At 43.9% G+C, this 144,179-nt stretch overlaps 1 protein-coding gene across 1 annotated transcript; it reads left to right on the forward strand.

Annotated features, from left to right (window-relative positions):
• The first annotated feature begins 20,744 nt into the window (after window positions 1-20,744).
• PPIL2 (peptidylprolyl isomerase like 2) lies at window positions 20,745-103,944 on the forward strand. The gene is made up of 20 exons (XM_040348309.1): window positions 20,745-20,866; window positions 28,775-28,824; window positions 36,593-36,638; window positions 45,585-45,647; window positions 47,315-47,366; window positions 60,684-60,735; window positions 62,420-62,511; window positions 62,686-62,775; window positions 79,426-79,501; window positions 80,421-80,581; window positions 82,189-82,264; window positions 85,554-85,660; window positions 88,374-88,463; window positions 88,549-88,582; window positions 88,673-88,790; window positions 88,899-88,955; window positions 89,106-89,178; window positions 90,800-90,862; window positions 92,427-92,560; window positions 103,108-103,944. The coding sequence occupies exons 1-20, from the start codon at window positions 20,835-20,837 to the stop codon at window positions 103,196-103,198; spliced, it is 1,557 nt and encodes a 518-aa protein (XP_040204243.1). The 5' UTR covers window positions 20,745-20,834; the 3' UTR covers window positions 103,199-103,944.
• Window positions 103,945-144,179: the final 40,235 nt, after the last annotated feature.

Consider the following 144,179-nt stretch of genomic DNA (forward strand, 5'->3'; position numbering starts at 1 on the left):
AAACAAAAAATGTTGCTTTAAACTGTAGCTTACACCTAAAAAAGAAAAAATATATATTTTTTTTACTCATCTGGAAATGCCTGTTGCTATGCAGTCCCACGAAATCTGCCTTTGAAACCACCTAGGATTCTGACATCATCTCCCTCTAATGCTCCTGGGAAATTTGTGTCATCATTTCCCAGAATGCATTGCGCTGTCCAATTATCACTCCCCATCCAAGACTTCCAGGAAGTAAGTGCTTGTAGGCTTCACAATGCCCACAAGCAAAATCACAACGGTGTAGATATAGTTTTATAAACTATCTTTTTTGAATATCTATGCAGATCGGCGGCGGATTGTAAAATAGTAAGTGATCGGATTTATATTATAAAAACGCAGGATGAAAGGACATACATTTAAAAAATGCTAATTGTGGTTGGAACTCCGCTTTAATTGGCAGCCATGTCTTGCAAGTCCCCCTACATCAGGGGTGTCCAAACTTTTTTCAAAGAGGGCCAGATTTGAGTGAACATGTGTGAGGGCCGACCATTTTGCTGACATTCTTTGAACCATTAAAACTCGGTGTAAGTGTGTTTGCCCGAGCACTAATACAGTGCCCAATAAGAATTCTCCTGCCTTTGTGGGTGTGTGTGGTGAAGAGATGAGCTTGGGCGTGTTATTTGGATATACCGTATTGATCGACGTATAAGGCCCCGTACACACGACCAAACATGTATGCTGAAACTGGTCCGCGGACCAGTTTCAGCATACATGTTCGGTCGTGTGTAGGCGCGAGCGGGCCGAATTCCAGCAAACATTTGCCCGCCGGGCCTTTTCCCAGCAGACAAATATTCCTGGACGTGTTTTAAAACCGTCCGCTGGAATCCTGCCCGCTCGGACATGTACGGTCGTCAGTACAGACCTACCGTACATGTCCGAGCGCCCGCCGTCCCTCGCATGCGTCGAATGACTTTGACGCATGCGTGGAAGCCTTTAAATGGCAGGCCCGCCCACGTCGCCGCGGCGACGACGCGGACACGCCCCACGTATTGTTTGCGCGCGGACTTCTGTACGATGGTTAGTACAGCCATCGTACAGAAGCCCTCTGGCAGACATGTACGGTGAAAACGGTCCGACGGACCGGTTTCATCGTACATGTTTGCCCGTGTGCACCGGGCCTAACACACACCTTCACTTTAGGAGGGAAGTTTCAGAAAAAAAATGTAAATATAGAACTGTGAAGCAAAATAAGGGTCATTGCCCATCAATGCAGCCCAATCAGTGCCCATCTGTAGGCTTGCCATTGCCATGAATGTAGCCTCGCCATTGCCATGAATGCAGCCTCTTCATTGCCATGAATGCAGCCTGATCGATGCCCATCTGCAGCCTCGGAGGGGAGGGGGGCGGGACGAGCACCAACAGATTACATACAGGAGAATCTCCTGTTTACACAGCAGCCTCCTATGATAGACAGAAGAGTCATCCAATGGCAGCCCAGGAGACGAGACTTCCTATTACAGATGCCGCCGGGTAAACAGGAGATTCTCCTGTATGTAATTTGACAGCACTCGTTCCCTGCCCCTCCCTGTCCCCTCCGAGACAGCACCGATAAATACAGTATATATCCAAATTACCAGGGGGGCCACATTAAACTGGAACGGGGGCCGCAATTGGCCCCCGGGCCAGACTTTGGACATGCCTGCCCTACATGATGCTCCACAAGGATTAGGCGGTGCTACGCCCGCAGCCTTCTTTTCTTCCAAAAGTTGTTTTTCGACCTTTCATCGTAATGAAGACATAGTGCTTCCATCCCTGTGTCCTCAGCCGTCGCATCCAAAAGAGGTTGCTCTACATTCCTTGGATGTTATCCGAGCTCTGCGAGTATATCTCTCTCTGCTACGGCTCCGTTCCGGAGGTCAGACTCACTGTTTGTATCGGTCACTGGTCCAAAGAAGGGTCTGGCGGTCTCGTCGGGGGGGGGGGGGGGCTATGCCCTACAGGGGCGGGTGCCCCCCTCTCCTGTCACGGCGCATTCACCCAGAGCGATAGGTGCTTCCTGGGCCTTCCGACATCAAGCGTCTGTCTCACAGGTGTGTAAGGCGGTGACCTGGTCATCCGTTCACACCTCCAGCGCAGTGCATCCTGGGTATATTGGACACCCTTGCAAGATTGTGCCCCATAGCTCATTTCAATACATTGGAGGTCCAAAAAACCACCCACACTAAGCGAATGGATTAAACATGTTGGTGATGCCCTTCGGTTAGAATGTTTATATATACCAGCACAGAGGCTGTCCAGACAAATGTCAATTGGTTAAATACACCAGGTCTAAGCCCATTGGACCTAGTGGTTGGTCCGCTGGGAATTCATGGTGGAAAAGTTGGCCCTCATTATTATTTTGACTGTATCTCCCTCTGGCTCAATATATCTCAGCATATTTTTTTTTAATAACCACAGCATTTGCTTTTGTATATGTCTTTATAATATTACCTGGATGAGTATGCTGGATTCCTATATTTTTCTGCTCTGTATAATGCCATGACCTGGATTTGTAAAAAAAAAAAAAAAAAAAAATTGTAAAAGCTTTCTAATAAAGTTCTGTACTGTTTAAAAAAAAAAAAATAAAGGTGAACTTAGTCTTTATGTCTGGGAAAACAATGCCCTTTGTTCTTTAAATTTGCAGGTGGTGATTTAAAAAGCCTCCAGTTTTTAGTATAATTTATATTTTTAGCTAGTGTCTTTAGGTGACTCATGTGCCTACTGTTGTACCCCACCAGGTACAGCATTGTATGTGAAATTGTACTTTTTTAAACATTTTATATTTTGTTATTTTTAAGAACAGATATTTGGGCATGTGCTAGGAGTTTGTATGTGTGGTTGTTTTGACAAATGTTGTAAAGAGTATCTTAATAAATTTCATTGTATGTATACAATGACAATAAAGTATTATCTACCCTGTTTTTCTGAATATCTCCTTTCATAGGCTTTAGTCCCCTATTTTCTAGCCTATTCCTAATACCTCTTTTGGGACTTAATCTGGATCAGTTGATATGGCCAGAAGACCAAGATGGATTGTACCCAGAGCCGGCATGCAGAAGCAGGATAGGTTGTAATGTTGCCAGTTGGTTCTGGATCCTGCAGACAGTGATCACCAGGGTACCAGTTGACCTTGCTGGCAGCTTTACACGTCTATGGCAATGTTCCCCCTGTCCCTGCAATGTGGACTGGTGCGGGCCTCTGGAATAGGTGGAGCAGGGGGCAGTCTTTCCCTACAGTGCATCCTGTGTTTTGGTGCCATTAGGCAGTTTTTTTTGCACTTAGTGATACATTGCAGTAACATTCAAAAAGGGTGGACCAGCATAGTGAAATCATAGAGCGCATGTGCACGTGCCATTTTGTTGGTTCCCTGGGCACAGTAACACGATCCTTGAAGGCTTCTACAGCATAGAAGAGCCAGAGGTTCAGATACTCTGCCAAATCCTGTGCACAAAGCAGCAGCTTCAGCACTAGGGCACAGCAAGTATCACACGTACATCAGGGGTAACTGCAACTTAAGTGTGTTGGTTTGTGCTGACTCTCCTCACAGCTGAGTGGCTGCTTCTTATAGGGTATCAAAGGCATACAAATGCTTAGCAAGCCATTGCAAAATCAACTCTCAGGGGTTCTCACTGTGTTGGAATGCAAGCGTTTGTGCTCTCCTTCCCATCAACTCATTTGTGAGCGAATTAAGCTTCAGAGAAATATCCTCAAGAGGAGGAAAAAGGAGGAAACTGAAGATGAGTCCTCCCAGGAGAAATTGCAGGGCCTGAATTTTCCCAGTCGACCTTCACCTGCAGGAAGTGATAAATGCCGAATGGGCTCATCCAAAGAAGGTGTTTTTACCTCCAAAGGATTCACTCAGCAGTACCCCACGGAGGAGGAAATCTACAAGAAATAGGGTTCTCTGGCTGTCCGTCCAGCCATTGCCTACTTGAATATGACCCTGGCGGTCTCTGTCTTTAGAGACACCATGCAAGAGGTTAGAGACCTTCTGTTAGGTCTCTTACATTTTAGTTGGTGGCTCTGTAGGCTGTGGTGGGAGTTTGCCACCTGCTCAAGGTGTGGGCAAAAGCATATGCTTAATTTCAGAGAATTGGACCCAGGGGACCCTGCAATTTGTAAGTTCCTGGGAGCTTTGAGTTTCTCGTGGATGACTTTAAAGACTCCATAAGGCAGTTTTACCGGTTGGGCACTATTTCTGTCTGTATGAGAAGCATCCTATGGCTCAAATGTTGGCTGGTGAAAATTCTCTGCAAGAAGTAAATTACATAGTTAGTCAGGTTGAAAAAAGACACAAGTCCATCAAGTTCAACCACAAGAAATAAAACAATAATAATATCGTACAATCACATATACCCAATTCTATACCCACAGTTGATCCAGAGGAAGGCAAAAAAAACAGCAAAGCATGATCTAATTTGCTACAGCAGGTGAAAAAATGTCTTCCTGATCCCCCATGAGGCAATCGGATATTCCCCGGATCCACTTTACCTATAAATGTTAGTACTCGGTTATATTATGTACATTAAGAAAGAATCCAGGCCTTTCTTAAAGCGGGAGTTCACCCATTTGTAAAAAAAATTTTTTTTATCCCCTTAGCTTCCTGCTCGTTCGGTCTAGGGGAATCGGCTATTTGTATTAAAATATGAGCAGTACTTACCCGTTTTCGAGCTGCATCTTCTTCCGTCGCTTCCGGGTATGGGTCTTCGGGAGCGGGCGTTCCTTCTTGAGTGACAGCCTTCCGAGAGGCTTCCGACGGTCGCATCCGTCGCGTCACTCGTAGCCGAAAGAAGCCGAACGTCGGTGCGGCTCTATACTGCGCCTGCGCACCGACGTTCGGCTTCTTTCGGAAAATCGTGACGCGATGGATGCGACCGTCGGAAGCCTCTCGGAAGACTGTCAATCAAGAAGGAACGCCCATTCCCGAAGCCCATACCCGGAAGCGACGGAGAGGATGCATCTCGTAAACGGGTAAGTACTGCACATATTTTAAAATAAATAGCCGATTCCCCTAGTAAAAACGAGCAGGAATCTAAGGGGGAAAAGTGCCCTCTAAGGGTGAACCCCCGCTTTAAAGCACTTTACTGAGCTGGCCAGAACCACCTCTGGAGGGAGTCTATTCCACATTTTCACAGCTCTTACTGTGAAGAAACCTTTCCGTATTTTGAGGTGAAATCTCTTTTCCTCTAGACGTAAAGAGTGGCCCCTTGTCCTCAGTGTTGACCGTAAACTCAACACCAAGTTCACTATATGGACCCCTTATATATTTGTACATGTTGATTATATCCCCCCTTAATCTCCTTTTCTCAAGAGTGAATAAATTCAGTTCTTCTAATCTTTCCTCATAGCTGAGCTCCTCCATGCCTCTTATCAGTTTGGTTGCTCTTCTCTGCACTTTCTCCAAATTGAAAGACTACCCACTTGTTTTGACCTTCCTTTGATGTCTTCATCCAATGATGTCTGTGGGTAAAAGCACACCCTTACCCTGAAAAAGGTGAAGGTAAGAGGTCAGAAATGGATGACGCCTTCATATTCCAAGAAGAGATCCTTTTGTAAGCAACGAGCCTTGGGCTCTAAGCAAAAGGCTACGTCCCAGTTTTGTATTTAGAACTGGACTCCCAAATCCTCCAGATCTGGAGCACTCAGGCGAGTGACGACATGGTCTCAGTGTTGGCTGCGCTTTCCTGCAAGGAACCTTTCCTGGTTTCTCACAGGGTAAGGTTGTGCGGAGACCTCGTCATCTTTCTTACCCAAGGTGGTTCTTTGTTCCACCTGAATCAGGACATTGTGTTGCCATTTTTATGTTCTAATTCTAAGCTTCCTAAGGAGGTGCTTCATACTTTACTACTCTAGCTGGATTCATTGGCTCATCTCTCAGGCTTATGGTATCAAAGGCATGGGTCTCCCTTTCCCTTTCCCGGTCAAGTCCCATTTCACCAGGAGTTTCCATGTTTAGCAGGCTATTCTCCATCAAGCTTCTGTTCAAGTTTGTAAGGCTGCTTTACTGGTTTTCTCTTCACATATTTACTAAGTTCTACTAGGTAGATGTTCTCACCTCTGTAGACACCAGTTTTGAGTGAAAGGTCTTACAGACAACTTTTTAGTGGGGTTCAGTCTTTGGGTTGTAGTGCATGTTTGGCTTTTTTGCTCTGTTGCTCATTCTTCATGTTCAGTGTTTTGAGATATCCCAAGAAATCAGGACAGAGAGATCCCTTCCCTGTTGTCTGTTCCTTATTGCTTGCTACAAATCTGAGGCTTGGCTGAGCTGGGAGGGGTTACACCTGGCAGGGATTCCTGGATTTTTTTTTGGACATTCGTCTGAAGGTGGCAGCATAACCCAAGTAGTCATGAGTATAAAGTCTTCATTGTCCTGTAATGTCAGCCAAAAAGGATTTTACAGGTAAGCTAAAAATTATTTATTCATTGAGGGACACAGCAGAATTGGACACCGGAAAAAATAGGATAGACATCTTCTCTTCAACTTTTTTTCTTCACTTTAAATATTTATTTTGGATATTTCTTTCATCGACTTTAATCATTATATATCTCACTTCATTGTTAGTTGAGCTGGAGCTTTCCTAAGCATAACTTTGGAGTGCCATACAGAGACACCACTGAATTGGATGTGTGCAGCTAGGCTGAAATGTGATGACCTGGGAGTGGGCTGTGCATTGTTGCCCTTTCCAGACCTACTTATGCTTGTAAAAGTAAGCCACAGATCACTTTCCAGGTTCAGAGCCATAGCATTGTCTCAGCACTTGACCCGGTCTTTGAAGATCCACCCTGTTGAGGATGAAGTACTGGGAACTACTTTGCCTACACATGGCTGGGTATCTCTTTAAAATTTCCACTGCTAGGGGGCTGCTTGCAAACCCTAGCAGGGTTTTTTTTTTGGGCATTCAGGTGCCTCTTTGGGATCACAGGAAAATCTTTTGCCTCTGGTACCCCCTTTCACTGCAGCTTCTATTCCCCCCTGTGCTACTGCACAGATTTCTACACTTTCCCCAGATCCCTGGACCTCTTGCTTCAGACCAAGTGTCAACTCCAATGTCTGGAGCTGTGTCCCATCGGGGCCACCACCCCTTCCCTCAGGGAAGTTCCCCATCTTTAAGGCATAAAAAGCCTTTCAGTGCCCCTCTTCTCCAGAAGGACCCCATGTCCTACTAGGTCAACCGGGACCAGTTTTGACTGTTCCCTACCCTGATCCAGAGTGTTGCCCATGAACACCTGTCCTTGCTACGAAGGTCCATGTGTACCTTCAGGTCCTTTTTCATCAGACAGGGAGTCAACTCCTATTTCTTCCTCGTGGGAACATTGGGGGATCCTCTTTCCAGGGTTTCTCCCCCTCTGCTATCTTTTCCCAGTCCCTTTGACCCCACGTATCTGATGTTATGGGACTGGATTGTGAGCAGCCCTATGGGTCTGTCTCTGTGAACGTGCTAGTTCCTGTTGCAATCTCTTTCAGCTTGTCAGGGGGTGCCATACAATGACAATGCCAGACATCCAACACAGGTGATCAGATCATTGGGCTGCACCAAAGAATCAGGAACATACGAGTAAGTGAGAAAAGTATATTTATAAAGATAGACACACGTGCAAACCATAAACAAGTAATAAGTGTAAGACACAGAAAACCCCAGAAACACCTAATTAGCTATCTAACTAATATATATATATATATTCACAAGCAAAGTCAACAAACATAAAATAACCAAGGTAGGTACAAAAGCAAAAGGGGAACAGAGGCCAGGTATAAGGAAACAGACAATAAAGGGAGCTGGTAACAGAGAAAAGGTCTCAAGGACAGGGTACATGGAACGGGTTCCAGGACAAGGCAGAAACAAAAGCAGGTTCAGGCAGGGACCAGGCTAGCAGAGAGAATTCTGAAGCATTTGAGCCTTGGTTAAGGACAGGCTTATATAGTCCAGCAGACGCACAACAGGTGTGCTTGATAGCTGGTTGGTAGTCCTGGCAGGGAGACACCCGCTGGTGGCCACCAGAACTACACCCTTTGGTGCAGAGTGTAACGGTGCCACCAGCAGGTAAAGCCAGTAATGACACCGTTCCTGACAGTTCCCCCTCCTTAAGCAGCCTCCCATCACCCAGCACCTCCATGTCACCTTATAATGTGGACAATGCGCCTCCTGTCACCCAGCGCCTCCATGTCACCTTATAATTAAATGCTGCGCCTCCTGTCACCCAGTGCCTCCATGTCCCCTTATAATATGGACCCAGCGCCTCCATGTCACCTTATAATGCGGACGCTATGGCTCCTGTCACCCAGCGCCTTCATGTCACCTTATAATTTGGACGATGCACCTCCTGTCACCCAGCGCCTCCATGTCACCTTATAATGTGGACGATGCACCTCCTGTCACCCAGCGCCTCCATGTCACCATATAATTAAATGCTGCGCCTCCTGTCACCCAGCGCCTCCATGCCACATTTTAATTAAATACTACGCCTCCTGTCACCCAGCACCTACATGTCACCTTATAATGTGGACGATGCGCCTCCTGTCACCCAGCGCCTCAATGTCACCTTATAATTAAATGCTGCGCCTCCTGTCACCCAGTGCCTTCATGTCAACTTATAATGTGAACGCTATGCCTCCTGTCAGCTTGCAGTGCAAACGCTATGCCTCCTGTCACCCAGCGCCTCCATGTCACCTTATAATTAAATGCTGCGCCTCCTGTCACCCAGCGCCTCCATGTCAACTTATTATGCGAAGGCTATGCCTCCTGTCACCCTATAATGCGGACTCTATGCCTCCTGTCCCCCAGTGCCTCCATGTCACCTTATAATGCGGACGTTATGCCTCCTGTCACCCAGTGCCTCCATGTCACCTTATAATGCAAAGGCTATGCCTCCTGTCACCCAGTGCCTCCATGTCACCTTTTAATGTGGATAATGCGCCTCCTGTCACCCAGCGCCTCCATGTCACCTTATAATGCGGATGCTATGCCTCCTGTCACCCAGCACCTCCATGTCACCTTATAATATGAACCCAGCGTCTCCAAATCACCTTATAATGTGGACGATGCACCTCCTGTCACCCAGCGCCTCCATGCCACATTTTAATTAAATACTACGCCTCCTGTCACCCAGCACCTACATGTCACCTTATAATGTGGACGATGCGCCTCCTGTCACCCAGCGCCTCCATGTCACCTTATAATTAAATGCTGCGCCTCCTGTCACCCAGTGCCTTCATGTCACCTTATAATGTGGACAATGCGCCTTCTGTCACCCAGCGCCTCCATGTCACCTTATAATGTGAACGCTATGCCTCCTGTCAGCTTGCAATGCAAACGCTATGCCTCCTGTCACCCAGCGCCTCCATGTCAACTTATGAATGAATGAATGAATGAAAAACTTATAAAGCGCGGCGCATGCGAACTGAATCGCTTCTGGGCGCTAGTTGTTCGTGTCTCATGACATCAAAAGAGCAGAGTTTTGATCCGTCTTCTGAAAGTCAGGTGGTTTTCCTCCAACCGAATGCTGGTTGGTAAAGCGTTCCATAGTCTAGGACCCTGAAAAGCAAACCTTCTTTCTCCTTTGGACTTGTATTTGGTTTTTGGTACCCTGACCAGATTTTGGTCGGTGGATCGCAGAACGCGATTCGAATTGTGAGGTTCTATCTTGTCGCAAAGATATTGCGGAGCCTTCCCATGGATGCACTTATGTGTCAGGCAGAGTGCTTTAAATGCAATTCTGTCTTTTACTGGCAGCCAGTGAAGGGTTCTCAACGAAGGTGAGATTGATTCCCATTTTTTTTTCCCAGTCACCAGTCTGGCGGCCGTATTCTGAACGACTTGCAGACGGGAGATTTGGTACTTTGGGAGTCCGAGGTACAGGGCATTAGCATAGTCCAGTCTGGAATTCACGATTGTTCCCACCACGACTGCTACGTCTTCTTTGGGAATAAATGGAATAAGTCTGCGTAGTAGGCGCAACAGATGGTGCGCTCTGCTGACTACTGACCCTATTTGTGCGTCCATTGTCATGAAGGTGTCGAAGATGACCCCGAGACTTTTGACTTTGGAGCTAGGGGTGATGATTTGGCCCAGAATGGGCGGGGGTGTCCAGGTTGTTGCCAGTTGACTCTTTCGGCTGGCGTGAAACATAAGGAGTTCTGTTTTTGAACTGTTGAGTTTAAGATAACTCTTAGTCATCCAGTTTTCTATCAAAGAGAGACATTTCTCTAAACTGAGATGATGATCCTTTTTGTTGCAGATGCGAAAATACAGTTGCGTATCGTCTGCATAAGAGTGATAGAGTAGTTCTTGGCTACTGATAATATCAAAGAGAGGGCGAAGATAGATGTTGAAAAGCACCGGTGACAGGGGGGATCCTTGGGGGACTCCACATGACACCGTGCGCTTTTCCGACGTGAAACAACCCAATTTAACTGTTTGTGATCGGTTTTCAAGAAAGGAAGAAAACCATGGTAAATCACCTTCTGCGACTTCTGCTACCTTGGCTAGTCGCATCAGTAACTGTTTGTGGTCTACCGTGTCAAAGGCTGCGCTTAGGTCCAGCAGAACCAGGAGACAAGATTCTCCTTCGTCTGCGGCCTCGAGGGCATCGTCCCATATTTTGAGTAAGGCCGTTTCTGTCCCGTGTCCGGGACGGAAGCCTGATTGTAATGGATCCAGTAGATTGTGGGTATCTAGATGCTGTTGCACCACTACTTTCTCCATTATCTTGGAGAGAACATTTAGGCCTGTTATGGGACGGCGGTGAGGTCCTTGGGATCCAGGTTAGGTTTTTTCAAGATGGGCTGGATTGTGCCCTCTTTCAACAGGGATGGCACTGTGCCTTCCTTAAATGACTGGTTTATAAGCTGTGTGATGGGTGGTGCCAGGATGTCGGCACATTCCTTCAGCAGTTTGGTGGGGATGATATCATTGGGCGATGTGCTGTTCCGCAAAGCACCAATGATATATTTTGTGGTATCGATGGAGATCGGTTCCAGAGTGAACTTTGTTGATTGTAGAGCGTTTCTGTGGGTGTTTTGTGGTTGATTGACGGTGGGGTTGAGGGGGGTATTGTTTTGCATGATGCTTTCCCAGATTCTTTCAATTTTGTTGATGAAGAAATCCGATAGTTCATTGCAGAACTCTTGGGTGTCTGAGTTGGGGACTTCAAGACTGGATTCATGGTCTGGGTGACCATCTTGAAGCGTTCGCGGGGGCGGTTTAGGGCGCTGTTAATCGCCATAGAAAAATGATGTTTCTTGGCTTTGAAGATTTCTTTATGATATCGTGTTGTTATTGCCTTGTAGATGATGAGGTTATCCTCTGCAGGACTTCTTTTCCAGGCGGCTTCGCCCTTCTGCGCTCTTGCTTCAGAAGCGACAGCTGGTTGTTGAACCAGCCGGACTTTCTTTTTCGGATGCAGGCTTTGCGTTTCGGTGCTACTAAATCGGCTGACTGTAGCAGGGCTGCGTTTATGGCATCCAGTGTATCTGCGGTTGTTTGATGTGGATGGATTGTTTTGATTCTGTTTCCCAAGGTAGATTTGAAGAGTTCCGAATGGAGCTTCTTCTGAGATCTAGCCCAGTGTATTGTCACCGGCTTGGGTGCTTTTATCACTGGGGGAATTTTGGAGATTATGAAATTAATTGCATGGTGGTCTGTCCATGGCAATGGTTCATTTTCTAAAATGCTTATTTTCAGATTTTGTCTGAAAATTAGGTCTAGTGTGTGACCTGAAGCATGTGTTGGCCCGCATATAAGTTGCTGTAGCCCTAATCCCTCCAGGTGATCAATGCAGGCGTCCGCAATGGGATCCTGTGCGGAGTTGGCCCACAGATTAAAGTCCCCGAGCAGCAAAAGGTGTTTGCTGTTAAGGGTATAAGTGGATATAAACTCCGTTAATGATGGCAAAAACTGCGATTTTGGCCCAGGTGGCCTATAGCAGAGGAGAATGTGAACAGTCTCCTGGGGGGAAGTTTGAAGTTGAAGAGTAAGGGTTTCCATGAATGGAAGAGGATTTTGAAGGGCTGGCTTAGTGATTGTAATGCGATTCTTGTGGATCACCGCCAGGCCTCCTCCTCTTTGCCCTATTCTGTTTTCCGTTATAATGCGATAGTTTTCTGGCACCAATTCTCAGAGAATGGTGTTGCAGTCGTCTGAGAGCCAGCTTTCTGTAATAAAGAGGCAGTCTAGATCGTTTTGTAGTAAGAAATCGTGGATTTCTAATCGGTGTTTTACTGCCGATCTTGTGTTGATCAAAGCACATGATATGTGCTCGAGCTGGGTTAAATAGTTAAAATTTTTGATGGTCGATCGTCGATCGAATCTCAAAAGTTGCTCTATTTTTAAGGCCTTTTTGGTGACGGCTGGTAATGCTGTTGCGAATTGTCTCAGACCCCGAATAGAGTCCGCAGAGTATCGCAGATTAGCCATTGTCGCCAGTCACATTGTCGTCAGTCTTTCCTAATTGCGGCGGCCGCGAATGAGGCCTGGTCTGGCGCGGATGCGGGAAGAGCTGCGAGACGCCGGACGTGATGGGTGGAAGACTGTCCAAGTGAGCCGTCACTCGTTGAGTCTTCTCTCCCCGATTGGTCCAGAGGAAGGCGAAAAACCCCAGGCGTGCTGTGCCAATCTGCAGCGATCAGGGGAAAAAATTCCTTCCTGACCCCTTAACGGCGATCGGTGCAACCCTGGATCAATTGGCTAGGGGGGTGTGGTGGACCCTGCCTGGCTGCACTATCCCTGGGGAGAGCCGACTCGTTTGAGAGCGTCCTGCTCTCACTATCCCTGGGGTGAGCAGACTAAGATGAGAGCGTCTGCTGCACCGCTGAATCTATATAGCAAGAGTTCCAACTTTATTAGCTGCAAGCTTGTTCTGGATCAGTGATTGAAAAAAATAATGAAGACTCCTGTCTTACCTCCTGTTTCAAACTCCTGGTTTTTAACTCGCACTTTTGATCAAAGAATGCACTTCTGATCAGAGAGTCCACATGTGAAGCCACCATCAACTGGGAGCCAGCTTATAATGCAAAGGCTATGCCTCCTGTCACCCTATAATGCGGACTCTATGCCTCCTGTCCCCCAGTGCCTCCATGTCACCTTTTAATGTGGATGATGCGCCTCCTGTCACCCAGCGCCTCCATGTCACCTTATAATGCGGATGCTATGCCTCCTGTCACCCAGCACCTCCATGTCACCTTATAATATGAACCCAGCGTCTCCAAATCACCTTATAATGTGGACGATGCACCTCCTGTCACCCAGCGCCTCCATGTCACCTTATAATTAAATGCTGCGCCTCCTATCACCCAGCACCTCCATGTCACCTTATAATGTGGATGATGCGCCTCCTGTCACCCAGCGCCTCCATGTCACCTTATAATTAAATGCTGCGCCTCCTGTCACCCAGCGCCTCCATGTCACCTTATAATATGGACCCAGCGCCTCCATGTCACCTTATAATGCGGACGCTATGGCTCCTGTCACCCAGCGCCTCCATGTCACCTAGCGCCTCCATGTCACCTTATAATGTGGACGATGAATGAATGAATGAATGAAAAACTTATATAGCGCGGCACATGCGAACTGAATCGCCTCTGGGCGCTTGTTGTTTGTGTCTCATGCCTTTCAGAAAAGCAGGGTTTTGATCTGCCTTCTGAAAGACAGATGGTCTTGCTCCAACCGAATGCTGGTTGGTAAAGCATTCCAAAGCCTGGGGCCCTGGAAAGCAAACCTTCTTTCTCCTTTGGACTTGCATTTGGTTTTAGGAACCTTGACCAGATTTTGGTCGGTGGATCGCAGCATGCGATTGCAATTGTGCGGTTTGATCTTGTCGCATAGATATCTAGGAGCCTTCCCATGGATGCACTTATGTGTCAGGCAGAGTGCTTTGAATGCAATTCTGTCTTTCACTGGCAGCCAATGAAGGGATCTCAGTGAAGGTGAGATTGATTCCCAAGATTTTTTCCCAGTCACCAGTCTAGCGGCCGTATTCTGTACGACTTGAAGACGAGCGATTTGGTACTTGGGTAGCCCGAGGTAAAGGGCATTTGCATAGTCCAGTCTGGAATTCACGATAGTTCCCACCACGACTGCTACGTCTTCTTTGGGGATAAATGGAGTTAGTCTGCGTAGTAGGCGCATCAAATGGTGCGCCCCGCTGACTACTGACCCTATTTGTGCGTCCATTGTCATGAAGGTGTCAAACGTGACTCCCAGACTTTTGACTTTGGAGCTAGGGGCGATGATTTGTCCCAGGATGGGAGATGGTGTCCAGTTTGTTGTCGGTGGTTTCTTCCGACTGGCATCGAAGATAAAGAGTTCTGTTTTAGCACTATTGAGTTTGAGATAACTCTTAGTCATCCAGTTTTCTATTGAAGAGAGACATTTCTCTAATCTGAGATGATGATCCTTTTTATGGCAGATGCGAAAATACAACTGCGTGTCGTCTGCATAAGAGTGATAAAGTAGTTCATGGCTACTGATAATATCAAAGAGAGGACGAAGATAGATATTAAACAGCACTGGTGATAGGGGGGATCCTTGGGGGACCCCACATGGCACCGTGCGTTTTTCTGACGTGAAGGATCCCAGTTTCACTGTTTGTGATCGGTTTCCAAGAAAAGAGGAGAACCATGGTAAGGTATCTTCTGAGACTCCGGCGACTTCTTTTAGTCGTCTCAGTAGCAACTTATGGTCTACTGTGTCAAAAGCTGCGCTTAGGTCCAGCAGAACCAGGAGACAGGATTCTCCTTCGTCTGCGGCCTCGAGTGCATCGTCCCATATTTTCAGTAAGGCCGTTTCTGTCCCGTGTCCGGGACGGAACCCGGATTGAAATGGATCGAGTAGGTTGTGGGTGTCCAGATGCTGTTGCAGCTGATTTACCACCACTTTCTCCATTATCTTGGACAGAGCATTTAGACCTGTTATGGGACGGCGGTGAGTTGGGTCCATAGGATCCAAATTAGGTTTTTTCAAGATCGGCAGGATTGTGCCCTCTTTCAACAGGGAAGGCACTATGCCTTCCTTAAATGACTGATTTATAAGCTGCGTGATCGGAGGCGCCAGGATGTCGGCACATTCCTTCAGTAGCTTAGTGGGAATGATGTCATTCGGTGCTGTGCTGTTACGCAGCACACCAATGAATTTTTTTGTTGTATCAATGGAGATGGGTTCCAAAGTGAACTTAGTTGATTGTAGAGGCGTTCTGTCGCTGTTTTGATTGAAGACGGGGCTGAGTGGAGTATTGTTTTGCCGAATACTTACCCGAATTTTTTCAATTTTGTTGATGAAGAAATCCGATAGTTCGTTGCAGAACTCTTGGGTGTCTGAAGTGGGGACTTCTAGACATCCCGGATTCATGGTCTGGGTGACCATCCTGAAGAGTTCGCGTGGGCGATTCATTGCGCTGTTAATCACCCTGGAGAAGTGAAGTTTTTTGGCTTTGAAAATTTCCTTGTGATAACGCGTTGTTACTGCTTTGTAGAAGTTGAGGTGGTCTTCTGACGGACTTCTTTTCCAGGCGGCTTCCGCCCTTCTGCGCTCTTGCTTCAATAGCGACAGCTGGTTATTGAACCAGCTGGACTTTTTTGCCCGGCTGCGGAGTTTGCGCTTTGGTGCTGCTAAGTCGGCTGACTGTAGCAGAGCTGCATTAATGGCATCCAAAGTATCTGAGGCTGCTAGCTGGGGAGGAATAGCCCCAATTCGGTTTCCCAGGGTAGATCTGAAGAGTTCCGAGTGGAGCTTCTTCTGAGATCTAGCCCAGTGTACTGTCACCGGCTTGGGTACTTTCATGACTAATGGAGTTCTGGGGATTATGAAGCTAATTGCATGGTGGTCTGTCCATGGCAAAGGTTCATTTCCCAAAATGTTTATTTTCAGATTTTGTCTGAAAATTAGGTCGAGTGTGTGACCTGAAGCATGAGTTGGTCCGCGTATAAGTTGTTGAAGTCCTAATCCTTCCAGGTGGTCGATGCAGGCATCCGCGATGGGATCCTGTGAGGAGTTAGCCCACAAATTGAAATCCCCGAGCAGCAAAAGATGATTGCTGCTAAGGGAGTAGGTGGAAATGAACTCCGTTAAAGCTAAAATCAACTGCGATTTGGGCCCAGGGGGCCTATAGCAGAGGAGAATGTGAACGGTCTCCTGAGAATGAGCTTGAAGTTGAAGCGTAAGGGTTTCCATAAAGGGTAGAGGATTTTGAAGGACCGGTTTAGTGATTGCAATATGCGACTTATGAATCACCGCCAGGCCTCCACCCCTTTGCCCTATTCTATTTTCCGTTAAGATACGATAGTTTGCTGGCACCAGTTCTCCAAGAATGGTGTTGCAATCGTCCGACAGCCAACTTTCCGTAATAAAGAGGCAGTCTAGATCATTTTGTAGTAAGAAATCATGGATTTCTGATCGGTGTTTAACTGCTGATCTAGTATTAAGCAAAGCACATGATATGTGCTTGAGCTGTATTGAATGATTGAAATTTTTGATGATCGATCGATGATCGAACCTCAAAAGTTGATTTGATTTTAAGGCTATTGTGGTGGCGGCAGGTAATGTAGTAGCGAATTGTCTCAGACCCCAAATGGTTTCTGCAGAGTATCGCAACTTAACCATTGTTGCCAGTCACCGAGGGCTGGAGTGCGGGCGTAGGGTGAGAGAGGATTCGAGAATCCTAGCTCAAGGGGAATTTAGGTTTTTTTGGTCCAGAGGAAGGCAAAAAAACCCTGGGCAAGCTGGCCGATGTGCTGCGGCAGGGAAAAAAATTCCTTCCTGATCCCTGAAGGCGATCGGCTCAAAAACCCTGGATCAAAAGACTGACGGCTATGGAGGGGGAAAAGGGGGGGGGGATGCTGGGTGTCACTGCTGCTGGGGTGAACCAAAATAATGGCCGCCAGGCAAAGCACAGGACCCGGGCTGGGGGGGGGGGCTGTCAGCTTGGTAAAAATAATATTTACCGATGAAGTTGCTGAACAGGGGGCCTCTGGGGGTGTGGGGGTTGAAAAACCAGAGCAATCTGTGCTTAGGAAGTTAGTATAGGGAGAAATGAACGGCGCGCCGGTAGGCCGCGGCTGAAGCCGCGGACTTTCCTAAGGTGCGGCGGCCGCGAGAAGGAGCAGGCTGGCGCGGGGGTGAAAGCGCACCAAAAAAACGCCGGAAATACACCCAGGAGGGGTGACTTGGGACCACCACAAGAACGGGTGGCCGTGCGGGCGATGATGCCGGCGAGAGATTGTATGGAGAGCCGCAGTGTGGGGTCTGAGTGACGGCTGCCCTGATAAGGACGGCCGTCCGTGGATCCCCAGGATGTCAGGCCCTGAGAGGCAGGGTCTTACCTGCGGAGGTAAAGAGGAGTCCTTGTGGAGAGCGAAGTGCTGGTTCCTGGTTCCTGGTTCCAGGGAGCTTGTTTCTAGGAGCGTCTAGCCTAGCAGCTGCCTAGCCTCTGACTGCCAGGTCTGGGTGGAAGCAGGCTCGTATGCGGAAGGTCCGAAGCGCCCTACTCCACCGCTGACACTGACTGACTGACTGACTGACGATGCACCGCCTGTCACCCAGCGCCTCCATGTCACCTTATAATTAAATGCTGCGCCTCCTGTCACCCAGCGCCTCCATGCCACCTTTTAATTAAATGCTGCGCCTCCTGTCACCCAGCACCTACATGTCACCTTATAATGTGGACGATGCACCTCCTGTCACCCAGCGCCTCCATGTCACCTTATAATGTGGACGATGCACCTCCTGTCACCCAGCGCCTCCATGTCACCTTATAATTAAATGCTGCACCTCCTGTCACCCAGCGCCTCCATGTCACCTTATAATGTGGACGATGCACCTCCTGTCACCCAGCGCCTCCATGTCACCTTATAATTAAATGCTGCACCTCCTGTCACCCAGCCCCTCCATGTCACCTTATAATATGGATCCAGCGCCTCCATGTCACCTTATAATGCAAATGCTATGCCTCCTGTCACCTTATAATGCAAATGCTATGCCTCCTGTCACCCAGCGCCTCCATGTCACCGTATAATGGGAATGCTATTCCTCCTGTCACCCAGCGCCTCCCCGTCACCTTATAATGTGGACGATGCACCTCCTGTCACCCAGCGCCTCCATGTCACCTTATAATTAAATGCTGCACCTCCTGTGACCCAGCGCCTCCATGTCAGTTTATAATGTAAACGCTATGCCTCCTGTCACCCAGTGCCTCCATGTCACCTTATAATGTGGACGATGCACCTCCTGTCACCCAGCGCCTCCATGTCACCTTATAATTAAATGCTGCACCTCCTGTCACCCAGCCCCTCCATGTCACCTTATAATATGGATCCAGCGCCTCCATGTCACCTTATAATGCAAATGCTATGCCTCCTGTCACCTTATAATGCAAATGCTATGCCTCCTGTCACCCAGCGCCTCCATGTCACTGTATAATGGGAATGCTATTCCTCCTGTCACCCAGCGCCTCCCCATCACCTTATAATGTGGACGATGCACCTCCTGTCACCCAGCGCCTCCATGTCACCTTATAATTAAATGCTGCACCTCCTGTGACCCAGCGCCTCCATGTCAGTTTATAATGTAAACGCTATGCCTCCTGTCACCCAGTGCCTCCATGTCACCTTATAATGCGGATGCTATGCCTCCTGTCACCCAGCGCCTCCAAGTCACCTTATAATGTGGACGATGCACCTCCTGTCACCCAGCGCCTCCATGTCACCTTATAATTAAATCCTCCGCCTCCTGTCACCCAGCGCCTCCATGTCACCTTATAATTAAATGCTGCGCCTCCTGTCACCCAGTGCCTCCATGTCACCTTATAATGCGGATGCTATGCCTCCTGTCACCCAGCGCCTCCAAGTCACCTTATAATGTGGATGATGCGCCTACTGTCACCCAGCGCCTCCAAGTCACCTTTTAATGTGGACGATGCACCTCCTGTCACCCAGCGCCTCCATGTCACCTTATAATTAAATGCTGCGCCTGCTTTCACCCAGCGCCTCCATGTCACCTTAAAATTAAATGCTGCGCCTCCTGTCACCCAGCACCTCCATGTCACCTTATAATGTGGACGATGCGCCTCCTGTCACCCAGCGCCTCCTGTCACCCAGCGCCTCCATGTCACCTTAAAATTAAATGCTGCGCCTCCTGTCACCCAGCACCTCCATGTCACCTTATAATGTGGACGATGCGCCTCCTGTCACCCAGCGCCTCCTGTCACCCAGCGCCTCCATGTCACCTTATAATTAAATGCTGCACCTCCTGTCACCCAGTGCCTTCATGTCACCTTATAATGTGGACAATGCGCCTCCTGTCACCCAGCGCCTCCATGTCACCTTACAATGCAAACGCTATGTCTCCTGTCACCCAGCGCCTCCATGTCACCTTATAATTAAATGCTGCGCCTCTAGTCACCCAGCGCCTCCACGTCACCTTATAATGCAAACGCTATGCCTCCTGTCACCCAGCGCCTCCATGTCACCTTATAATGCAAAGGCTATGCCTCCTGTCACCCTATAATGCGGACTCTATGCCTCCTGTCCCCCAGTGCCTCCATGTCACCTTATAATGCGGACGCTATGCCTCCTGTCACCCAGTGCCTCCATGTCACCTTATAATGCAAAGGCTATGCCTCCTATCCCCCAGTGCCTCCATGTCACCTTTTAATGTGGACGATGCGCCTCCTGTCACCCAGCGCCTCCATGTCACCTTATAATGCAAAGGCTATGCCTCCTGTCACCCTATAATGCGGACTCTATGCCTCCTGTCTCCCAGTGCCTCCATGTCACCTTATAGTGCGGATGCTATGCCTCCTGTCATCCATCGCCTCCATGTCACCTTACAATGTGAACGCTATGCCTCCTGTCACCTTATAATGCGAACGATATTCCTCCTGTCACCCAGCACCTCCATGTCACCTTACAATGCAAACGCTATGCCTCCATGTCACCTTATAATTAAATTCTGCACCTCCTGTCACCCAGCCCCTCCATGTCACCTTATAATATGGATCCAGCGCCTCCATGTCACCTTATAATGCGGATGCTATGCCTCCTGTCACCCAGTGCCTGCAGGTCACCTTATAATGTGGATGCTATGCCTCCTGTCACCTTATAATGCAGATGCTGCACCTCCTTTCACCCAGCGCCTCCATGTCACTATATAATGCAAATGCTATGCCTCCTGTCACCCAGCGCCTCCATGTCACTTTATAATGTGAATGCTATGCCTCCTGTCACCCAGCGCCTCCATGTCACCTTATAATGCGAATGCTATGCCTCCTGTCACCTTATAATGCAAATGCTATGCCTCCTGTCACCCAGCGCCTCCACGTCACCTTATAATGTGGACGCTGCACCTCCTGTCACCCAGCGCATCCATGTCACATTATAATTAAATGCTGCACCTCCTGTGATCCAGCGCCTCCATGTCATCTTATAATGCGGACTCTGCGCCTCCTGTCACCTTAAGCACTGACATTACACCACCAGGCATCCAACTCCCTCACCCCCTTGCCAATCACCCTGTAGTTGTAATAGTGCCCCCTCCGCCATTAATTACCCCTTGCTCCACAATGCAGACACTGCCCTCACCTGTCACTGCACATAACTGTGCAGTGCTGACACCAAAGCCCTGTATCACCCAGCTTCTCTCATGTCATACCACATAGCTACCTATTGGTATCATAGTTACAATAAGTTGTGAGTTCTTCCGGGTCCCGCTCTGTGTGTGCCCCGCCCACTTCCTGTTCGTTCGCTGATACTACTTCCGGGTCCCTGTAGTAGCAGAGAAGTCGTGTTTTGGAGTTGTTCTGTGTGTGAAGGTGTCAGTTTTGCAGCAACAATGGGGAAACGACAGCATCAGAAGGATAAGATGTGAGTACCCTGTGATCAGTGTGTGTTCTCAGCTTTATCCCTTATCTTTAGTTATCACACGGCATAGCATTCTCCATCACAGCGCCCCTTAGTACATAAAGTCCTGTATACACCGACATGTGTGTCTTCTACTGACTGATGACACAATGTCTGGTCGGTGTGATTGCCAGACAATCTTCTTTTTTTTTTTTTTTATGTTTTTACATAGCTGTACCTGCAAAATGGGCCACCATGAAGTGATCTAGCAGGACTTTATTACTAAAGCTCCACTTTATTAAGCCCTCCTATCCTTTTACAGATAAGGAAGCTGCTTCTGTTTGATCTAAAACTACCATGGTGCTGCACATGTGATCAGTAAGGATGAGCTCCGGCGTGTTCCCATAGAACACGTGCAGAGCCCGCCAGGAAGTGAGCACGGCGCTGCGCTAATCACAGCCAGGGAGACATTGTCCCAATGCTCGGCTGCAGGGATCGTGAAATGTCTCCCTGGCTGTTATTAGCGCAGTGCCGTGCTCACTTCCTGGCGGGCTCTGCACGTGTTCTATGCGAACAAGCCAGATCTCATCCTTAGTGATCCGTTATGACACCAGTCATTTGATTGACAATTTGGCTGAGAAAACAATGAAATTGACAATTAGCAATTTAAGCATTTCAGGAATTTAACTGTTTTTTTGAAACCATTAAAGTGATTGGTTTAGTTACGCTTCATGATTTACTGCTGTTCAGTGGCTCCAGGCTTTAGCAACATGGCAGCCTCCAGCAAGAAGAAAGAGGAGCAATGCTGGAGGCAATTTACAGCACACTCATTTTGGTAGCATAATAATGTGGAATGTATGTTCCTTGCTAAAGAACATTTATTTTATTTTTAAAATCAATTTGTTATGGGTAAAGTTCCGCTTTAAACATGTTTTTACTTCTCCTCACCTTTTTTGTGTTCCCTTAAGGCACTGGTGACGTAGCCCAGGCCATAGAGGTGCTCCTTGGGAAGGCTACATCGCCTAGGTTCACACTTATGTGGCACAGGAAATGCAGTGATCCCTGCGCATTTTCCGCACCGATTTGTAACCGCAATGTGTTTGTGATCCGCTGTGGGTGTCAATACAAAGTTATCACTACCCCAAAAGGATTTCAAACACAGTGCAGTTTGCCCCCCACTGGATCACATGGTACAAAATGACCATGCGATTCAATGTGGCTCCAAAAAAGGTGCATGCACCTCTTTGGTGCGATGGGGTGTGATTTAAATCCATTCAAAATGAAAGGTCTTAAATTGCATCACACTAAATTGCATAGAAATGCAGTGCTGTTCCAATGCGGGTTAGCCGGGTAGAGAGATCTCATAGCTAAGTTGTGAGATCTCTCGGTATTGTTTTACAACTCATGAGCGAGATGAAGAGCATTTTATTAAATTGCTGCTATGTTTGGAGTTCTGCTTTTAAAAAAACAAAAAAAAAACTGTGCAACATTGCAAAATGTTGATTTATTTTATTGTCATACCTGTAGACTGTTTGGGCCCTCTGGAAGCCTGCCCCAATAACTCCCAGTTAGCAATCCCTACCTCCTTCCTTGGTGCTAGGGCAGGTTGGCATAATCTCATAGATTTTAAGAAACATACAAAGTCAGTAGACAATTCATTGAAGTGAATTTTTATAAAAAAAAATCTATATATGGCTTGTCATGATGATAATATGGGCCAAAGATCAGATACAAGGCTTTTCCCAGTGCCACCACTCATATCCCTGTGCAAGTTTCTTGCATTAGATCAGTGGTTCTCAGGACCCACTGACAGGCCAGGTTTGCAGGATAACTGAAATACATCACAGGTGATATCAGTAAATTCTAGTCTGCATCTCCCCAAGGTAATACTTAAAACCTGCCCTGTTAGTGGGTCCTGAGGACAGGAGTTGAGAACCACTGCACTGTACATAATCCATGCTTTTTTTTTTTTTTTTTTTTTCAGCAAATATGGATGTTATTTTTAGTATAAGTCCAGTTTTGTTTAGGGGAAAAAAATCATCATCTAATGAAGCGGAGTTCCACCCATTTTTAAAGTTACTTTCATCCACATGCCCTCCCGCCGCAGTGCGTTCATAATTTTTTTTTTTTTTTCATTTTAGTTTAAATTTTTTATCACTTAAAGGGGTTGTAAAGGAATTATTTTTTTCCTAAATAGCTTCCTTTACCTTAGTGCAGTCCTCCTTCACTTACCCCCAGGGCTGTGGAGTCGGAGTCGGAGTCGAGGAGTCGGGGGAAATTTTGGGTACCTGGAGTCGGAGTCGGCAAACAATGCACCGACTCCGACTCCGACTCCTACTAAATTTAGATTGGAATAAAAAAAAAAAAAAAGCAAGTTTAAATGTCCCAATTCACAAAAAGTTATAATTAATGACTTCTCTACTGTAAGAATAAAGAAGAATGCATGCAGTGCCTCACTTAACCGCAAAACGAACACGTTAAGTGACCGTGAAGAAGCGTGCTTTTCATGTGCTTCACTATATGGCACGCAACGCACAATTAGGAGCTGCAATACTTATACTTTCCATAGTGTTGTGTTCTGCTTTTACAGGGAACGCAGCGTCCATGTGTAACCTAGCCTCTCACTGATAAGGGATTAAATAAATATGTTTTTTGCAGGACTAGAGAGTGAGACACTTGTATAAGTGAAGGGAATGGAGGGCCAATAGTTCAAGACTGAAGCTGTAAACCAGCCCTCAAAATTTCCACTCGCCTACTAGTATTTGGCGAGTGGATTTAAGCTGGGGGCGAGTGATGATTGGGCTGCATGACCAATCTTCCTCCAATCTGTGCCTACACTTAGAGTCCCGATGAGATTGGCGGCCGAAGAGGAAAGGTGCATGCTCGGGAAAAGTAGTCTGGTGAGCCAGGCAGAGCAGTACACAGGTGCTCTCCTTACAATTCTCATTAAGCCATGGGACCTAACAGTATGACCTCTCTGAGCCTGCCCCCCTCCCCCGGGCCCCGACCAATGTAGCTGGAGAGCAGAAAGTAATGAGTGAGGTGGAGGATTGCCAAAATTACCACTCCGGTGCAGCGCTCACTGAGAGTTAATTGCCCTGACATGAGAGCGGCAGCCTTCCAGTTTGTGCAGTTTTCTTCTCCTTGTGCTCTATGTAAGTGTCCAACAGTTTAGCCTGAGCACTGTGAGCAGACTGGTCTCAATGTGTGCTGTGCGCTGTCAGTGTGCGCTGTGCTATGGTGTCAATGGCTGTGCAGTTGTGTGGATCTCAGCGCTGGATTGTACTCCCTCCCACTGTGCTGCAGCTTCTCTCCTCTCTGCCAGCCTGAATAAATGGGGGGGAAGTGGGGACATGCAAGCGTGGAGCTGCACACACAGGCTCCTGATGATGAGATGAATGGGAGAGCGAGAGAGGATGGATGGGAGTTGCAGAGGAGACAGCAAGAGAATGGGGAAGAGACCCAGTTCTAGTGCCCTGTCCCTCTGGTCTGCCCCCAGTGCCCTGTCCCTCTGGTCTGCCCCCAGTGCCCTGTCCCTCTGGTCTGCCCCCAGTGCCCTGTCCCATTTTGTTAAAGTTGTTGTTGGTAATATTTAATTTTGTAACTTGATTCTGCATAAAACATTGTCATTCCATGAGATAATCTACAAGGGCGTGTTTACAGGTGCAATTAGGCGCAGGGCAGTGTATGAATTAGGTGGGGCAACTGGTGGCGAGTAACTCTTGAGGCCTGGCTAGTAGCTCAGGACTTGAAATTTTGAGCCCTGCTGTAAACCATTGGAAAAACTGCTGTCATTTAGCTAAGGCTATAAAAACTTGTAAACTCTGATTGTTGGCTTAAACTTTAAACATGACTATGGGATTCTCCTAGGAAAATCATGTTTTAGAATAAAAAACTTTGTTTTCATTGTGTTTGTCTTTTGCTTAAACTGTGCAATACAGTAGACTGTTGGCTTCCCAGCCAGTAGTCCTGTGGTAGGTTGCGTTTCTTTCCCTCAAGGAATGTATAAAATACATTCGCATATTAATACAGAGGAGTCGGAGTCGGAAGTACATAAAACTGAGGAGTCGGAACATTTATCTACCGACTCCACAGCCCTGCTTACCCCATCCTTCCATTTTGCTTTTAAATGTCCTTATTTATTCTGAGAAATGCTCACTTCCTGTTCTGTCTGTAACCCCACACAGTAATGCAAGGCTTTCTCCCTGGTGTGGAGTGTTGTGCTCGCCCCCTCCCTTGAGGTAAGACTCCCTACGGAATTTTATTCCCAACATGCGGACCTTCTTGCACCTAGACTCGCGTCCTTTTTCTCTGGACTGGAGACAGCTTCTGTGCCTGAGTCTATGGAGGAGGCTATTGTCCTACTCCCCAATCCTGGTAAGGACCCCCAGGAATGCGCCTTATATAGGCCCATCTCATTGTTAAATGTGGATGCCAAAATATTGGCCACCCGCCTGTCTTCGGTCATATCTACTCTGATCCATGTTGATCAGACCGGGTTCATGCCGGACAAGGGCACAGATATAAATATCCAGCGTCTCTTCCTGAATATATCCATCACTCGCGATAATGCCTGGTGATTGCCTCCCTAGATGCCGAAAAGGCATTGGACTTGGTGAAGTGGGAATACCTATGGGGGGTGCTGCAACATTTTGGCTTCGGTCCTAGTTTTTTGCGACGGATCAAACTGCTCTACAGAGCACCGAGGGCTAGGGTGCGTACCAATGACTGGGTCTCTGACTTTCCTCCTGCATAGGGGCACTCGCCAGGGGTGCCCCCTGTCCCCCGGTCTGTTTGCTCTGGAGCCTCTGGCAATTTTGCGGAGTCTTTGGGGGTCCGGGGGATGCGGATTGGTGGCCTGGAGGAGAAAATCTCCCTCTATACGAATGATGCCCTTCTCTATCTGAATAATGCTGGCCCTTCCCTGTCCTCTGCCCTAGAACTATTTGATAACTTTGGGTCCTTTTTGGGGGTCCACATAAATTGGTCTAAATCGGTTCTTTTCCCCCTGGATGCTCGGCCTCGAAGGATCCACTCCTGCTTAATTGCAGTGGGTTTCGGAGTTCAAGTATCTTGGGCTGATGGTTGCTAGGGCTCCATCCCAGTACCTTTCCCTCAACATACTTCCCTTGCTTCAGCTGTTGAAGGAACGATGTCGGTCCTGGTCCGGTCTGCCGCTAAATTTGATTGGCCGCATTAACATAATAAAGATGATTCTATTACCTAAATTTAGTTGCCTCTTTAGGAACAGCCCGGTCTGGATCCCGGCATCCTTCTTTCTGGAGGTTGATAGTTGTATTATCTATTTTCTTTGGAATGGGTCCGTCCCCCGATTGGCAAAATCCACACTGCATCTACCGACTCACTTAGGGGGTCTTGCCCTCCCGAATTTTAGGATTTAATTTTGGGCAACAATGCTAGTTACAGTTTACTGGTGGTTTGAGGCCAGCCGCTCTAACGCTGCGGTCTGTGTGGAGGTGGCTCGATTGGGTTCCTTGCAGGAACTTCAAAACCTGGTGTATAGAGGAACAAGGGCATATGAGGACCTCCCGGTCCCAACTAAGACGACGATCAGAGTGTGGGTTGCGGCTCAATGTAGATTCCACCAGACGGAGCGCTGGTCCCCAATCCAGCCTCTCTGGGGGAATCCTAATTTGCCTCATTTTATATCTCTACCGGATCCCCAGGTCTGGGCGAGGTTTCGGTATCAAGACACTGAGGGACATTTTGCCAGCCGACACACTGTTGTCACTCCCCCAACTGACTGAGAAATATAATTTACCTGGATGGATGTTCTTCCGATATGCCCACTTTCGCCATGCTGCTAGGGGTTTAGTTTCCTTTTTTCTCATGTGTTCAGTTGGACCCGGTTGAGGACCTACTGTTTGGTGCTGACCTGCAGAAGCCTCTCTCTGCTTTGTATAGCACACTGCTCCCCATTGATTCACTTAGACTGGAGAGGCTGTGGAAGTCGTGGAGGGCGGATATACCGGCCCTGGATAGGGAGGATTGCCTGGAGCGGGGCCCAAAGTTGGTTGTATCTGCGGGGGACAAGCTCATACAGACTCATTTTTTTCATAGGGTCTACTGTACTCCGGTACAAATGTCCAGAATATACCCTGACAGAGAACCATGCTGCCCAAGGTGTTGGACGCAGCGGGGCACCTTTATTCACATGTTTTGGTCCTGCCCGGCTCTGGTGCCCTTCTGTCCGCCTGTAGCTTTCCGTCCCCATGTCTCCTGAATTGGCCCTACTGGGTGTCATTGATGATGAGCAGCGATCCCACCATAGTAAGCTGTTAATCTTTTACTTTCTCTTCTATGCCAAGAAAGACATTTTATGTAAATGGACTTCCTCTGCCCCTCCTTTGGTGTCCTCCTGGGAAAGTAAAATTAATGCTGCCCTCCTCTATAAATTGACATACATTAGTCGTGGTTGTCCCTGGAAATTCTACAAAGTATGGTCTCCTTGGACTCTTCCTTCCTTCCTTCTACCTTTTCTTTCTTTCTTTCTTTCTTTCTTTCTTTCTTTCTTTCTTTCTTTCTTTCTTTCTTTCTTTCTTTCTTTCTTTCTTTCTTTCTTTCTTTCTTTCTTTCTTTCTTTCTTTCTTTCTTTCTTTCTTTTTCTTCTTCCACCCCCCCCATCTCTTCCTCTTCCCTCTCTGTGGTTCTAGGACCTCAGCTTTGAATAGGATCCTCTGTTGAATCTAGGACTGTACTCCTGAGTGCGCGTAGACGGTTTACCATTTTCAGTAACAAGCTAGTGCTACTGTACTATATTTATCTGCAGACCTGGCTGTATTACGTGTTTTCTTTTTCTCTGTACTGTATACCATCCTTCAATAAAGCACTCCTGATTGTTTTTTGTTTTTTTTAACATACAACAATAGCCTATTATTGCTGTACAAGTACCGGTAGTTACAATCATGGCGGTGCTTTTATCAAAAACATTGTAGTGGAGACTGGAGCTCCGTTTTTTAAGCAGTTTTCGCTGCTGTTAAAAGCTTGTAGCCCTGCTGATTCAGGAGGTTTTTTTTTTTTTCTGAGCCCCGAAACTCCTTGGCTGTTTTGTAGTGTAAACCAATAAATAAAATTTTACTGTCTTTATTATTTGATCTGGTGCTTCTTTTGGTGCAGTTTTTTTTTTTTGGTAACCTGCTGGGTATGCACTGGAGGGTAGCCGTGTTTGCCTAACCTGAGCCAGTGAGCTCTCTGAATATTTTTGTCATATCACTACTTTGTATGAACCTACATTACCGCACCAGTGTAAACACATTCATTAATTTTAAAGGAAAGCATTTTTCTTGCGCATTTCAGGCACTTTTTATTTTTTTAATTTTTAACACAAAATCACTTGAAATACTCCTCAGGGTCATACACAATTCGCATAGCAGGAGATTCTGACCGGCTTTCTATGGAGCCGGTTCACACATCTCTGCAGCGGCTCCAGTGTGAATTGCACAGGAGTCCTGTGTGTCTTTTGGTCTGTTTCGCGTCCAAATTTGGGCAGAAATCGGACCTTGAATGGTGAATGAAGGTGCACCGGATCCCTGCTGCGAGCCGCTGCAAACTCTAGTGTGAACCCAACCTGAATAAATAACAGGTTGATGCTGTGTTCACATGTATTTACACAAGAAGTGACTACCTGCGAATAGACGAGGAACGTGGCAGAATGGGCAGGACAGGTTCTTTTGCTTGTCCAGCTTTTTACATCCTTTTAACCAAGGGATAGAGGACTACATGTGCCCCCTATCTGACTGTACCTTGTGGAAATGGTGTGTGGATTGGAGGATTGCTCTACTAAAGGACACATGTTTTGGCAGCTAAAACAGTCATTTATAAATGTATTTCAACTGGGTATTGAGTTGCTTGAGTTGTAAAAACTGAGCTGTCTGTTATAATGGTATAATCATTTTGTGTTTGTTTTCCTAGGTACATCACATGTGCTGAGTATACATACTTCTATGGAGGGAAGAAACCAGGTATGATCTGTATAGAACGTCACTGTGTGCATTATACTTCAAATCTGTTCAAAACCGATCAATTGTTATTAATTTGGACAACAGTACAACAGAGTTCAGGCCTATCCTGGACAATTGAAGATATCCGAGAGCTTCCACCAGCACCACAACCTTCTCTTAAAGTGGAACTTTAGTAAAAATAAATTCTGTTACATCACTTCAGGCTGGCTCATTTTGCAGGTATAGCTACAGTGCAACCAACAGAAAGTAGCACATAATTGTGACGTGAAAGGAAAATGAAAAACGGTTTTCAATTTTTTTTTTTTGTTTTTTTTTTTTACAAATATCTGAAAAGTGTGGCATTCATTTGTATTCAGCCCCTTTTACTCTGATACCCCTAAAAAATAGCAGTGTTTTTAACGCTCCGCGATAGGCGTATCCAGTGTGAAAGGGGTCTAATGAAAAAACATCAGTGGCTGTCCTAGCTTCATTCAGCAAGAGCCCACAGTGTAGCACTCGCCGCATGTCACTGGAGAGCACATTGAACACATTTTATAAGTGGTCAGAAACTTGTAAATAACTCATGAAAGAATAAAGTTGCGTTAAAACCAAGCACACCATTGTTTATCTTGTGAAATTCTCAATAAGTTTGATGTGTCACATGACCCTCTTCCTATTGAAAAAACGAAATTTGGATTCAAAATGGCCGCCATGGTCACCACCCATCTTGAAAAGTTTCCCCCCTCACATATACTAATGTGCCACAAACAGGAAGTTAATATCACCAACCATTCCCATTTTATTAAGTTGTATCCATATAAATGGCCCACCCTGTAGTTCTGTTATGAATGTGCTGGTATCACCCAGTGAAAAGAATAGCAACACACTGAAATGTCTTTAGCTTTGCTCTCTTCTCCTGTCAGCACATATAAGCGGCAGTGCCTGTTGTGTTTTTTTTTTTTTTTAAGCTATATTTCTTAGTTTTGAAATGGGGGGGGGGGGGGGGCACATAAACCAACAATGGTTTCTCATGTGTCATCATTAAATTACCATAATAACAAAGTTAGAGTTTATATCGGGTACAAGAAACCAACAAGTCAGAAAAGCAGCATTTAGATCCCAGTATCCAGGATCTAGAGTAAGTGGGCTAGAAATCCAGCTAACAGAGCCTGCTGCAGGTGGGGAGAGGGAATGGGATGGAGGAAATGGGAGCGGGTACCAACAAAAAAACATTACTCGCTCCACCTAGGCAAGGTTTAAGGGAATGGGAGTGATTCACCCATTTCCTCCCCTCACCGCTGTTACTAATTAACACCTTTTGTTACTTTCTAATACTGACTTTGTATGCCAGCATTTCCCCGTTCCACCACGCGCAGATACATACAAGGGTGTGTATTGACAAAAAAAAAACACTGTTCGCTCCCCACCTCCCTCCAAAAAAATTACAACTGTTCCTGCTAGGTGAAGGAAGAGAATGAGTCACGTCCCTCTTTAAAGCTTTTTGAGAATATGCAAGTACAGGTAGTATTATTGTGAATATTCTGGGTACAAGTGTACTTTAAATAATTTTTGATGCTTGCAACTGTACAATGTATACGCTGGAGTGCTATGATCTTTGATGTATGACTCTTGAGCCCCTTCTTTCTTTCTGTATGTACCCGTATTTGAACTTTAATTCTATTAAAAAGTAAATCTATTTTTGAATGTACCCTCAAGTACATTAAATGGTAAACCCTTGAAATCCAGATTTAATCCGTGAGGGATTGAGCAATGTACTCAAAACACAACTCCATGTTGGATGACATTACTGTAAAAAAAAAAAAAGCATTTCCTAAAAATTATGGCTTGTTTAACCTAATTAAAGCCCTTTAGTGTATAAGGGGAAAAAAGGGAGGTTTAATTAGGTTAACAAGTCATAATTTTCAGGAAATGCTTTTTTCTCTTATCGTCCATGGACGGACACAGCTCCTTAAATCTTGACAAGTGGGTTATGTTCCCTGTTTACAGGAGAGGACTAGGCAGAAACATGTTAAATAGTTAAATACATGTTAAATTAACAGAGTTGAACAGCCCCGCCCAGGGGGCGGTCCCTCCAGACATAACCCTCCTCACTGCAGCATGCAGCCTCAGTTTCGTTCTGCCTAGCAAAGGAGAAGGACGTATGGCTCCCTTTGGGCCCAGCGCCCTGAGGAGAAATTTTTATTTTACTTTTTCTTGAAGAATCTTCTTTCAACTGTCGGCTGAGAGACAGGCTGGATAATATAGATCCTTGTAGTCTACTCAGTCCGACCAGCAAGCGTGGGCACACCTTTGCAAAGAGGCTTGGTCTGCCACGCCATACCCCATGACTCCTGGGGTGGCCGGTGAGCTTTGCTCCGAGGTCCACATATGACTGGGCTGTGGTGTTGTCTCACTCACAGTGGACCGGGCCGACAGCTACCTCCATTTCGGTTGTAGTTCTGTCAGGAATGCGTCAGCGAGTCCTCGCTTGGACGGGTAAGTACAGTCCCTCCTGCTTCGGTGGGTTGGTACAGCTGGGCATTCCTGGGGTTCGGGGGTCCCTTCCCCTTACTTCCCTGCTCCTTTCCCTTGCTGCATTGCTAACATTGCTGCTGTCAGGGGGGAGGGGGCCTTCCTGAGGGGACTGTGTTATCTGGCCTGTGTTTTTTCTTTTTTGTATTGGGCTTTCCTGTGAGGTAAAAAGCCCTATGATGAGCACAGATGTTTATGATTGTACTTCAGCAGACGCTGACTGATTGGTGACACCTGTAACGGTTTTGCTTTTTATGCTGTATCTGTGTCTTATCCTTAAATAAAACAGCCCTAGGAGGCTTTTCCTGTTTAAACACAGGTCCCTGCAGAAGTTACCTCACGGTTCTTTTCCTCACAGGCAGCGCTGGGCAGTCTCCTCCTGAGGGAGTCCCCTGGTTACCCCTGGTCAGCGCAGCAAGTGGGTGAGAGGCCCTGAATAGGGCTCTAGGAGCTTTTGTCTATTTGTATGGACAGGTGTGCATATTATAATACACACTATGTAAATATTGGAGTCAGTATCTGGGTCCTTCCCCACATGCTGGTGGTGGCAGCAGGTGTTAGCACCTGGGATTCCCACAGAGTTTTTATTGTTAGTCCTGGATACAGTTTGTGCCAGGGTGGGGGTGGACTGCGGGCGGGCGGTAAAAGAGTGCCCCCTTCCCCCGTTATCCCCTGGGGGATGCTCTGTTATGGAGCCATGGACCAGGTACCTAGTTAAAAAAAAAAAAAAAAAAAAAAAAAGCAGAATAAGGCATTTATGGGTGCGCTTTTTACTGCTGCAAGGGACTCTCCTAAGCTGCATAGTGCAGCTGGGTTTCCGCCGAGGGCTCGGTCTTTTTTGGATCACACAAATCAGACCGCTGTGTAGGTTTTTTCCTTCTGTGCCCTTCTTTGATAATTTCTGAGATGCGGAATGAGAAAAGCCGCTGAGGGCTTTTGTAGTCCCTTACCGCCGGGCGGGAACCCCCGCTTGTATGGATCTGACTGATAGAAGATCCGAAGTACTGACCCGTTCCATGTTTACCATGCTGGGGTCTGGCTTGCGGGCCTATTGTGGCCACTACACTGGGGTCTCAGTCGACGCTGGCGCCATTTTTTGGGAGGTTTTTCAATTACATTGAAAACTCCCATTGGCGCCCATTTTGTCGTAGCCGCGCTATGGCGCAGCTTACATTGTGCCGGCCATTTTCCTGTGGCCGCGTTCTGAACGCTCGGCGGCCATCCTGGAGTAGTCCTGACCCCTAGTGCTGTATACAACTCACAGAGTGAGCATTTTGCACCAGACAGTGGAGGAGCACCGACTCTCTCCTGAGGTTATTAGCCTAGCGGACCAGCTGGTCCAGGGCCTCATATAGGTCTGTGATGCTTCATTGAATGCTGCGCCCTTGTTATCCAGGGTGTCTGTTTCAGAATGTTTTTATGCACACGGTGGTGTAGTGCTTAACTCCATTACTTGGCAGCAAAAGAGTCATTGGTTCGAATCCGCACACTGACGCCAATCTGCCTGGAGCTTGCATTGTCGCTCCCTGTGTCTGCGTGGGTTTCCTCTGGGTACTCCGGTTTCCTCCAAAGACATGTGTGCATACACCTACATAATACACATACACACTATGTGTGTGTATTATTTAGGGGCAACCCTCCCAGGCCGTCAAAGGCCCAGCTGGGGGACTAATCTGTCCCTGGGTGCATAAGCCGATCACGCCAGCACCCAAATCCTGCCAATGTATATAGCCTTCCCTCCCTGTCTCTAGGTGGGAGGGGCGGCTTGCAGGTTCACAATTCAGTGAAACCTCCCTGCTCTCCGACTAGTGGGTCTGCGAGGTGGTCTCTTCGGAGTACTAGATAGGGTTTCCTCCTATCCACAGAACAAAGTTCTGTCCTTGTGTCTTCCTCTCCCGGCCCGTCGGTCTGCCTTGGGCAGTGTGGGATTTGCTAAGCTGCGAGGTAATTTTACCTTTCCTGCAGGATGAGAGTTTTGGGGTTTTCTATGGGCCTCAGGCCCTAAATACCTTTGTGAACGTCGGGTAGTTCCGCATGGAATCCATTTGTTCGGTGGTAGCTGCGCTTTATCCGGGGGATGTCCTGACGTCCTCGGACATCAGGGACGCATACATGCATGTCCCGTTTTGCACATGTCACAGTGTTTTTTTTTTTTTTTCTGTGCTTCGTGATGAGAGAAGGGTCTCTGTCAGCCTGTGGCCCTCCCTTTTGATCTGGCGTCAGCACCATGGGTTTTCAGCTAGGAGCTCGCACTTATTTGAATTTTGTTGGGACAGCGAGGCTTTGCCTCATTGGCTACTTGGACGACTTTCTTCTGAGAGCAGCTTCTGTCTCCGTCCTAGTGAATGGGTTATTCCCATTCAGACCCTCCGAAGATTCGGGTGGATGTTAAACGTTTAGGCCAGAAAGTGTAGCTCGGTGGCAGCAAGCCTGCCCTCCATGTGTGCGACCCAGGGTTCAAATCATGTGCATGCTAGGTTCCGACTCGGCGTTGGAGTATCTAGTGTTGATCCAGACTCCTCAGTGGCAAAGGTCCTTCTTCCCCTGGAGAATTTGCAGACTCTTCAGTCTGCGGTGAAGGTATTGGCATCACGCAATCGGTCTTCTCTCCGGGCGCCTGCTGGTTCGGGGTCTGTGGGTAGCCTCCTTCAAGGTGGTACTGTATGCCCAGTTCCACACCCTGGTGTTCCAGGGGAACTACTGTCCAGGTGGTAAAAATCTCTTGTCTCTGAAATCATTAGATTCCTGTGCGCCACCTAGTCAGAGTCTCTCTGAGTTGGTGACAGAGATTCCCGACTCTTTGGTCCGGGAAGTTGTTCCTTCCTTCCAGTGGTCGGTGTTTACGACGGATGCCAGCTCACGGGTTGTGAACCTGGAGGTTCACAAAACTGGGGGGGTCCAGTCGGCCCTGAGTCGCTGGACTTGCGTGGACCTATGACCACACCTCCTTGAATGTGTCTGGTCTCGGTAGCTACCCAGGGTCGGGCCTGGCTAGTGCCTGGTGGGAGACCACCTGGGAATACCAGGTGCTGTCTACTGTTCATTGTCCTACTATTTTAGGCGATCAGGCTATGCTTCTCCTTGTGGTCGACCGATCTGGTTTCAGCCGGACAACGCCACGGCCGTGGCTTCAGTCTACCATCAGGTATGCCGGCAGGCGGACGGACTGCTGGAGTCGCCAGATGCTGGACCAGGGCGACTGGTCTTTGTGCTTGGGGTGTTTCGGCTCCCTTGCAGGAGGTGAGCCTCACATGGCATGGATCTCCTGGCAGCTTGTCTCCGCCGCAAGGGTGTCAAAGTTAGTGGCCAGGTCTAGTGATCTTGTACAGACGCGTCAGTCGCGCTGGTGGCCCTGTGTTGTCTGTATCGGTGATTTTTTTGCCATTCCTCCATGGTAGTTGCTTACTCGGCCGCTCCACAGAGTGGATGCTGAGGAGATCCCGATGATTCTAATCGCTCCAGATTGACCTCGGCGTCCTTGGTACGCTGATATCGGGCGCCTGGTAGCGGAGGCACCCTGGCGATTGCCAGGGCAGGAGGTTCCTGTCTCAAGGTCCCATACTTCCTCCTGTTGTACAGTCACTGACTTGCTCAACATGGTTATTGGAAGCCAGACTTTAGGTGACCAGGGTCTGTCTGACTCGGTCATCTCAACAGGGCACCGTAGTCTTCTTCCGGAGGATCTACCGTCGCACCTCTCTTGGTGCGAAGGGATGGAGTGACGTCCACGGGCGTAATCTCGGTGTCCAGGGTCCTGCTGTTTTTAAAGCTTGGATTGGATCTAAAAATTGCTTAAAGCACCGTTTGGGGGCAGATTTCAGCCTTGGCTGTGTTCTTTTAGTGGCCTTTTTGCGGCCCGTTCCCTGGTGGGTCCCCTTTTTTTGTGTGCAAGGGGTTTGTCATATACTTTCCCCTCTTGGCCCATCTCTTCCCCCATGAGTTTTGACTCTGGTGCTCTCGGTTCTTCAGGAACCTTCTTTTTGGAAACATCAGAGAGATTTTCTCTTGACACTATCTCAGAAGGTGGCCCCTTTAGTGGCCTTTACCTCTGTTAGAGGGGTTTCTGAGTTGGCGGTCTTGTCTTGCAAGCCGCCATGCTTGATCCCCCATAAGGATTAGGTGATGGTGCGCCCGCGACTTTCCCTTCTTCCGAAGGAGGTTTCGGCCTTTCATACTTTAGGCGTGGTACGCGCTTTGCGGGTATACCAGCCTACTACAGCTCCATTTCGGAGCTTCTGACTCTTTTGTGTCGGTGTCTGGTCCACAAAAGGGCCTGGCGGTCTCGTCGACCACCATTTCTCGGTGGATCAGGCAGGCCGTCATACAGGCCTATGCTCCTAAGGGGCGGGCCCCCCTTTCCGGTCACGGCACTTTCGACCAGGGCAATTGGTGCTTCCTGGGTTGTTTTTTTTTTTTTTTCCCCGACATCATGCGTCTGTCTCACAGGTGTGCGAGGCAGCGATTTGCTCGTCCGTTCACGCTTTTTCCAGAATTTACATGGTTGCTGTGAGTGCATCTTATGATGTTTTTTCAGCCGCTAGTTTTTGCCGGCGGCTGTTTAAAGTTGCACCTCCTCCGTTGAGGAGCTCTGCTTGTTTTGGGGTGAAGTTAAAAATTGTTTTTACTGATATATTTCCCACCCCTCGTTTTTTGACACTGCTTGGGGACGTCCCACTTGTCAAGATTTAAGGAGCTGTGTCCGTCCATGGACGATAAGAGAAAATAGGATTTTTTGTACTCACCGTAAAATCCTTTTCTCTGAAGTCCATGGACGGACACAGCTCCCACCCCTCCTTTTTAGGTTTGTACTGCTTGTTACGAACTGAGGCTGCATGCTGCAGTGAGGAGGGTTATGTCTGGAGGGACCGCCCCCTGGGCGGGGCTGTTCAACTCTGTTAATTTAACATGTATTTAACTATTTAACATGTTTCTGCCTAGTCCTCTCCTGTAAACAGGGAACATAACCCACTTGTCAAGATTTAAGGAGCTGTGTCCGTCCATGGACTTCAGAGAAAAGGATTTTACGGTGAGTACAAAAAATCCTATTTTTTTTTTTTTTTTTATTATATATATATATATATATATATATATATATATATATACACACACACACACACACACACACACACACACACACACACACACACACACACACACACACACACACACACACACACACACACACACACACACACACACACACACACGAAAAATAAAACCATGAGCATCTAACCCCCCCTTTATTTATTTTTTCCAGATATTCCAAAGTCAAACTTCAGACGTTTACCTTTTGATCACTGCAGGTATTGAACATACTTTATAACACGTTTGTCATATATCAGGCTAGGTTCACATCTCTGCACAACCGCTTGCTTTCCTGACTTAGAGAATTGTGCTGAACTTTAGCGGATGAGCAGCGTGTCATTAATTCTTAAAGAATGTGTCTGTCTATTCCCCGTACTTGGGTAAACCGTATCCTGTTCTCTTTATATTGCTTTCTTTTGTGTGAATTACTTGGTGTTCCTACCAGTCCCCCGCTTTCCTGTTTTTAAACTGACCACACTAGGCATGAGAGCACATTCATCTCAGCGTGGTTCCTTTCCTGGCTGTGCTGGGTGCACAGCTTGCCTTTCTTTCAATGGCCAAGACTTGTGCTGACAAGCCTCCCTGCACAGCCATTCACTGGGAAAATCTGTGTGCTGTTATTTCTCCACCCCTGCCTCTCCAAGCACCTTATGCGGCTGAGAACAGAGATCTGCTATTTCTCCACCCCTGCCTCTCCAAGCCCCTTATGCGGCTGGGAACAGAGATCTGCTATTTCTCCACCCCTGCCTCTCCAAGCCCCTTATGCGGCTGGGAACAGAGATCTGCTATTTCTCCACCCCTGGCTCTCCAAGATCCTTGTGCGGCTGGGAACAGAGATCTGCTATTTCTCCACCCCTGCCTCTCCAAGCCCCTTATGTAGCCGAGAACAGAGATTATGTCTTCAGTTATAAAAAAAAAAAAGAAAAGGTATTTATAATGTATGTATATACAAATTTGGTTGCCTTTCATTTCTATTTTAAATTGAATGGGTTGTTTTACAAGTTGTGTTCACATATACTTTAATGGCACCCTAATGCATCACAGCAACCCCACTTTTCTTTTTTTTTTTTCATTCAAGTTTAAGTTTATTTTCAGAAAAAAAAAATCAGTACAATGTAATGAACATCAATTAAAATTATTACATTGTGGCATACAGTCAAAAACAACAAGGTACATTTAGTTCATTTCCTGCCCTTCCATTCCACATTGAAACAAAGTACCATTAAAACGTAAAACGTAAAAGAAATTGTGAATAACAAAAAAGAATAAATATATTGAAGAAAACAAAATCCAACCCAATTGTCCTCCCCAACCTCCAGAGATACTATAATCCAATCCAGACCCATGAAATTTAAAAAAATATAATAGATTGTTTGTTTAGATCTATAAGGAGGATAGATGCCTAGGGTAAACTCCACCCCCCGACACCCCTAATGGGATCACTCTGTGCCCTAAGAGGCAGAATAACCCCTATCATCCCCCCTCTGTTTTAATAGATAATAAGAATAACCCGATAACAAGAGGACAACTTCAAAACCATCCTCCATATAACATACCTAAGAGGGTTTAAGAAACCATTACAATTAGGTTCAATCAAACCATTTTAAAATAAAATGTAACATATGGGAAGAATAATAAAGAATATATATTATTCTTGTCAAAATAAAGGAAAAGAACAATATATGTATGCAAAACTTGTTCCTTATTCATATAATAATATAAAAAAAAAGAAACAACATAAACAAAATAATATTAGAGAAAAAAAAGACAGCATAATAAAAGAAAGAAAGATAGAGAAAGAGAAAAAAGAAGGACAAAGAGCCTACCTGTCAAAAGTGCACATCAGTCCAAAGCGAAAGCTAATACTAAATCCGCAAGGCATATGAGATTCCCATAAATTTCAACCAAGGCTCCCATATTTCATTGAACTGGGTAAGTTCATCCATCATGGAGCCAATTCTTTTTTCTTGTTCCATTATCCATGTGACTTTTCTTTTCATACTTAGTATAGAAACCGATGGTTTCTTCCAGGCAGCTGCTATAGTAATTCTAGCACCCGTCAGGATAAATAATATCAGTTTTCTGGTAACCTTTTGAACCTGAGGTATGAATCCATTCAGCAAAGTAATCGCCGGGGACTGATGTAAATTACAACCCGTGACCCGTCTAATAATATGGAATACCTTGTTCCAGTATCCACGAATCCTTGGACATTCCCACCCCATGGCATCCTCTAAAGCAGTGTTCCCCAACCCCCGGTCCGCGGCCCACTACCGGGCCGCGGCACTTCTGCAGCCGGGCCGCGAGCAGGCGGCATGAGAGAGAGCCCCACATGCGGACCGCGGCACTCTGCCATTCGGACCGCAAGGAGACTTTTCTTCCTCCTGCGTCGCTCAGAGCCGACAGCGGGAGGCGGAACAATTCTGGGTGGAGGGCGGAGCTGCCCGAGGTTATCAAACAGGCGATTGGCTGCTAGGACTGTCCTTCATCCTAGCAGCCAATCATCTGTTTGTTACCTCGGCCCTCCATCCAGAACTGTCCCGCCTCCCTCCCTGCAACTTTTCTCCTCATGCTGTGCCTCCCTCCGATCTGTCCCTAAGTGTGGGGGATGGAACCGAGGACTGTAATGTGTGGGGGACGGAACCTAGGAAAGTGTGTGTGTGTGGGGGGGGGGGGGGGGGGAGGAGGAGGCTGAGGACTGTAATGTGTGGGGGGGAAGGCTGAGGACTGTAATGTGTGTGGGGGGGGGGGGGGGGAGGCTGAGGATTGTAATGTGTGTGGGGGGGGGAGGCTGAGGACTGTAATGTGTGGGGGGGGAGGGAAGGCTGAGGGACTGTAATGTGTGGGGGGGACTGAGGACTGTAATGTGGGGTTATGATATAAATAGGGGCAGATGACAGTACTGTTAATGGGGGAGCCCAGAATATGACAACACTACCAGTGACAGGGTGAGTGTGAGCAGGGCCTAGTGGGGGCACTAGCTTCATCTGTTGGGGCCTTACCACATCTGGTGGCAGGCAGCATGGCAAGTGACATTCCGCATCTGGTGGCAGGCAGCGTGGCAAGTGACAATCCGCATCTGGTGGCAGGCAGCATGGCAAGTGACACACTCAAAGCTCCCACTGATTCTGCATTATGGTGGGTTTAACTTTATTTTTTACTACAATGTAATAAACAGAAATAATGCGCTGACAAATTGCCCACGAAAAAACGCTTACCCCCCGCATGCCATCCCCAACCTCCCCCCAACCGGGCCTTGGAAAATTTTCTTCCATGCAGCCGGTCCACGGTGCCAAAAAGGTTGGGGACCACTGCTCTAAAGCACAGAGGTGAGGAGGAGGGATAAATAGATGCCAATTTTAGAGGAACAAGATACCACCTGGTAAATATTTTCACATTTGCCTCCATAAGAGGCACACTCATAAAGCCTTTAATAGATCTAATAAAGTTTCCACACCAATCTTTCAAGTCCCATTCATCATGAAGTTCCCTCTCCCAAGCTAGCATATGAGGTAATTTATTATCATTTGTCGCAAGTGATTTATATATAACCGAAATAACTCCCCTTCTCTCCGAAGCTTGATCACATTTATGCTCATATGGAGATAGACGTCCAGATACAATTTCGTCTGTCCAAAGTTTCTGAGCATAATCGTATATTTGAGAAAATCTCAATTTCTCAGAGGAAGGAAGATTAAAATTATCCACAAAATATTGTTCAGAAAGGGCACCTAAATGTGAAAAAAACGCCCAATACGGTGTACCCCCTTGTCACGCCACCATTTAAATGATTCGATATCAACATTAGAGGTAAAGATCGGATCTTGAAAAATATCAGCCAAAGGTTGACCCTTCGAGATTATGGAAGGATTATTCCTAAGTGAATCCCAGAGAACTAAAGCCTGTGAAAGAGCCGGGGACAGAATAGAAGGTCTACGTTTGGGGATACACCACAATAAACTTTCTAACGAATACGCTGGGGATGCCTGTTCTTCTATATTAACCCATTCAGGACGATCCTTTTTGATGTATACGTCCGATAGTTGGGCCAATCTAGCAGTTTGGTAATACCACCACAAATTTGGAACTCCCAGACCCCCCTGTTCAGGGAGATTAAAAAGACAGCGTGAAGAAACACGCAGACCCTTTTTGTTCCAGATAAATTTGGTAATTTTACCCTGAAAGGACTTCAAATGATTTTTTTTTATCGGTATAGGTAGTGAGCGAAAAAGATATAGAAGTCTGGGGAGAAGGGTCATCTTAACCGAATTAATCCTGCCTATCCAGCCTATGTTCTGAGTACCCCAGTCGCACAAATCCTTTTCAAGTTTCTTATACATAGGAGGGTAATTAGCTAAATATAAAGACTCGAAATTCGGAGTCAGATTAATACCCAAATATTTAATAGATGAATTGTTCCAGCTGAATTTATATTCATTTTTCAGTAAGGATACCATAGTTTCAGGCAACCCCACTTTTCTATGTGCTTACCCTATCCTTTACCTCCAGTGGTTAAATGCCAAGGAGCTAGTAACATGGGTAACTTTCCTGTTCCTTACATATAGTTAGTCTGGTTGAAAAAAAACCATCTAGTTCAACCAATTTTTTTTTTACAATACACACTCACTCTCACTCACTCTCTCCTATACCCACAGTTAATCTAGAGGAAGGCCAAAAAGAAACCAGCAAAGCATGATCCAATTTTCTCCAGCAGGAGAATTTTTTTTTTCCTGATCCCCCCAAGAGATGATCCCTGTTCCCTGAATCAACTTTACCTATAAGTGTTAGTATACAGTTATGTACATTTAGGAAATAATCCAGGCACGCTACTGAGCTAGACAGAACCGGCTCTTGATGGAGTCTATTCCACCTTTTTACAGCTCTTACTGTGAAGAAGCCTTTCTGTATTTGGAGATTAAATCTCCTTTCCTTCAGACTCCCTTAAATTGAATAACTCAACACCAAGTTCATTATATGGACCACTTAAGTTTTTCAGTTCCTCTAATCCTTCCTCCTAGCTGAGCTCCTCCTCCTCTTATCAGTTTGGTTGCCCTTTTCTGCACTTTCTCCAGTTTCCCCGATATCCTTTTTTTTCCCCTGAGACTCAAACTCTTCAGTGAGTTGTTAAAGCTTTCCAAAGAAGATTTAACATGACCTTTTTGACGCTGGTTGCCAACAGTGGAGACTTTCTGTATTTTCATAAGAAAAGGATACCAGCTGTAAAGTTAATGCTTTTGCTTGCTTTGCTGGATCCTGGGCTTGAACCTCACTAGGAGCCCAACATTTATTACATTTTGAACTTGACTTTTTTGTATCCACCTTGGAGGTTCTGGGCTCTTCTACAGGGCTCATCCAAGGCTGCTAGCCTGTTGTTTTCTTAGTTTTTTCAACTTTTTGGTTTTAGCAGCTCTGCATCTGAGCTTCCCTCTCCCTATCGGTCACTACCAAATGGAACATGAGATTTTTATCCTGTTTATTTTATCTTGTTTTTCTTGTTGCCTGCTGCTCCTGCAGGTTTCTGTTTCATGGCTGTTTGACAAGTCATGGTAATGCTTGGCATCCATATCATCTCTCTGTAGATGCTTTTGTCACTTGTCACCTTTTCTCTGCCATTCCCACTTTTTGGTGGCTGTCCTTCAGGCACTTGGGTTCTCAACACTGCAGATTATCTAGCTCATTGTTATGCTGATTGGGATGCCAGGCTTTTTTTTGTTCAGTTTGCCTACCTATTTTTATGTTTGCTTTAGGGTGTCCATGATTTAAACATCTACCCCCCATTAACCTATAGAGAAATACAGTAAAACCTTGGTTTGCAAACATAATTCGTTCCAGAAACATGCTTGTAATCCAAAGCACTTCTATACCAAAGCATTTTTTTGCAGGGTATAAAAGAGAAGAGTGGCGCCTCTAAGTGTAGCAATAAGTTTCCTAAATGTTGTACCTTCATTAAATGTAACCATATTGCTACACTTAGGGGCGCCTCTCTTCTTTTTTATACTCAGTTGTGACATGACGCTACTCTTATATCAAGACATCGCTTGTATATCAAGGCAACATTTATTAAAAATTTTGCTTGTCTTGCAAAACGCTCTCAAACCAAGGTTTTACTGTAGTTTTTTCTTCCTTTGTTTATTTGTTTATTTATTGGTCATAAAATCTTTTTTTTCTTTTTCTTGTTGAGTTTATTGGGGAACATGAATTCACTCTTGGTTTATAGTTCCTAGGTACATGGGTCCCATTTGCTGTGCATCTATTTGCATCATCTGGGAGTATATGCCATCATTCACACTGGGTACCACGATGAACTTGAGTCTCCTTTTCAGCCTTAAACTGTGCAAGAATGTACTTTTATAGTAATTCCAAGAAAAATGTCCCTCTTCTAAAATGTTTATTTTAGTCCTGAACATAATAAGAAAATATACCAAGTATATCCCTTTTTTTTTTTTTTTTTTTTTTTTTTTTCTCTCCTCTCTTTTCAATATATTTTGAATTGTGCCTTGCTTGAGGTGTATTTTTATAATCAAAACTTTTTTTTATTCTGGGTAAAGTGTGAAAGTAATAGGAACCCTGTTAGGTCTGTGTCCTCACTGAGGAGATGTACCTGGTAGAGATGCACCAAATGGAAATTTTGCTGCTAAAACCGAAAATGCAGGATGCACTAAACCAAAACCGAAAAATTATATATTTTTTATTTATATATATATATATATATATATATATATATATATATAATTTTTGGTTTAGTGCATCCTGCGCTATATATATATATATATATATATATATATATATATATATATATATATATATATATATATATATATATATAATCTCTATCTATCTATCTCAGGATGGTGTGTGTGTGTGTGTTTTTTTTACACATAATTGTATTCTATTCAACTTTTTAATTAATATCATGAATTTATTGTCGGCCATTATTGGCACCTTTTTAGGCTGCATTCACACCTAAGCGACAGCCGCGTACGCGTGTAGCGGCAGATTTGCCGCGATTACAAATGTTTCTTTTTTTTTTTTTCTAAAGTATTCCCATTGCTGTCTATGGGAAAACGCGCCTGTCGCGTGAAAAAAAGGGTCCGGGACTTTTTTTCAGGCGACAGGCGTTGCGCGTCTATGAGATGTGAACCATCTCCATAGACGGCAATGGGAATTCTCCCCTCAAGCGACAGAAGCGTCCCGCGTCGGGCGTTTTGTCGCTTAGGTGTGAATGGGGCCATAGTGCAAGAAAAGCTCATGGGCCAAAAAATATCCCTATGAATTCTATGTATGTCTTCACACTGGTCCAGTGCACTTCCGTTGTGGTGTTAAAAATCCTGCTTGCTGCATTTTCGATCAGTTAATAAAAAAGCACCTCCCTGTTGAAATGCATTGAAAAATGCAGCAATATCGAACATTTTACATTTTTGATGCTATTTTTGAGTCACATGACCTATGAAAAAACACCATAAGCACAGTAAAATGGTAAAAATGCGTCACCGTGGCACATTTTTCTCCTATCGGCAAAATGCATATCACTCCATTTGCACCCGATATGTTTCGGCGGCTGAAATTTCGGTGCATCTCTAGTACTTGGTCTACTTGTCCGAGTGATCGTTATCACAGAGACAGAAAGTGATAGAGAAATTCAAAGCTGTACTGAAGGTGAGAGGAAATCTTCCAACTACTGTCTAAGAAAGGATGTCCTCTCACTTTCTGTCAGGTGTTCAGAACAGGATGTGCAGGAAAATCTCTCCAAGGGGGCTCAGACAGAAAAAAGAAAAGGGGGGGAAAAAAGTGACCTGGGTTTTATCTCTGCCTTCCTCTAAAAATAAACAAAAAGCAACAGTAGTTTTGATTATAAATACACTTTAAGTAAGAGCCGGTTCACACTGGGGGGACTCGTCAGGCGACTCAACCGCCTGACAAGTCGCGTCCCATTCTATTCAATAGAACCGTTCTAATAGGAGCGACGCAAGTCACTCAGACTTAGAAAAAGGTTCTTGTACGACTTTGGAGGCGACTCGGGGCGATTTGCATTGACTTCTATACAGAAGTCATTTTGCAAGTCGCCTCTGAAGTCGTCTTCAGGACACCTTGCCGAGTCGCCCCCCGAAGTCGTGCCGCCCCAGTGTGAACCGGCTCTAAGGCTGCATTCACGCCTGGGCATTTCAAAGTCGTGAGTTTTGGTTCAGGTCATTGATGTAAAAGGCAAAAAAAGCCTGTAATCTGCCCCAAAGAAGCTCATGTTCTTTTTTGACCTTGGGTTTTTTTTCAAGCGTTTTTGTTTCAGGTGACAAACGCTCAGATGTGAACAGGTGCCATTAAAATGAATGGGATTTTGCTTGTTGGGCGTTTTTCAGGCGCTTTTACGAGCGTTTTATAAAATGAAAACGCTCAGGTGTGAATGCAGCCTAACTGTTTTTATAGTAATGCCTACTTAATCATTCTACATGATTCTTCTGATTTAGATGATGTTTCATATTTTGTGGATTAGTGGATAAATCCTTTTATAATAATAATCTTTGATCACCTTGGAACTAATATATTTTAAAATGTTAAATTATAACTGAAAGCAAAACTTTTTAGTTTTAGATTTGGATTGAGATGAGAAAGATTAGAACTCTTGTCAGTTGTTGTTATTGCTGTCTGTGCCCCCGTTGAGCAGATTCCCCCTCACCCCCTCTATTTTTCCTGTTTACCATTATCGGTGAAAGTAAAATAAAATACCAAATTTTGAGTTGTCCCCAGAAAAGTAATAGAGGGGAAATCTTCCAACGGAGTCACTGGTTCTGCTGACATGGAGGTCCCCAAGGAGTTCCCTCTCATTGCAGTGATTTTCTCTCACTTCCTGTTTGGTTATGGGACAGGAAGTAAAGGGAAATCTTGGGCGTTATAACCCTTCCTTGCTCTATCCAACATGAAAAAATATGTTTTGCCTATACTTCTACTTTAAGTGACTTGGATTTTAAATTGTGTTACTCTTTCATCTTGTTCTTGCAGTCCTTTGAATATCTAGTCTGCAGGTTTTGATTTGAGTTATGTGTAACATTTTGTGGATAAGTGCACTCATCTCATTTAGAAGTCCTGTATAATAAATCTCTTTGCCTTAGAACTAATATATTTTTAAACGAGAAGTGGCTTGGATTTCAAATTCTGTTTTACTTTTTCAGCTTATCCCTGCAGCCCTTTGAATATCCAGTCTGCACACCAGATGGAATCGTTTTTGATCTTCTGTAAGTGCATTTTGTAATTGATAACCTTTGTTGTCTGTAACCAGTTATATTTACACGAACACACTAAAATTCTTGTTGAATGGGTACAATAGACTATTTTGCCAATAAAATGTTACCTAGAGTCTGGGCACTAGCTATATTTCCACCAGTGTTTTGAAAATGAAAGGAGTACGGTATGTATACATCAGATATTTCATAGTAAACCTTTTTTTTGTTATAAAAGCTTTAATATCGAGGCGATTTTCAGCAGTATTGAAGCTCTGAGCTTCGTTTTACTAGGCTTCTAGAGTGTCCTAAGCATAATATTTGTGTTCTATGGAGAAATCATGTACATCAATACACACATTTGTGGTTAAAATCACCCAAGTACTATTTTGGCTGGTAAGTTAGAGTGGATCTGCCAGCCAACTTTCTTTAGTATGTGTTTTGGATAAAGTTGGGGCCAATGACATCATCTAGTCTAGGTTTCCATTAACTTAAAGTGGATGTAAACCCAATTCATGGAATTTTAGCTGGGCACATATATATGCAGTGTTTTGTTATCTCTCTTCAAAGGGCTAAGTCCCATAGCTCTCTCCTGAACTGTTCCTCTGTTATCAGCCAGATAACTTCTGACAAATTCTCAGACACATCAGATAAAAGAAGCCTGAAATTTCTGGGGAGGTTGCTATAAATAGATTAGTAGGCAGTTGGCCCTGTTACAAAACAGAGTCTCTGCCTATGATGAGAGGGGGTGTGTGCTTTTCCTCCAATCAGCAATTTTAGCTATCTTGGCTGTATGCCCAGACATCACACTCTGTTAAACAAGAAGAGAACATTTCCTAACATCTGAACTTTCTAAACTGTATATAAATGTGAACACAGCAAATATACATATAAAACCTATGTAGGGAGATTTGGTTCATCTCTGTGTATCATCTGAGGCTGTTCATCTCACTGGGTCTATGGGGGGGTTTACATCCACTTTAACCCCAGCATATAAAAAAAAATCCTCTAAATAGCTTCCTTTACCTAGTGCAGTTCTCCTTCACTTACCTCATCCTTCAATTTTGCTTTTAAATGTCCTTATTTCTTCTGATAAATCCTCACTTCCTGTTCTTCTGTCTGTGTAACTACACACAGTAATGCGAGGCTTTCTCCCTGGTATGGAGAAAGCCTCTTGAGGGGGAGGGGGCGAGCAGGCAAGTCAGGACACTCTACTTTGCAGATAGAGAAAGGAGCTGTGTGTTAGGGGGCGTCCTGACCCTCCTGCTAGCCCCCTCCCCACAAGAGGCTTTCTCCACACCAGGGAGAAAGCCTTGCATTACGGTGTGTAGTTACAGACAGAAGAACAGGAAGTGAGGATTTCTCAGAAGAAATAAGGACATTTGAAAGCAAAATGGAAGGATGAGGTAAGTGAAGGAGGACTGCACTAAGGTAAAGGAAGCTATTTAGGGACATTTTTTATTCCTTTACAACCCCCTTAAACCTCTAAATATAGACTTGCGTGCGGTCCCATGCCAAACACTACAGGCTCCCGGATCCCAGCACCAAAACCAGCTGTTTCCAGAAAACAAGGATTACAACTGTCTGTTGCATTTTTTTTGGTATTTTTATTTAAAGTGTAATGTCAATTCTGATTATCGTAATCATAAGGGATTTTGATTTGATCGTCTGTTTTCCTGCAGGAGTATTGTCCCATGGATAAAGAGATATGGTACTAACCCTATCACAGGAGAGGTGTGTTTTTTTTTTCTATCTACATGTTGTTGGAGGGGTGGTTGTTGTTGTTTTGTTCCTTCTCTCTCTAAATATTCTTCCACAGTAAAAACGTAGTCGGTTTCAATGCAGGTAACTGAGGTATTAACAGATGAAAATGTACAATATATGGGATTTTTTTTTTAATTTAAAATGTAAGTCTTGCCTAAATGTTTAAGTGTGGTGGAGGATATTAATCTGGTTTACCAAACTCTTCCTGTAGTGACAACACTGGAGCTTTCTCCTAAAATTGAAAGTGATAAAACGTTTCCCTAATGGAACCACAGGCAGTGGCAATAATTTTGACAAATACTTTAGAAATCTAAAAAAAATGAAGCGTTGGCTAGAGTAACCCTTTAATTAAACATATTTGCCTACTGTGCTATAGACCTGAAACATTGTTTAGACATGCATATGCAAGCATAATGTGAATGTATTGGCAAATAGTGAAAAATTGTGCTTGTATAGCTGGTGTGTGCATTTTTTAAACCTCACTAAAAATGAATTAGTATACCAAACTGTAGGCAATTGTGGCCATACACATTGGGGTTGATTTACTAAAGGCAAATCCACTCTGCACTACAAGTGCACTTGTAGTGCAGAGTGGAAGTGCAGTCGCTGTAGATCTGAGGGGAAGCTCTGCTGATTTTTATCATCCAATCATGTGCAAACAAATATGTTGTTTTTTATTTTCCTTGCATGTCCCCCTCGGATCTACAGCAACTGTACTTCCAAGTGCACTTGTAGTGCAGAGTGGATTTGCCTTTAGTAAATAACCCCCATTATCTCTGTCTGTGTGGATATGAACTCTGTTGGAATGACATTTTCTAATCCTGCAATTATTCTTCATACTGGGAAAACCCAAATAAATCATAAAACTTTAATAGGAACTGTTTCAGTATATCACTGATTTATCGAAATGATAAAAAGCTCAACATTTATTTGATTTATATTGCTCTTCTTAATTAAACTTGGCAATCAAAGCTTTAAATTTTTTTTTTTTTTTTAAATATAAAGGGCAAGATTCAGGTACGTACAGCTGGCGTATCTGTGCAAGTGCTTTATTCACAAAGCACTTGCCTGTAAAGTTGCGGCAGCGTAGCGTAAATCACCCGGCGGAATTCAAATTTGCCGGGTAGGGGGCGTGTATCATTTAAATGAAGCGCGTCCTAGCGCCGAACGAACTGCGCATGCGCCGTCCCTAAAATATCCCAGTGTGCATTGCTCCAAATGACGTCGCAAGGACGTCATTGGTTTAGACGTGAACGTAAATGACGTCCAGCCCCATTCACGGACGACTTGCGCAAACGATGTAACTTTTTAAAATTTTGACGCGGGAACGACAGCCATACTTAACATTGGCTGGGCAACTATACGCCGGCAAAAGCCTAACGTAAACGTCGTAACTTTACTGCGTCGGCCGCACGTACGTTCGGGAATTCGCGTATCTAGCTAATTAGCATACTCGACGCGGAAATCGACGGAGGCGTCACCTAGCAGGGGAAAAAAAAAATTGCAGTTTACATCCGACGGCGTAAGAGACTTACGCCTGTCGGATCTAATGAATATCTATGCGTAACGGATTCTAAGAATCGGTCGCATAGATACGACGGCCCAGATTAGGACTTACGACGGCGTACATGGCGCTGCGCCGTCGTAAGTCCTTTCTGAATCTGGCCCAGAATGCTTATATAACTGGCCAAGCTTCAGTTATCATGGCCTGTAATTAAAACACAGATTTTTTTTTTGTTGCAATACAGACCCTGTTAAACAACATGATTGCCAACAGTTCTTTTCTCACACTTTTTATTTTTTTTGGGCACGTTTTCCCTGCCAGCCTGGTGAGCAGATACTGAATACAGTTTGTGCATTGAGACCAATTGTGTGTAGATATTTATGTTGCACTACGTAAATGCTGGGATTATAATGTGAGCATAATCTGTCACTGAAATGCGTTCCGCTTTTCTAGTTGAATCTTACAACAGGGATGCGTATATTGCTTGGTGGATAGACTTTATTTGCAGTTCACTGTTTTAACACTAGGTGGCAGTAGGTTATTTACCAGAGACACATTGCTTTTAACAGTCTTATTTGTATATTACTGAATCACCATTTACCAAAATCTGTGTTAAGGCATTTACAGTTAATAATAGTGATGGCAAGGTGACTCATCGCATGACAATTCAACAGCGTTGATTGTGTTTATAGCAGATGAATGTGCTAGGGCCGAAGGAGGTTCTAGGCAGTGATTGTGATAATAGTTCATTAATTATACTTTAGCTGCTATGATGCTGTTCATAAGCATGTTGAAGTGCAGGTTTGACAATATCAATGTTCTAGGGATTGTGACACCCTAAATGTATATACATACTATGAAGGTTTTGCTGTGTGAGCACTTTCATTATTTTATCTTATATTCATACTATGGTATGTTTCAGCTGTGTGCCATCCACCCAGAATTGAAACATTGCTGTCCTGCTTTGCTTATGTCTATTTATTAATACTGGCATGTTATTTTTGCTATCTCCAGCAGTATAAATATATGCATCCTTTTGGTGGAAGCATAAGCAAGGGGGTACATTGCAAGTGGGGCTCTTTCTGCAAGTGGGGCTCTTTCTGCATGTGGGGCTCTTTCTCCAAGTGTCTACAACACTTCACTTCTAGCATCAGTGGACAGACTGGCCCCCCTCACTACATGCAGAATAAGGCCCCGTCCCCTTCAACCCTGGCAAACAGATGATACTAGAAGTCTGAAAAAACACAGCCGTGCTTTTGAGCGCCAGTGGCGCAAGACTAAGTCCCAGGAAGACTTCGTCCAGTATAAATCTGCCCTCCAAATATACAATTCCAGCCTCCTCACTGCCAAGCAGACCTAGTTCACCACCCTCATTAAAAATGTATCATCCCGTCCCCATCAACTCTTCTCTACCTTCAACTCTCTCCTTCGTCCTCCACTAACTCACTCACCGCCCAGGAGATTGCCAATCACTTCAAAAAGAAGATTGATACAATTCGAGAGTAGATACCCTCCATGCTTCACACCTTATGCCCACAGGTACAGTCATTACTTCCCTCTTTCAACCCCACCACTATAGACAAGGTCGCTAAATTACTTGTTAACGTCCATCTTACCACCTGCACTCTGGATCCTGTTCTCTCGCAAATGCTTTGTTCACCCTCTGGCTCTATTCTACACTCTCTAACCCACATAAATCTCTCCCTCTCTTCTGGCATCTTCCCTAACTCTTTGAAACATGCACTAGTCAGCCCCATACTTAAAAAGCCCTCACTGGACCCATCCAATCTTGACAACCTACACCCCATCTCCTTGCTACCCTTTTTATCCAAACTCCTTGAACGTCTAGTCTACAACCGACTGAGCGTCCACCTTGCTGATAACCTTCTTGATCCCCTTCAGTCTGGATTTCGTCCTCAACATTCCACAGAAACTACTCTCCTAAAACTAACCAATGATATACTAACGGCCAAAACTAAGGGACAATATTCTGTACTTCTACTCCTGGATCTCTCTGCTTCCTTCGATACGGTTGACCACCCCCCTCCTCCTCAAAAAAACTCCACACCTTTGGTCTCCATGACTGTACTCTTCGTTGGTTCTCTACCTTGTCCAACCGCACCTTTAGCGTTACTTACAATTCTACTTCCTCCTCTCCTCTTCCATTCTCTGTTGGGGTCCCCCAAGGTTCTGTTCTTGGACCGCTCCTATTTTCCGTCTACACCTCCTCCCTGGGTCAGCTGATAGCCTCCCACAGGTTCCAATACCACCTTTACGCTGATGACACTCAAATCTATTTCTCTACCCCTCAATTCACTCCTTCATTCTCGCGTATCACTATTTTACTATCCGATATATCAGTTTGTATGTCACACCACTTCCTCAAACTCAATCTATCCAAAACGTAACTTATTTTCCCTTCCCCTGATCTCTCTGTCAAAATTGATGGCACAACTATCAGCCCATCCCCACATGTCAAGGTCCTAGGAGTAGTCCTGGACTCTGAACTCTCCTTTAAGCCTCACCTTCAATCACTGTCCAAATCTTGCCGCCTCAACCTTCGCAACATCTCCAAAATACGCCCCTTTCTAACCAATGACACCACAAAACTCTTAATTCACTCCCTGGTCATCTCTCGCCTTGATTACTGCAACTCCCTCCTCATTGGCTTACCTCTGCATACTCTAGCCCCCCTTCAGTCTATCATGAATGCTGCTGCTAGGCTCATCCACCTTGCCAACCCGCTCTGTCTCTGCTACTCTTCTCTGTCAATCCTTCCACTGGCTTCCGTTCGCCCAACAAATTAAATTCAAACTACTAATAATTACCTACAAAGCCATCCACAACTCTGCCCCCAGCTACATCAATGACCTAGTCTCTAAATACCAACCTAATCGTTCTCTTCGTTCTTCTCAAGACCTCCTACTCTCTAGCTCTCTCATCACCTGCTCCCATACTCGTCTCCAGGACTTTTCCAGAGCCTCTCCAAGCCTATGGAACTCCTTACCCCAATCTATCCATCTATCTCCTTCTCTGTTAGCTTTTAGAGGATCCCTGAAAACCCCCCTCTTCAGAGAAGCCTACCCTACCCATACCTAGTAACAACTGTACTCTCATTTGAGTCCATCTGATCATCCCCCACAGCTAACTACCCTTTGTTCCACTTGACCCTCCCTTCTAGATTGCAAGCTCAAACGAGCAGGGCCCACTGATCCCTCCTGTATTGATCTGTATTGTATTGAACTGTACTGGCTTCCCTGATGTAAAGCGCTGCGCAAACTGTTGGCGATATATAAATCCTGTATAATAATAAAGTATAAAGACACAATTTCTCAATCGGCATGGGGCTGAGCATGATAAACCTTAATGTGTATGGCTAGCCTTACAAAGAAGACAGACTTCTTCTCACTTTGTGTGCTTCCAGCAGTAATCGCCGCAGGCAACCGCTGGGTGGACAATCATAGATGGCTGCGGCTGCCACTGACCTGTAACTGAATTGTACAGGGCTTGGCGACCGTGGCTAGCTGCTCATAGGTGGAAGAAACCGCTGCAGGAGTCAGAAAATTCCTGCACTGTAATGTGCACCAGCGCTAGCTGGCTGAGCAAATGTAGCTTAATCCCTCCTTTTGCAGCAGCAGATAACACAAAATTATCAGCTGACAAGATACCTGGCAAAATCAACAGGTATTTTTGCACTTCTCTTTGACAGTTTTTTTATTGACAGAATGCAAAAAAAGAAAAACTTGTAGAACCAATGGACCATAACTATCATCCAGGGTGCATAGCATAAGTCAGAAGTTAGCCCTGGGATACATTAAGATAAATGATAGTTACAATAAGGAAGATATAGGATATGTAAATCAATCCATAGAATGTGTTTTCTAATGCCCCATACACACGATCGTAAATTCCGACAGCAAAAGTCCAATGTGAGCTTTTGAATGAAAATTCAGACCGTGTGTATGCTCCATCGGACTTTTGCTGGCGGAATTTCCGCCGGCAAAAGATTGAGAGCTGGTTCTCAAATTTTCCAACGTAAAAAAATCCTATCGGACAATCCGATCGTCTATAGCAATTTCAACGCATGCTCGGAAACATTTCGACGCATGCTTGGAAGCATTGAACTTTATTTTCTCGGCTCGTCGTAGTGTTGTACGTCACTGCGTTCTTGACGGACGAAAGTTCAGAGAACTTTTGTGTGACCGTGTGTATGCAAGCTAAGCTTGAGCAGAATTCCGTCATTTTTATTTAATGCAATGCAGCACTGCTAAAATAAGAGGAAAACTAACCCAAAAAAAATTAATGAAAAATATATATAGAGATATTATAAGAGAGAGAGAGCGAGAGAGAGAGATTTTTTATAAATACCGTATATATCTATCTCGTGACCGAATAGGAAATGCCACTCGCCTATCCATTCACATTTGAAAAAACTTTCCTAAGCACTTTTTAACCAACCAAAATATGCAACGCTCCACAATCCCTCTTCCAGGAGTGAAGACCAGTGTTCCACCAATTACTGATAGCAGATATTATTACTATGCCGATGCTGGAGTCTTCAGGACCCTAGGAGGGCTCTGCTGATGAATCCAATGGGAGTTGTCTGTCACCAGGCAGTGATATGGGCACCTAAAGAATAACTCTTTCACTCTGCAGTAAGGAAACAAGACTCAGGACCCAGAGCATTACATGCCCATAGACTTGGATAAGGATTTTGAGGGCATTTGCCTTATTTCTTTTTAATTATTGGGGCAATTTTGAAGAGAGGTAGGGGTGGTGGAGGCTTCCCTCACCAGTCTTCAGCTTTAAACAAAAAAACAGCACTTATTTGCCAAACTATCTGGAGTAACAAAATAAATAAAAATCCCACCATATTAAATCTGCTTTAAAGGAGACCTAATTTAGGAGACAACATAACAGACCATGCCTTGCCTTTGCAGCGCCGTTTTGTCTGATTAAACCTCCAACAAAGCTGAATCATATGGGATGAGTCATTGCTGTGATTAAAAAGGACGCCAATTTTGTTTGGGAGCCACGTCGCACGACCGCGCAATTGTCAGTTAAAGCGACGCAGTGTCTTATCGCGAAAAGGGGCAAGGTCCTTAACCTGCATATTGGTCGGGGTCTTAACCGGTTAAGAAACTTTCTTTCCCTATCCTCTTACTGTAACTTTAAGAGTCTGTGTTGACAAGCTTTTGTTCACTTTTGCGATCCCATATATTACTATGAAAATTCAAAACCTGCTTGAAGCAGGTATACAGCAGTTAAACCTGGGTTATATATACAAATGTTGGGATGGCGTACAGTGACGTCACCGCGTTGATGTGAAGGAGAAAGGGCTCCTATAGTGCCGGCCGGCATTGTTTTAGATACTTTTTGAGAACTACTTTTGTAAGTACAATACTTTCTCTTTTTTTATTAAATTATTTTATACAGAATTATGCTATGGTCCGTTTCTTTTATATACTTATGATCCATGGACTGCATGTATGAAAGAGCGTAGCATCCTCACTATCGAAAGAAGTATTGTTGGGGTTCCTGTATTCCATTGTTCCAATCTTGTGGACGGAGAGTACGTTTGGGCATTTCTTGATTGTGGACACTAAATGAGATCCAATCAGCACACTTTGGGACATTAATTCATTCAATTTTATTTATTTTTGAAGCTATTATAATTTTTATTTTATTTTATTTATTCAGTCTTCGGTTGCTAGTAAATATTTGCTGGGCAGTTTTTTTCTGTTCATATACAAATGAACACCAAATTATTAACTTGGCTTTGCGGATCAAAAGTCATTGATTTGCTGATGAAAAATGGATTCCAGGACTGTTATACCTTTTTGTTTTGGTATTCATCAATGGCAGCCTCGTGTTTGACCCTACAGTCTCCTTTTTAGGACTGGTTCACACCAGCAGTTGTGTTTTGCGTAGGATCGCATGCCGACGCACGGATTGTGGTGGATTGCATTGTTTTTCCTTTTTTTTTATTTTTTTTTTTTATATCCTTGCGGTAAGCCTTTGTGTGCGGCACTGGTGAAGGAGCACATATTTGGTGTTCTATACCTGGAGGAGTATCCTTGGTTTTTATTTTGGCACAAGTTTGATATTCACAGCACAATTTGGATTTATATAACGACATTGACTTATGCAGTGTGAACTTTACCATATGTGTGTTTTTTTTTTTACTTTTATATACACTGTGGATGATTTATTCATATTAAATTATATTTATTTATTCATATATCTTGTGATTTAGTGCAGCATTGTTTTGATTTTATGCTGTATGTAGTTTGCAAAGAAAATTCTGGGCATTTTAGCGTATAGCCATGTTTTAAAGTACCGGTTCACTCGGGGGCAATACGACTTCCAGCACAAATTTGCGAGGAGACTTCAGCGCGACTTGGAGTGACTTACGTGACTTCAAGTTGCCTCCAGGACAGGCTACTTTGCCAGTGGCCAATCAAACAATCGGCTCTGTGGGAGGGAGGGGTTTGCCTGAGAAAACTATTTTCTCTTCCTGTAAAGTTGCTTCAGTTAAGACAGTGATCCGACTTTGGAGGCGACTTCCATTGAAATCTATGGGTACATGTTGCCTTGAAGTAGTACAGGAACCTTTTCTGAAGTCGGAGTGACTTCAGTAGTGTACATTAAGATGGCTCTCATTCACTTCAATGGAATTTCTCATGTCATGCGACTTGGGGCGACACAAGTCAGAGCCCAAGTCGCTGTAGTGTGAACCGGCACTTATGCAGTGAAAACTCTAGCCAACTTTCACCAGTTTTTCGAAGGAAAACATCAGAACTGGCCCCTGTAAAAAAAAAAAAAATCAATTCTGTTTTAATGCACCTTTCTGACATGTTGCACAGGTGTTCAAGTGATGCTCTTCATTAGAGTTGCACAGTTAATCGTTAAAAATCGTGATCTCTATTCAACCCCCCCTGACAATCTCCAATGCAGAGTTCACCGATTCTTTCATATAACAAGTAGAGAGACTTTATCTGCTCACTCAGCTGTCAAAAGAAAATATTGGGCAGTCTGCCAAGTTCTTAACAGGAAACATTGTAACTAATGCTTCCTTCTTAGATCAAAGGGATACACTTCTGTGTTTGTAACATGAAACATTGTAACTAACTTTATTTTTAGATCAAACTTCTGTGTAAATGCAGGAAGTTTATTCACTAAGTCCAAATCTTTTTCTAACACTTGGTTCTTAAGTTAAACTCAATATTTTTTGCTAGAAATTTACTTGGAACAGCCAAACATTATATATAAATTTTAGCAGAAACCCTAGGGAATATAATGGCAATTACTGCAATGTTTTATGTCGCACTGTATTTGCCCAGCTGTCTTTCAAATGCAATTTTTTGGGGGAAAAAAATACACTTCAACGAATAAATAAAAAAATGAAACAACTGTAAAGTTAGCCCAAGCAAAAAAATCATGATTCTCATTTTAGCCAGAATCGTGCAGCTCTACTCTTCAAATGCCATGAGATCATTTTAATATTTTTATTTTGCAATGTTAAAATTACAAATGATCACATTTGGCACTTTGCAACAGTGTCTGAAATGCCTTTTTGGACCCTTTTTTAATAATTTTGCCATGCTAAAATGAGAAATGCTGACTAAAGTTTTGCAACTGCTCCTTAAATGTGCTGTAAAAGTGGCATATTTCTATAGATGCGAATAAAGGTGGTTGCAAAGCGTCAATGCAATGTGACCCAAGGCAACATGGACCTTGGTAACCCTCCATCTGCTTCCTGTTTTATACATTGGGAGTTGCGTTGCTAGGCAGTTGGGTTGTGTTTTTACCGCTTCCCAACTGCCTATTTTCAACGCTTGTGTGAATGAGGCAATAACTGGATTATTGCATTTGACTGTTTTTCATGGGATTCCTATTTGCACTTCATAAATAGTAGGTTTCAACTTAAGCTATTTATTCTCTAAATGTTAGTGTTTCTGTAAAGTGCATTACAGTGTGTGTGTGTGTGTGTGTGTGTGTGTGTTTTAAATAGCACTGTATAAATACAGGCCTATATTTATAACCACATGCTGTATTTCACATAATCTATTCTGACCCACTTCTTAGGTATTGGGTTGTACGTCCTCTACCCAGACCGTCTGCATACTTTGGATATCTGTCATGCTATTAGCGTGCATAAGCTTGTCTTGCACATTTCAGCCTCTTATCAGTGGGCGCAGTAAACGCTACATTTATCCCCTACAGGCATTTGGACAGTGTTTGTGTGAACCTCCATTATTAATAGCTAGGTGAGATTTCTGAATGACCAGATTTTCCAGGTGTGTTGAGGCCATGTCAAACTGATCCCAATATAAAGAAAGGGCCATTGCAACACAGGGTCACGTTTCAAGCATCAAGAATTTCCTCCAGGGCACTTGTCACTTTAACTCTGACTGCAGAGTGCATTTAATATCATCTGTATTCTGCTGCTGTATCATTTAAAAGAAGTTTGAGGCTCACATATACTGTATATATGAACAATGTACCAAATGTTATGTGCAAATAATAACTTTGAGATAAAAATAGATTTCAAATATAGTGAATATGAGATATAGATAGATAGATAGAGAGATATATATATATATATATATATATATATATATATATATATATAATATCCACAGAAAAGTTGTTGCTCAGAAGTGGGATACAATAGCCTTAGTAGGCATGTAGAGCATCAAGGATGATGTGTCTTCCACCCAAGATAAGGAGAGTGGACTCGAATGCCAGCGACAACGAGTCAATCAAGCGAGGATGGATCGATCAAAGACGATCCAGGGAATCAAGGGCCTCCAAAAACGAATCCATGGCATTGTGTAGGTAACTTGGTTCATTATTATATATACAGTGATACCTCGGTTCACGAACGCTTCTGTTCACGAACAACTCGGTTCACGAACAGAAAAGTTCATAAAAATATGCTCCGGTTCACGAACTCCACCTCGGTTCACGAACAGGAGCCGCGGCCATTTTAATGCTATTTCCAGGCTGTCACATGGTCGTGACTTCCTGTAGGAAGACCGTGGAGAGAAGAAGACACACAGAAAGAAGTACTGTGAGTACTCTGCAAACATTTTAAGTGATTTTTGGTGTGCTTTTTAGCACATACAGTACTGTCCTTGCTGTATTGTACAGTTCACTGGACACCCAATATTGCTCCCAAGAAGCATAGTGGAAAGAAGAAAGTGCGGAGCAGCAATGAAGGTGACAAGAACAGCAATGCAGGTGACAATGTGCAAAGTGGAAATGCAAGTGACAATGTGCAAAGTGGAAATGCAGGTGACAAGAATGTGCAGCGCAAGCATGGTGGCAAAAAGAAAGTGCAGAGCAGTAGTAAAGGTGACAGCAAGGTTGTGAAGAAAATATACATTACTATACTGTACTAATGTGTATTGTAATTTGTTTCATATTTTTGTGCTTCAAAAACCCCCCAAAAAAGGTCAGCACGGATTAACCGGATTTACATTGAACCCTATGGGAAAATGTGCCTCGGTTCATGACCAATTCGGTTCGCGACCAGAGTCGGTTCACGAATTAAGTACGTGAACCGAGGTATCACTGTAATGCTTTGTCTCATATTCACTCAATTTTTATCACAGGGTTTTTGTTATTCATAAAGCCGTGTCCTTCAATTAACTCCATGAAAAGGATTTTACAGTGTGTTCAAAATATTTTTTCAGATGCAACAGAAAATTGTATGTTTTGGCTTTATTCTTTCATATAAAGAATACTTTTTTTTCTTTATTTTTTTTTATGTTTTACACCCTATTAAATGGAATTTAACTTAACTGTATATTCAGTCCACTATAATCTTTGTAAAATATATCCACATCAGGTGCAATGCAGCTTATGAGGCTTATCCTTACTGTAACTGAGTCCCTTTTCAGTTGGTTTCATTATTCCTGCATGTGAGTGTGCAGATTGCTTAATTGCAAGGTCTTTTTTTTTTTTTTTTTGTCTGCGTTCATTCACAGTATAAAGTCAAAAGTCATAATTCTAGGATGGCACTTCAGCCTGCTCTCTTTACTTGCATACAGTTCATCCGGAAAGTATTCACAGCACTTCACTTTTTCCACATTTTGTTATGTTACAGCCCTATTCCAAAATGGATTACATTCATTATTTTCCTCAAAATTCTACAAACCATACCCCATAATGACAACGTGAAAGAAGTTTGTTTGAAATCTTTGCAATATTTAAAAAAAAGAAACAAAAAAAAATCCCATGTACATATGTATTCACAGCCTTTGCTCAATACTTTGAAGCATCTTTTGGCACAGCCTCAAGTCTTTGAGTATGATGCTACAAGTTTGGCACACCTATTTTTGGGCAGTTTCTCCCATTCTTTTTCTTGGTACACAGAAATTTTTAGGTCTTTCCAGAGATGCTTAATCAGGTTTAAGTCTGGGCTCTGTCTAGTCCACTCAAGGACATTCACAGAGTTGTCCCGTAGCCACTCCTTTGTTATCTTGGCTGTGTGCTTAGGGTCGTTGTCCTGTTGGAAGATGAACCTTTGCCCCAGTCTGAGGTCTAGAGCGCTCTGGAGCAGGTTTTCATCAAGGATGTCTCTGTACATTGCTGCATTCATCTTTCCCTTGATCCTGACTATTCTCCCAGTTCCTGCCACTGAAAAACATCCCCACAGCATGATGCTGCCGCCACCATGCTTCACTGTAGGGATGTATTGGCCAGGCGATGAGCGGTGCCAGGTTTCCTCCAGACAGGACGCTTGCCATTCAGGACAAAGAGTTCATTCTTTGCTTTATTAGATCAGAGAATTTTGTTTCTCATGGTCTGAGTCCTTCAGGTGCCTTTTGACATACTCTAGGCGGGCTGTCCTATGCCTTTAATCAGGCCTGATTATTGGAGTGCTGCAGAGATGGCTGTTTTTTTCTTGAAGGTTCTCCACAGACAAAAGCTGAAGCTCTGTCAGAGTGACCATCGGGTTCTAGGTCACCTCCCTGACTATGGCTCTTTTCCTCCGATTTGGCTGTGTGGCCCACTCTAGAAAGAGTCCTGTTGGTTCCAAACTTCTTCCATTCATAGATGATGGAGGCCACTGTGCTAATTGGGACCTCATTGCTGCAGATTTTTTTTTTTTACCCTTCTCCAGATCTGTGCCTCGATACAATCCTGTCTCAGGTTTATGTGCTGACATGCACTGTTAGACAGGTGTGTGCCTTTCCAAATCGTGTCCAATCAACTGAATTTAGGTGGCCTCCAAGTTGTAGAAAGATCTCGAGGATGATCAATGGAAACAGAATGCACCTGAGCTCAATTTTGAGCATCATGGCAAAGGCTGTAAAGACTTATGTACTTTATTATTATTATTATTATTATTAATAAAAAATTTTTTATTTAAAATAAATTTGCAAAGATTTCAAACAAACTTCTATTACGTTGTCATTATGGGGTATTGTTTGTAGAGTTTTGAGAAAAATTATGATTTTAATCCATTTTGGAATTAAGCTGTGACATAACAAAATGTGTAAAGTGAAGCGCTGTGAATACTTTTGACTCAATGTTGTTTAACATTATCTTGATGGTAAAATTTGGAGTTACTGTCTTAAATACCATATCCTTAGTATCGCTAGGCAGCATTCTTGACGTCCACCCCATTAGTAATTTTATCCATTAAGTTAAATCCAGTAGATATTATTTCCAATTGAAAGTAATCGTCTCCAAGGTAACGTATTAATGTATGTTTCAGAAAGTTCTTTACAATGTAATTCTCATCTTTTTCTTTTTTTTTTACTACACAGAAACTGGAGGCAAAATCTCTTATTAAGTTGAACATTGCCAAAAACCAGGATGGTAAGTTAGTAGCTAAAGGATACCTAAAGAGAGCTTCTCCCAATTGCTTGCTCTGGGGGCACACGTGCATGCTCGCTCCTGAGTTGGCTCTCTGGATCCATAACACACCTTTCACACTGGGGCGGGAGCAGCATCGGCGGTAAAGTGCCGTTTTTTTTTAGCAGCGCTTTACTGCCAACTTCCCGGCGCTATTCGGCTGCTAGCAGGGCGGTTTTACCCCCACTAGCGGCCGAGACAGGGTGTAAAAGCACTTTGGCAGAGGCGCATTGCCGGCGGTATAGCCGCGGTGTCCCATTGATTTTTTTTTTTTTTACCGTCCTGCTAGCGCACCGCTCCATTGTGAAAGCCCTCGGGCTTTCACACTGGAGCCACAGCAGCAGCTGTTTATGGTCCGTTTGCAGATGCTATTTTTAGCGCCTGCAAACCGATCTATTGTGAAAGGGGTCTTGGACACAGAGAGCGCAATTCAGACCTGCTTCTGCCTCACCGACTGTGATCTCAGCCAATCAGGAGAATCATGAGAGAGAGAGACGTGGGTCTCGTGCACATCATTGGATCGTGATCAGTCATTACAACCACTTTAAATTCTTAATGCATTTTTTACCTAGACATTTGATTACACACACACCTCTCAGCACTACCCGCAGAACCCCTCCTATACTAATATTGGAGTATATACATGCTCTCTGCACCCATCTCACATGCAGTGCCTAGGCCTTTGCAACCTTTCGGGTATAAAGCAACCATCGGACAATATTTGCAGAAAGTTTCAAACAGAACAATGTGCAGATTTAAAGTTAAATTGTGTTTTCTGTCAACTCGCTGGTTCTGCTGCCCGTTTATTATCCTGCCACAGATTTCACATGAAGGATAAGTTCAATGTTTAGAAAAAATTATAAATGCAAATATTTTTTTTTTGCAGGTAAATGTGCATTTATTATTATTTAAATTATTATTATTTTTTGCCCCAATGATCAGCAGATTGCTGGTGCTTTGCAGGTCTCCAGTAGATCTGCCAGTGTATCTGTGTGCCCATACATCTTGTACGGGAAAGCAGATACAATCTGACAGGAAGAGAGGATGAACTACCAAGGCCTCAACAGCGCCGTGCTAGTTTATTGAAAACTACAAGGTGACAGCCGCAAATGCTGCCACATCTTGTTGTTTTCCATTTACAGGGCACTGTGAATGAGTGACACGGCCAGAGACCCCGCTCAGCCACATTTTTATTGAATTTTTTTTTTAATTGTCACAGCTGGCAGGGGGAGAAGATTCCCCCCCCCCCCCCCCCCCGCTAGCTGTCAGATTGGGGTGGTGTGGGTACTGGTCTGTTTATAGCATGTTACACCCAGAATATGGTTGTAACATGTTGTTACGAAAGGTGAATCTATCCTTTGAGCAGTTTTTCATCATTGAGACCCTTGTCAAAGTTTGTAATTTCCTTCTGAAATGCATAAATGGCTTATTTTGTCATAATTTTTGATTCTCTTAAAGTGTTTTTCCTGCTAGAGCTGCACTATGAAGTACTGTATATAAAAACTGAAGAGTAGTTCTACCTAATAGTTGAGGTTGACTATCGCTTGCATCAACAATAGTTGAGATACCTTTCCATTTTTTTTTTGTTAACTTTTTTTTTATTTTAAGTTTAAAAAAATTTTTTTTTTTTGTTTTTTTACCTCTTTAGGCAAGTATCACTGCCCTGTCCTCTTCTCTGTATTCACCAATAACTCACACATTGTGGCTATTGGCAACACTGGAAATGTCTTCTGCAATGAGGTAAGAAAGTATAAACATTGGCGTTATTGTGCAACCACCTAATGATGAAACGCTTGCTTTGTAGCTTGCACAGAGTACTGTTGTAAACATGAGCCATGCTTGTAAAATATGCTATATGATCTACTTGTACATCTGTCTTTGCATTAAAACAATGTGTGCAATTTCCCCACCCAGGCTGTTGAACAATTAAACATTAAGCCGAAGAGCTACAAAGATCTTCTAACTGATGAACCTTTTACCCGCCAGGACATTATAACTCTACAGGTAGGAACTTGCCTCATCCGGTCTTCAGAAAGGTCAAAAGCTGTGACAGTTTCACATGAATGCACCTCTGTATTTGCACACAAGAATGTTACTACTTTCTCAGTTCTTTTAAAGGGTTTTTGTTTTTAATGCATTCTGGTTTAATGTTTTTTTCTAAAAGACGGTACGTAATAGAATTTGTATCAGAAATAGAAGATTCCTGGAGAGAGCGTTCCAAATTAATTTCTGTAGTGCACATTCTCATGTAAAGTGCACCTTTGCTATGATATAGGCAATATTTAGAAATGATGATTGTGCTTAAGCAGTTCCCTTAAAAAAATTCAGTGTTCCATCATCCATTGAGGGACATTGGAACTCAAAAACAGCCGAGTTATGCTGCCAACTCCAGGAGATTGGGACACTGGCAAAAAAATAAATAAATTGTAAGCCAGCTCCTGCATAATTTCTTCTTTCTTCTTCTGCTGGGCATTCCTGGGGTTTGGGGGTCCTCTTCTCCTCCCTTCCCTGCTCCTTTCCCTTTGCTGCATTGCTAACATTGCCGCTTTTGGGGGGGGGGGGGGGGGGGCCTTCCTGAGGGGACTGTTATCTGGCCTGCGTTTTTTCTTTTTTGTATGGGGCTTTCCTGTGAGGGGTTTTTCACTGTTAAAAAACCCTAGGAGGCTTTTCCTGTTTAAATGCAGCATTTGGCCATTTTTTGGGAGGTTTTCAATTACATTAAAAACTCCCATTGGCCGCCATTTTGTCGTAGCCGTGCTATGGCATAGCTTACATTGCGGTCGGCCATTTTCCTGTGGCCGCGTTCTGAACGCTCGGCTGCCATCGTTGAGTAGTGCCAACCCCTAGTGCTGTATCCTACGGCGCGCACACAGGTCCCTGCAGATGCCGCACAGTTACCTCACGGTTCTTTTCCACTCACAAGCCGTGTGCTGAGAGTGGACGGCAGCGCTGGGCAGTCTCTTCCTGAGGTGAGTCCCCTGGGTACCCCTGGTCAGCGCAGCAAGTGGGTGAGATGCCCTGAATAGGGCTCTAGGAGCTGCTGTTTATTTGTAAGGACAGGTGTGCATACACCTACATATTATACATACACACTATGTAAATATTATTATTTGGAGTCAGTATCTGGGTCCTTCCCCCACATGCTGGTGGTGGCAGCAGGTGTTGGCACCTGGGATTCCCACAGAGGTTTTATTGTTAGTTTTGGACACATTTGTGCCAGGGTGGGGGTGGACTGCGTACAGGCGGTAAAAGAGTGCCCCCTTCCCTCGTTATCCCCTGGGGAATGCTCTGTTATGGAGCCATAGACCAGGTACCTGGGTAGAAGGGCCTCTGTCAGTCTGTGGCCCTCCCTTTTAATCTGGCGTCGGCACCAAGAGTTTTCACCTAGGAGCTCGCACTTATCCTAACTTTGTGGGAGCGAGGCTTTTCCTCGTGGGCTACTTAGACGACTTTCTTCTGAGAGCAGCTTCTGTCTCAGACCTAGTGGATGTGTTTATAGCCATTCAGACCCTCCGAAGATTCAGATGGGTGTTAAACTTTTGGAGTCGGTCCTGGTTCTGACTCAGCGTTGGAGTATCTAGGGTTCATCCGGACTCCTCGTAGCGGAGGTCCTTCTTCCCCCTGGAGAAATTGCAGACTCTTCAGTCTGCGGTGAAGGTATTGCATCACGCAATCGGTCTTCTCTCTGGGTGCATGCAGGTCCGGGGCCTGTGGGTAGCCTCCTTCGAGGCGGTACTGTATGCCCAGTTCCACACTCTGGTTTTCCCGGGGGAAATACTGTCCAGGTGGTAAAGATCTCGTCTCTGAAATCATCAGATTCTGGTGCGCCACCTAGTCAGAGTCTCTCTGAGTTGGTGACGGAGATCCCCGACTCTTCGGTCCGGGAAGTTGTTTCTTCCTTCCAGTGGTCAGTGTTTACGACGGGCGCCAACCTCACGGGTTGTGAGGGCACCTGGGGGTTCCAGTCGGCCCTGAGTCGCTGGACTTGCGTGGGCTTCTGTCCCTAGGTCCCATACTTCCTCCTGTTGTACAGTCACTGACTTGCTCAACATGGCTATTGGAAGCCAGACTCTAAGAGACCGGGGTCTGTCCAACTCGGTCATCTTAACCATGCTGAGAGCACAGTAGCCTTCTTCCGGAGGATCTGCCGTCGCACCTGGAAGGCCTACATCTCTGGGTGCGAAGAGATGGAGTGACGTCCACGGACGTACTCTGTGTCCAGGGTCCTGCTGTTTTTACATCTTGGAGTGGATCTAAAAGCTTAAAGCACCGTTTGGGGGCAGATTTCAGCCTTGGCTGTGTTCTTTCAGTGGCTTTTTGCGCCCCATTCCCTGGTGGGTACCTTTTTGTGCAGGGGGTTTGTCACACACTTTCCCCCCTTGGCCCACCTCTTCCCCCATGAGTTTTGACTCTAGTGCTCTCGGTTTTTCAGGAACCTTCCTTTTGGAAACAGATTTTTCTCTTGAGACTATCTCAGAAGGTGGCCCCTTTAGTGGCCTTTACCTCTGTTTGAGTTTCTGAGTTGGTGGTCTAGTCTTGCAAGCCGCCATGCTTGATCCTCCGTTAGGATTAGGTGGTGGTGCGCCCGCGACCTTCCCTTCTTCTATTCAGGTGGTTTCGTTCATTTCACCTTAATGAGGACATTGTACTCCTATCCTTGTGTCCTTGGCCGGCGCAACCCAAGGAGGTTGCGCTACATACTTTGGACGTGGTACGTGCCTTGCAGGTGTATCTGCATCCTACGGCTCCGTTTTGGAAATCTGACTCTCTCTTTTGTGTCGGTGTCTGGTCCACAAAAGGGCCTGGCGGTCTTGTCGACCACCATTTTCTCGTTGATCAGACAGACCCTCATACAGGCCTATGCTCTTAGGGGGCGGGTTCCCCCCTTCCGGTCACGACACTTTCGACCAGGGCAATTGGTGCTTCCTGGGTTTTTTCCGTCATCATGCGTCGGTCTCACAGGTGTGCGAGGCAGCGACTTGGTCGTCTGTTCAAGCTTTTTCCAGAATTTACATGGTTGCTGTGAGTGCATCTTCTAATGCTTCTTTCGGCCGCTAGGTTTTGCAGGCGGCTGTTTAAAGTCGCACCTCCTCCGTTGAGGAGCTCTGCTTGTTTTGGGGTGAAGTTACAATTGGTTTTACTGTTGCTGTTCCCCCCCCCCCCCCTCGTTTTTTTTACACTGCTTGGGGACGTCCCACTTGTCAAGATTTAAGGAGCTGTGTCCGTCCATGGACGATAAGAGATAATAGGATTTTTTGTACTCACCGTAAAATCCTTTTTCCCTATCCGTCTTTCAGGACAGCCACAACTTGAGAGATAGGCTCCTCCTCTTCCTTAGGAAACACTGCCCAGCCTTTAAAATCTCTCCTCCCCCTGCTAGACCTCAGTTCTTAGTGTTTCCTCCGGTGGGGAGACACTGCTAAGGAACCAGGCAGAGCAGTCAGGGGACTGTGGCCATCATTATTTTTCCTATGGAGGAGGCAAGGGCTTCCTAAAGGAGATTGGGCGAAAGAACTTACCGCCAAAAGAAAACGCACCCCAACCAGGTCGAGCGCGACAGACGGTTTGTGGGGGGGTCCCTATCGTGTCCACAGGACCGCGGCGGGGGAATTCAGCTCCGGGCACCCTGATTACAGGCCGCACATTGTTTTTTTCTTTTAAAAATTGCGGGCCGAGTGGCGGGCGACGTCATTTCCGGTGCGCCTCGGAAAGGATTCCCTATGACCCGCGACTTCCGGTTCCGGGTCGCGGCGCTGATAAGAGACCCACGCGTCCTGCTGGAGGTGTCGGATACTCGTTGGGACGAGTTAGACACAGCACAACCACCCCGCTATGTCGGTGACCTCTCCGGAACGGGACCCGACTAGGGACGCTACCTCCAGCCAGTCCAAGGTAAGGGTTCCTGGGGAGGGTTCCCAAAACTTTAGACTATGTCTCTTTTTCTTCCTCTATTTTTCCCTTGGTGGTTGGGGGAGAGGAGGGAAAGACAGCAGGGCACCTAGCAGTAGTGTCTGTCTAGTGCTTCCCAGAGGGTTGTAACCATGTTGTTATTTTAAAAAAAAAAAAAAAAAAACTTTTTTTATATCTCTGCTCTTTTAATGTGGGTCCCTATGTCTTCTATTTTTCAGAAGAGCCTAGAAAAGAGCCAAGAAAAAACAGGAAAGACACATAGTTCTAGGAAGAAATGTGCTTCCTGTAGGGATTCCCTTCCTGATTCTTGGACAAAAGTTTTATGCAGAGATTGCATAAACTCTCTAGTTAGGGAAAGGGATGCAGAACAGGAGGATAGTCTAGCTGCTTCAGTTAAGGAACTAGCCTCTACCTTTTCCTCTTTCAAGACCTTGTTTGAAAGGGTGCAACCCCCCCTGGTACCCACACAGGTTACAGCCCACCCTGATGTTCAGGGTCCTGCACCTGCCTCTCCTGATCCTTCAGCGGAAGCAGTTGATTTTGCAGGCCCTTCTCAGGGGCAGCACTCCTTAATGGAGAATGTTGCTTTCGACTCGCAGGCAGAGTCAGGTGAAGAAGACCAGGACAGTGAGTCCAAGAAGTCTTCCAGATACAAGCTATCTCTTGATGAGGTTGAGGAACTACTAGGGGCCATTTACACGACCCTAGGCATTCACACGGATATTAAACCTCTTAGTCTCCATGACCAGATGTACAAAGGTCTAGGGGAACACAAGGGCAGGGTTTTCCCAGTGCACGATCTTCTGGTTGATACTGTTAAGAAGGAGTGGCAGGACCCTGAAAGAAAGCCTTTCTTTTCTCAATCCCTTAAGAGAAGGTTTCCCTTTGCGGAAGATTCCACGTCTGTTTGGAATAAGAACCCTAAGTTAGATGCGGCCTTTTCACAAGTCTCTAAAAAGACTGATTTAGCATTTGAGGATATGGGCAACCTGACGGATGCTATGGATAAGAGAATGGACTCGCTGTTGAAAAAAGCATGGGAGTCCATAATTGGCAATTTAAAACCAGAATTAGCAGTTACAGTAGTGGCCCGTAATTTAGAACACTGGCTCTCAAAGATCCAAGAACATATTGAGGCAGATACGGATAAGGACACTATTTTGGCTTCCTTCCCCACAATTTTAAAAGGGGTAGCCTACATTGCGGATGCCTCAGCAGAATCCGTCCGCATGTCAGCCAGGTCAGCAGCCCTGGCTAATTCTGCCAGAAGAGCTCTCTGGCTCAAGACTTGGTCAGGAGACATTGCGTCCAAGTCTAAGTTATGTGGGATTCCCTTTACAGGAGATCTCCTATTTGGTCCTGACCTGGAGTCAGTCTTAGACCGCACGGCGGATAAGAAAAAATCTTTTCCGTTTAAACGTAAAACTCCACAAAAAGGAAGAGGGTTTCGTCCCCAAAGACAAACAGGGGTCCCGAAACCAGAGACTCAAAAAAGGATCTGGACACCTAGGGGTAGGGGAAGAGGAGCGATTTTTCGCCCACCTGACCAGCCCCCTAAAAAACAATGACTCCCAGATCAGAGTGGGGGGAAGGTTGGGGGCCTTCCTCCCACAATGGGAGTCTTTTTCCCCAAACAGGTACGTATTGGCGATAGTGAGAAGGGGGTATTCCCTAGAGTTCTCATCCCTTCCGCCACAGAGGTACCTGGTCACTCAGCTTCCCAGAGCCAAGGAAAAAGCAGAAGCTCTAGTGGGGGCCTTGAGGGATCTGGAGGTCCAAAATGTTGTTTGCAGAGTCCCAAAAGGAGAGGAGAAAAGAGGATTTTACTCCCACGTTTTCGTGGTAAAGAAACCCTCTGGCAAGTACAGGTTAATCTTAAACCTGAAACCACTGAACAAGTCAGTAACATACAAAAGATTCCGTATGGAGTCAATTTTCACAGTAAGGGCCCTCCTACCACAGAATTGCTTTATGGTCTCCCTGGACCTCAGGGACGCGTACCTGCACATACCTATTGCAGAGGGGTCTCAGGAGTTTCTACGGCTAGCGATAGACTTGGGAACTTCGGTGGTGCACCTACAGTTCCAGGCCTTGCCATTCGGTCTATCCTCCTCACCCCGCGTGTTCACAAAGGTCCTGGCGGAACCAATAGCTTTTCTGCGTCTTCAGGGAGTGGGTATAATAGCGTACCTGGACGACCTGCTTCTTTTTGCAGCCTCTCCGGAACAAGTCTCCAGGGACCTGGAACTAACCAAAAAGACCCTTATGGGCCTAGGTTGGCTGTTAAACCTGGAAAAATCCAGTCTAATACCATCGCAGCGCATTCCTTATTTAGGGTACACCCTGGACTCCACCCTCCTAAGGGTCTTCCTTCCATTAGAGAAGGCTCTAAAGTTAGAAAAGTCAGTATCTGCCCTCCAGAGCAGCCATCAGGTCTCAATCAGGTTCCTGATGTCAACACTAGGACTGTTAACTTCCACTCTACCGGCAGTCCAGTGGGCAGGGATTCACTTTCGGGCCCTGCAGGCCTTTGTACTCAGAATCTGGGACCACAGCTCAGAACACCTAGACGTCCTGGTACAGGTCCCAAGTCAGGTAAAGAGATCCCTCTGGTGGTGGAGAAGGATCACCAATCTGTCACAGGGTCGTCTGTGGCATATCCGGTCTCCATTGATTGTCACCACAGACGCCAGCGGCAGAGGTTGGGGGGCTCACCTGGGGGTACTTCCAGCACAGGGTGTTTGGGAAGTGGCAGAGCTGAAACATTCCTCCAACTGGAAGGAGCTGAGGGCGATCGGTTTAGCTCTCATCTTCTTTCAGGAGAGACTTCGAGGACACCACGTCCAGGTGAGGTCAGACAATGCGTCGGCCGTGGCCTATGTAAACAAGCAGGGTGGCACCAGGTGTGTAGCCCTGTCGGCCATAACAACAAGAATCTTTCGCTGGGCCGAAACAAACACCCTGTCCTTATCAGCAGTTTTTCTAAGGGGGATAGAAAACAGTACAGCGGATTTCCTCAGTCGAAGTCAACTGAGGGAAGACGAGTGGTCCCTCAATCAGGAGGTCTTCCATCTTTTGGTCAAGAGATGGGGGTCTCCGGAGATAGATCTCTTCGCATCCAGGGAGAACGCAAAAACTCATTGGTTTTTCTCTCGGGGCAGGGGAGAGGGAGCAAGAGGGATAGATGCCCTATCCCAGAGCTGGCGATTCGGGATTTGTTACGCCTTCCCACCCCCAGCTCTTCTACCACTGGTCCTGAGAAAATTTCAGCTGGAGAACACCTCACTTATCCTTGTGGCACCCCACTGGCCCAAGAGGGCTTGGTTTTCGGTTCTCAAGCAACTGACCACAGAACCCCCTCTTTTTCTCCCTCTTCGAGAGGATCTCCTCTCGCAGGGTCCAGTTCTGTGCCCTCAGGTACACAGGTGGAACCTTGCGGCGTGGTTACTGAGGAGTCCTTGCTGAGGTCCAGAGGTTTTTCGGACAAACTGACTGCCACCCTTCTCAACAGTAGGAAGAAGGAGACACGTTCTATTTATAGAAAAGTTTGGATTCGTTTTAATACTTGGTGCCAGGAATTTTCCTTTCCAACACAAAGCCACAAGTCCGTTCTGGAATTTCTCCAGTGCGGAGCGGATAAAGGCTTGTCAGTGAGTACCCTTAAAGGCCAGGTCTCAGCACTCAGTGTGTTTCTAGAGAGCCCTCTAGCATCCAATCCCTGGGTCATCAGGTTCTTTAGGGCTTTGTCCAGACAGAAACCTTCCCAGGGACCTTCCTTCCCCAAGTGGGATCTATCACTAGTTTTACAGGTGCTAACAGGGTTGCCCTTTGAACCCTTAGACAAGTGTTCTTTAAAGGATCTAACATTTAAAACAGTCTTTTTAGTTGCAGTGACTACTGCCAGGAGGGTCAGTGAATTGGAAGCCCTGTCCATTCGTCCTCCTTTTTGTGTAATTTTCCCGGATCGAGTTGTTTTTAAAACCGATCCGGCCTTCCTTCCGAAAGTGGCTTCCAAGTTCCATAGAAGCCAGGAGGTTGTGTTACCCTCATTTTGTTCCAATCCCTCTGGTGAAAGGGAATTTAAGTTTAGTACACTAGATGTTAGGAGATGTATCCTACAGTACTTGGAGCTGACTCGAGCTTTTAGGAAGTCAGACTCTTTGTTCGTTTTGTTTTCTGGGACCAGAAAGGGACAGAAAGCGTCTTGGCGCACTATTGCTAGGTGGCTCAGACTAGTTATTGGGCAGGCTTACTCCTTGACGGGTAGGGAAGTCCCTACAGGAATTAAGGCACACTCTACTCGGGCGGTGGCTACTTCTCAGGCTGAAAGGGCTGGAGCGACGCCAGATCAAATATGCAGAGCCGCAACTTGGTCCAGCTACGCCACTTTCATCAAGCATTACAGAGTAGACCTGGTGTCAGCAGGTGAACAAGCCTTTGGGAGAAAAGTCTTGCAAGCCGTGGTCCCACCCTAAATTGTAAGTACTCGATTATCCTCTCAAGTTGTGGCTGTCCTGAAAGACGGATAGGGAAAAATGGAGTTACACTTACCGGTAACGTCCTTTCCAGTAGTCTTTCAGGACAGCCCTAGTTACCCTCCCGAAAAGTAAGAAGAAGGGGTTTCTAATCCAGGAACATAGTATGATATTGATGTGTTAACTATGGATTACTAACATGTTCTTGTGTCTCCCCAGCGGACCGGAGTGCTCGTATAAAAACTGAGGTCTAGCAGGGGGAGGAGAGATTTTAAAGGCTGGGCAGTGTTTCCTAAGGAAGAGGAGGAGCCTATCTCTCAAGTTGTGGCTGTCCTGAAAGACTACTGGAAAGGACGTTACCGGTAAGTGTAACTCCATTTTCTCTGCGTCAATGGACGGACACAGCACCCACCCCTCCTTTTTAGGTTTGTACTGCTTGTTACGAACTGAGGCTGCACACTGCAGGGAGGAGGGTTATGTCTGAAGGGACTGCCCCCTGGGCAGGGCTGTTCAACTCTGTTAATGCAACATGTATTTAATTATCTAACATGTTTCTGCCTAGTCCTCTCCTGTAAACGGGCAACATAACCCACTTGTCAAGATTTAAGGAGCTGTGTCTGTCCATGGACTCGGAGAAAAGGATTTTACGGTGAGTACAAAAAATCCTATTTTTTTTTCAGGCACTTTTGGGCTAAAAATAGCATCGGAAAAAACCTTCCCTGCAGCACCAGCGTGAGAGCCCGAGAAAAAGTCTTTGGAGCAGTTTAGGAGAGGTGACCTGAATGCTTCGGCAGCTGCACTCTGCAGGCACATTTAAACCTTTCTACGGCCCCTAGCGGGGTTTAAAAGCACCCGCTAGTGGCTGAAAAGGGCAGCTAAAACTACGTTAAAGTGCCACTAAAGCACGGTGTTGGTGTGAAAGGGGTCTCAGACTGGCTATACATTATACAATTTTGAGACCAGGCTCTAAAAATAGATTTAGCAGTTAGGAGCAGGATCTAACAATGGATCCAAGATCTAAAAATGGATCAAACGGTTGAAACCAGGGCTGCAACCAATGATTATTTTCAAAATCAAATATATCATTTTTTTTTTTTTTTTTTTTTTTTTTTTTTTTAGGCAGTAGCACTTTTAAATGTAATGCATAACACTAGTAAACGTTTACTTTAAAATAATTTGCAATGCCTTATTTTATCTCCAGTCTATTGGCCTTCAGCTTCTCTGAGCTCAGATGCTGATATTCCCTACACAGAACCTTTAAAGTGATTTGTAAATGTTTGAATTTTTTTAAATGACAAGCAAATCATACTTGACTGCTCTGTGCAAAGGTTTTGCACGGAGCAGGCCCGATCCTCCTCTTCTGGAGTCCCCTCTGGCAGTCCTCCTGGCGACTCCTGCCTTCAGTCAGAGTGCAACCGTGCAGGCTCGATCGTTATGTGCACTGTGTGCTTGGCCCTAGCCCCCTTCTCCCTCCTTCCGCTCCCTCGCTCTCTCCTCCATGCTGCATCTGAGTCCTGTGAAGAAAGAGAGAGGAAGCAGTGCTGCTGCTCCTGGGCAAAGCGCTGGTTTGAGATCCAGGTTGGCTAAGAATACAGGGGAGGCTGGGGGGGTAGCTGGTCAGAGTTTTTATTTTTATTTTTTTTACTCTAATGCAGGGGTCTCCAAACTGCGGCCCGAGGGCCAGATGTGGCCCTTTGCTAGCCTTTTCCCGGCCCTCAGGGCTTTATTCCTCCCACTGATATGAGGCACTATTCTTTCCACTGACTCCAACAAGGGGGCACTTTTTCTTCCACTGATACCAATGATGAGATACAATTACTGCTACTAATAGGGGCACCACTCCTTATCCTACTGATGGCAAACTACGAGGCCATATTTATTCTCACCAATGCTGGGCCCGGGGGATTTTCTACCCCGCTGGCCACAATCCGGCCCTCCTAATGGCTGAAGAACAATAAACTGGCCCTTTGTTTAAAAAGTTTGGAGACCCCTGCTCTAATGCATAGAATGCACACATCTTCTGCCTTTTAGAATCACTTTAAATCGCTTTCTTTCTCCTGCCCAGGACCACATGTCCCATGAGACATTGTCCCCTCTCACAAGTTCTCAGGCACTTACTGACATGTATTGACAGTGTACTGAGCTATATGTGTGCTGCACTGTGTATACTTGTATGCAGAGCTTTTTTTCTCAGAAAATAGGTGCAGGAACTCAACCACGACCCGTTCAGATTTCAAAAACAGTAGAAGGGTCTTAAAGGGACATTAAATACCAGGATTGCATTACATACAGAGTACAGAGTTCAGGGGGTTACACACAGAGTGCAGAGCTGTCACTTGTAAACACAGAAACCAGACTTCTGTGTTTACAAGTGATTGTGGTGAGCAGGCACCAAAGGGTCTAAGCCAGAGGTGGTGGAACTGAGTTCCCCCTGAAAAAAAGCCCTGCTTGTATGTATATACAGTGTAGCTCAGTACCCCATTCATACATGTTGATATACATAGTGCAGGACATGTACAGCTCAGTACACCATTCATACATGTTGGTATGCACAGTGCAGCACACGTGTAGCTCAGTACCCCATTCATACATGTTTATATACATAGTGCAGGACATGTACAGCTCAGTACACCATTCATACATGTTGGTATGCACAGTGCAGCACACGTGTAGCTCAGTACCCCATTCATACATGTTTATATACATAGTGCAGGACATGTACAGCTCAGTACACCATTCATACATGTTGGTATGCACAGTGCAGCACACGTGTAGCTCAGTACCCCATTCATACATGTTTATATACATAGTGCAGGACATGTACAGCTCAGTACACCATTCATACATGTTGGTATGCACAGTGCAGCACACGTATAGCTCAGTACCCCATTCATACATGTTGGTATACACAGTGCAGCACACATACAACTCGGTGCACTGTCCATACTGACATATAAACAAAGAATGCATTCTGTATGAGGGTCAACTTTTCAACTGACCAACTAATCCAATAAGGAAAATTGTTTACAATTTTTATTATCAATTTATAATGGATTATGTTGATTTTAGTGGTTTCAGTCCTAGTGAGAACCACACTAAATTGGACTTTGTATTATGGCAATAATAGAAACATCCCTGCAACTGATACCAGCCCTAATATTTTAGGTGCATTGGCTAACTAAAGGCTCCAATAGACTATTTCAGAGGTCTAGTATACCAATTTCTTTTAGTATATACTGTATACCGTTGAAAATATTTGAGGCAGTTGTTACAGTGGATGAGGAAGAAAGATGTAATTTTGAGCTTTTTCTGAGGCCAGGCAGACTTTTACATGTCTACGTGTATTTTTATTACTCAATCACTGAAATAAGCTGTGATACAGTTCTCCCTTTGGTTTTCTGTGGTAATGATTAATATAACATTGGTAGGAATATGGCACCTAGCCACTGATTTTGTGATTGCACTTCTAGGAATCTGTCCTGAATTTTACAGCCTGTAAAGCCTTCATAATGTATTTAGTCCTATTTATTAATCAGTCAGCACTGGCTAGAATCCTGGGGGTCAGCCATGTAGCTAATTGCATTTGGTGAGTTAATAGAAGATACATGCATACTTAAGTGTTTTTTTTTTTTTTTTTTTTTTTTTTTTAGTTTTGAATAGAGTGGAGAGGGATTAGAACTCCTGTCAGTTTTTATTGCTGTCTGTGCCCCGGTAGGTAGATCCACCCTCCCTCTATGTCCTGTTTACCATTATCACTTCCTATTTGGATATGGGACAGGAAGTGAAGGGAAATCTCCACAATGGGACACAGATGGCAAAAAATCTGACAGGAGTTATAATCCTCCCTTACTCTATCCAAAATGGGGGGGGGGGGTTTCTTTATAGTTCTGCTTTAAAGAAAACCTTAATATTGATACTAAAGGTTCAATAAAAAAAAAAACAACAAACATGTCATACTTGCCTCCACTGTGCAGTTCGTGGCCGCGAACATCCTCTTCTAGGGTCTCACGGCAGCTCTCTCAGCTCCTATCCGCAATAGATAACCCCCTTCTGGGAAGCTCTCTCCCAAGGGGGTTACCTTGTGGTTGCACTCCGGCGTCGATGGAGCGAGTGATGGCGGGATCAGTCCCACGGATATTTAGGGGATGCTCAGTTGATCCCCGCTGAGCAGGCGGGTGACCGGTCCTGTCAGTCCCGCTCTCCTCTATGGGGAAATTGGGTGGAAACAGACCGTCTGTCCATTTTTATCTGATTATATCCGATCTGCCAAACAGATGGAGGACCACCATCCGTCCTGGATTTTGCAGGCAAGATCGGATGGCAGCGTGTGTCAGCTGACGTCCGCCACTCCATTTTCTTTAGTGCTGTTAAGTTGGTAGTCCTCAATTTTCTTTACCAATGTCCTATATTTTTTAAATATTGCAATACCAAAGAGAAATGTGGGAGCACTTTATGCTTGAAAATCTTGTTTCTGTTTGTACTAGAGCAGTGGTTCTCAACCCTTCTAGTGTCATGACCCCTTGATAACATTTTACAAATTGTGGGGACCCCAACAGTAAAATTATTTTCGTAACGTGGAACCCGTACTACAGTGGTGTCTCGCAGCAGTGACACCTATGCTGAAATCCTTCAGCCCCTCCCACTTCACTTTCCTCACCAGTCAGCCTACTTCTAGCCTATGCCCCTCAGCCATGCCATGAACTTAACGGGCGGCTGCAAAGAGGCAGAGTGGGCGCCCGCGGGCTCCAGGAACAGCCCAGCTGGGCGGCCGAGAGTGGTGCAGGCTTCAAAAAACAGGCCAGGATTTGGTGACCCCTGGCAAATCATCATTCGACCCCCAAGGGGGTCCCGACCCCCAGGTTGAGAACCACTGTACTAGAGACATCAATTTTTTTTTTTTTCATTTTTTAAATATCATAAAGTTTATATAAGCTCTAAAAATGAACTTCTGTTCACTTCCTTTTGATGCCATTTAAAGTATTTTGTTATATTTGATCGATGCGTGCAAAATACCTCCTTGATCCTTCCAGAAATCTTGTGAGCCCATAAGTTCCTGTGCTCTTTACAGTGAAACTTTTTTTATCAGTTAGTATGGTTCCCAACTACAGAACACCTTCCCCTATGTTATGGAACAGAGGACGGGAGTGTAGTGGTACTGTGACCACTCGTGCTCCTCCTTAGACACAGTATAATAAGGTGAGTGGTTCAAGTTGCTGGTGTTTATTCTTCTACTGTAGACCTTTTTTATTTAATTTTTTAATCTCCACAAAAGGATTAGTGGTTGGCTCAGGCAGAAGAAATGTCAAGGGTTGGGGAAAACATGGTTCACATCAAAGGTTTAAAAAGGGTCTGTGTTAATCAGTTGAAATAACAACAACTTCTCTTTAATTTAATGTCTAATTCTATGGATCAATTGAGATTACTATGTCTGCCTTAGTAATGATATTTTTATCTCTGCAGTTTCTTCTATGTTCACAGCATTTAATTACAATAAATGACATAGCATATAAAGATAAGGAAAGCAGACGTTTGATCACAGATATGAAGTCCCTGCAGCAAAATCATTTAAGATCCCAGACACTGGCTGCAGTCAACTGGTGACGGGTGAAAAGTGCTTCTGCTCCGATTTTATAGATGGACTGTCCTACACTCATTAAAAGAACAAGTAATAGATTTTATAATGATTGTCACGGGCAGATTCTACAAAACATAGTTCATGTGACAAATGTGTCTGATCCTGTGACCTGATTCTGAAGACCAATTATTATCCTGTTCAGCAGTGGTGGATCAACATAAAAATTATAGGAGACCTCAAGTGCGACCCCTGACACTTCCAGAGGGCCACAAAAGAGCAGTGCATTTTTGTGCGTCGCATGCCGTTATGCAGCCGATTCAAAATGAAGGGTCTATAAAGCACCTCGGCGGCCAAAAGTTTAGATCCTGTTGCACTTTTTGTAGAATATCACGATGCACACTGAAGAATAAGGATGAGCTCCGGCGTGTTCGTACACTCCATGTGCAGAGCCCACCAGGAAGTCGGCACGGCGCTAATCACAGGCAGGGAGACATTTCCGATGCTCGGCTACAGAGATCGGGGCAATGTCTCCCTGTCTGTTGTTAGCGCAGCGCGGTGCCGACTTCCTGGCGGGCTCTGCACATGGACTGTGCGAACACGCCGGAGCTCATCCTTACTGAAGAAGGTGGAGTACAATAACCCTCAGCATTGGTGGCAGTAATAATAATCCCTAGCATTGGCGTCAGTGAGTGCAATAACAACCCCCAGCATTGTTGTCAGTGGATGCAATAACACCCCATTATTGGTGTCAATGGGTGCAATAATAACCCCTTTCATTGGTGTCAGTGGACGCAATAATAACCCTCAATCGTACCTCTGCAGCTAGGGGTTCGGATCCCGGTCTCGGCTACATGTGAATTGAGTTTGGTGGTCTCAGCCCGGCTCCCGGTGGGTGTGCTATGCGAGGTAAGCTTGCGCTTAGTACGCCCACCCCCCTCCCACAAAAACCACCACACCTACACACGCACTCGAAATTGGGTTAACACACACGCACTTTGACCACGCGGTCTCTAAAAGAGAGGCGAAGGACTAACGGGGCTGGTTGAGCGGGCTAATCCTCTCACTCCCTTATAGGGAGTCCCTCTGCCCCGTTGGGCTTCAAAGCGGAGCAGGTAGGGCGGGCTGTGTGGGAGGACCCCCTCACACACCCGCCATTGCCACCCGGGGCATGGAGAAAGGTGGCAGATTGCCTCTGGGGGAGGCCTGCCTACTCCCAACTCCTGCAGTCTGGCTCCTCTCTCGAGTACACGCACAAAATACACTTAAAAAAAAAAAAAAAATAACCCTCAATCGTGGGTTTCAGTGGACGTAATAACCCCCCGTCATTGTCGGTGAGTGCAATATCCCCCAACATTGGTGTCGGTGGACACAATAATAGCCCTTAACCCTGGTGTCAGTAAGCTCAATAATAACCCCCAGCATTGGTGTCGGTAAACACAATACTAACCCTCAGCACTGGTGTCGATGCGCTGGTCACCAGAGTTGTATAGCGTTGACAATTCAATACTTTTTCTGTGCTGCCATTTTACTTTGGCAGATCATATATAATATTCCTTTTGCACACCATTCTATGGGTCACCTCTATGAATAGTTTAATTTTCAGCCAATTCAGCAGTAGTTGACTGGTATTTGAGCCATCTATGGGGCCTAAAGTCTCTAGGCCTTTAGACCACAAGGTCCATACTTTGGACCGCTGGGACAGTTCTACGTGCCTTAGCTGCAGATATCTAAAATGCAAATGAGGTTGAATTTGTTTATCAGTTCATTAAATGTGTGCAGATGATCAACGTTGTAGAAAAAAAAGCTGTAGATTGCCCTACATTGGGGATATAAGAAGATTGCAGCCATTTTCCAACCCAATTCCATACAGCTTAGTGTTGTGGCATGTTATACTCTGGACAGTGGTTATGGGTGGGGACATTCGCAGTAGAGGTTTATCATAAAAGGTATGTTTATCAGAGTATACAACACATTTCAGGTGTTAGGCTGGCCATACATTCTACAATTTTTTTTTAGTTTTACCAAAACACATAATATATGAGATCAAACCTAAACCCCTTTCATATTGTATGCAATCTGCCAGGCCCTTGCACTACATAGTACAGGGGTAAATCTAAAGGAAATTGAATAAGGATATTGTATAATGTATGGCAGGGATATGCAATTAGCGGACCTCCAGCTGTTGCTGAACTACAAGTCCCATGAGGCATAGCAAGACTCTGACAGCCACAAGCATGACACCCAGAGGCAGAGGCATGATGGAACTTGTAGTTTTGCAACAGCTGGAGGTCCGCTAATTGCATATCCCTGATGTATGGCAAGCTTTAGTAAAATTGTAGTGTGAACAATGAAACTTTTTACATCTTTTTTTTTTTTTAAAGATTTGCATTAAAGCAGAACCAAACCCTCCTATCCTTTACAGCCAAGGAAGCTGCCATTTTAGCCACTGTTTGATCTGCATCTGCCTTGCTGCCGCACATGTGGTCATTTGTTTTGATGGCTAGACAGTTCAATTTGGAGCACAATCAACAGTGACAGTTGTTATTCACAACATGTCTTGAATGTTACTGTTTTGGGAAAAAGTTAAATTGATGAGTTTAGTTCTACTTTAAAGGTCATTTTAAAATGGGTATGAAATAGCGATGAGCTTACATATTCCACATCTTTTTTTTTTTTTCCCCTCCCGTCCCTTAGGATCCCACACAGCTGGAAAAATTCAACGTCTCAAATTTCTACCATGTCAAAAACAACTTAAAAGTCATAGATCCTGGTGAGTTTAGTTATTTCCCTTTTTTGTGAGATTTTTTTTTATTGCTTTTATGATTATCCTTAATCTTCATTTGTGTCGTGATCAGAGTCAAGTTTCATGTGACAAGTGAATTCATGTTTGGCCATTTAGGTTAGGTTACGCCATTTTAAATGTAGTTGTAGATCTGTGGAAGTAACCAAAGCAGTCACAGTGTGATTTGTGTGTGTTATTTTTTTTTAAGGCGGCCACACACATGGCTATTTTATTTCATGATCCAAGTAGTTAAATGTTCCTGTTGTCAAGGTTTGTGGCTGATTATCTGCCTTCTGTAAAACCTACAGTTTTCATACATTTCTGATCAACTTTTTATAACTACCGTATTTCTCGCCCTATTAGGCGCCCCGGCGTATAGCGCGCACCCCTAATGTACCCCTGAAATTCCTGGAAAAAAAATGTTTTATACTTGCAGTTTTGGTATCTTGCAAGGGCATCCATCGGCGGCCTTGTCCGGTCCGGCGTCCTTCTGCGGCCATCGTGGTGTCCTCCCTCGCTGTGTCCGAGTCGAATCCCCGCTTCCCGCGCTGTGTTTGAACCACTTCGCCGACATATACCGAGCGCAGTACACTCGGACAGGCTCGGCTCCGCTCGCGTAAAGGACGTACGGGACGTGACCGCGAGCGGAGCCGAGCCTACCCGAGTATACTGGAGTGTACTGCGCTCGGTATATGTCGGCGGAGTGGTTCAAACACAGCGCGGGAAGCGAGTATCGGCGTATATAGCGCACCATCGATTTTGCCCTGATTTTAATGTAAAAAAGTGCGCGGTATACGCCGATAAATACGTTATATTAATTTATTGGCACTACAAACAATTAATTTATAATTGAGTTAAAATGTGAAATTTAGAGCCTTGTCCTCTAATGCAATGATCTAAAAATTAGATGAAGAGAAAGCCCGTCAAGACCCACAATACCACCTGAAGAATGCCAACATGGAGACCCGAGAGACGCTGAGTGAGCTGTACAAGGAGTTCAAAGGAGATCAAATTCTTGCTGCCACTATGAAGGGTCCTGAGAAAAAGGCAACTGATAAACTAAATGCTGTGAGTATTACTTGGTATTGAACATTTTAGGTTTTCCATTTTATTCTAAGAGTACAGCTAGTATACAGTAAAACTTTGGTTTGAGAGTAACTTGGTTTTAAAGCGTTTTGCAAGACAAGCTAAATAAAAGTGTCTTGATATACAAGTATTGTCATGTCACATCTGAGTATAAAAGAGAAGAGAGACGGCTCTAAGGCCCCTTTCACACGGGACAGTGGAGGTGTGGTGATGGTATAGGTGCGCGATTTTTAGTGCCGCTATACCGTCGTATTTACCGCGATATTCAGCCCCTAGTGGTGCGGTTTTAACCCCTGCTAGCGGGCGAAAAAGGGTTAATACCGCTGGCAATGCGCCTCTGTAGAGGCGCATTGCTGGCGGTATTACCGCGGTTTCCCATTGATTTCAATAGGAAGAAGCGGTATAGGAGCGGTCAACACCCCGCTCCTATACCGCTCCAAAGATGCGGCTAGCAGGACTTTTGGAGCGGACCTGTTAGCGCACCTTCAGGCTTTCACATTGAGGCCTGCAGGACACGATTTTTCAGGCGGTATAGCAGCGCTATTTAAATTGCTACACTTAGAGGCGTCTCTTCTCTTTTATACTCTGTGGCTTCTGCTGGATTTTGCTTCTAATCCTCTTGTGGAGGCTTCCATTTGTGGATGGACATTTTATGGTTGCACAACCTGGTCACTTTGTTATAATCGTTTTGTATGGACTAAAAACTGAAGGACTTATGACTTAATGGTTGTGGAATGAATCATTTTGAGTTTCCATTATTTCATATAGGGAAAATCGCTTCGATATACAAGTGCTTTAGATTACAAGCATGTTTCCGGAACGAATTGTGCTTGCAATCCATGGTTTTACTGTACTTAGTTTGGGCTGAGCGGGGATCAGAGGTGTAAGGAAATGTCAGGAATATTATTATAGCTTGGGCTGGAGTTATTTCATAATGTTTGATTCAGGCATGCACTTAACAGAAGCCTCCTATTGAGTTTTTGCTTTAAAACTAAACTCAACCACCACCGCCATTTTCTTGGAACACCTACGGGAAGTAACGGTGCTCTCTGATCAAGATGTTACAGAAAACTTGAACAGTTTGAAGCTGTTGCTCATAGCAATAAGCTGTTTTCTATGAAGTGATGGTGGGTGTGTGTATAATCAACAGATATAAGTTTTTTAGTTCTTGTAATTTAAGTGCCGGTGATTAGTTCTTTAGTTATGCTGGCACTTGTAGATCAGAACAGCTCGAGACCCAGAACTTGTCTTTTTGTATTCATAGGTGGTGGGGCCCTAGAGTAAACATTCGTGTCATGGTTGATCTGCAGTGTGGTCAAAGCAACATTCCTCTGAACTCCTGCAGCCCTTTCCATAGGCACTTGCTGTGGCCATGCTGAATGTGTTGCCTGCTGGCTCATTGTTCCATTCAAGCCCTGTGCTGCCATAGGTGAACTAAACTGCATCCAACATGGCAGATCATTTTACCAGGCAAGGGTTAGGTAGGGGATAAGGAGGATATATCCTCTTCTTTAAAAAATATAAGATGTTTTTTATTTTAATTGTATCATAGTTCTGTTAAAACCAGATTTGTATATACTTTATGGCAGGCGCATTATTCTACAGGAACTGTCAGTGCATCTTTCACCTCAACAGCCATGACTCCTGAAACTACCCATGAGGCTGGTAAGATCCTCTCCTTTTTACACTGTTTAGTGTTTGAATACCTTTGTAATCGAGCTGTCCTGGTCTCAAATTATAACTGGAACTCATGCCACACATTAGACCCTATTTATTAACAATATCAAGGGCTTGTATACCAAACAAACAGTCAGCACACAAATGTTACAATGGGAGAGCAAACAGTCCATAGTGTTCATATGATGATAGCTGAGAGAGATCGCTAATGAGCATGCAAAGAAAAACAGCAGGGCGCCAAGTTACAAACCTTTGTAACTGTAACCTGGCGTCCTGCTGCTCTTCTTCTTTGCCCACCCAGACAGCAGGAGGCAGTTCTGCGGGTGTGGGTGGTGGCAGAAGAGTTAGTGTTATTAAACCCACAACAGTAAAATCAGTCTGTATATGCTGTAAAGTATGCTCATTATACTCACTGAGGAATCTAATGGGGTTAATCCTCTGCATTGTGTAAAAAGACTGTTTCATCCTGTATGCACAGATCCTCCTTTTACTGTTTCCAATAATAGTACAGAGCTCTATGCACATGCTCAGTTTGGTGTGTATTGCTAGAGAGCTTTGTTTTTTTGTTGCTTTGGGGGGGGGGTGGGGGGTACATGTAATCGGCAAAGGGCCAATTGGCACCATCCACACTGAGGGTCAGGGGTCATGAAGCCTCATAGAACGGTCAAAAGAGAGTGAAAACTCCTCCTACAAGCTTTAACCAGACACTGATGGAAGTCACAAGACTGCTATATACTGCTGATGAGAAAAAGCATTTAGCAGTTTATATGTACTAAAGTAATTGCATTACTGTGTACTGTGGGAGACCGGATATAGTGAATGCAGGGTCCTTGGTTTAGTAACCCTTTTAAGAACTGCCCTGACATTCACAGCACAGCATTGCAACATGCAGGCACTTTAACATGGGTGACATCAATTCCCACATATTTCTGTAGAATGCACTGCTCCTAAGCCCAGAACCAGGTCTACCAGGCCTGGACTCCTGTGGATTGTGCCTGCATTCTTAAATCTGTTTTACATTATTTAATTAAGGCAGGCTCAGACTGGAAAAGATTATGGTGCCCACAGTAACACAAGATGAGAACTATCCTGTCATTGCAGATGCATACTAGCACACAGCATCGCTGTATGCAGGTGTGTCATTCATTATACCACTAACTTGTGTGAAAGCCTTTCTCAGCTGTCACTGGGCTGAAGGTAAATTGGGCCAAGTCCTTGTTCCCAATAGATACTGATGCCTGTAGTATGGTTCCAAATTATATTTCATTGCCGTGGGTAGAGAACTTTAAGTATTTGGGAGTGATAAGCTCTCGCCAAGCCTCTGAATTTATTTCCCTAAATTTGACTCCGATCTTAGGAGATATCGGTTTGAAGCTGATAGTGTGGAAGTCTTTACCATTATCCTTATTGGGACTTATTAATCTTTTAAAATTTAAATTATACTAAAACTTATATACCTTTTTTAGACACTCTCCTCAGTGACTCCCTGGCTCCTTTTTACAAGATTAAATCAACGTTTTCCATCCTTCATATGGGGAGCAAAGAACCCCAGACATAAATTGACCACCCTGATTTTTTTCCTTGTGATTCAGGTGGTTTAGCGTTTCCGGATTTATAAAAATATTTTTTAGCTGCTGGTTACAGCCGTATGGTGGTTGAGTCCGTTTTACCAACTCCTCCACCCGACTGGAAGCAGTGGTGGTTGGATCTATAGAGGCTCTTAAGGCACTTACATTTAGGGGCCGCAGGGCACCCTACCAGTTTAATGCTTCAATGCTTAATACTATTCGAGCTTGGGAGGCTGGTCTCGGATGTGAACATTATCCCTAAGAAGCGCTTACTCCAAATGCCCCCTTATGGATAAATCCTACCCTTCCTCATTTCTATAAATTACCAGAGCCTATCACATGACCTAAGAATGTCAAATTATTCCGGTGGTTACTGATCAGAAAATTATTCTTTCTTCTTTCTTTCTCTCTTTTTCTTTCTTTCTCTCTTTTTCTTTCTTTCTCTCTTTTTCTTTCTTTCTTTCTCTCTTTTTCTTTCTTTCTCTTTCTCTCTTTCTCCCTTTCTCTCTTTCCCCAGTTTCCACAATATAGTTTTAATGGTTAGACAATCCACTCTAGAATCGGTGCTTAGATCTGAATGTACGGAGAGGTCCGCCTCAAGGTTGTATTCCCATCTTAATCTAACGTTCCTATTGCCATTGGAGAGTCTTAGGGCTAAGTGGGTGTGAGACATACCAGATCTGAAGATTGGAGGAGTGTGTGGGATTTTCCCTTGCGATCTTTGGTGTCTTTGAGAGACCGTTGATCCAATTTAAGTTGGTACATAGAGCTTATCTTACACCATCCTGGCTTCGGAAGATAAATGATATAAACAAGGCCAAGGCTAAATCCAAGGAAAGATCCAAGCTTTACCCGCCAGCCTGCTGACAACCGAATCAACCTATATAAAACGGGTTTAGTCTGCACACATTTTCAAATACATGCGTAAGCTACAGAGCCTCGTCACGGCACCTTGGTATCTGTGGTCCTATCACTAGCTTATGAGAGACTCCACAATGGAAGCACATGAGTTCTGATGGATAGGTGGAGGTCAGGTGGACTGAAGATATATCACTCCTTCTTAAATGTACAGGGGCACACTGAACACCCAGCAAATCGCACAATGGCTGCAAAGATGTCAGTGCGTTGCCTGACCAATATAATAGTAATATTACAACAAAAAATGGTGTCCACTACTCCCACCTATAACTGCCCATTGCAGCAAGTAGCATTGGAAGGCAACATATGATATAACCAAGACCAAAGATAAATCCAAGGTAAGATCCAAGCTTTACTCACTGGCCAGCCCGCTGACAACCAGATCAACCTATCTAACGGTATGCGTTAAAACAAGGATTTAGTCTGCACACATTTGCAAATGCATGCGTAAGCCACAGAGCCTTGTTACGGCACCCTAGTATCTGTTCGGAAGATAAATCCTGAATTTACATGAATCATCTGCCTTTACTCAAGATGGCCAAGGCCAGAAATGCTAGGGGGTGTTTTTCAAAGTGAGTTCTCAGCTAGATAAAGAACGGAGACATGGAAAGGTGGATGAGTTTGCTTTGAATAGCATTATTGCAGTTTGTGCTCAGAGAAGCACAAACTGCAAAGTTTAAGTTCGGACCTTGTTGACCACTGTAACCCTGTGCAGATAGCACAGAATTGTGGGGTAAGTGACTCCATTAGCTTTACTGTTGTCTAACACTTCTGCCTCTTTTATAATGCAGCGGCCATTGCTGAAGACACTGTACGCTACCAGTATGTGAAGAAGAAAGGCTATGTTCGCATGCACACTAACAAAGGAGACCTTAACCTGGAGCTGTACTGTGACAAGGCGAGTAGTTACACTACTGTAATGCAGTGAGGCAACACGTACGGATATGTGCATGATGATTGTTAATCTCTTGGTATGATTCATTATGTGGGCGGATAGATATGTCTAGTCTAAGATGAGTATCAGTATGCTCCATTTCTACATACTGTACACTTTCATGACTGATCTTCTGATTGCTGAAACACTGATAACAATGCAGAATAATTATAAACAAAAACATAAGAAGCAACATTAAAGAATTTACAAAAAAATAATGCTTTTTATTTTTTACCTTCAATTCTTGAATAAGATACTGGGTAGCTACCATAGCAACACCTTATCAGCTGCCAGAATTTTTTTTTCCATTTTTGTTACTGTGGAAACAGAGATCCGGGTGTATCTTTCTAGCTACTAAGTGAAGGGGAGGTGGTCGAGAGAGAAATATAAAGTGCACTACTAAATATTTAAAGAAGTTGTGACCCATTTTATGTGACCTGAAAAATGATGGGATATCAGCTGAGGCTTCATATAAATGTGTTGTGCCAGCTGTTTCTAGTTACTCATATTTGCTTATATTTCTGTATTAGTAAAGCTGAATTATTTTGTGGCAACATTTTTAAGGATATATTTCCTGGTCCCTTGCCAGTTTGACGTACACAAATCTTGTTACCCTAGAGCAGAGATCTCCAAACTTTCTAAACAAAGAGCCAGTTTACTGTCCTTGTGACTTGGGGGGGGGGGGGGGGGGCTTTGGCCAGTAGAAATGTCCAGGTGTCAGTGGGAGTAAACAATGCCCCATCTTTGGTATCAATGAAAGGACTAGTGCCCTTTCTTTTGTATCAATGGGAGGAATACTGCCTCATCATTGGCATCAGCTGGAATAATGCCCCATCATTGGTGTTGGTGTGATTTGTAATGTCTCATCGTTGATGTTTGTGGGAGGAATAGTGCCCCATCATTGGTGTCTGTGGGAGGAATGGTGCCCCATCATTGGTGTCTGTGGGAGGAATAGTGCCCCGTCATTGGTGTCTGTGGGGAAAATAATGCCACAAGGGCCAGATAAAAGCAAGCAAAGGGCCACAGTTTGGGATCACTGCCCTAGTGAATGACAAACTCTTATACTGTGTATTCACAGAATTTTTTTTTTTCTTAAAAGCCTGTAAGGGTTGATTCTGTTTCCTTGCCTGTGCTTTACAACCCTACCTAAATTTTGGCTTTCCACAACACTACACTTCCTCCCAAACTCTCACGACCCTACATTAAACCATGTTCTTCAAGACAGCCCCCCACTATTTACCATGGCCACCGATCATGCTGGCGTACTTTGCATTCAAGGCTTTAAGCCCACAGATGAATCCCTACCCTGGAAACTCCACTTTGTTGCATTTGCCTACCATGCCAAAAGTTCCCAGTCCTCCTCTGTAAAGATTACTGACACGTTACAAGAAAACAGTTTACATTTTATAAGCTACTGTTGCCTTAAAGTGATTTGTAAAGTCGTCTGTTATTTTTATAGGAAAAGAAAACATGTTCTACTTACCGGCTCTGTTGTAGTGGATTTGCACAGAGCAGCCCGGATCCTCCTCTTCTCAAGTCCCTCTTCTGTGATCCTGGCCCCTCCCTCCAGTTGAGTGCTCCCACAACAAGCAGCTTGCTATGGGGGCACCCGAGCTGAGTCACAGCTCCCTGTGTCCATTCAGACACGGATCCCCGACTCGGCCACGCCCCTTCTCTCCCCTGATTGGCTAGCTGACTTTGACAGCAGTGACAGTCCATTGCGCTGCTGCTGTGTCTCAGCCAACCGGTAGAGAGAATCTCTGATGGCTGAGACACTTGTGGACATCGCTGGACAGAGAGGGACCTTAGGTAAGTGTTAGGGGGGCGGCTGCACACAGAAGGCTTTACAACCATTTTAAGTTGCAGGAAACTGCCATGTTATATTTTGCTTAACACAAGAACACATGGAAAATGTTCCTGCTCATTCTGCACATGATGTAAGTAGACTCCAAACCTTCATCCTTAACTGCTCCACTGTGGCATTTTACCACAAACAGCCCCTAGGCCAAATTCATCTATTTCCTCTACAATACCCACTCCGCTTTACAGAGACATCAACTTAATAATTTGCAGGTAAAAGCACAGAAAATTCTAGGTATTTAAATGTGTCCTCCCAGTGCATTTCCTCAATGTTTTATTCACTTGTGATGTGTCTCTGAACTTGCTAAAAAAGAACAATTTGACTACTCAAGAAAGAGTAATCGGGTACCTAGCACACCCCTTTCCCTGCTTGCACATCATAGCCATTTCTCTACTGGGAGTGTCTGTTTACTTCCTGTGCTGGCCCAGCTCCTCCTCCCCTACATTCACCTCCCTGCATAACTTTTTGTGTAGCTGCCAGGGGAGGAGAAAAGGGAAGTACTATAAAGTGTCATTGTGCAGGAGCATTTTTAAGGCTTTTGAATGTCTACACGAATGTAGGCAAATGTCAAACATTTTGTAGAAATGAAATGCCTAGTGATATGGTCTGTTTAAGTAAAGTTGCAGCAGCTTGGACTCCAAATACTACATACAATAAAGAAAAGAGAAAAAAAAGCTGTACTAATACATTCCGCTTGTGGAGATGCCTTTTAATTCCTTTTAACCAGTGCTGAACTCTGTTACCATATGCAACAAATATAATGGTGGAATAACTTCTGTGTATCCATTGGTTTAACGAATTCATCTCTTCCCTCAGATACCAAAGACCTGTGAGAATTTTATCAAGCTGAGCAAAAAGAATTACTATGATGGAACAATCTTCCACCGGTCTATTCGAAATTTTGTGGTAAGTACAATACTGCTTGAACCTTTCATTTAATATATTGCAAAGCAAACATTTTTTTTAGTTTTTAATGTTTTGATTATTGTAGATACAAGGAGGAGACCCCACTGGCACAGGGACAGGTAGGGTGAACCCTTTTTATTGATTATTTTGACTTTCAGTCCTGTTCATTTTTTTGGTGCATATCACCCTGTGGTTTGTGTCTTCTTCAGGTGGAGAATCCTATTGGGGGAAGCCATTTAAAGACGAGATTAAGCCAAACTTGTCTCACACAGGCAGGGGAGTTCTCAGTATGGCAAATTCTGGGCCTAATACTAACAAGTCCCAGTTGTAAGTAATTTGAATAAATGTCAATGCTGTTCTCTGTTCTATGTGTTTTGCATTTATGTACTTTAAAAGGAATAGATTCCGTTTTAATATTTCACTTTTGATTTGCAGCTTCATTACCTTTCGCTCTTGTACTTATCTAGACAATAAACACACCATTTTTGGACGGTAAGTACACAGGTTGGAGTATGGTTGTAAAGCGCTGCATAAACTGTCAGCACTATATAAAGCTTGTATTATAATAATAATATTAATATTATTATTTGGTCTACTGTATATGCCCATATTCACTCTTTTTTGTTCTGTACATAACTGCAGAGTTGTTGGAGGGTTTGATACATTGACTGCAATGGAAAATGTTGACACTGATCACAAGACTGATCGGCCAAAGGTAAAGATTTATCTCCATCCATTTCCTAGTGTACCTGATTTGAAGAATGTCTAAAAATACAGGGTGATGGGGAATACAATATAGATGCATGAGCTTTTTCACACCTGTGTGGTTTCTTGTATTATATTACTTGAGGGTTCACCACTGAAAACATAAAAAAATGTACTTGTTTCTATGGGGTTTATTTACTAAATCAGGCTCTCTTCTGCATAGAAATCAATCGGCTTCCAGGTTTTATTGGACAAGCTGAGGTTAGAAGCTGATTGGCTACCATGCACAGCTGCACCAGATTCTGACTGCACTTGTTTTAGTAAATCTACCTCTAGACAGTTCATATTATGTTTTTGGAATGCTGTTTTTATGCATATTTTTTTTTTTTCCCACACACCGGTGCAAATTAAATGCGAGATTCTCTGCATCAAATTCGCATGTCAAGAGATTGTGACCGGATCGCTATAGAGGCGGTTCACACATCTCCGGTGCGGCTCCTGTGCGAATTGCGTTTCCTGGTCCATTTCAGGTCCGAATTCAGACAAAAATTTGTGCTGAAATCGGACCTGAAATGCTGAATGGAGATGCATCGAACCCCTGCTGTGAACCCAGCCTTGGTCTTCACTACGTATGTGTAAAACCACATGTCGCGTAGTTTTGTAGGTCACATTTAATTCATTTAAAAGCACAGTTTTTAAGCCCCAAACCCAGGAGAAAGAAGTAGTATTAACTACAGCACTACCAATGTTAATATTTTGGGAAGAGTTTACACTCCTATTGCCAAAAAGCTGTTGCTTAATTAAAGTGGTTGTAAACCCACTTTTAGATTTTTACCTACAGGTAAGCCTATAATAAGGCTTACCTGTAGGTATAAAGAATATCTCCTAAACCTGTACAGTTTAGGAGATATTCCCCTTGCAATGCGCCGCTGATTGCAGCGGCGCATGCGCAGGAGGGAATCCACGGCGAAAGGACCGGCAGCCGCCGACCCTTGCCGATTTTAAATATCCCGCGCACACGCGCGGGAGTGATGTCATCGCCGCTCCAGCCAATCACAGCGCTGGAGCGGCGATACCCGGAAGACACGCCGGAGCAAGATGACATCTTGCTCGGCGTGGACCAGGTAAGTGTTCTTCACCTCGTTCCGAGGTAAGTATTTCATAATCAGCTAGTATGCGGTGCATACTAGCTGATTATGCCTTTTGCCTTGCAGGTTTGAAAAATAAATAAATAGTTTATGCGGTTTACAACCGCTTTAATAAAACACAACCATAACATAAATGTAATATAAAATTCCAGTGTACCTTAAATTATTACATAGTTTATAAGGTTGAAACAACACATACAGTAGGTCCATCCAGTTCAACCAATAATACCTGTTTGTTTGTTTCTTTGATTAGTATCTCCATGTTTCTTTAATGTGCATTTCTATTGTTTACAAGACCATTCCACTTGTGTTGATGTAGAGGAAATTGAAAATGTATTTTGGGGGAAAAAACTGCCAATGATATCTGATGGGGGGGAAAAAAATATTTTAGATGTGAAATTGCTTGGATTAGGAAGAACCCGGTCTTCAAAAGTGATAAAATAGTGTGTTTTTATTCTGTTCATCCCCCCCCCCCCCCCCCAGGAGGAAATCCGAATAGAAAGTGCCACTGTCTTTGTAGATCCATATGAGGAGGCTGATGCACAAGTAAGTATCCTGTTGTCACATAATTTGTAACTTGATGGGTTCTTTGCTGCATATTTATTTTTCCATACTAAACCCTGCCTAGAGACTTAAAGAGCTTATAATTGAAGGACATTTTGCCCTCTTCCACACAGGTTGACTCCGTCACTACGGAGTCCGCCAGCTCAGCGGGAGATCTCTCTGCTGATCTCCGCTGAGCCGGCGGATGACAAGTCCCTCTCTGCTCACTGAGCAGGGAGGGGCTTGTGCAGCGCCGCTGTCTCCTATAAGGAGCATGCTGTTCATTTTCATCAGATCTCACCCGATCCGATCTGCCATGGACGGATGGGGACGTATCGCCATCTGTCTGATTTTGGCGGATCGGGTCGGATGTCAGCAGACATGTCTCCGCTGACATCTGACGCTCCATAAGACTGCATGGAGCGGCAGTTCAGGTCCGCCGTCAAAACTGACAGGCGGGCCTAAACGGTGCGATCACATGAAAGGGGCGTTTAAGTGAAAAAAATCTATAGATGTAAACATTGGGGTTCATGTACGACAATTGAAGAGTGCATAATCTGGGGCATCTGTGCATGATGGCCAATCGGCTTCTAAATTCAGCTTGTTCAATTAAGATTTGACAAAACAAAACCTGGAAGCTGATTGGTTTCTATGCAGAGCTGCACCTGTTTTTATACTCTCCAGTTTTCAGTAAATCGGCCGCACTGTATGTAGTTTTTTTTTTTTTTTTCACATTGTTTTCATCAATTCCAAGCCAGTATCCCTAATGGGGGGAAAAAAAAGTTCCCAGTTCCTTCTTACTAGAGAGTAAAGGGGGTCTCGGTCAAATAATTTTACACACGCTGATGGCCTTACTGCTCTTGGTCCAAATATTGTAAATGATGTAGCAGTTACGGTGTATGATGTAATCTCACATCGTAATCTCTCTAACCAAGAAGTGTGAAGACACCATTAAAGACACCTGAACAGCACAAATGAAAAGGAGATATACTTGTGTGTGTTTTACTTTTTAACTATTCACTAACTTAACACAAATAGTATAATGGAGAATACTGTGTTAACTTATTATTTAAAAAAAATCCGGGTATAGCTGACAGCACTACAATCTACAGACAATTTTAAACAAATACTGTATAGTATATAGAAAGTGCAGCGCTAAAGATAATCAAATATGAACTAACTCCCAAAATCGTATACATGTCAGTAGAGTACCGAAACAATATGAATGTGTGCCAAAAATATAAATATAGTAAATCAATACAGTGCAACTTCATAACCTATTGTGTTGCATTACAACGTAAATATAAAAAAGTGAAGAATTCCGATGCAGCAAAAGTGACTAAAGATGACATCCGTGACAGTCCATGACCGCTCTCGTCTGTTTTTCATTTATTATCTGTAGGACCATGTGTCTTAGTTGTGCTCCATCTTTCTTTGGGCTGTAGTTTTGGCAGTTAGAAGTTATCTTGCTCAGGTGACTTGGCAGAATAGGCAAATTCATAACCATTTTTTGTGGAATTTCAAGTTAGATCTTTGACTAATCTGAAACATTCAAACTTTTTTATAGGTTGCTTTAGAAAGAGAGAAAGCAAAGAAAGAGGAAGAGCTATTAAAGGAACCTGTGCTGCCAAAAAAAGAGCAAAAGCAGGAGCCTAAAACCTACCGGTCCGGTATTGGAAAATATATCAATATGGCAGCAGCGTGAGTACCTTTTTTACGTGGCACCTGGAAAAGCCATAGACTATTAATATTGTATTAATGTACACAGTTTTCATAAACCTGGTTTATGTAATGCAGTTTTATACCCATGGGTGAAAATTTTATTTGGCCACAGAAAATAAATATTGTACAAATCCAGCACAGAGCCAACTTTCTGTTTAGTAATCCCATTTTGTAAATTACTTTTGCCTACAATGAGAAGAAACAGAGCAGTAGGCTGCACAGCATGTCATAAACCTCAAATATCAAAGCTTCTGTACAGATGTAAGGTTAATTTTTTGTTAACATAATTCACACACACACTATATATATATATATATATATATATATATATATATATATATATATATATATATATATATATATATATATATACAGTGAGGAAAATAAGTATTTGAGCACCCTGCTATTTTGCAAGTTCTCCCACTTGGAAATCATGGAGGGGTCTGAAATTGTCATCGTAGGTGCATGTCCACTGTGAGAGACATAATCAAAAAAAAAAAATCCAGAAATCACAATTTATGATTTTTTAACTATTTATTTGTATGATACAGCTGCAAATAAGTATTTGAACACCTGTCTATCAGCTAGAATTCTGACCCTCAAAGACCTGTTAGTCTGCCTTTAAAATGTCCACCTCCACTCCATTTATTATCCTAAATTAGATGCACCTGTTTGAGGTCATTAGCTGCATAAAGACACCTGTCCACCCCATACAATCAGTAAGAATCCAACTACTAACATGGCCAAGACCAAAGAGCTGTCCAAAGACACTAGAGACAAAATTGTACACCTCCACAAGGCTGGAAAGGGCTACGGGGAAATTGCCAAGCAGCTTGGTGAAAAAAGGTCCACTGTTGGAGCAATCATTAGAAAATGGAAGAAGCTAAACATGACTGTCAATCTCCCTCGGACTGGGGCTCCATGCAAAATCTCACCTCGTGGGGTCTCAATGATCCTAAGAAAGGTGAGAAATCAGCCCAGGACTACACGGGAGGAGCTGGTCAATGACCTGAAAAGAGCTGGGACCACCATTTCCAAGGTTACTGTTGGTAATAAACTAAGACGTCATGGTTTGAAATCATGCATGGCACGGAAGGTTCCCCTGCTTAAACCAGCACATGTCAAGGCCCGTCTTAAGTTTGCCAATGACCATTTGGATGATCCAGAGGAGTCATGGGAGAAAGTCATGTGGCCAGATGAGACCAAAATAGAACTTTTTGGTCATAATTCCACTAACCGTGTTTGGAGGAAGAAAAATGATGAGTACCATCCCAAGAACACCATCCCTACTGTGAAGCATGGTTGTGGTAGCATCATGCTTTGGGGGTGTTTTTCTGCACATGGGACAGGGCGACTGCACTGTATTAAGGAGAGGATGACCGGGGCCATGTATTGCGAGATTTTGGGCAACAACCTCCTTCCCTCAGTTAGAGCTTTGAAGATGGGTCGAGGCTGGGTCTTCCAACATGACAATGACCCGAAGCACACAGCCAGGATAACCAAGGAGTGGCTCTGTAAGAAGCATATCAAGGTTCTGGCGTGGCCTAGCCAGTCTCCAGACCTAAACCCAATAGAGAATCTTTGGAGGGAGCTCAAACTCCGTGTTTCTCAGCGACAGCCCAGAAACCTGACTGATCTAGAGAAGATCTGTGTGGAGGAGTGGGCCAAAATCCCTCCTCCAGTGTGTGCAAACCTGGTGAAAAACTACAAGAAACGTTTGACCTCTGTAATTGCAAACAAAGGCTACTGTACCAAATATTAACTTTGATTTTCTCAGGTGTTCAAATACTTATTTGCAGCTGTATCATACAAATAAATAGTTAAAAAAATCATACATTGTGATTTCTGGATATTTTTTTTTTTGATTATGTCTCTCACAGTGGACATGCACCTACGATAACAATTTCAGACCCCTCCATGATTTCCAAGTGGGAGAACTTGCAAAATAGCAGGGTGTTCAAATACTTATTTTCATCACTGTATATATATATATATATATATATATATATATATATATATATATATATATATATATATATATATATATATATATATATATATATATATATATATATATATATATATATATATATATATATACACATACACACACATACACAGTCCCTGACAAGTCTTGTTGCTTGGGTACAAATTGACCTGAAGTGCCTCTAAAATATATTTCCAATTTAAGATTTTGTTACAAGAAATGGGTAATTTTAATCCCAACAGCTTTTGTAATAATGTTTCAGTGCAAAACGAAACTGACAAAATGTATTCTAATATTCACAGCTTGGTAAGGCCCATTGACTCAATTTTTGCCAAGACATAAGTGTTGTCGCCTTGTTATATGAGCTTCACCTGTGACTAATAATGGATCAATTAGGTCTCAGGTGTGTATAAAAAGAACCCCAGTACACTAGACCTTCTCAACTGCAACTAGACCTCTGCAAACATTCCTAAGATTCACCCGGAGACTAAAGTGTTGATTATCAAGAGGCTGAAGACCAGATCCACTGCTGATGTGGCAGACACCTTCAATGTGTCTCAGCGTCAAGTTCAGAGGAAAAAAACCACGAGACCTGGTCACCTGAAGTCCCTGTGTCAACCAGAACAGTTTGTCGGATTTTGCCTTGAAATGGCCTCCATGGTCGAATCAGTGCCCATAAGCCAGCACTAAACAAAAGCCAATTGAAAAACCGTGTGGCCTTTGCCAAGGGCCACAGCCTGCTAAAAGAATGGACTCTGGAAAAGTGTCAGAAGGTGGATTTTTCAGATAAATCTTCTGTTGAATTTCACCACAGTCGCCGCAAATATTGCAGGAGACCTACTGGAACCCACATGGAGCCGAGATTTACCCAGAAAACAGTGAAGTTTGGTGGAGGCAAAATCACGGTCTGGGGTTACATCTAGTATGGGGGTGTGCGAGGGATCTGCAGGGTGGAAGGCAACATCAATAGTCTAAAATACCAAGAAATCTTAGCTACCTCTTTATATTCCCAACCATAAAAAAGGCCAAATTTTGCAGCAGGATGGTGCTCCATCGCATACTTCCATCTCCACATCAAAGTTCCTTAAGGCAAAGAAGATCAAGATGCTGCAGGATTGGCCAGCCCAGTCACCAGACATGAACATTGAGCATATGTGGTGTAGGATGAAAGAGGAAGCATGGAAGACGAAACCAAAGAATATTGATGAACTCTGGGAGGCATGCAAGACTGTTTTCTTTGCTATTCCTGATGACTTCATCAATAAATTTGTATGAATCCTTGCCAAACTGCATGGATGCTGTTTTTCAAGCTCATGGAAGTCATGAACAAGATATCAAATTTGGGTCTCACAGCACCACTACCTAATTTGCTGACATATTTTTGGATTTTCAGTAAAGTTGTTCAATTTCTGTATAGGCGACAAAATTTTTGTCTTGCCAAAATTTGACCTCTCTGTCTTGATTAAATGATAAATTAGTTTTCACTGAAATTTTTTTTATTTCAGTGCATTAAACATCATTTGGGAGGGCTTTAGCTTTTCATATGAGCTATTTCTAACACCAATTGATTAATTAAAAGTCAGGTTAATAGCTTCTGTATTTCTACAAAATAGAGAAGTGACAAGACTTTTGTCAGGGAGAGTGTGTGTGTGTGTGTGTGTGTGTGTGTGTGTGTGTGTGTGTGTGTGTGTGTGTGTGTGTGTATATGTTTACACAGAGTTAATGACCCTAAACTCCACTATAATACATAGCACTGCATCCTGACCGGAAGGTGAGAAGTCACGTAAGTACCAAGTATTTCCCTATGGCTCTGTCAGAGTTGCAGGAAAGTGTGGCAAGTTTTAGTGGGTGGGGGTGTTCTGCCACTTTTCTAAAGCCACAACAGTGAAATCAGTCTGTATATGCAGTAAAGCATGCATGTTAAACTCAGTCTGGAACCTAAAGGGTTAATCATCTGCATTGTGTAAAAGAAGCTGTTTGTTACTGTCTTCTGTGATCCTTCCTTTCTTCCACGGTCCCCAATCTCCTGATAGTACAGGGCCTTTGGGGCACTCTGCACATGCTCAGTTTGGTGTGTATTGCTAGAGAGTTTTTCTTTTGTGTTGGGAGGGTGCATGTGATCGGCAGAGGGCCAATCAGCACTGTCCCGACAGAGGGTCAGGGGTCATGCAGCCTCATAGGACAGTTGTAGTAGAATGAAATCTCCTCCTACGAGCTTTAACCTGACACTGATAGAAGTCACAAGACTGCTTGCTATATACTGCTAATGAGAAAAGGTTTTTAGCCGTTTATATTTACTTAAATACTTGCATTTCCATGTTCTGTGTATTCTGGGAGGTCAGATATAGTAAATGCAGGACGCTGGGTTTAGTAACACTTTAGGAATTGCCTGACATTCATACAAATGTTACTTTAAAAAGTAACTAGTTCTATATGAAACTTGAGCTCTTCACAGGCCTATGATATCACCTCAAAGCATTCGATCCAGTTTGTATGGGATTTGCACAGCACCTGAATCCATTGATATGATTTCAATGGCAAGGCAGACGGCTTACTCCAGAGGGATGAAGCTGGGCTGTGAGGGACCCAGAAGAACAGTTACTAATGGGACCAAACCGCATAAAAAGCAAAGGCTTTATTGAAAAACTGTTAAAAAAAACAAAGCATAAAAAACACAATTTCCACCATTCTTTCATTTAAAATGACGTTGTCAGCTCACCACAGCATATAAAGAAAAGGATGAGCGAAGCCTCCTCTACCACACTGTGTTGTAGATATGAGTGTCCCAGTTATTTACACATTATCGCTTCTCCTAATTAGGGGAACCCAGCCGTAGCCAATAACAGGCATATACAAAAGAAAGGTTGTTGCCCCGACAGGGAGACCAAGAGGTGGTAACCCCTGGGACAACCGAGAGGCTACTATGGCAGTGACGGACAATATGTGTAGTAAAATATAAGTTTAATAAATATTTAAAGTTGCATTGTATAATTAATACACCTGGGACAGTAATACAAGTATAACACTATGAGAGCTGAGATAGCTATAGTAACAACCTATATTAGTTGGCCGGCCAAGAAACATGCACGTATGAGACTAATTCATTAAGCGTGCAACAAACAGCACATAAAGGACACAAACAATAACAAACATACAGGACAAAAATGATTGTGGCGATCCGGACGCCGGATGGAGAACTTTTGCTGTCAATTCTAATCGGAAATCCGATATAGTGTGTGAGGCGGTTAGCCTGATATGCAAGTAGAGAGAGTTGTCAGCAAAAGTGCCCCTGCAGTAGGTAACTTAGATAAACAGATCTGAGTTGGATAACAGTCTTGATCTTGCATATATGAACTTGATGGCAAGATCAATGAAGGTTCATATATACTAAGGTTTGGGCTAGCACTTAAAGTGAATTTGAAAAAAAGTTTTGAAAAAATTAATTAAAGATAATAAGAGTTTATCCGGGCTGCCCTGCCTACAAGATCGGTGTATGGTGCTGTTCCAATTTGAGGATTTCAAAGATTCCGATGTGTGAAGCGGTTGAATGCAAGATTTGATGAAGAGATTTTATATGTTACCACTGTAGGTCTGTGTTATAGGCTTCCATATTTCAGCATAGCATGTGCAAGCAGGATAATGAAACGATCTTACCAGCAAAGTTCACTAATTCACAGAGATCCGGAATCCGTTGGCTACTGGCTGCCTCCTTGCTGTAGTGTGATCCAATCGCTGCAGTTGGCGTCTGTAGACTGTCAGATGCGCCAATGTATATCAGCATGCGGGGAGGATAATACAGCCGTGCCGTCCGATTAAGTGATGCTGTTCCCACTGATCTGCTGAGCTGGCAGGTCCAGCTATATGCTTCTGGAAGTGGTCTATATGTGGCTTCAGTACGTACCAAATGTTTGGTGCTTTTCAATATTCTTCTGGAGCATCCGCTCGCTTTCTTCTTGCTTGCGTGTTCCCGCAAGTCACCGCTTCGGTTTCCCACTGCTATGGGGCATAGAGAGAGAGGCGTCCGGAGCCGTGATGACGTCAACGCGTTTCGTAGTGTTGATACGTAACTTCGTCTGGACGGTGGGAGACAGGCGTGCGTCGCTCCTTTATATGCTATCGGCGCACGCCTGTCTCCCATTGATTTGAAGGATAAAAAAATAATACGGAGTTCCGCTTGATAGACTTGGATGTCATTACAGTGCTGGATGCCTCAAACCAAACTCTCAAAACACATAAAGCCTATCACATATGACGGGACATACATAAAGTTGCTAAATAGATATATTGAATGACGAATAGAAATTGACCGCTAGATCTCTAAAGATGCACGAAGAGCATCAAAGTTAAACAGACTTATAAATGGGGGTCACTAAATATATATAATATTTTAGCCCGATAATGTAATTTAATTTAAAAGGGGGATAATATATTATAGTGGCCCTGCTTAGTGTAAACTTGTGATAAGATCACAAATTTGCATATATAGTTTGATTCTGGTGCTCCGTGCAGGGCCCATGCTCCAGAAGGGGCTATGAAGGACCCTATAAGGACTAACAACAGGGAAAACCAGGAAAACAAAAAGATGTAATATGCAAAATGTAAGTGGAATGTCAGCTCGGGTAGATAGACATGGGCGATTATGCCAAGGCAGATCAGTCATCATACTCATGCTGTTAGTCAAAGCCCACATGTTATATGTGTGTGCATCCGATACGTAAGGACATAATTGGGTTCAACATGTGTGAGTATGTGAGAACAGAAAGAGAGAAAAAGAAGGGAAAAGAACAGACAAAAGGAAAAAGCAAAAGGGAAGAGGGGGGATGACAGAAGAGCATACACTCATCCGCCCTCCTGCGGTGTTAAGGGTAAAGATAGAGACAGGGTCCACGCCCGATGGGGCGTACAGTATATATGACATGAAGTATATATTTGCTCTAAAAGGCTAATATACTTGTCTGCTAAGGACAAAGCCGGATTAGTATCTCCAAAAATGGATACAATAGAGTAGGGATTTAATCGGAAGAAGGGGGGGCCTGGCAGTCTACTGATCCAGAAAGGGTTGCATGCTTAATTCGGTGTTCATGCCGAGAGGCATGAGAGTTTTAAGGGTGAAGATCCACCATTTTTCTTTCTGGAGGAGTATCCTGTCAAAATCTCCCCTTCTCGTGGGCAGATGCAACGCATATATGCCCTTAATTTTCATTCCATCCGGTTTGCCCTGATGGAATTCCGCAAAATGCTGTGCTACTGGACTCTCCTGTTTAGGTTCCCTGTCACTATCTTTCTCCCTCTTGATTTCTCGCAGGTGTTCGCCTATTCTAATTCTAAGCTGCCTTTTGGTTTTACCTATGTACATCTTTTTACAGGGACATGTTATCATGTAGATAACTCGTTCGGTCGAACAGTTGATGAGATCCCTAATTTCGTACTCTTTGGACCCAATAGCGTCCATAAAGGTACGTGTTCTGTCGACGAAGGGACAGACTTGACATCTCGTACAGGGGAACATACCCTGACTTCGTGGGTACTCAGACAGCCATGTTTTGTTGGGTTGTCTGACATATTCCGATTGGACCAGGATATCGCCCAAGTTTTTCGCTCTACGAGCCACCATTTTTGGGCGCTCACCGACAATGTCTGCTAAGCTTCTATTGCTGGTGAGAATGCCCCAATGTTTGGAAAGTATTTCTCTTACCTTGTCCCATTGGGAGCCATAGGTAGTGATTAACCTCACTGGTCCACTCTCACCTTTTTGGTTGGTGTTACTGTCATGTGGTTTTTTAAGAAGAAGACTTTTTCTACTGCGTGCGGCTACTTTTCGTTTCGCTGTCTTGATTTGTCGGTGAGAGTACCCTCTTTCCCGAAATCTAGCATAAAGTTATTTTCCTTCTATTTGAAAAGTGGAGTTTTCCGAGCAGTTACGTTTGATCCTGATGAATTCCCCCATTGGGATCCCATTTTTCTGCCATTGTGGATGGTGACTTTCCGCCTGTAGCAGAGTATTTGCTGCGGTATCTTTCCTGTAGGTACTTGTACAAATCCTGCCGTGTTTTAGGCCTATTTTGAGGTCCAAAAAGGAAATTTGAACTTTATCAAAGGTGTAAGTGAGTTTGATATTTCGCTCGTTTACATTCAACTCTTTGATAAAGTCATGTAAGTTCTCAATGTCCCCCTGCCAGATCACAAAAACATCATCAATGTATCGTAGCCAAGTATGTACATGGCCACGATACATTGTGGAATTATAGACATCCCTCTCTTCCCAGAGGCCCAGGTGCAAGCAAGCATAAGCCGGGGCCCAGGCTGCCCCCATGGAGGTTCCCTTGATCTGCTGGTAGAAGTGTGAGGCAAATTGGAAATAGTTGTGATGTAGTGCAAATTCTAAAAGGTCCAAAAGGAATTCATTTTGTTGTCCCAATAGTGGGAAATGTTTTTCCAGAAAGAACCTTACAGCATCAATCCCCACTTGATGGGGGATTGAAGTATAGAGTGACTCTACGTCGATTCCAATTAACCACACTTCACCCTCATCAACTTGTATTTCAGATATTTTGGACAGGACATCACGGGTATCCTGGACATATGATCTTAGTCCGTGGACCATCTCCTTTAATAGGCAGTCCAAATATCCGCCAATTCTGTCCAAAGGGCCTCTAATCGCTGAGACAATGGGGCGACCGGGGGGCTTTTTGAGAGATTTATGCAATTTGGGGATGCAGTAGAAGGTCGGGATGTTGTAATCTACAACCCTAAGATAGTTAGATTCCCTTTTTAGAATAAGACCTGTTTCCACTGCATCGTCCAGTTTGCTATTTAACTCTCCGACTACTCTTGGGAAAGGATCACATCCCAGTTTACGGTATGTTTTGTGGTCCCCCAAAAGGCGCTTGACTTCTATTTCGTAGTCTTCATTGTTCATTAGGACCACGTTCCCCCCTTTGTCACTTTTTTTGATAGTAATTTCCTTGGCATTTTTTAGTTCCATGAGGGCTTTACGTTCAGTTTTGGAGAGGTTATCCTGGTTATCAATTTGCCATGGAAGTCCCTCCAAGTCCCTCTTTACTACTTCAAGGAAAATATTAAGCCAGCGATTTTTGTTGAATGGGGGCATTTTACTAGATTTGATGTTAAGGTTGGCTTTTCTCAATGATGGTGAGCTGATTTCAGGGGTACCTTCCGACTCTTCCAGTAAGCTCACCACAGCAGCTGCTCACACAGCACACTTATACATGCTCACATCTTGCTCCATAAATAATAAAGGGTATAAATCAGAGGTTGAATGGGGCTGACTAGGTATCGGGAGTATGCTCAAGCCTTCAAAAAAATATAACACCAGTCACATGCATGACCTAAGACTTACACAAGGACCACCACCAGGAGTCTCAAATATTGATGTTCTAGATCCTGGTGCTTATTACGTTGTGTCAGAGTAAATATGCTAAACAGTCCACAGTCACCAAGTAGTGTAGTATATAATACAGTTAGATTTCACATGTTGGACAGTGATACGGTGGCTCACAAGGCACTCCACATATTGCAATATAAAAGGGCCAATGTGATGGCAGTTGTGGAGATGAGCAGAGTCCATTTTACTTACTGGGGGCTAGCACATTGGGCATACCATATGGTGCAAGAAGTGCTTGATGCTAGCTTCCCTCTAGTGTTTTAGTTGAAAAAGTTCTCATCCAGGCAGTTGGGGGTAGGTGTCTGTGGTAGACAACTTACAGTATATGATCTACTAACCTGTTCTTAAATGTGGGATTGAAAAACTGGCAGCTTTAAACTGAAATTATGACCTGTATGTAGGTCTTACCTGAAAGGTATTTGTCTATCTTTTATAACTGAAACTCCTAAATAGGATTTTTTTTGTTTCATTGTACTTTGCTGGGATTAATCAGAAAAGAGCAAAGTGGACTTACTTTATAGCAACTAGTCAGATCTCACTTTTTTTTTTTCTCATTTGACGGTAGTAAACTGAAATCTGATTGCTTGCTGTGGGTTTTTGGAGCCTGCACATTATCTTTGTTATTTGCACTGCCATTTTTATTAAGCATGTTAAAGATAGACTGAGATATTTCACAACTAGCTGTCACTTCCTTACTATTGGTGTTTTTCTGTCTGGACAGCTGTACATACAAGGTAGCCATCAATCTTGGTGTACAGAGCAAGAGGCTTGCTTGCTTTTTTATAGAACACTTCCCATATAAGGTACATATACAAATAATTAGAAACCAGATACTGTAAAATACAACAGCGGTGTGGACATTTCAGATCCAGAGCAGTGTCAGTCTCGTGAGTAACCTCTGCCAGCATTTCAGTAACCTAAAAATTCCTTGCAGAGTATATATAAAATAAAGCTCATTGGGTGGTGGGCCCATTTCTTCTTCTTGAAGAAAGGTCAGAGTGCTATTTACTTTAACATTTGTTAAGCAGTACCGTGTCAAAGGAAAACCGCTTTTTACATTGTCCAAATCTTTTGTTCTTTAAAGCATTCGAAAATCCTGGAGTTCTTATAATTCTGTTTTGTGTTTATCCATAGGAAACGTTCTGCTGTTGATGATGACAGTGGCCCCTCTACTAGTAAAAAAGAAAAAGTCACTCAAGGGTTTGGAAACTTCAGTTCTTGGTAGACCTTTATGAAGACTTTACCCTGGATTTATTTTACTTTTTATTTTTATATGATTTTTGGGGCGTTTGTGCATATGAGACTTGAATGTCACAACTACGATTTGATACTTGTACTGCTAATGCATTTATTTGTTAAATATGTTTAGTGAGAGTGAAGAAATTATTGAATAGCAACAACAATACAATCTTTCTCGCCCTATAAATCACATTGATTATTTAATGGTGGAGATAAAGTCTTAGCTTGAAATACAAAAAGTTAAATTATGTTTTGTTCCTTTAGCATGGCTGTTATGTGCCATTAAGGCTTCATGACCTGTAGAACATTGTGAATTTCATTTTTTGCATTAATTGTCGTTTTGGCCTCTTCCCTGCAGACTCAAATCTGTAACATTTCTATATTTTTTCATTGACTTTGTTGTACATCTGTGTTGGGTGGATTTTTTGTTTTTTTGTCACTTAGGTTATGCTTGTATGACACTGCAATGTATGAAGACATCTAATTTTCAGTATTCTCATGTCGGGGAGGAATGATCCTTAAACCCTGCTAGCCAAGGATTATCCGCTCTGCCCGTGGAAGACTCTAGGCACATGTCAGATCAGTCTTGGATAAGTTTACAAGAAATGTTACACTCATACATGGAGGTGGCACAGAATGACTGGCAAGAGGCTGCAGTCCTGATTAGAGAGCCCCTGAAAAAAAAATTGTTCTGGCAATAGGAAAGTTGTAATAAAATTTAAAATAAGTGGATTTTTGTTTGCATAGTCATTGTATCTGTACCTCAAACATTAGCAGATCCTTGTGGGAATTGCTTGTCTGGAAAGATCCGACGACTTATAAACGAGTGTTTGGATTGTAATACATGTTCTCAAAATATAAATTCCTACAAATGTCATGTTCCCTCCCTTTCCAGTTAGACTCCATTATTGGCAAGGAGGAAACTGTCATTAGACAGGAAGATGGCAGTTGGCAGGACTTGGCCACAGAGTCAGCAAAAGTCAGGCACCAGTAACTGCAGTACTCCTTTTTGGACAACAAAGGTTACGCTTTTAGGCTACCTTTACACTGGGGTGATGCTGACATTAGCGGCGCTTTTTTTTGGGGGGGGGGGGGCGGTAGCTGGGTGCTTTTAACCCCCAAGAAGGCAAGAAGGGGTTAAAAGTGCCTGTGATGCAGCGCTCCGGAAGCGCTTTTCAGGCACTTCAGAAGTGGTGCCCATTCATTCCAATGGGCAGGGGTGGTTTGCGAGAGCTATGTACACCGCTCAGACACCGCCCCAAAGATGCTGCTTGCAGGACTTTTTTTTTCCTGTCCTGCAAGCGCACGGCCCCAGTGTAAAAGCACTCAGGCAGTTTTTATGCGCTTTACAGGTTCTATTTTTTGCGCTAAAATGCCTGAAAATTGCCTCAGTGTGAAAGGAGTTTGAGTACCAGTACTCCTTTAAAGTGGTTGTAAACCTCAGAAATGAAATGTATACAAGGCTTATCCCTCTATAATGTGTACTTGTTTCAATTAAGAGCATTAAAGCGGAGCTCCACCCTATAGTGGAACTTTCGCACATCAGAACCCTTCCCCCCCCCCTCCGGTGTCGCATTTGACACCTTTCAGGGGGGAGGGAGGTGCAGATACCTGTCAAAGACAGGTATTTGCACCCACTTCCAGGAGTCCTTTCTGCAGGGGAGTACGTCACTTCACGCCCCCGCCCGCTGTCTTCTGGGAAACACTCGGCTCACAAAACACAACGGGGACCAGTCAGGAAGGCGCTGCGCGACTCGCGCATGCACCGTAGGGAATTGGGCAGTAAAGTGTTTCACTGCAGAGAAATGCCTTCCCTTTGATCTCCTGGTATCCATTTCACCTGCAGCAGGAAATAAGAAGTTGTGCACATTTTCAATTTAGTATAGTCTAGTTAGGGAGTCCACAGGGAGAACTTTCTAGCCAAATCTAACAGATCTTGGTGTCCAAGCGGCCAGGTGTCAAGTAAGGTGGGAAAGTTACCTGTGCCCCTTCCAAACCTGGGGCTGAGTATGTCTTCACACTCCATTGGGCCAGTATAAAAAATATTATAGTGCCAGTATAATATATATATATATATATATATATATATATATATATATATATATATATATATATATATATATATAATATTATATTCATCAAACTTTTATTGGTTTTATAAGAAAAACAATTCAATAGCCATAAAATGTAATCTTACAGTTAACACCCAGAAAGAACATGAGTTTGATACTCATGGAGATTTGTAAACAAGCTCAAAGGTATTCATGTTCCCTAAATAATTGCAGTGGACCAACCAAGTGAACGAAATATTAGCAGTGAGAATGTAAACTCACCAGGGTCCATGAATATCTGGGTATAGCAAACAAACACTTTTTACACAAAATGTATAAATATACCAGCTAAGCAAATCAATACTGCAAAATGTCTCGCTTTAAATTTTTTATATAGGAGCATAATTTATTTTTGTGTACGTCTTATTGTTTTTCTTACTATATTATACAAGGCTCCGTTTATACGGTTTTATTGTTGTAATAAATATCCTTCCATGGCTGAGATAATTGCGTCATTCTTCGGCCTGAGTATCTTAATTGGTTGTAGTATGCAACAAAACATTACTGAACTCCATTGGCCATGTTTTTAACTTACACATGCTATTTACTGAATGACAAAGAAAAGATATTACCTTGTTTTCTGACTGTTGTGCAAGACATCTGTTATTCCAGATCAATAAAAATGGCATTTTTATATTGGTGTATAGTGTCCTATAATTAGTGTCTTGTGTTGTGAAGTATACTGTGATTTCAAAGCTGATAAGCGGACACGCTGTCCTTCCTGTTTTTTTTTTTTCCTTGAGCTGTTGATGCAAATAAAAACAAGCCTCCTGAATTTCAGTCCTTTCACTCTCAGGTTTGTATTACAAAGTATCCGTAAATTAATGGTAGCCAGTTGTACAATAAACCATTACCTTGATTACATTACTGTTAGTATTGCAGATAGCTTTGTAACGTCATCACATGACTCATAGATGGTAATTGGAGCACTTACTGCAAATGAATGACTTATGGCATCCTCACCGCTAAGGACAGAACTTCTTGACCTTTCTGTTTATCATAGAAATGGTATTTTATTTTTATTTTCATTTACCGGTATTTTTTTGTTTTGCAGTGGGGATTTCTTTTTAGCTTTCTGCTGTGCATAACACGCAGATACATTTCACTTGACTAAACAGTCTATCCAAAATTGATCTTCTCACCAGGGTTCCTTAGAAGCAGATGATTCAGCTTGCTGACATGATATCAGTTTTAGTCAGACTTGGTCTTTAAGTCACCTACTTAAGCAGCACAAAGTTGCCCAAATATAAAAGAAAATGTGTCTTCAATATGGACTACGCCATATGCCTGTCTCACTGTGTATGAGTAATGTTTTTTTTTTTAAACCTTTAATAAATACGCAGAAATGTGTATGTGTTGGAATATGAGAGTTGATGAACATACCATACACAAGAAGATTAAGTATAACAAAAGGCAAAACTTCTTTTTTTTTTTTTTTTTAAGATATAGGGGAGATGGATTAGGTCTCTTGGGGTGGCTTTCCTCCAATTATTATGGCACTATTGGTATATTACATTGGTTCTCAACTCCTGTCCTCAGGACTCACTAGGCCAGATTTTTTATTTATTTTTTAATAAACTTTATTTTAAAAAATGTTGACATTACAATGAAAAAGAGTGTTTCATTGTACACAGTCCAAGGAAAACCATAAAGGAACAATGAGATGTATCAACATGTTGTGACAGCTTGGATCCTCCTATACCCTCCCTTACAGGGAGAGGATAGGAGGATCCCAATCCTAACTAGGAACGATAAGTAGTGGACAAATAACTCAAAAGCATATGACATCCCAAGATACCACACAACTATCGTGAATTAGATTTTGGGCTCATAAATCAATAGCAAAAGTACAAAATGTTCACACCTGGTTTGTTAGCTGATTGGTCGCAACATTAGTAAGGTTGTTGACCACAGAATTTTGGTTCGTTTGGACAAGTTGCTTAAATGCTGGGTCTGCCAGGGCCAACAATGCAATGTCTAAGCTAGACGAGACTGGAGCCGAGCTGTGTATGTGAACATGCCATATTTTAAGTATTACCTTGGGGAGATGCAGACTAGAATAGTGAAATCACTGAGCAGCAAATTATATCACCTGTGATGTATTTTAGTCATCTTGCAAACCTGGCCTGTTAGTGGGTCCCGAGGAGAGGAGTTAAGAACCACTGGTGTGTGTAGTTATCCACCATATATTTGTTCTTCCTCTTTACATGCAACTATAATAGACCTCAATGATGGTTCAACCCATATGTCATGTTTCCTCGTTGCTCCCTCTTTTGTGTATCTACTTTTTTGAATGTACAGTGCCATGTGAGGATAGTTGGATGCTCTGCTTTGTAATGTTCTTCCTTTTTCTCGGGAAACCATTCAATAAAAAATTATTGAAACGGAACACCCGTTAGGTTTTTATTGCGGTCTGTGCCCCCATGAGGCCCCTTTCACACCGAGGTGCATTTCAGGCGTTTTAGCGCTAAAAATAGCACATAAATAACGCCTGAAATAATCTTGCCCCAGCATTCTCAATGTGAAAGCCCGAGGGCTTTCACACTAAGGAGATGCACTGGCGGGAGGAAAAAAAATCTCCTGCAAGCAGCATCTTTGGAGCGGTGTGTATACCACTCCTTCCCATTAAAATCAATGGGACAGCGTGGCTATACCGCCCGCAAACCGGATTTGCGAGCAGTATTAACCCTTTTTCAGCCACTAGCGGGGGTTAAAACCGCACCGGTAGTGCCCGAATATTGCGGTAAATACGACGGTATAGCAGCGCTAAAAATCGCCATACTGCCACCGCACCTCCCGTGCCCAGTGTGAAAGGGGCCTTGGGGAGATTCGCTCTCTCTATTTATCCTGTTTACCATTCTCATTGAAAGTGAACGTAAAAAGTCCCAAGTTTTGGGTTGTCCCTAGAAAAGTAATAGAGGAGAAATGTTTCAATGGGAGTATTACATACCGGACCCGTAATATTTTAATTCTAGATTGACTATGTTAGAATTGTTCCCTTTGTACGAACCAACTAAGTGCACTTTGTTTACCTGTATATTTTTGTATTCTCTTCATCTTGCATACAAAACGTAAAAAATGTGATTATAAAAAAAAAAAGAGAATCTCCCCGTTGGGATAAAGGGGACAAAAATAGTCCTTACATGGCTTATAACCCTCCCTTGCTCTATCCCAAATAGAAAAAAAGTGTTGCCTATAGGTGTACTTTTAATCATAATATTTTTATGTTTTTGGATGCACTTGGAAGGGGTTAGAACCTTTTTAGTGAGGTATTTAATGCAGTCTAAAGAGAAATTTCCTATCTGGGACAATTTCACTAGGACAGGAAGTGAGGACAATCTTCAGCAGGTATATAGCCAGACAGTAATACATTCTGCTCTAGCCTTCCCATTCTGCTATAAACTAAACTAAAGGCAGGCCGACAACACCAATTAGTGCAGTTATTCAAGAAAGTATTTTTAAACGTAGCTTTTATAATGAATCCATTTGGACGTTGGCCCCTTTTTATAATCACCCATTCAGTAGCACTCAGACTAGAAGAGGGCGCAGAAGCACTAGAAACCAGGGTGCACACGCTTTGACAAGGATCATGTAAAGAGGAAGTCTGCTGCTGTAACTTCACTGTTTATTTACAGGCTGGGGCAGGGCAGGGAGATGTCCACGATGTACTGCTTAAAGCGTTTAACCCAAAAAAGCTTTGTGGCTGCTGAGCCCTGACATCATGATCAGTTTGTGTAATTCCATCACCCACAGCATGCTCTGCAGCTCTCCCGTGTCTGTCTCCTCTGTCCTCCTCCCACTGCCCTGCTCGTACCAGCATATTCCCCCCCCCCCCCCGCTCTTGCTGCTCTCATATCTTTTTAATTGTCTTATCCCCTATATTATTATAACATGTGCCTGTGTAATGTAAAAAATCTGCCGATATGATCTCGCGCACCTATCCGCTCCTGATTATGGACATTTCGTTAACTGGGCCTCGGCATGTCTACATGCGCAAGTGGGAGCAGGCCTTGGGTGAGGAAATACCTCTACAGGCATGGAGGCTTATATGGTCGCAGCTCCATCTGTATGCTCTATAAAGAGAATCAATATGAAATTTTGTTCCACTGGTACCAAACTCCAGACCTGCTCCACTCCATTTATCCTTCAGCTGACCGCCGTTGTTGGCGCTGCTCTGACGGGGTGGGAACGCTATATCATACCTATTGGACTTGCTCTTTGATTATTCCTTATTGGCAGACAGTACACTCCCTACTCAACTCCATCTTCGGTTCCTGGGTGACGTTTTGCCCTAAACTCTTCCTCCTGGGCCTCCCACATCCCTCTTTTTCCAAATCTTCTAAAAAACTCTTGGCACAGGTCCTCACGGTGTTTGGTTGCCTTGAAATGGAAATAGAGGAGGCTGCACCCGGGATGGGTAGATGAACCATCAGTTGAGTCACTGGTCTCTGGTCATGTAACGGAGTACTGGGAGACAAATGAAGGCTCTGCGGGTGGACACATGGTGTGGGATGCGTTCAAGGCGTCCACCCGGGGAGTATATATTGCTGCTATTAAGGCTGCCAGGACTGAAAAGAACTCTGAGTCGGAAGCGCTCCAGGCGCATGAGATTCGGTGTGCGAAAGCCCATGCTGAGGCGCCCTCTGCCTCCACACTGGTGGAGTTGCAGATGGCCAGAAGAACTTTCTTGGTCCACCTACAATCACTTACACAATGCACGTTTAGGCGTAGGGCAGAGGATCTATTTGAAAGAGGAGACAAGAATGGGAAACTGCTTGCCTACCTGGCAGCAGATGTCAGATCACACGTGTCCGTTCCATGTATTTACACGCCTGGGGGCACTCTGGTGCGGGACAGGGAAGGTATCCTACAAGCGTTTGTGTCCTATTACTCAGACCTATATGCGGCTATCCCACAATATGACAACCAGGTTCTGACGGACCTGCTGGATTCCATTCGGATCCCGGTGCTGCCTGGAGAGGCGGTCAAGCTTTTGGAGGTTCCTTTCTCCCCCAAGGAGCTGGCCGTGGCTATTTCCTCCTTCCCGAATGGCAAGGCGCCGGGCCCTGACGGCATTCCGGCAGAGTGGTATAAGACCTACTCAGAGGTGGTGTCCCACAGACTACTGAACCTTTATGGGGAGTGTTTGGAGATAGGGAGTATGCCCCCCTCTTGGTATGAGGCTCATGTGGTCCTGCTCCCCAAGCCTGAGAAGGACCCCCTTTACTGTTCATCCTACAGGCCTATTGCGCTGCTGAACATGGACCTCAAGATATTGACCAAGATGATGGCCAATCGGTTGATGTCCTGTTTAGACCATTTAATATCTCCTGACCAGACGGGGTTCATGCCCAAAAAGGCTACTGACATTAACATTCGCAGGGTATACACGCACACGCAAATTGACGGAGAAATATCTCACGGGGGGGCCCTGGTGTTCTTCGATCTGGAAAAGGCGTTCGACTCCATTGATTGGGGCTACATGACGCGGGTGCTGGAGCGTATGGGCTTTGGGCCTGTATTTCTCAAATGGATATCGTTGCTGTACGACAAACCAGTGGCGGCAATTCGTCTGAATGGCGAGGTGTCGGGCGCCTTTCCAGTATCCAGGGGCACCAGGCAGGGTTGTCCCCTGTCACCGGGCCTGTTTGCCCTGGTGATGGAACCCTTGGCGATTGCGTTGAGATCTTCGCCCCTAATCCAGGGTATCAAGGTGGGCACTTTGACTGAGTCGGTAACTCTTTATGCGGACGACCTGGTTTTATTTCTGGGGGATACTGGCCCCTCTCTACATGCCGCACTGTCACTGATGGGCAAATTTACTGAGGTATCCGGCCTCAAAGTCAACTGGACCAAATCCAAAATCCTCCCACTCCGCTCCCATGTGTCCCTTGGAGGGGCCGACCCCTCAAGCCCCCTGCAGTGGGTGACCCAAATCAGGTACTTGGGGCTACAGATTACTAACTCAGTAACAAACTTTATTGAACTTAACGTGTCCCCATTGCTAAATGTCGTTGCCAAAAAATTGAACTCCTGGAAAAATCTCCCCCTGTCCCTCATAGGCAGGGTCAATCTTCTTAAAATGAAGATCCTCCCTCTCCTGCTCTATACGCTTAGGAACGCCCCAGTGTGGATACCAAAGACGGTTTTCAAGGCCATAGATGGCATGATATCCTCTTTCCTGTGGCAGGGTAGTTCACCCCGCCTTAAGTTGACCATTCTCCAACAGCCATGGGGGGAGGGAGGTCTGGCGGTGCCCAATTTTTCTAAATATTTCCTGGCCGGCCAGTTGACGGTAGCACACCGTTGGCTGACCTCTGCTCCGGATGATGCCGCGGTGTCGCTGGAAGCTGCTTGCGTGGGCTCCTATGAGGCACTCTCCCGGCTAGTCTACAGGGGCCCGAGGGCCCCGTATCCCTTAACGCCTTCCATGAGGTCAGTGATCAGAGCATGGGTCGTGGCGCAAGCATTAAGGCCTACTGATCGTGCTACCTTCTCCCCCCACACGCCCTTATGGAGAAACCCCAACTTGGTCCACTTTCTGGACTACCCGGACCCGGTGGTATGGACGGCCTACGGGATTAAGACCTTGAGCCATGTGGTAGTAAATGGTACCTTAAGGACGTTTGATGACTTGAAGACGCGACATGACCTACCCAATACCCATTTTTTTAGATACCTACAATTGCGCCATGCGTTTCAGGCACAGTTTGGAGGAAATCCGTTGGTCCTGGAGTCTGGGGACCTGGAGTCCCTGGCCCGTAGTGAACCACTTCCCAAGGAGGTTTCCAGCCTCTATAAAGACCTTTTCCCCGAGACCACCGGGTTGCTGTCGCCCTGTAGGCGTGCTTGGGACTCGGTGACCATGGGATTGGACAGAGATGACTGGGACGATGTCTGGGGGGCGGCTTTCCAGGCCTTAGTCTCTACAAGAGACAGACTTATACATTACAAGTTCCTACACAGGGCGTACCTGACTCCTGCCAGGCTGGCTAGAATGTTCAGGGGTCAGGGATCGGCCTGCTGGAGGTGCTCCGCGCCTACTGCCGATTTTATGCATATTTTTTGGGAATGCCCCCCGATTCAGGCGTACTGGCAGGCAGTGGTAGATTGCATCCGGTCGGTCACTACTATTTCAATCCCCATGACGGTAGAGGTGTGCTTGCTACTTTTGGTCGAACCCCTAGCGACGACTAGGGCTATAAGGACGCTTCTCATTCTTGTGCTCTTCTATGCTAAGAAACGAATCATTCTTTCTTGGAAAAGTTCCTCTGCCCCGACGGTGACAGCCTGGAAGGTATTAGTCAATAAAGCCATCCCATTTTACAAAGCCACATACTTGAGTAGAGGGGCATTAACCAAGTTCGATAAGGTGTGGGGGGGTTGGATGGCCTCCACAGACACGGTATCAGACTAAGTCACATCGATGGAGAAGTTCAGTGCCTGGCAGCTACAGTGGTCGGGGAATCCTGAATGGGAGGAACTGGGGAGAACTGCGACCCGCACGCATAGGGGGGACGATTCAGGTCTATGGAGGATCTTGGGGTAAGCTAATGCTATGGATGGGCGCCTTGAGAGAGAATGGGGCCATACGTCTTTGGATTTGGCACTGGAGCTGGGTGTAGGTAGAAGAGTCTCAGGTATATTGTATGGGGGGGATCGGTTGTGCTCTGACCCATATCGTCATTTCCATCCATCCTAGCCCGTTCAGCACCTGCTGACGGGGCTCAATGTGAGCATTTTGGTCCCCCCATTCCTTCCCCCCCCCCCCCCCTCCTTCCCCCCCCCATTTTTTTTTTTTTTTTCTCTCCCCCCCCCTCAGTTTTTGTCATGTTTGGGTTCTGTACACCGGTCTCTGTGTTTTCACCGGTCAATGTTGGTCACATATGTGGCCTGTTATTGTATATGTGTTTTGAAAACTTAATAAAAAATAATTTTACAAAAAAAGAAATGGAAATAGAGGGAACCTCCCTCCTTGTTTGAACTGCACTCCAGAATCGGGGACTTCAAGAGGATGGAGTACATGACGGCATCCCTGAACAACACTCTCGACTCTCACAACCGGGTATGGGAACTATGGAATGTGCTGGAAGCCCCGATCACATGATCAACCCCTGTTCTGGGGGGGCACGGGCCTGGTTGGGATCTCCGGGCTGCGTGGGGGGGTCCTGGGCGGGCGGTTGTCCTCTTTTCTCTTACTCCTCTCTACTCTTTACCTCCTCTACTTTTCACTCCTTTTCCCTTTTACTGACTTCTTTTAACGTTCTATACTGCACCCCTTTCTCCTTTGTTCGCTAATGCACACTCTGGCAGGCAGGGTACTGTGATGGTAAAGGCTCTTGGCCTTATGTTCACTTAAATGGATCTGCCTTTGTACTGTCTTTAATAGTTTGTCCTGCTTATTTTGCTTCAGTTTTACAGCCGGCAATGCTGTTTGTCCTGCCAAGTGCTGACTCGTTGTAACGATTTATGTCCTTCTATGTTTTTCTTTTGTCCCTTTTTTTTTTGGCTGGAAAATGTTGAAAATCAATAAAATGTAAGTTTTCAAAAAAAAATCTGCCGATCTGTACCTGTATAAACAAAGCTCCCGGCGCTCAGCTGATTGTCAGCGCGCTCTCTCCTCCCCGGCTGACGTCAGCGGGAGGGCTCGGCCCTGCCCACTGCAGCTGTGAGCTGGAGGGAGAAGATAGGCATCAGCTTAGCGCCCGGAGCGCACCTTACATCGGTACAGATCGGCAGTTTATTTTTACATTTATACAGGCACAGGGACACAGGACAGTTTATTAGAAGTGAGTTAAACACTTTAAGTGAAGATAAGAAAAGTGAAGTAGTCAATCTCAGTAAAGTAAATTTCAGGACTGCGAGATAGAGGCTTTATCTGTTGGACCCCCTTTTTGTGTTATTTTTCCAGATCGGGTCATTTTAAGACCGATCCAGCATTTTTACCCAAGGTAACTTCGAAATTCCACAGAAGTCAGAAATTAGCTTTACCTTCCTGACTCCACAGGTGAAGGGGAGTTGAGGTTTCATACTTTGGATGTCAGGAGATGCATCCTGCACTACCTAGAGCTGACAAGAACATTTAGAAAGTCACTCATTGTTTATTTTGTTTTCTGGGGCCAGAAAAGGGTACAAAGCGTCTCAACGTACTATTGCCAGATGGCTCAGAGCAACCATTGGGCAGGCATATACTTTAGCTGGTAAAGAGATCCCTACGGGGTTAAAGGAACACTCTACCAGAGCTTTGGCAGCTTCTCGGGCAGAAAAGGCTGGAGCAACGCCAGAACAGATATGCAAGGCAGCAACATGGTCCAGCTATGCCACTTTCGTAAAACCTTAGAGTTGACCTGGTGTCGGCAGGTGAGCAAGCCTTTAGGCGGAAGGTTTTGCAAACTGTAGTCCCACCCTAGTTGGTAAGTGCTCGTCTATCCTCTCATTGTGGCTGTCCTGAAAATTGGAGTTATGCTTACCGGTAACATCTTTTCCAGTAGTCTTTCAGGACAGCCCTAGTTACCCACCCAAAAAATTGGGTGGTCTTGCTAAAGACTGGAACGCAGCATGATAATGATATTTAATGGTATGGTATTAATGTGTTCTTGTGTCTCCCTAGCTGGCTGGAGGTGATTTTGGAAAAAACTGAGGTCCGGCAGGTAGGGCCGAAACAACTAATCGATTAATCCACAACAAATCGATTATGAAATTAATCGATTACCATTTTCATAATCGATTAATCGGCCAGTAACATAATGGGGTTTAAAAAAAAAAATTAGCCCTTTATAGTACAAAAAGAGCAAATCCCTACTGTAAATATTACTTTCACTGTCGCACGGTAAAAAATTAACCCCTTACAGTAGCGATTATTTGCTCTTTTTGTACTAATATTTTTTTTAACCCCATTATGTTACTAAACATCTCAGGCCTGGGTCACACCTCTGTGTTTTCTGGTGTTTTTTGCAGAAACACACTACAGTTAATTTACATAATTTCCTATGGGACACATTCACATGCATGATTTTTTCAGCTGCTGTGTATTTGGAAAGGGCAAGGACTTTTTTTTTTTTTTAAAGCAAAACTGTACCATTTAGGTTTTTTTTGGTTCAATATCCTTCAACGGAGAAGCTACAGAAAAGCATGTAATGCATTTTTGCGGTAATTTGTGTTTTTTAATCTGCCCAACAACTAATTTGGCTCCAAAAAAATAAAAAAAATAAAAATCGCTGCAAAACTTTTGTTTTTCTAAGGTTATTAATCGGAGCAATAATCGGCCAACTAATCGATTATGAAAATAATCGTTAGTTGCAGCCCGACCGGCAGGAGAAGTAAGAATTTGTGCTGGCGCAGTGTTTCCTGAGGAAAGGGAGGAGCTTATGTCTCTCATTGTGGCTGTCCTGAAAGACTACTGGAAGACATTACCGGTAAGCGCAAGTTCTCGTTTAAAATCACATACCTTATACTTGCCTGCTCTGGTTCTGCACAGAACAGCCCTGATCCTCTTCTTCTGGGGTTCCACGCCGGCGCTCATAGCTCCTCCTCTTCGGCGAGTGCCCTCATAGGAAGCTGCTTCCTATGGCAGCACTTGTGCAGACTCACTCCCGAGCTGCCTTGTCTGCATCCTATTGAGACAGACAGGGCAGCTTGGCCCTGTTTCCCCGACACAGAGTTTTATTGACAGCAGCGGAAGCCAATGGTCCCTGCTGCTATTAGTCTGTGCAGTGAGAAGGGAGAGAACCGGGGCAGCTGCTGCTCTCATGCACATCGCTGGATTGGGCTCGGGTAAATATCAGGGGGGACACGTGCAGCACAGAAGGTTGTTCTTTTTTTAAAATTAATATCTTCAGGCTGGGTTCACACTAGTCTGGTGCAAATTCCAGCTCTGGGGTTCCCTGCAAAGAGAAAAAGCAGCTGTTAAGCGGTTCTACTCTGTTGTATCTGCCGATCAGCTGACCTGGGAGAGGGGGAGGTGTAGTGAGGGGGAGAGAATTTGCGTTCAGAACGGAACGCGTCTGCAAATCAAATGTGTTGCCATTGAAGATTATGTGCCTGCAATTCGCACCGCAATGTCTAGAAAACGCACAATTTATTGGACAATGCGGTGTGCCAATGCAACACACATACAGTTGTGTTCAAAATTATTCAACCCCCAATGCTGTAAAGGGTTTTAGGGAATTTAGTGTATATTTGTAATTGTATTCAGAATGAAATCCTAAAAGGACTTCTTAAAGAACCATATGCAACTAAAATGACATCAATTGGTTTTGTAATACAGTAGTAAATGTTTATTTTGTGAATTCTTCATTTACACAATTATTCAACCCCTTAAAGACTACCACTCTGAAGAACAGAGGTTCATTGAAGTGTTTTCAATCAGGTATTGAAAACACCTGTGGATGTCAGGGAGCAGCAATAAAGCCTAATAAGCACCAATCAGGCAGCTTTAAAATGACTGTGATACTCAGCTCCTTCTAGACATTTACTGGTGTGGTTACAAACATGGTGAAGTCAAGAGAATGGTCCGGGAAGACAAGAGAAGAGGTGATTACTCTTCACAGGAAGGGCAATGGCTATAAGAAGATTGCAAAGATGTTAAACATACCAAGAGACACCATAGGAAGCATCATTTGCAAATTCAAGCCAAAGGGCACTTGTTGAAACGCTACCTGGTCGTGGCAGAAAGAAGATGCTGACTTCGACTGCTGTGCGCTACCTGAAGCGTAGAGTGGAGAAAAGTCCCCTTGTGACTGCTGAGGAACTGACAAAAGATTTGTCAGATGTGGGTACTAAAGTTTCTGCTCAGACAATACGGCGCACACTGCGTAATGAAGGCCTCCATGCCAGAACTCCCAGGCGCACCCCCTTGCTGTCTCCAAAGAATAAGAAGAGTCGACTGCAGTATGCAAAAATCATGTGGACAAACCACAGAAGTTTTGGGATTGTGTTCTGTGGACTGATGAAAAAAAATTAGAAGTGTTTGGGCCCATGGATCAATGCTATGTTTGGAGGAGGAAGAACAAGGCCTATGATGAAAAGAACACCTTGCCTACTGTGAAGCATGGTGGGGGGTCAATCATGCTTTGGGGCTGTTTTGCCTCAGCAGGTACAGGGAAGCTTCAGCGTGTGCAAGGTACCATGAATTCTCTTCAGTACCAGGAGATAGTGGATAACAATGTGATGCAGTCCGTCACAAACCTGAGGCTTGGGAGACGTTGGACCTTTCAACAGGACAATGATCCCAAACATACCTCCAAGTCCACTAGAGCATGGTTGCAGATTAAAGGCTGGAACATTTTGGAGTGGCCATCGCAGTCACCAGACTTAAATCCGATTGAGAACCTCTGTAGGGACTTAAAGAAAGCAGTTGCAGTGCGCAAGCCTAAGAATGTGACTGAACTGGAGGCTTTTGCCCATGACGAATGGGCGAAGATACCCGTAGATCGCTGCAAGACACTTGTGTCAAGCTATGCTTCAAGTTTAAAAGCTGTTATAACTGTAAAAGGATATTGTACTAAGTACTAAGATTGAATGTCAATTGGGGGTTGAATAAAACTGATAATGATGTGAGCACAGAAAAGACATTTGTGGTTATTTCATTATAAATGTTATGTTATATTTGTCTGACCTACACGTGCCTCTTTGATTTAATTGTAAGCAGGATGACAGGATGATCAAAATCAATGTCAAACTTGGCAAAACAATCAATTTCAGTGGGGGTTGAATAATTTTGAATACAACTGTATGTGAACCAGATTCATTCAAACTAATAGATTTTAAAATGTTCTGCGGTGTAAGCCGTATGCAATTCGCATAGGTGTGAACCGAGGCTGAGGCTTGTGATTGTAATCACTTTAATTGAACAAGCTGAAGTTATAAGCTGATTGACAGTTGCACCAGATTTTGCACTCTTCCGTTTTAGTAAATCGACCCCATTGTATTCTCACAGTGAGGACCCTTTGCTGTCAGAATACATTGATCAGCGGCTGCATCATTGGAAAACAATTACCAACATTCCTGTTTAACAGAAGTCAATACTTAGATTAAATTCTATTAAGTGGTAGCAGCCACGCATGGGGCAAAATTTGGCCGATCTCTGCTAAACTGGCTGAATTTCGATCCATCTTTGACCAGCTTTAGTCAGTTAATGTAGCTCTTATATATTCATTCCAACTCTGCATTTAGCTGTTTGCCTGAAGCAGTTTTCCATTTTTCATGCACGTTTAAAAGCACATTATTGGCTTGCAAATGTTACTAAAGACCTCGTTAAAACTTTATATATTTCCTGAAAGCAGAGAACATAAAGAATAACAGACTGTAGTCTCAATTTTGTGCGTTGCTCATTATGAAATCTATATTTTTATTAAGAAATATTTTCAATATACACATAATCCAATAACTTGTTTTCAACAAAATATAAATTCTCCAACTGTATCAGATTAATTGGAAAACTATCTGGCCTCAGAATCACCAATGTCCTTCCACCATAAACCCAGTCAAGGCTTGCAGAGAACAATGTAAAGGGAAAAAATATGTGCGCTACCCAAAAACAAAAATAAGTGTAACAAAGAATGAACCCTGAACGGGAGTGAAGCAGCTACACAGGAATGTGACAAAACTCAGACAAATGTGGATGGTAATGTAGCGCTACGTGAGCCAAAAAGCAATGGCTGTATACACCTAATGGGGTGTGACCATATATTGTGACACAAAGGATGTAATGGCAAAAATTGCACCACAACAAAATGTGAAATTAAAATCAATAAAGTGAACAATATAAACAACAATGTAATGTAGTGTCCATAAACAATAAAACAATGAAGATGTCATGAGATGGTGAGGAACTTCCCAACAGAAATGTTCAAATATGTCGTACGACTGGATCGATCGAGCTTGGAATGTCCCACAGAGATGTCACCGGAAGTCCAGAAGGAAATGGAGTCTACATCCTAGGTAGTCCAATTTTTTTTAACCCAGGAAAGGGCAGGAAGACCAGATGTTCATCGGCCACCGACTACTCCAATACTGAAGATCCTAGTAAACCTTGGGTATGGCAATCATAAAAGATCCTCCAAGCATTCAAACACGATCTGGTTCAGTTAAGTGAGAACCCTGGCATGGGTACTGGAAACCAACTGGAGAAGGCTCAAAAAAACCTTATCTTCCACAAATTCATGTAAAGAGAAGAAAAAAATGGGGGCTCCAATGGTGTAGGTCATAAAGAGGTTTTAATGAAAAAAACAATATACATAATAAAATATAAAAAAAGGTGATCACAATTCATAAGTATTAAAAGCAAAATGCATGGTCCGATGCGTTTCGATCCAATAGGACGTCTACAAGGGCATGCCTTTGGATCGAAACGCGCCAGGTCATGCATTTTGCTCCCCATATTGCTTTTAATACTTCTGAATTGTGATCCCCTTTCTTTTATATTTTATTATGTATATTGTTTTTTCATTAAAACCCCTTTATAACCTGAACCATTGGAGCCCCTATTTTTTTCTTCTCTTTACATGAATTTGTGGAAGATAAGGTTTTTTTGAGCCTTCTCCAGTTGCTTTCCAGTACCCATGCCAGGCTTCTCACTTACCTGAACCAGATCGTGTTTGGATGCTTGGAGGATCTTTTATGATTGCCATACCCAAGGTTTACTAGGATCTTCAGTATTGAAGTAGTCGGTGGCCGATGAACATTCTGGTCTTCCTGCCCTTTCCTGGGTTGGCTTCCGGTGACATCTCTGTGGGACATTCCAAGCTCGATCGATCCACTGTCGTACGACATTTGGGTCCAACAGTTGCAGTAAGAGCATATGTATTCCACCTCATATTTGAAGATTTCTGTTGGGAAGTTCCTCACCATCTCATGACATCTTCATCCTTTTATTGTTTATGGACACTACATTACATTGTTTATATTGTTTACTTTATTGATTTTAATTTCACATTTTGTTGTGGTGCAATTTTTGCCATTACATCCTTTGTGTCACAATATATGGTCACACCCCATTAGGTGTATACAGCCATTGCTTTTTGGCTCACACGTAGCGCTACATTACCATCCACAAGGCTTACAGAGAAGCCAGGCTTGGGACCACAGGCAGTTGGGGGAGGTCCACTTGCCAGTCAGTAGAGGTTATCAAGATGGCTTTACAGTTGTCTGGACAGAGTCATTTTAATTTTAAAACAAGTCCAACCTGGCCTCTGTACACACAACCAGTAGTGTGTACTGTAAATGTTGCACAGGCAGGTGCCTATTACAATGCAAATGGGTCAGTCAGAGTATTCCTGCTAACAGTTTTTCAATTTACTTAAACCTGGATCAGCTTTACCCTGCTCAAACAGGGCCTCACACCTAGCAGGAAATCCTGATGATATCAGAGTGGTCAGATTCCTGGGACCCAGTGCATCCTCCAGGTGGTTTAAAACAGCATGGGGATCAGCCAATGCAATTGTGTTATTTTGAAATGAAACTCAAGTATTTAAAATGGTATTAAACACTTTTTATTTATTTTTAAAGAATTTCTTTAGGAGATGGTTCTTCCAGAAAATTGTTTATGTACTTTAGCTCAGCATAGTCCCACTGCCTATCTGTGGGTGTTTCTACATCTAACTAGCTGCTAAGGAGACACCCATTTATGCTCCTAAATGTCCATAGACCTGCACAGCGCCATGCCCTTAATTGCTCCCCTCTCCTAGCAGTAGGGATGAGCCGAACACCAGCAACAGAACCTTCTAACGGACTGAACGTTCACACGAACGTTTAGAACCCCATTGACGTCAATGGGACTCGAACGTTCGAATTCAAAAGTGCTAATTTTAAAGCCTAATATGCACGTTATTGTCGGAAAATGGGTTTGAGAACCCGGGTCTTGCCCCAGGGAACAGGTATCAATGGAAAAAAACTTTTAAAAACTGACGTTTTTTCTGGAGCATTGATTTTAATGATGCTTAAAGTGAAAAAAGAAAAATTCCTTTAAATATCGTACCTGCTGGGTGTCTATAGTATGCCTGTGAGGTGGCACGTGTTTAGAACTGTCCCTGCACAAAATGAAGTTTCAAAAACATCGTTTTTTTTCATCACATAAAACGTCGTTTTTTTCTATCACAAAAAAAACGACCGTCTGTACGCGGCATAACAGATCTTTTAAGATTGTCCTGTATTTGGCTCCATCCATCAAATCTGAGCAGCTTACCTATCCCTGCTGAAGAAAAGCATCCCCACAACATGATGCTGCCACCACCATGTTTCACGGATGGTGTGTTCAGGGTGATGTGCAGTGTTAGTTTTCCGGCACAAATAGCGTTTTGCTTTTAGGTTCCAAAATTTGATTTTGGTCTCATCTAACCAGAGCACCTTCTTCGACATGTTTGCTGTGTCCCCCACATGACATCTCGCAAACTACAAACGGGACTTCTTATGGCTTTCTTTCAACAAAGGCTTTCTTCGTGCCACACTTCTATAAAGGCCAGATTTGTGGAGTGTAAGACTAATAGTTGTCCTGTGGACAGATTCTTCCACCTGAGCTGGGGTTCTCTGCAGCTCCTCCAGAGTTACCATGGGCCTCTTGACTGCATCTCTGATTAATGCTCTCCTTGCCCAGCCTGTCAGTTTAGGTGGACAGCCATGTCTTGGTAAGTTTGCAGTTGTGCCATACTCTTTCCATTTTTGTATGATGAATTGAACAGTGCTCAGTGAGATGTTCAAAGCTTGGGATGTTTTTTTATACCCTAACCCTGCTTTAAACTTCTCCACAACTTTATCTCTGACCTGTCTGGTGTATTCCTTGGCCTTCATGATGGTGTTTGTTCACTAAGGTTCTCTACCAAACCTCTGAGGGCTTCACAGAACAGCTGTATTTATACTGAGCTTAAATTACACTCTATTTACTAATTAGGTGACTTCTGAAGCCAATTGGTCCCACTAGATTTTAGTTGGGAATAACAGTGTAAAGGGGGCAGAATACAAATGCACGCCACCCTTTATATATATTTATTTGTAAAAAATAAATGAAAATCATTTATCATTTTCCTTCCACTTTACAATTATGTGCCACTTTGTGGTGGTCTATCACATAAAATCCCTAAAAAATAATACATTTACATTTTTGGTTGTAACCTAACATAATGTGGAACATTTCAAGGGGTATGAATACTTTTTCAAGGCACTTTATGTGCTCATATTTCACACTTGGAAAACACTGCTATAAATGTTTTTTGTTCTCCTTGAGTGCTTTTATATTGAGATTTCCACTAGATTTCCACTAGACATAGGTTGGCAGCCTTAAAGGAAACAAAACACTGTAAAAGTATGGTGACTGCCATTGCTGATCTGTCCTGAAATTCTAGTTCCTTCTGGCTTCACTTTCTGTAAAATTGTAGCAGATCTGCATTCTAGAAAGTACTAAAGCCACACAGCCAGGTAGCCAGAAGTAGGTCAACGTTGGCAGCCGCCATGACTCTCTCATGACTAATCTCTTTAAAAAAATGTGCAGTTCACAGTAGATCAATTTTTCGATTTAATAAAAATGTAGAGAAATTTTGATAAAGAAATCCTTGAAAAAAATCAAAATGCATCAGGAGAGATGGAATTTTATGTTGCTTGACTATTTTGCCATAGCAATATAATTAAACAAATGCACACAATGTGCACAAAATTACTGTCCCTGGAAGAATTGTTTTGGTATTCTCTGAAACATTGTCTTTACTGAATGTTTAGTATCTTCTTTAGAAGTTACTGGTCTTTAAAAACTTTTTTTTTTTTTGTGTGTGTACAACTGAGAAACTGGCAACAATCTGGAATGTGGTGCCTTTTACATACAGTATACAGTAGTTAGGCAGGCATTTAATTTTCTTTGAAAGATAATGGCTTCCTTTGCACTGCATGGTTCTAAGCATTCAATTGTGCTGTAGCCTGCTAATCAGTAACCCTGCAGGGTAAGGAGCTGGACAAGCCATGACGCATACTGTGCTGGCCCAGGCAAAATAACATATATTGCAAACTGCTGAGCTGTCTTGTGTCATTTATCACTTGCTTTTAAGATTAGTTACCACCAGCAATTAACAAACCTGTTCTACTTTTTCAAATGGTTTTCAGTTGCTAGAAGATTACCGTTTAATTATCTTCATTAAAAGTCTTTGCTATTTTACTTGTTGACATAGATGCACTGAGTATGGCATAGTTAATGTGACTGTCGAATACATACCTAGAAAATACAATGCAAAGTTTGTGGTTCAGTTTGTCAGGAAAGGTGTTACGTTTTCTGCTTAAGGCCCCTTTCACACGTACGGCTGTTCTGCCGCAGTTAAAAGCATGTTTATTTTCTGTTGAAATTCAAGACTCCAGGCACAGCGATCAGCTGCATTTGTACAGTGCGTTTATCTGCGGCCCCCCCACCCCAAATCACCGTGTCCCCATGTTGATGGGGACAAGGGCCTCTTCCCAACAACCCTGGCCTTTGGTTGTCGGGGTCTGCGGGCGGGGAGCTTATCGGAGCTTATCACTGGCCATATAAAATTGGTGCGCGCCGCGCACCTGGCATTAAAGCGCGAGGAAGCGATGTGTCATCGAAGAAGAGGGAAGAAGACGACAGAAGACTGCCCCCCCCCCCCGCTGGTAAAAGAGCGTCAGGAGAGAAGAGATTACACTTGTTTTTTCTCTGCTCCAGGGGGGCCCTGCCTAAAGCTGTGTAAGGGGCCCCAAAATTTGTGATGGCTGCCCTGCTGGTCACTGAGGTTCTAAGCATGCTCCTGTGGTCCCTTCACCTCCAGAATCAACCCCTATTAAAGGCTGGGCCACGGTCCTTCTGATGAGAGTGAGGACCTACGCTCTCCTGTTATTTCCCCAGATGTTAAGGAGACGGTTTGGCCTCCTATTGACTACACTGGCTCTTCAGGCTTTTACTCTATGGGGACTAAAGCACCCTAAAGGTCTCTGGACCTCACCTAAGCACATGTTAAAACTCTTCCCCTGTAAGAGGAAATTTGTTAAATGTTGCTTTTTACCCACTGTAGACTGACCAGTAAACCATCGTAACAGAAAAACCACCAAGCCACTAGACGACTTGCTTACTTTTAAGGATCCTACTGACCATCTGTTGGAAACTCTCCATTACACTAAATTTTCCCTGGGAGATGCTAACCATCATCATGGCTGCAACATTTAATCTGTTAAACTGTGGCAAAATGGGTTAAATCCCCAAAGATCTCCCCACTGCTGTGGCAACCCCTTCTCAATGGAGCATGTGGTGCAGATGCCTGGAGTGCACCTGCTATAAGTGAACATAGGCAGCAAAAGGGAAAGGATGTGCTTCAAGTCAGTTTCTGAGTTTAGATGGCATTTCTAGTACCATGTCACCCTAGTGATTCTGTAGCTGGTAATAGCTTGCCAGTGACAAGACCGCCACACACGGCTAATTTTCTACGGAAATACTTACCTGTTTCCATGTGTTGCTCCCTCACTGGTTGGATCAGGGAAATGTCGCTTCCTAACTGGTGCTGGTGACAGAATCGCTAGTATGACCCTCAGTGTAAAGTATTTCATTGTTGATTTTCTTTCTATTTTTGATTAGCTGACATTTCTGATAAGTGCTTTTTACAAACCACATAAATGTGGAGGAGATGCAAGCTCAGCAGAAGCGGGTCACAGCCAATATGTATGAGCAATTTTTTTATAAGAACAAGTCAGTGGCCAGTTGTATTGACCATAAATTGAGGTGGCTACTGCATTGTGACTGCTATATATATATATATATATATATACAGTGTATATATATATATATATATATATATATATATATATATATATATATATATATAAATAAAGTAATGAGCATGTGCCACTTGCCTGTACCTGTTGTCAGTAAAGCTAGCCTCTTACCCCATCTTCTATCGTGCATGATCCACCTCCATTTATTTTTTTTGCGGCTTGTATAAACCAGCTTTTAAATTGTCTATATAACCAGGCTTTATGCAGTACAAAGTCCTGTAAGCACAAACACCAAAATATGCAGAGAGGACACAAAGCAAACATTTAGTAAAGTAAGGTGGGCAGTGCATACAGCCAGTGTTACCTAAACATGTCATATAAGTGAGAAAGGGGGCGATTGCTAATTACTTGGGATTGGATTTTCAAAGTCTGCTTAGCTATTGTGGTGAAGTCAGAGAACTGTGTGTAATATGCATGCCAAAGCAAAATTTATCAGACAAATATTGAATACACAAGTCATACTTACTATTGAATGTTTCAATCCCCCCGGGTTATTAAAGCATCATATATTAAAAATGTATACTTGCTACTTTTCCAGCTATCTTCTGGCCAGTCACGGAAGTGGGGTCTTTCCACAACAGTGAATGTTGATGATTCTTATAGAGAGCAATACTCATGTTATGACTTTGGTACCATTATCTGCAGCATTGTACTCAGGGCCGATCCTAGACGGGTGTGCGGGGTGCTCCGCACCCAGGCGCCGCAGAGGTGGGGGCACCAAAGCTCCAGAGTGCTCATCTAACTCCTCCTCATCTGTGTCTATAGGCAGAGTGCATGTAGCGGGTGCTGTGGCTCCCCATCCCGGAGCACATATCTCCCAGGCTCCCAACTGTCACAGAAGCAAATCCCACTGTCCTGTAAATCCATGCCGAGTCCAGTTCCGGTACTAGACTCCACTAATCCTTCTGTCCGGTGTGTGTGGAGCGGCCATGCCATACTATAGCAGTCTCCTGTCTGCCCCGCCCCTCTGCGTGTGTTGCTCCTCTCACATAGGCGGTGTGTTGAGAGGCTTCTGGTTGGCTGGAGCTGCTGCCAATCATTCCCTGCACTCCCAGAAATGCTCTCCGAGTGCCGCCCTCCTAGTAACCTAGGATGCCACGTATGCCCTGCCCCCTGTAACGTGTTTCTGCTCCCAGCGTGCCCGAACTAGAGGGATCTATTGGACAGGTACAGCTCTACTGATCTATGAGGAAAACCTGCTGTGGGGGGGCTCTGATGGGGACACCTGCTGTGGGGGGCTCTGATGGGGACACCTGCTGTGGGGGGGCTCTGATTTGGACACTTGCTGTGGGGGGGGGCTCTGATTGGGACACGTTCTGCTGGGGGGCTCTGATTGTGACATAAGCTGTGGGGAGTGGGGCTCTGATGGGGACACGTGCTGTGGGGGGGCTCTGATTGAGATACCTGCTGTGGGGGGGGGGGACTCTGATGGAAACCCTGATGTAAGGAGGGACTCTGATGGGGACTTTGATATAAGCTGCACGTGTCGCAGGTCACTCTCTCCCCAGAATTTTCTTCATTCTCAACTTCAAAAGTTGTGAGGTATGCTGGAGTGGATTGGGGGAGGAGAGACTGTGCCGCCACTGCCACTGTTATCAACGGGAAGAGGGCTCTCTGTGTTTACTGAGCAAAGCAGCCGGAGATCAGAGTGGCCGTGTCTGAGTGGAGAGAGAGCAGCTGCAGTCTCTTCTCCCCCCTCCCTCTCCTCCTCCCGCTGCTGTACTAGTGAGCAGAGCTTGCCAGGACAGCTGCCTGCTATGCATTTTCCCCTCCTTTATATTGGCCAGGGAAGAAATACAATAAAAAAGGAGCAGAGAAGAGGATTGTGGGACATGTAGTCCTGTGTACTATGTCTTCAGTCTCTGACCATTGCCTGTATCATTTCTTCAGTCTCTGACCATCGCCTGTAGTATGTCTTCAGTCTCTGACCATCGCCTGTAGTATGTCTTCAGTCTCTGACCATCGGCTGTAGTATGTCTGCAGTCTCTGACCATCTCCTGTAGTATGTCTCCAGTCTCTGACCCTCCACTGTAGTATATCTGCATTCTCTGACCCTCTCCTGTAGTATGTCTGCAGTCTCTGACCCACTCCTGTAGTATGTCTATGTATTTTGTCTGGTGATGTCATATTCACCAATTGGAATGCAAACAGTAGCTCTTTGAATTCCAGGACGGCGTTGGCATATGCTCAGATACAGGAGGAGAATCTTGTACATTTTTAATTGGCTTTGAAAGCGAGTTTTTAATTGAATAAACAGTACTACTCTATAGATATCTTCTGGTTATATTCCCTATGATATATATATATAGATAAGGATCCATCCCCACCTGCTGGAGAACTACAAGGACAAGCAGACTATCAACTGAAAAGATGACCTGATGAACAACTGCTCTTAATACAGGCAGAATATCCAACATTATCTAGACCCATCCCCACCTGCTGGAGGTACTACAAGGACAAGCAGACCATCAATTAAAAAGATTACCTGATGAGCAATTGCTCTTAATACAGGCCTAATAGGTGAGTGTGGACACATAAGGAGGGGAGCACAGCACGGCATAAGAATAAGCACTGGCACAAGGACTGCACAGTAATATATGTGAAGAACACGCTTTTTGACTTTGTGATTTTTATTTTTTTCAGGCTTCATACAGTTTTTGGCATTTAAGATTTATTTGCATTTGTATATACATTATCTCACAAAAGTGAGTACACCCCTCACATTTTTGTAAATATTTTATTATATCTTTTCATGTGACAACACTGAAGAAATTACACTTTGCTACAATGTAAAGCAATGAGTGTGCAGCTTGTTTAACAGTATAAATTTGCTGTCCCCTCAAAATAACTCAACACACAACCATTAATATCTAAACCGCTGGCAACAAAAGTGAGTACACCCCTAAGTGTAAATGTCCAAAAAAATTGGCCCCAAAGTGTCAATTTGTTGTGTGGCCACCATTATTTTCCATCACTGCCTTAACCCTCTTGGCTCCTCAGTGGCGGCTGGTGAAGTTTTAGGATGGGGGGGCCAAGACCCCGCCCTTCCACATTTGACCCCTCCCACTTCACATAAGCCACACCCCTTATATAATCCACCCACTCCGTTCCCTGTATTCCACTTGCTTCCACTAGTGTCAGGAGTATACAGCTCAGCATCACAGCACAGAGTATACAGCCCCAGCATCACAAATCATGGTATATAGCGCAGCCTTACAGATCGGTGCAAACAAACTAAAAAATGACACTGTTAGTAATGAAGGACTCGAAATGGGCAGGAGATTACCAGAGACTGCGGACATACTGCACGAGATTACCAGAGACTGTGGACATACTGCACACGATTACCAGAGACTGTGGACATACTGCACAAGATTACCAGAGACTGCTGACATACTGCAGGAGATTACCAGAGACTGCACAAGATTATCAGAGATTACCATACTGCACGAGATTACCAGAGACTGCAGAGACTGCAAACATACTGCACAAGATTACCAGAGACTGCGGACATACTGCACAAGATTACCAGAGACTGCGGACATACTGCACAAGATTACCAGAGACTGCGGACATACTGCATGAGATTACCAGAGACTGCGGACATACTGCACAAGATTACCAGAGACTGCGGACATACTGCACGAGATTACCAGAGACTGCGGACATACTGCACAAGATTACCAGAGACTGTGGACATACTGCATTAGATTACCAGAGACTGCGGACATACTGCACGAGATTACCAGAGACTGCACAAGATTATCAGAGATTACCATACTGCACGAAATTACCAGAGACTGCAGACATACTGCACAAGATTACCAGAGACTGCGGACATACTGCACGAAATTACCAGAGACTGCACAAGATTATCAGAGATTACCATACTGCACAAAATTACCAGAGACTGCAGACATACTGCACAAGATTACCAGAGACTGCGGACATACTGCACGAAATTACTAGAGACTGCAGACATACTGAACAAGATTACCAGAGACTGCGGACATACTGCATAAGATTACCAGAGACTGCGTAAAGGGACAGGTTTAAATAAAAAAATATATATATATTTTTTTTACTGACTGGGGGAGGGGGGCGGCGCCCGGGCGCCCCTTATGGACGGGCCGCCACTGGCATGGAGTTTACCAGAGCTTCACAGGTTGCCACTGGAGTCCTCTTCCACTCCTGTATCACGGAGCTGGTGGATGTTGGAGACCTTGAGGTCCTCTACCTTCCGTTTGATGATGCTCCCACAGATGCTCAATAGGGTTTAGGTCTGGAGACATGCTTGGCCAGTCCATCACCTTTACCCTCAGCTTCTTTAGTAAGGCAGTGGTCATCTTGGAGGTGTGTTTAGGGTCATTATCATGTTGGAATACTGCCCGGGGCCCAGTCTCTAAAGGGAGGGGATCATCATCTGCTTCAGTATGTCCCAGTACATCCCCTGATGAATTCATGTGACTTGACGATACACGTCGGGATTGGAGCACTAGACCCATCACTCTGACGGCAGGCATTTGAGTCACGGCGCTCGCAAGTGTCACCGATCATATAGCTGAAGTATATGTGAGTGTTTTTTACCGTTCTTTACTAGTAAATGTGCACCATTTTTTATGGGATTACGCAATGTGCTTCCTTTCCTTTTTTCCTTGACCATACTGCCACACTTCGAGTACGCTTTGCTGTACACTGGGAGTAGGAGAGATCTAAGAGGAACATAAGGATTTTTGCGAGCTCGGTGCTCGTGGGGACAAGCCCGCCATTCATTGTTCCATGTGAGTGCAGTAGTATGTTTACCATCTGAGTCTACTTTGGGGTAACAGAGTTACACTATATACATCCCTTTTCTTTCCACATGGTATCATCCGAGAGTGATTCCCCTGACCACATATGAGCTCATTGCAGTATCTGCTGTGTTACATGAGATGCTAAAAGCTGTCATTAAAACAGCTTTGAGGTAAGCTGCTTGGCATTACTGGAGGTGTGTGCACTTTTGGAGTTTTTTTACCCCCCAACACGTGTGCTGGTTTCCTGGATTCACCACTTAGAGAATCTCTCTATATCTGCTGGGCATGTAGTCTAGCTGGTGTAAGAGTTAAATTAGATACTCACTGGTTTGGGTTTCCTACCATCTGGCTGATTATATTATCGGATGTGTATCCCTTGAGAATTATCAGGTCCTTAGAGCTACAGCTTTGAGGTAAACTGCTAAGAAGTCACAAGAGGTGTCCTTTGCACACTGAAGCATTTCTCAACACTTGTTTTTTTGGGACCACCACTTTCCTATATATATAAATATATATATATATATATATATATATATATATATATATATATATATATATATATACTAGCTGAATACCCGGCGTTGCCCGGTCTTTCTATCTTAACCTTTTGGGGAGGAAAATCATAGTAATATAAATATACCCATCTTTTATATAAGGGTGTAGGTAAGGGTTAATTTAACTGTCATATATTTTTATTTGGCATATAAGTAATATGTGTACCAGGTATTATTGAAATATCTCCAGGCGTACAGAAGTTATGTGGGGACATACATTTCCCATTGATTTGCATGGGACTTTAAACAAAAACCCCGACCCTCACAAATGGGGGTAGTTAAGGGATAAATTAACTATCCTATAGTTTAAGTGGACATATAAGTAACATGTGACCAAGTGTTATCGAAATATCTACAGCCGTTTGGAAGTTATGAAGTAACATGTATTTCCCATAGAGTTGAATGGGATTTTAAAGAAAAACCCCGACCATGGCAAATGGGGGTGGGTAAGGGTTAAACCACCTATCCTATGTTTGTTGCTGACATATAAGTAACATGTGTGCCAAGTTTCATGTTAATAACTTTAGCCGTTTGGACGTGATGCTGGAACATACATACATACATACATACATACATACATACACACACACACGTTGAGTTTTATATATATAGATTTATTATATTATTATATATAATATATTTTTTTGCACGTATTCTATGCTGACTTTGCTTGACTCTTACATGTATTTATTATATTAAGTCTATATATTAATACATTATTTATTTGTTTGTGTATAGTGTGGCACTCACTTTATTGTAATTTATGTTTTTCTGAGATATTTGTTTCACTTATCGATCCAGGCAGAGATCTGAAATATTTGGTAGTCTATATAGACACATTTTTATGCATATGGAGTGTATTATAGTCACATTATCAATCTCCTTCCCCCCCCCATCTGTTACACAGCGCAGACACCATCACCTTTTTTCATGTCCCAGTACACGTTGGCATGCGTGTTTCCCTCAATGAACTGTAGCTCCCCAGTGTCGGCAGCACTCGTGCAGCCCCAGACACTCCCACCACCATGCTTGATTGTAGGCAAGACACACTTGTCTTTGTACTCTACACCTGGATGCTACCACACACACCTGACACCATCTGAACTAAATAAGTTTATTTTGGTCTCATCAGACCAGTAATCCATGTCCTTAGTCTGCTTGTCTTCAGCAAACTGTTTGCAGGCTTTTTTGTGCATCATCTTTAGAATAGGCTTCCTTCTGGGACAACAGCCGTGCAGACCAATTTGATGCAGTGTGCAGCGTATGGTCTGAGCACTGACAGGCTGACCCCCACTTCTTTAACCTCTGTAGTTATGCTGGCAGCACTCATATGTCTATTTCCAAAGACAACCTCTGGATATGACGCTGAGCACGTGCACTCAACTTCTTTGGACGGCCATGGTGAGGCCTGTTCTCAGTGGAACCTGTCCTGGTAAACTGCTGTATGGTCTTGGCCACCGTGCTGAAGCTCAGTTTCACGGTCTTGGCAATCTTCTTATAGCCTAGGCCATCCTTATGTAGAGCAACAGTTATTTTTTTCAGATCCTCAGAGAGTTCTTTGCCATGAGGTGCCATGTTAAACTTCCAGTGACCAATATAAGAGAGTGAGAGCGATAACACCAAATTTAACACACCTGCTCCCCATTCACACCTGAGACCTTGTAACATTAATGAGTCACATGACACCAGGGAGGGAAAATGGCTCATTGGGCCCAATTTGGGGTGTACTCACTTTTGTTGCCAGAAGTTTAGGCATTAATGGCTGTGTGTTGAGTTATTTTGAGTGAACAGTGAGTGTACACTGTTATACAAGCTGTACACCCATTACATTGTAGCAAAGTATAATTTCTTCAGTGATGTAAAAAAAATATAATAAAATATTTCCAAAAATGTGAGGGGTGTACAGTAAAACCTTGATTTAAGAGAGTTTTGCAAGACGAGCAAAATTTTTAAATAAACTTTGACTTGATATATAAGTGATGTCTTGATATACAAGTAGCGTCATGTCACAACGGAGTATAAAAGAGAGGGGAGGCACCTCTAAGTGTAACAATATGGTTACATTTAATGAAGGTACAACATTTAGCAACATATTGCTACACTTAGAGGCACCTCAGTTCTCTTTTATACTCTGTATCTCCTGCTGGTATTTGATTCTAATCCCCTTGTGGAGGCTTCTATTTGTGGATGGACATGGTTATGGTTACACAACCTATCACATTGCTATAATCTTTTTATATGGACTATAAAATGAAGGATTTATGAATAAATGGTTGTGGAACGAATCATCTGGGTTTCCATTATTTCTTATCGGAAAATTTGCTTTGATATACAAGTGCCTTGGATTACAAGCATGTTTCTGGAACGAATTATGCTCGCAATCCAAGGTTTTACTGTACTCACTTTTGTGAGATACTGTATATGATTTTTGAAAATAGTGTTAATGGGAAGACAGTGCTGGGTACACATGTTACAAAGTGATTTAAAGTCACCTACACCTTATACCACAGCAGCAGCCAATTAGGCAATATATCACAGAAAAGCACTATTAAGTCTTAGCATGGGGATCACAAACTTATGGGTAACTGGTGTGTTTCATGATAAATGACAACATAGTTCCTATATTGCTGTAGAACCAGTCTGCAGCCAGCAGGGTGTATTCTAAAACAATATTGTGCTGAGAGCTGCAGAAGCACAATGTCACACAGAGTCCCCTTACAAACTAGGTTTCTTGTTGCCCTGTTTTGAACTGGACAGTCTTGTTTTAGAAACTGCAGTTTGATTAAACATTGTGCTGCCCTACTGTCCATTTTTTATGAGGTAAAGCAGTGGATGAAACTTTTGAGTGAGGAACTCTCTTTATTTGTACCCATAGCCTACCCCTGCCGCCAACTGTATCACGGGAGCGCGTGCGCAAGCTAACCCCCTTGGGAGAGCGCTTGCCAGAAGGGGGTTAGCTGTTGCGGGATAGGAGCCGAGACAGCCGCCGAGGGACCCCAGAAGACAAGGATTGGGGCCACTCTGTGCAAAACGAACTGCACAGTGGAGGTAAGTATGGTATGTTTGTTATTTTAAAAAAATACCTTTACAACCCCTTTAATTTATGTAGGCCAAGGAGGATATAATTGGCTTGTGCATGCCTCCATCTGTCATACCTTACTAAGAAAGTCAATCACCTAAAGAGGGCAGGAAGTCAGTGAATATAAGGATAATGATAAACAGATCAGCAAATTCTAACCCCTTATGAAATCGTAGAAGTTCAAAGGAAAGCTCCATACAGATTCTTAACTGTACCAGGTGCAGGCTTCTATGAGCTTTTCCCACTCAGCATTAATAGCAAGGCAGAAAACGAAGCCAAAATCTGTAGGCATCACGCCTTAACGTTTATTCACTAACAGGCTTTTGACATAATCCCTGCCCTAAGGCAGTCCCCCTGATGCATTTCACTCTGATCTTAGTCAAAGAAATTGCGTAATTATTTGTTGTGTCTTTGGACTCCATCTATATCCCATAACACATACACCTCTTTACCATTCTCTTTTTAAACCTTATTTTACCTATATTTCTTAAGTGAAATTAATGGTAAAGGCTAGTAAAGCTGACCAGCCTTGAAAATGTTAGTTACATAGGTGATCTGGTTGAAAAAAGACACAAGTCCTTCCAGTTCAACCAACAGAGAAAGATAAAAATAAATAAGAAAAAGAAAACCAACACACTCAAATAGAAAACCTCTATATACACTATCCAATGCCCACAGTTGATCCAGGAGAAGGCAAAAAAAAACAATAACGCACAATCCAATTTACTCCAGCGGAGAAAACATCTCCTTCCTGATCCCCCAAGAGGCAATCAGATATTCCCTGGATGAACTTTAGCTATAAATGTTAGTATTCAGTTATATTATGAGCATTTAGGAAAGAATCCAGGCCTTTTTTAAAACAATCTACTGAGCTGGCCAGAACCAGTTCTTGAGGGAATCCATTACACATTTTCACAACTCTTATGCCTCGCACACATGATCGGACTTTTGACCGTGCAAAAGTCTGCTGTGAGTCCATCGAAAGTTCGATGGAAAGAAAGAACAGGTTCCCTATCTAAGGTCTGTCAGACTTCGACAAGAAAAGTCAGATGGAGGCTACACATGGACCGTCTGACTTTTTTTCTCGTGAAGTCCAGCCCTGTGTACGAGGCATTACTGTGAAGAAGCCCTTACATATATGGAGATACATCACTTGATGCGATTTGGGTTAGCCCTAATACAACAGGCACCCAGAAGGCCAACATGCCTCCATTTTTTGTTGGGGGAATTTAAATCCATTAATCCCCCTACTCTGCGCCTGGGTTTCTATAACACAGATGCATGCGCAGTATGTTCAGATGGCCTAACTGACCATTTGTTCTTACAATCAGTTCACCTATGCAAGGAGTTTTTTATTCCCACGGGAACAACACACTGTTCATGCGTATATAATTCAACTAATTTAAATAATGTGTGTATAATTATTTGTAACTTTTTATAATCCATTTACATTGAGTTGGTGTCACAATTGATTCTGCGTAGGTTTTGATCACTTTGGCCGCGTGGACCCCCTTTGGGGTGTCGGCTGTCCCCCCCCCTTTCCGTTGTGGGTGAGCCGTCCTTTTGAATGCTTCCCGGTGGGACGGGAGATACTGGTGGTTGTGGGGGGGGTGTGGGGAGGGGGCGGTGGGGTCTTGTGTGATGGGCCCCCCGTTTTTTCCCTCCTTGCCCTCTCCCCCCTCCCGCCTATTGCAGGGTACGGGAGGGGCAGGTCCCCTCGGTGTCCCTGCTTGTCCCTGTCCCACCGGCGGCGTTCCTGGGTCTCCCCCAGATCGGCCGTGACGCAGTGCGCACGCGTCATTGGCTGCGATGGGGAGGCTGGCAGCCGCATGGCTGTTCAGCCCCCCCCGGGATGCCGAGTGAGCCGCTTATGGATCGCCATTCTGGCGATTGATACGTCCCCCACTAGGCCAGTGAACGGAGGAGCGGCCTACATGTGATCAATTGATCACCACACCCACAGGGCATCCTGTCCTTTCCTCTATAGTGTCTTATTGCACTAAAGGCTTCAACTGCTGTATCAGAGCAACCCTAACTCTCCACTGCTTCAGGTAATTATAATTTTCACTACCCAGGTCACTTTTGTAACCATCCTACTACTTGTATATTTTATAACATCCACCAACCCCTATACTATTCCACCAACACCTTATTTTAATTTCAATCATTGAAATATTTACTTCCAATTTCCCCACATCAGGGGTATACCCCACTATTTTCCCAACCCACATATATTTTGTATCTCATCTCACCTTATTGTTTTACTATTATAATCTTAACTATATTAATCCTTTACAATTTATTTCACATATTATTTTTACTTATGTAAAAATTTTTTATTCCTTCACTCATGTATTATGTCCAATACACTACTGTCCTAAACAACAATTCACACACTTTGTTGTTTATATCTATGTATATATATATATATATATATATATATATATATATATATATATATATATATATATATATATAAATACCACTTTATTATTCCACTACCCTTTAATCACTTCACCTTCCTAACACCCCACCCCACCCCAATCAATCAATTCTTTGTTAATTAACATCCATCAACCCTATTATGACAACCCACCACTCTTACTTACTAACCTACTCCTATTGGACTCTATAGATGCCCCTGCTCTACTCCATAAATGTTTGTCACCAACATTTGCCCTAGCCCATGCTATATTCTACATACCTACTACGATACATACATATGGGCCAGCTGTTACTTAACAGCCCCCTGGAATTCATGCATTCTTCCACATTAATTAATCTAATCATGGTTCATTATGGGTGTTTTCTTGTAGGACTGCTCCTCCGCTGCCCCTGGGGGGCGTTCATCATGCGGCTCCCTGAAAGCTGTTCTGGTCAGGCCGCCCCTTGTTGGGAGGTGGGGGCAGCCTGGGCCCCAATGGTCCGCCCCATGGTCTTATACATTGCCTAGTGTCTTGCATCAGTGGTAATTATGAAATTATTATGGCTAATTTTTTATGATGTGTGTTGACCTATGTCCTCTCATTCATTTTTGATCATATGCAATTATTATACTCTCTCTATATATATTTTTTAGAAATCCCAGCCCCCTGAAGAGACCCGACTGGTCGAAACGCATCGGGGCTACAGCACCGCTCATGGGGTTTTCATTATTACAGATTATTTATTACATATAGCCTCCTACTGTCAAAGTTTTGTTGCAATCATGTTATGCAATCATGTCATGCTCACTGCATCCAGCAATGTCATATGTTTTCAACCTATATATTGTTATCACCTTGTGACCTTCTTTGTACTTTTGTACCCTTGTGATATTCGAAATCCTTGGCAATAAACAATAATTTATACAACAACGTTATTCCCAAAAAATGTCTTGCTGCCTAAAAGCCCCAATGGGGAACTCTCTTCCACGTATATGGAGATTAAATCTCTTTTCCTCCAGACGTAAAGAGTGTCCCCTTGTCCTCTGTGATGACCTTAAAGTAAATAACTCTACGCTAAGTTCACTGTATGTACCACTTACTGTATGTATTTATACATGGTGATCATATCCCCCCTTAATCTCTTCTTCTCAAGAGAGTATAAATGCAGTTCCTCTGATCTTTACTCATAGCTGAGCTCCTCCATGTCTCATCAGTTTGGTTGCACTTCTCTGCACTTTTCCAGTTTCCCGATATCATTTTTGAGAACTGGTGCCCAAAACTGAGCTGCATATTGCAGATGAGGTCTTAGGCCGCGTACACGCGATCGGTCCATCCGATGAGAATGGTCTAATGGACCGTTTTCATCGATCCAAACTGATCGTGTGTGGGCCCCATCGGTTAGTTAACCTTCGGTCAAAAAAATAGGAACTTGCTTTAAAATTGAACCGATGGACGCCTATCCGATAGGTCAAAACCGATCGCTAGTATGCAAAAGCATCGGTTAAAAACCCGTGCATGCTCAGAATCAAGTCGACGCATGCTTGGAAGCATTGAACTTCGTTTTTTTCAGCACGTCGTTGTGTTTTACATCACCACGTTCTGACACGATCGGTTAATTAACCGATGGTGTATAGGCGCGACGGACCATCAGTCAGCTTCATCGGTTAACCGATGACAACGGTCCTTCGGATCGCTCTCATCGGATGGACTGATCGTTTGTACGAGGCCTTACTAATGAGTTGTACAGGGGCAAAATTATATCTCTCTCTGTAGTCCAGAGACTCTTTAATACAAGAAAGGACTTTGCTAGCTTTGGAAACTGCAGTTTGGCATTGCATGCCATTATTAAGCTTATAAAACTACCAGAATGTATTTTGTGTTTTTTTTGTTCTTTTCTTTTCTATTTTTGATACTTCATGGATAAATTTGACATATTTGTATGTATGTTTAATAAACAAATTAAATAATGAACTACCAAAATACCCAGAAACTTCTCCACCATTGATTGCCAAGTTGTACTCCCCTTGTCTCCAGTTGTCTGTGAGGTTGATGCTCTGGCATAATTACGTTCTGAGCCATTAACTGAAACTAGTGTATCAGTTAGGAATTCTGCCTCCTCTGTGATTTGTATTTGTTGTATGCTTGTTCCTAGTCAGTGACTTAAAATACGGAAGCAGGACAGCCATTAAAGCGAAGTTCCAGCCTTTTACTGTTTATTAAAAGTCAGCAGCTACAAAAAGTGTAGCTGCTGACTTTTAATAAACAGACACTTTCCAGCGTTGCGGCTGCCCGGAGCTCCACTCCTCTCCCCCCTTCTCCGCCGGCGCCTCCATTCATAGTGTGGGCACCCGGCCGTGACGGCTTTCGGCTTCACGGCCGGGCACTCACTGCGCATGCGCGAGTCGTGCTGCACTCTATGAGTGGACAGGCTATCTCCTGGGACCTGTCACGTGTCCCAGGAGATCGCCTAAAGGGAGGGGCCGCCTAAGGTGAGAGGAGGAGTCATCTAGGCAGGCCCTGGGTGGAAGTAGTAAGTGTACCAGGAAGTCCCACTCCTACCGAAGCCCCCCCCCCCCCAAAAAAAAATTACATGCCAAATGTGGCATGTAAGGGGGTGAGGAGTGCTTAAAGCGGAAGTTCCACTTTTGGGTGGAACTCCGCTTTAAACTAGCATTTTCATAAGGAGACCAGAAATGGCAGAAGCAGATATTTCTCTCATGATGGCTGTAAATACCATACATCATGCAGTGAGTACTCCTAGTGTAATCTGTACCCACACTTACCTTACCTACAGATCTGTCAAGCCAGTTTACATATGCCATGGTTGGCAGTGGGAAGCCTTTGTTATTCATTACATTACAGAACTCTAAAGTCTAACTCATGATAACTGGAGGATGAAAACAACTGAAAGTGTGTCACAAGATAAACCAGTGCCCTGATTAAATTACAAGTGTTTTGAAGGAGTGACTCATATTGTTTCCCGTTCCAATATAATCCCTTATTACACATCTATCAGTAAAAAAACATTTGGCAAATGAAGAACAATGACTACTTTAAATGGTGATTTTTTGTATGTGACATTAGTAATGCTATGTGTATTGTCCTTTATTGGAATGAGCATAACCAAGAGCTGTGGTCATATGCACATCAATGCACAATTGTAACCAGCGACTCTGACAGGCTGGAGACGATTAGATAATGTCATAGGAAAGAGAATTACGGGTAACTCCAAGGCACACAAGGTCAATGCATTGATTGTAAAGATTTTTAGCATTTTGTAATTGTAGTGCCCTCCAAGGGCCTGTGGAGACCGGAGGCCGGAAGGGCCCACATTCCTCCTTAGGGTTCAGGTTCTTAGGCATGGTGGGTGTTGTGCAAGGTGGAAAGATAGGCACCAGTCACTTTTAAAAATGAGGTTTTATTTCTCTTAACAGTAATGGTGGGAGAAAGAGGTAGGGCACATGACACCCGTAGGGAAATGCAATAGCAAATTGTCAGACTGCTTACAGAAAAATAGAACTAGGCAGTCAGTAATACAGAAAAGCGGCCTCTGAATGCAGCAATCTGTATTTCGTAGCAACTGCTGTTTCTTATAGCAACAAGCTCAGCAAACACACAGCTACACGCTGTATATCTTCAAACTTAGCTCACAGCTACCCGCTGGATCCCTTAAGCTTGCTCACAGCTGCCCACTGTACTTCCTCAAGCTTTACTCACAGCTACCCACTGTACTCCTTTAAGCTTTACTCACAACTACCTGCTGTACTTCTTGGATTAGTTCTCTCCTGAAGCTTTTCCAGCCACTTCAGTCCCCGGCTGATGAAGAGTCTCCTCTGGTACTCCGTCAAAACTCCATCCCTTTACACCTGCCTCCATCCCTTTACACCTGCAACAAGAGTGGTTGGCCCTCTCTGGCAACTCCTTCTCCCATACGCTCAGGCTCCCCTCGGACCAAGCCCATTTTGCACATGGTTAGGCCCACACCTCTGCTGCTGCTGCTACATACACACCCACCCAGGCCGCAGCCGGGTGGGAAGAACGCAGATCATCTGCCCACCTCTGAATAAATAGTCTCTCCCAGCAGCCTCAGTGGCCAAAGAAACCCCCATTGACAGGCTGAGAGAGGTATTGTCAGGACCTGGATTCGAACCTGGGACCTCAGCTGTGTCTGGCAGTGAACCTTCTCACTGAGCTATATGGGATGCTGGACAGCTCCCTGTCTGATCTGCTGGATAAACCCATCTGATCCATTGAACATTCCTGCCTTGTGTCTTGATTGTCTTGAACCTTGAACCCCTTGCTCCTCCCACAGACTTCCTATAAAAGCCTTGTCTCTGCACTTCCTCTTTGCCAGGTTATTGTGCCTTCCCAGCCAGTGCCTTGCGATTTGTCTGCTCTGCTGCCATTGTATCTGCAACCACCTGTGTTTGACCCGCGGCCTGTTCCTGGACTTCTCTATTGCCTGATCCCAATCTGCAACCACCTGTGTTTGACCCTCGACCTGTTCCTGGACTTCTCTATTGCCTGATCCCAATCTGCAACCACCTGTGTTTGACCCTCGGCCTGTTCCTGGACTTCTCTATTGCCTGATCCCAATCTGCAACCACCTGTGTTTGACCCTCGGCCTGTTCCTGGACTACTCTACTGCCTGTATACCTGTTCTGTCACTGCTATAGCAATTGGCCTCTGAGCCTGACCCCAGACCGTGACAGGTATACTCACTCATAACCTGAATTCACTGTAAGTCACCATACTAATGCCAAAGGTAACAGGGGGTGGTTGTGCACCCTTCATCTGCGAGCTGAAAATTGGACGTTATTTCCATTCTATGTTTGCATATTTTATTACCACTAGAGGGAGCAATTATATTGCTGGACTATTGATTTAGTAGTGCTTTAATAATTTTATTTTTAGAGTTTTGAGTGTTTTATTAGCACAATGACAATTGTGTGAAATTAGTATGGTTATGTCCGCTGTCTTGTTGCTGTTGCGGTCTTGACAGCGCGGCACTATAAAAGTCACCCCCACACCATCGGCTCTCTATCCTATGATTAAGTGACGTGTGTGGTCACGATACGTGTGAGGAAGGAGAGCTGTTGGTGACGTCATCCGCTCGCGTCCGCAGAGCGGAGACATTCTCTGTACTATACATGCCGATGACACAGCTTTGTTTGTGAGTGGAATCTGCTTTATTTATCTATTAATAAATTGTCAATGGTTTTATGCTATGGAGGCTTCCCTGTTCTTTGTTTGAGTGCCATCGCTGTGATCTGTGAGCCTTCATTTGCGGGATTGGAGCAGCAGGCTGGCTGTGGGACACGTACTCCTAGCCTAATCAGCACTACTATAGGCTTATTACAAGCCTCTTTAAAGGAACACTAAAGGTTTGTTTTTTATTAGATCAATTGATTGCTGTAAGCTAGAGCATTTAAATATCACTTACCTCGTTTTTCCTTTTGACCTCCAAAATACAGTAATCCAGGTTTGAAAATGCCATTTCCTGTCTCTCCTCTTCTTGCTTTCCACCAGCACCTGAGCAGTTTGGCATGGTGGAAAGCAGAATGTGCTCACCCCCTCCCTATGACTACAGCCCTGCGTGAAGATGCTCTCTTATCCCTCACAGGCATGGAGGCTAAGCCTAATGGGAACTGTAGTTCCCATTAGGCCGTGATGTAGCAAGAATGAATGCGCACCGCAAAACAGGAAGTCAGTGAGAATAATGATTGAGGAGTGACGGAGGTGAATAAAACAGCTCGATTTCAACAGGTATCAAACTAGTTATAATGCAAAACAGTACTTTTTATTTTATCAGCTACTGTCAGACTTTAATTTAAGAGGAAAATATTTTTGTCTTTACAACCCCTTTAAGGTAAGGGGTTTGTAGAAACACTCATATGTACATCTACACTGTGGGACTATTTGGCGTTTTTCTTTGTTTGCAAGCACGTGTGCACGTTTATCATCATGCACTGAAGCATCAATTGTGGACTATGGATATTGGTGTATCACATATACACTTTGGAAATCAGTGATTGAAACTTTATTTTTGAACATTGGATTTGTTATATCTTGCACGACTTTGCACTTGACACGTTGGCATGTTTTAATATTTATGTCACTTTATTGTGTTTGATCCTTTGGTGGATTTATTTTGTGGGACACTTTCACTGCAGAAATTTTATGGATTGGATTTTTTGCACCCATGCATGATATTGAACATTTTTTTATCAAGGAATTAATTTGCAAAGACCGTTTTCACTGGACTTTATTTATTATTTATTTCACTTAATAATGCACATTGCACTTTAGTTGATTTAGCACTTTAATTTATTGCTTATTCACAATCAACAATATTTATCCTATTTATTCATGGTTAATGAAGAAATTATGCTGTAATGGTCATATCCTTTATGACTATTTATAGTTACTGTTTATTCTCATCTCATCAGCACTGTGCTCTTGGTGGCACGTTTGTTTACCTCAACAGGTAATTTCTATTATTATTTCACTCCCATCACCCTCCACATTATTTGATTGATGTTGGGCGGGTTTTATTATATTTGGAGTGAAACATATTTAGATACACAGGAATTGTTGGATTTGCCCAATAGAAATTGTTGTATTACTTGTTCGCATTAATATTTCTTGGAACACCTTTTTAGTAACAGGAATTGTTATTATGAATATATAGAATTCCTCATTGTATTATTAGCAAGCGCTACTACACCCCCCTACTCCTAATCTGTATCAGTGTGTGAACACTATTAGTCGTGGCTGATGCTTAGCAGATTTATTATTTGTTATTCGTTTTTATTCATTGGTTTAGTTCTCTGTGCCCTGTGTTTTTGATGTAGATTAAAAATGCACTGGACTGCATCTGGTGTGAACCAGCCCTAAAGCTGGCCATAGATCAGTGCTGGATTACCAGATAGGCAGAGTAGGAATCAGCCTATGGGCCCCATGCTGTTTAAGGGCCCTGCGACAATGGATCAATTTTTTATTCATTATATCTTAAAATAAAATTACAATGAAGCTTTCTTAAATTTTTCAAACACTGTGGTGAAACCTATATACGTGTAATGTACAGTACTGATAGTTATTTCCATCTAGCGGCTGATGTGTACACTACTTGGCTCAATATTACCCCACAATAAGTCTCCAGAAACCTGCGAGTGTGGCCTCAAGGTTTTGACTGCCTAGGGCCTCCACAGAGTTTAATCTGGCACTACCATAGATGGATGGTATTTCAAATGAAAATTATTAGGAGAAGTCTTAGGAAAGTCTGAGGCCTCGTACACATGACCAGACATGTCCGATGAAAACGGTCCACGGACCGTTTTCATCGGACATGTCTGCTGGGAGATTTTGGTCTGATGTGTGTACACACCATCAGACCAAATTCCCCGCAGACAAAAAACGCGGTGACGTGGCGGCGACGATGACGCGGCGTCGTGCGCGAACCAGGAAGTTCAATGCTTTCACGCATGCGTCGAATCACTTCGACGCATGCGCGGGATTTCGGCCCAGCGGACATGTCCGATGAGTCGTACTACAGGCTTCCAGCGGACATGTTTCTTAGCATGCTAAGAAACTTTTGTCCGCTGGAAACCTGTCCGCCAGGCCGGAAAACTGTCCGGTAGGCCCTACACACGGTCGGACATGTCCGCAGAAACTGGTCCGACGGACCAGTTTCAGCGGACATGTTCGGTCGTGTGTACAAGGCCTTAGGAACGTTTTATGAAGGTCCAAAAGACATCTTTTGTTTTCAACATTTGATTTTAGAATGGACTTTACAAAACCTAAACCACATTCACAGTAAAACCCTGTGTCTGACAAAAATCACATCGGAATTCCATCGGACTAAAAGAGAACACGTTCTCTATCTAAACTCTGATGGAATTCCTGATGGAAATAATCTGATGGGGCACACACACATCAGAATTTCCGATGTAAAAAGTCCATCTGACTTTTCCATCGGAAATTCCGATCGTGTGTACGGGGCATAAGAAATGTGTTTGTTCGAGAAAAAAATTCCAACCTGCTCCTTTGAATTTTCACGTCACTGTTGAAAACGAATGTTGATTTAATCCTACTAATGATTAAAAAGCAACCTTTTTAGAAAATATTTCTACCCATCAATGGCCATCTTAAGGGTGTACTCACACAGGCACATTTCTGATCAACTGTGGTCAGAGTATTATTGTTGTTCCCCTCTCTCTACTCCCCCATTGGTCTGCCCTCACACTATG

The sequence above is a fragment of the Rana temporaria genome, chromosome 1 (assembly GCF_905171775.1).
Source record: "Rana temporaria chromosome 1, aRanTem1.1, whole genome shotgun sequence".
Classification (NCBI taxonomy): domain Eukaryota; kingdom Metazoa; phylum Chordata; class Amphibia; order Anura; family Ranidae; genus Rana; species Rana temporaria.

What these genes read in the sequence shown, in the direction of transcription:
- PPIL2 (XM_040348309.1), top strand. Translation starts at nt 20,835, where the DNA reads ATGGGGAAACGACAGCATCAGAAGGATAAGAT. An exon ending in CATTGCCAAAAACCAGGATG is followed by an intron (nt 60,736 to 62,419) that starts GTAAGTTAGTAG and finishes TTACCTCTTTAG; the next exon opens with GCAAGTATCACTGCCCTGTC. An exon ending in AAACACACCATTTTTGGACG is followed by an intron (nt 88,956 to 89,105) that starts GTAAGTACACAG and finishes ACATAACTGCAG; the next exon opens with AGTTGTTGGAGGGTTTGATA.